This window comes from Mercurialis annua, linkage group LG3 (genome assembly GCF_937616625.2).
Source record: "Mercurialis annua linkage group LG3, ddMerAnnu1.2, whole genome shotgun sequence".
Lineage (NCBI taxonomy): Eukaryota > Viridiplantae > Streptophyta > Magnoliopsida > Malpighiales > Euphorbiaceae > Mercurialis > Mercurialis annua.
In genome coordinates, this window is record NC_065572.1 from 63785027 (window position 1) to 63929205 (window position 144179).

At 31.9% G+C, this 144179-nt stretch overlaps 8 protein-coding genes, 3 long non-coding RNA genes and 3 other non-coding genes across 17 annotated transcripts; 4 read left to right on the top strand and 10 right to left on the bottom strand.

Moving 5' to 3' along the window:
- Positions 1-19251: 19251 nt before the first annotated feature.
- On the bottom strand, positions 19252-21013 carry LOC126671740 (fe(2+) transport protein 1-like). The gene is made up of 3 exons (XM_050365528.2): positions 20351-21013; positions 19765-19914; positions 19252-19664 (listed from the first exon to the last, which is right to left on the bottom strand). Exons 1-3 carry the CDS (start codon positions 20954-20956, stop codon positions 19359-19361), a joined length of 1062 nt encoding a protein of 353 aa, XP_050221485.1. The 5' UTR covers positions 20957-21013; the 3' UTR covers positions 19252-19358.
- Positions 21014-21381: 368 nt separating this feature from the next.
- Positions 21382-36173, top strand: LOC126675534 (protein PHYLLO, chloroplastic). Of its 3 annotated transcripts, XR_008790356.1 has the most exons (29): positions 21382-21553; positions 21651-21872; positions 22018-22235; positions 22909-23023; positions 23130-23246; positions 23812-23913; positions 24321-24380; positions 24506-24565; positions 24910-25014; positions 25081-25275; positions 25612-25710; positions 25883-26449; positions 27593-27817; positions 28693-28995; positions 30118-30185; positions 30403-30561; positions 31013-31138; positions 31225-31356; positions 31451-31568; positions 32201-32356; positions 32504-32743; positions 32894-33061; positions 33257-33400; positions 33682-34143; positions 34686-34985; positions 35072-35229; positions 35338-35445; positions 35596-35937; positions 36049-36173. XR_008790356.1 is itself a non-coding variant. In XM_050370187.2 (28 exons), exons 1-28 carry the CDS (start codon positions 21416-21418, stop codon positions 35840-35842), a joined length of 5112 nt encoding a protein of 1703 aa, XP_050226144.1. In that variant the 5' UTR covers positions 21382-21415; the 3' UTR covers positions 35843-36042. The 3 variants fall into 3 exon arrangements, 2 of the variants coding, with proteins under 2 accessions (XP_050226144.1, XP_050226145.1); XM_050370187.2 differs by lacking the exon at positions 36049-36173 and having other exon boundaries at positions 35596-36042; XM_050370188.2 differs by lacking the exons at positions 35596-35937; positions 36049-36173 and having other exon boundaries at positions 35324-35445.
- A 1595-nt stretch (positions 36174-37768) lies between these two features.
- LOC126674702 (uncharacterized) lies at positions 37769-39233 on the bottom strand. Its single transcript, XR_007639610.2, has 2 exons — positions 38368-39233; positions 37769-38070 (listed from the first exon to the last, which is right to left on the bottom strand). It is a non-coding gene; the product is annotated as an uncharacterized LOC126674702 (long non-coding RNA).
- Positions 39234-46639: 7406 nt separating this feature from the next.
- On the bottom strand, positions 46640-47179 carry LOC126671304 (uncharacterized). The gene is made up of 2 exons (XM_050365066.1): positions 47103-47179; positions 46640-46970 (listed from the first exon to the last, which is right to left on the bottom strand). Exons 1-2 carry the CDS (start codon positions 47155-47157, stop codon positions 46693-46695), a joined length of 333 nt encoding a protein of 110 aa, XP_050221023.1. The 5' UTR covers positions 47158-47179; the 3' UTR covers positions 46640-46692.
- Positions 47180-50275: 3096 nt separating this feature from the next.
- On the bottom strand, positions 50276-50749 carry LOC126671394 (putative defensin-like protein 265). Its single transcript, XM_050365160.1, has 2 exons — positions 50647-50749; positions 50276-50491 (listed from the first exon to the last, which is right to left on the bottom strand). Exons 1-2 carry the CDS (start codon positions 50699-50701, stop codon positions 50295-50297), a joined length of 252 nt encoding a protein of 83 aa, XP_050221117.1. The 5' UTR covers positions 50702-50749; the 3' UTR covers positions 50276-50294.
- Positions 50750-64140: 13391 nt separating this feature from the next.
- Positions 64141-65831, bottom strand: LOC126671821 (uncharacterized). Its single transcript, XR_007639136.2, has 2 exons — positions 65658-65831; positions 64141-64388 (listed from the first exon to the last, which is right to left on the bottom strand). It is a non-coding gene; the product is annotated as an uncharacterized LOC126671821 (long non-coding RNA).
- Positions 65832-71604: 5773 nt separating this feature from the next.
- LOC126671822 (uncharacterized) lies at positions 71605-72453 on the bottom strand. The gene is made up of 2 exons (XR_007639137.1): positions 72124-72453; positions 71605-71739 (listed from the first exon to the last, which is right to left on the bottom strand). It is a non-coding gene; the product is annotated as an uncharacterized LOC126671822 (long non-coding RNA).
- A 2340-nt stretch (positions 72454-74793) lies between these two features.
- On the bottom strand, positions 74794-74877 carry LOC126676027 (small nucleolar RNA R160). The gene has a single exon (XR_007640204.1). It is a non-coding gene; the product is annotated as a small nucleolar RNA R160 (small nucleolar RNA).
- A 511-nt stretch (positions 74878-75388) lies between these two features.
- LOC126676025 (small nucleolar RNA R160) lies at positions 75389-75479 on the bottom strand. The gene has a single exon (XR_007640202.1). It is a non-coding gene; the product is annotated as a small nucleolar RNA R160 (small nucleolar RNA).
- A 5198-nt stretch (positions 75480-80677) lies between these two features.
- Positions 80678-84951, bottom strand: LOC126675361 (proteasome subunit beta type-4-like). Its single transcript, XM_050369994.2, has 6 exons — positions 84707-84951; positions 84538-84614; positions 82566-82695; positions 82281-82440; positions 81996-82181; positions 80678-80929 (listed from the first exon to the last, which is right to left on the bottom strand). Exons 1-6 carry the CDS (start codon positions 84769-84771, stop codon positions 80816-80818), a joined length of 732 nt encoding a protein of 243 aa, XP_050225951.1. The 5' UTR covers positions 84772-84951; the 3' UTR covers positions 80678-80815.
- Positions 83938-84016, bottom strand: LOC126676026 (small nucleolar RNA R160). Its single transcript, XR_007640203.1, has one exon. It is a non-coding gene; the product is annotated as a small nucleolar RNA R160 (small nucleolar RNA).
- A 3729-nt stretch (positions 84952-88680) lies between the features above and the next one.
- Positions 88681-92718, top strand: LOC126673671 (WPP domain-interacting tail-anchored protein 2). Of its 2 annotated transcripts, none has more exons than XM_050367901.2 (5): positions 88681-88952; positions 89457-90003; positions 90084-91219; positions 91370-91565; positions 92325-92718. In XM_050367901.2, the coding sequence occupies exons 1-5, from the start codon at positions 88944-88946 to the stop codon at positions 92330-92332; spliced, it is 1896 nt and encodes a 631-aa protein (XP_050223858.1). In that variant the 5' UTR covers positions 88681-88943; the 3' UTR covers positions 92333-92718. The 2 variants fall into 2 exon arrangements, with proteins under 2 accessions (XP_050223858.1, XP_050223857.1); XM_050367900.2 differs by having other exon boundaries at positions 92329-92718.
- A 40126-nt stretch (positions 92719-132844) lies between these two features.
- LOC126671277 (uncharacterized) lies at positions 132845-134088 on the top strand. The gene is made up of 2 exons (XM_050365033.2): positions 132845-132928; positions 133727-134088. The coding sequence occupies exons 1-2, from the start codon at positions 132877-132879 to the stop codon at positions 134047-134049; spliced, it is 375 nt and encodes a 124-aa protein (XP_050220990.1). The 5' UTR covers positions 132845-132876; the 3' UTR covers positions 134050-134088.
- A 6908-nt stretch (positions 134089-140996) lies between these two features.
- LOC126672849 (uncharacterized) lies at positions 140997-142625 on the top strand. The gene has a single exon (XM_050366801.1). The coding sequence runs from the start codon at positions 140997-140999 to the stop codon at positions 142623-142625; it is 1629 nt and encodes a 542-aa protein (XP_050222758.1).
- The last annotated feature ends 1554 nt before the right edge of the window (positions 142626-144179 follow it).

Here is a 144179-nt window from a genome sequence, read left to right on the forward strand (position 1 = left end):
CTGACGCGTTTTGACGCGTTTTTATAGCTATTGACAGCTGTTTAACATGTTTTTCTTGACTTTTCTTTTACTTTCAAGTGTGCCATGTGTCTATTGTTTAGTGGTTGGCTAAAAAATGTAAACTTTCTCCTTTTTTTGTCATGAATGTAAAGAATTTGGGTTTTGGCTATTTCTATTTTGGAATATTTTTGTTTTTTTCTTAAGAATATAAGTTGAAATTAATCTCGAAAATAGCATGATCATATTAACATAACTTACTCAATTAGCTAGATATTGCCCCTTTTTCCATAAAAACTGCATGAGAAACCCAAAGATGCATAAATCAATTTCTGATTATGAAACATAAACTAATCTTAACAATTAAACCAACACTAATAAAGATGTTACCTCATTTCTTTATTAGAATTAACTATTTACTATTAGCAATTTAGCACATTATTGCTTGTACACCATAGAGAGATAGTCTTAATTAGGGCTGTACAGAAAAAATTCAAACCAATCAAATCAAACCAATTCAACCAAATCAAACCAAATTTTACGGTTTAAAAGATTGTTGATTTGATTTTGGTTTAAAAAATAGAAAAAAAAGTAATTATTGGTTTGGTTTGCGGTTTTAAAAATTATAAACCAACATAACCCAAACCAAACCAATATATACACATACATACATATTTTTATTAAAATTAGAAATATTATAACTTAAAAATAAAATTTCTATCACTATTTTTTAAAAATGTACTTGACAAATTAATATATTTAAATATCATCTAATAAAATAACTATTTGTATATTTATTATCGATCAATAAATGTTATATTTTTATAATATTAAAATATTATATTAATAAAATGTAAAAATTATAATATAAAATATATTTTAAAAATTATAATATAAAATATATTTTTTATTTCACTATTATAGTTTGTTATATAAATACAACATTTATTTTTATGATGAATAAATATTTTTAAATTTTCTATATTTTAAATAAATAATTTTTTGATGATGGTTTATATTGGTTTTAAAGAAAAAATTATCAAACCAAACCAAACCAATTTTACTGGTTTGTAATGTATGTGGTTTGATTTTGGTTTAGAAATTTGTCAAACCAGTATAATTGGTTTGGACTAAAATATCAATGATAAACCAGTCAAACCAAACCATGTACACTCCTAGTCCTAATACAATCCAGCAGCTACTTTTCGAATTAAGCTCTAGAATTAACTATTTACTATTAGCACATTGTTATATGTACATCATAAAGATAGAGTCCTAATGCAATCCAGCAACTACTTTTCGAATTAAGCTCTTGTTAGTTTTTATCATCTCTTATTTCATTATTTTCTGTTTTTAAACTATTAATTAGTTGTTTTTCTTTTGATAATTAACTTTGTAATTTTTCTAATTAATGAAGGCTAATGTTGTAATTTTGCCTGTCTCCCCCCCTTTCCACATATAAAATAGTTATAAATAAATAAATAAATAGATAGTATAGATATAAATTGATCAATGTAGTCTCGGAGTTAGTTTTTTTTTTTATCAAAATGTTGGTATTCCGAACATCTCAACTAAATTGACATTTTTTAGCGAAAGCATGGTACTTTCCGAACATCTCAAGTACTAGTCACAAATATCAACAAAAGAAACTGAAGTAGCATTATGCTCTGGATTGTTACTTCAAATGTAAAATACAACAATTTTTTTTTTGAGTCTTTTCAAGCATATCACTACTAAATAAAGTCGTTTTGTGACAGAAATTAGTCACGGACAGAATCCGTAATAAATTTTATATCGGTACTGTGATAGATTTGTGTCAAATCAATGTTATGCAATTGAATTTCATGAGATGGATATAACAACCGATTGAGTAATATTTGCGATGATATTTGTGACGTATTTGTGACAAGTGATAAATATAGAATCCGTTACAATTTGCTGTTTTTTCATAGTTTATGGAGCTGAGCATCAGTTCCGATCCTCCCCACTCGCAAACAAAAATATTTCTCAAAAAAATTTAAAGATAAAAAGAAAAAGAAAGATTTTATATGCAATGTTTTCGAGCATCAAAAGCTGTCAAATTAAATTGGACAAGACATGATTGAATCAAAGTATATCTTTTATTTTTGTAAGGGGAGATGTGAATGGGGGGGTATATTTTGTACAGTTTGATAAGATGTGGGTAAAATTACATTTGCCATTTGTGGAAGGTAAATGTTTTGCCTGCCATTTCATAATTTCATCTCTACAATATGCAACTCATGAATTTTAATTTTAACCTTTAACTTAAAGCACCAAGATTTCTTGATTAATAGAGTGGCATGTCCGATATTTTTATTCACGATATAATATATGATATATTTCTGATGTAATATATGATATAGTTCTGTATATATTTTTATATAAAACTACTTTAGGATTATAATAAGAATTCATTCGCCGGACAATATTGATATTTTATTTACATAGTATGAGTTAATTTTGTTGTTGTTTGGGTATTAATATGATACAGTAAATAATGATAATGTAAATATGATTACACTTAAAATGTCGGATAATTTTCATCCACGGTCCATCAATTTTATCCCTTTTACACTAAATTAGTATAGTCTTTAAATTTTAATCTTTAAATTTTAATTTGTACTTATATTTTTTTCAATTTTTTATATTTATATTGTCTTTGATGTAATTTCAGCTCTATTTTTATTAAAATTTAATGATGTGATAGCTAGTTGGAGTCCTATTTAAGCTAGTAATTTTTATATTATGCAGTACTATGATAATGCCACGTCAAGTGCCACATGGACGACATGAGGACAAAACTTACACCAAATTAAAGTTTTAGTTATTTATTCAAAAGGTTAATTGTAAATTAAATCACGAATTTTATTCTAATTTGCAATTATAACATAAATTTTAAAATTTGACAATGTCAATAATTAATTTTTATTTTTTGGTAAATTGGTACACGGGTTAAAACCACACTGACATGGACATTGTAATGCACCGCCATATGTCATTGCATGATTGGTCCGTATATTAATTTGCCAAAAAATAAAAGTTGGTTACTGAAATTGTCAAGTTTGAAAGTTCGTGTTGTAATTACAAATTACGGTAAAATTTGTGATTTAATTTACAATTAATCCTTATTCAAAATACTATGGTGGTTTAAGACGTCTCGTATTATATGGTGTAGATTAATGAGGGAAAAAAATCAACATTGTGAATGATTGAAAACCCAATCTATTATTATCAGGGGCTTTCAGTATTATAATTTTTCCTTTTTGATAATTAAGAAGAGAGAGTGTTTGTGGGAGAATTTGAACCCACGACCTACTAATTTATTGCCTAATACTTCTACCATTTGAGCACATTATGTGTTTTTGATGAATTTTAATTATATTGGGCTACGAGTCTTTTAAATTTTTTATATTTAAATTAATTTTCATTCCATTTGGGTGGATTAATTCTGAAAAATTAAAAATAAAATTTTAACGATTATATACATGACCGCAGTTTGAATCCACTATTATTTTGATTTGATTAATCATTAATATATTTATGTATTGGAGAAGAATTATTGAATATTAATGGACCTACCAATTGAAGAAAACAACAAAAACAAACAAATATATAATCATCAACACAACAAAAACTACTATTTATGCACTTGCTTTTTTCTTTATCCACAAAAATTTATTAGAAAAATCCTGACTGAGTCGTTCCTACTTGCCTGCCTAGTCTCAATATGCAGACAATGAAGAGGGAATGCGGCATAAAAGTTATCAAAGTGCTTTGTACGGTAGGGGACTTGATTTAACACCTTCCATTTTCTTACAAACATTATATTTTGGTACATTTGGTACATTTGGTCATTTTCACCCCCATCATACCACCGACGATCGGTAGTGAAATCATAAATTTTATAAGATAAAAGTTTAGTGACTTAAGTAACAATTTATCCCTTCAATTTGTAAGTAATAGACAATTAACATATAAATTAATTTTGTGTAATTTTCTCCCTCAACTTGTAAGTTAATTTGTCAAAATGAGACTAATTGTCTACAATCAGCAATATTCATGACTAATTTGCCCATAGATTTAATTTATATATCAATTGCTCATTGTTTACAAGTTGAGGGGACAAATTGCTACTTAAGTTAAAGTTCAGTATTTGGTAAACTTTCCGTTGTTTGAATATTTAACTTTTATTTTAATTTTTTTTAGACTAAATAACATGTCATTTTACAAGTCTTATTATTCAGGATTTCATATTCAGAAAATGATTTTTTTTGAAATTTTGAATAATTTTTTTGTAAATTTAAAATTTTGTTGTAACCGCTTGATCCTTTTTTGCCTACCATGTTCTTAAGATCGAGCTAATTTATTTATCATTTATTAAAAAAAAGAATACATGTCGTTTGATTCAATTTATTTTAAATATATTATTTGATTTTTTTAAAAATAATTATTCGGTATTCATTGGTCTCGAACATTTTAATACTGGAATTGCAGGCCGCCCCACCTTGCTCCATTCTAGTTTCGCCATTGCATACAGTTTTGTCGGATTGGCCGACAAGTTGTTAATGTATTACTTGGTTCACATATTGAGTTATAAGTAAAATTTAATCTGAATTAAATGGATAACTTTTAGTTGTTTAAAAATTATTAATTTATTAACTTATAATATCAAGAATCATTATGTGAAAATAATGTAGTTGTCTAACCGTTAAAAATAATTAGAAGTAATTCATTTTAAAGTTCCTTAATTTTACGTTTTTATTTATCTGATCTCTAAATTTTCATTTGGTCTTATCTGGTCCGTTTTTACATTGATTTTCTTTATCCAATTCCCAAACTTTTATTTGATCTTATATGATCGTTAAAATTTGATTTTTTTTTTACTTTCACCAGTCCTCAAACGGATGCTTGTCTATTCCGTTGATCACGCTCTGTAAAGTTAATAAAAAAATAAAATTGTTTTCACGTATGAAAAAGCTATAAAACCATTATGTTAGACCACGAAATGGATAACATATTTTTTAGGACCTATTAAATTAAAAAAAATTAAAATTCAGGAACCAATAAAATTAAAAATTAGGAAATCAAATAAAATAAATGAAAATTTAAAAATCGAATAAATAAAAATTATAAAATAAAGAGACTTTAAAATAGTGTTAATCAAAATATTCAATCCCTAATTTACCATAACATAAACCCAATATGCACTGTCTCCACTTTACACCCACTAAAACAAACCCTACTTTTACAATTTTCTATCTCTTTCTCTATTTTCTCATAAAAAAATACCCTTTATTTTTGTTGAGGTCATCCCCTTAGCCTGATTGGTTCATAGAGGATAAGCTCTTCATCATCACCATATAATTTTATCATTCTTATTCTTCTGCTAATTATCATATCTTTACATTATTCTTCCTAAAGCCAATATCCCCTTTATTTTATTTTATTTAAACAACTTTGCGCAATAATAATGTTAGCATTTGCACGCATGTTTAGTTTCGTGCTTACGTTTGCTACAATTAAGTTCGTAATCCACTTACAAATTGTGGATACTAAAGTTTGATTAGGTGCTTCAAATCAACCAAATTGACATTTTTAAATCATTAATTAATCAATTTATTAATCACAGTTTATGGACGTTAATCAATGTGGCAACATGTACGTGTCGGTACCCGATAGCTTGGCAATCTTCAATTTTATAATTAATTGAGTATATATGGCTATGAAAGGAATACATAGTCACCATCAAGTTCTTCCTAGTACTATCATATATTAAATATATATAGTTAAAATGTGTTGCCAAACTTGCAACCATGGGACGTGCCAAATTGATCAATCTCTATCTATCTAATTCTTTAAGATATTATTCATTAATTTTTAGTTTTGCTAGAACCATGTATTGCCTCATGTTTGGTAAATGAGTCCCTATCGTGAAAAGTTATCTCCAATTAAATGACAGGCTGCTCATGAATATTTATATATATGATGTCATGTCATCTTACAATATATCGGAATCAGAAAATTTAATTTGAGAGTACAAAATATATTACATTATAAATTTTCTTTTATAAATTTAAATCTCAAATATTATATATAATAAAAATTAAATTAGCTTGTTAATTTTTCTTCTTATTTTTAAATAGTTATTTCTGTATATACCTATAGTTATTGTTTTTAAATTTTTTACTTATTTTGGACTAAATTTTTTTCCTTTTAGCTATTTATTTCTCTATTTGGAGTTAATATATAATATTAATTAAAAGGTGTAGGGAGTGAAGATGAAATTTACCAAAATTTTGGGGAGTCGATATGTGAGAAGGGTTGTATTATTAGAGATATATAATAGTTAATGGGCACTTAAAATTGGTTCACCAAGAAGTCACAAAATACATACAACTGTAGCGTTTGGTTTATTTGGGTTTGTCCCACCAAATTGTTTATTGCAGAAAAAAGAGAAGCCATACACTCGACACAGGCTAAGATGAGGCAATGTGGAAAATGCACGATGCTTCACTAATCATGCTCATCTTTGAACCTAACCAAATATTTATAAGCTTTCGTAAGCATTTTCATGTCAACTTCTAAGCTTTTTCCATCTCCATTATTATGGGTTTTCTATGGTCATTTTGTTTTTTACAAATTAAATTTTATTTGGTTCATTTATTACGATTGAATGATTTTTTTATCATATCCATCTAATGGTTAAATAAACAAAATAATTGTAATTTTTTTTCATTATTATTAGGCCTAATCACCAAAAAAAACCCTCCACTTTTTAACCCCTTTTCAAATACACGTTGCAATTTTGTCAGTTGCACCCTAATTTGCACCTTTGGTTTTCAATTCCATCCTCAAGTACTAAATTGATCTCTTCTCCATTTAGAAAAAATAAAAATAAATCATCCATTTTTAGCTTTTTGTATGGAAAAGAGTTCAAACAAGTACTTCCCCTTTGACATCTCTTCATCTGCAAAGAATTCTCGATGTGAAAACACAGAGATAAGGGGCTGATCTTTGATGCTCGACGTGTCCTTTATATGAAAATAAGAGTTTATATGAATTTTTTCCGGGTGAAAAAGAGTCCAATTTCATTTTGAGAGTGAAATTGAAATCCAAATGTGCGAATTAGGGTGCAGATGATAAAATTGCAACGTCAGGATAAAAGAGACTAAAAGGTGGAGGGTTTTTGAAGATTAAACTTTATTATTAACATTTATATACTGACGCAGTGATAAAATTAAATTTAAAAAATAAATACATTTAATTACAATTAATTACTTAAAGATTATGTTTATCAACAATTAAATTACATTTTTTCATTATTTAATGTTTACGAATAATCCCGTGTGAATTAGGAGTAATGAGGACCAATTCAGAGTAATTATGACAAATTCAACTTTTACGCATTTATGATATTTTTATATCTTAGAGCTCTTAAGGCGGTGTTTGGTTCATCTTTTTAGTGGCACTTTTTTAATTTTTATTTTTAAAAAAATTTCAACAAAGCGTTTGGTGAGATTATTTTAGGAGTTTTTTTGCAGCTTTTTGAACCTTCAACAGCTGGTGTTTGAAAAGCTCCATTTTGGAGTTTTTTGCCAACAGCTGATAGCTGTTTCAGTTTTTTTAATAATTTAGATAAAATTACCCCTATTAAAATATATTCTTTTTTTAATATATAAAATTATTTAAATTATTTTTAAATACTCTAATTGTTTATAAATTACATAAAAATATTTTATTTATATTGAAACAACTATAATATAATAATTTTTAAAATAAATCATAAATTTATCAAAAAAAATCTTTAAATAAATTTAAATTAAATATTACTCTTATAAAACAATAATTATTAATATTTTTATTAAATATTATATAATATAATATATTTATAGTTTAATAAATAAAAACAAAAATATGCTTTTTACAGTCATTTTATATATAAACAGCAACAGGTAATCAAATCTCACCAAACATATATGACCAAACATGTATGGTCTATCAGCTATCAGCTAACAGCTATCAGCAATAGCTAACAGCTATCAGTTATAAGAAACAGCTGAACCAAACAGGCCATAAGCAAGAAAGTAGAATTAAATTAGACATTCATATATTTCTAATAAATTAAAAATTAAGTTATTCGGAGGTATATAATTCAACTTCTGTTTTGATTAAATTTTTGATCAATGAGTGCTCAATGAATTTGTCAAAAGTGAAGAAAATGAGCCAACCTGGCCTATGAACCGAACCTAACCCACAACAAAAAAATTTGATATACTAACCGAATCTGCCCGCTTTATGAGTCATGTGGTCCGATCAACATGCAACTTTAGCCTTTTTCAGGGTTTCTTCCATTAAATTTAAAATCTTTTTTTGTAAATTAAACTTTAACCTATAAAGGCAAATTTGTTTAGCTAATAGGGGTTCAAAAATTACTCGTCGTAAAGAACTTGAAAATAGCTACAAGGGAGAGAAAGATAACTTTCGGCAATATGAGAGTAAATTTTTAAAAAAATTCAAAGGAGAAATGAAAACGACAATTGATCCAACCTAATATCGCTTTTAATTTTATTTTTATTTATCACATTCATACTAAGTGTAATTAAATTCTCATATTTGGGTGACGAATGTAATTTAATTATGGGATGTAATTGATTTTTATATTATCAAAAGATTATTTAATACCTAATTTCAGTAATTAGTTTTTGTTTCGATTTATTGGCTACCAATTGAATTTTATTTAAAATTCGTGTCATGTATTGAAAGGTGAAACATGAATTTGGGTCTAAAATTAATTTGTATAATATCTCAAAATATAGACATGCTTAAGAATTTTATTTATGGCACATATGTTCCGGTTAGCTGATTAGCTCCACAATCGAAAGGAGCCATCCCTGAAATTCAGGTTTAGAACTCCTGAGATGGTTCTTTATCATTTGATTAAACTAGTGTTTAGATTGAAAAATCAAATTCATTTTAATTGATCATACTTTCTTGATTCACGAGAATATTTAAACATCTTAGAATACTTCCATTTAAATATAAGCAATTTTGAATCTAACAATAACTATATGGTAAAATTCTGAAACTATAATATTCTTTATTATCATTTCATCTCTAATTAATCTTTTCTTTTGATAGGTTAAATTATATCTTTAAATTCATAATTGTCTTTTGCTATAATTAATTGAAATAATAGTTGAATAATTATCTATGTGAATTTGATCTTATACACTACAATCTCATTATTTATACTTATAGAAGTTGTATTTTTAGTCACCGTTATATGAGAAAAGATATCACACCATATCAAAAGTTTTGGTGTGATTATAATTTTATATATATAACGATTGAAGAAAGAAAATAAAAATAGTAATAGAGTACTAATATTTAAATAGTTAGGAAGATAAAAACAATCAACGAGTGACGTACGACCAGTGTCTAAAAACCGAACTGGTGATCAAATTGATAAGGCCACCGATTTCTGGTTTAACCGGCAACCGTCAGTTCAATCAAATTTATTTTAAAAAAAATATTATTTTAGCAACGAATTTTGGATATTAAGAGATGAATTTTTTCCATTGCTAATTCTAATTGTCGGTTCAACCAACGGTTTAACTACCAGGTTATTCTGGTTCCTCCAGTTCGATTCTTTTCGATCCAGTTCAACTCAAATCCGATTTTTTTGCAATTTTTTAAATGGTTCACTAGCCGCTTTCCAATTTAACAGGTTCGATTGACCGGCCTGATCCATTTTTAAAACACTGCATACAACCATTTAATGACAACGTTAGAAATTCTATATTAAAAAGGGCGAGCCACAATATACATATCATCTACAAAAGTAATTTTTAAAAATTGGACTGCTAAATATAATTTATTTTTTATATAAACTAAATACTTTTAAGAGGGGAAGGCCCTTCCATGTCCCGCCATTGTGGCCACTCATCTGCCGTTGATTCCGCCGTGATTTTGTGCCACCCTGATCATGTGATTATGTGCCCATAATCATGTATAATTTGCTACTTTCCTTCAACTCACATCCAATACAAGACCATTTCTTGATCTCCCATTTTGATTTGGGTCAATTTAGTTTCCTCTCTCTAATAATGCACAACGGATATTCAAAAATATTATGCACTTATATATGTTCTCCATTAGATTATGTTTTTACCCTGTTAGACTTAGACATATTATTTTTATATGACCTTTTCTGGTTAAATAAGTGGAGAGCTTATACCTTTCTTTATAGATAATTTCTTATTCATACATTCTAATTCTATTATCTTTCAGCGCCGGACCGATCTAGCGTTAGAAAATAAAAATAATCAGATAAAAAATTTACCTCTAAATATTTGTGCTTGTAGGTTACAAATTAATTCCCACTTGTTTTTTTTAATTTATTTATATAACTTAATTACTTTACTCTTATTTGTTCTCTTTTTTTTATTTATAACTTACATACTATTTTTTTCATTATTAACATATATTTAACTGATTAAAATTAAAATACTCTAAAAAAATTAGTTAGTATTATTCTTTTAATTTTTAATTGTTGAATATAAAGATATTATATATGCAAATTAATACACGAACTTTATCTTAATTTGCAATTACCACACGAACTTTCAAACTTGGCAATTTAATATATCAACTTTTATTTTTTTGGCAAATTGATACACCGACCAATCATACAACAACACGTGGCTGTATATGACAATGTCCACGTTAGTGTTTTTCCAGTCCGGTGTATCAATTCGCCAAAAAATGAAAATCGGTGTACCAATTTGCCAAGTTTTAAAGTTCGTGTTATAATTGCAAATTAGGGTAAAGTTTGTGTATTAATTTGCAATTAACCCTATAAATAATAATCACTTAGTAAATTTTGAATTAAAAGAAAATCATGGAGAAATTAAATGCGTGTAATTATTCGGAAAAAAATAGTTTATTACAAATTAACAAAAATGAGGTATATTGAAATTGAAATTTAAAGTAATTAAACATATATTTTACTTAAATGGCCGAAGGTACAAAAAAAACCCCTGAACTTTTCAAGAAAGTACAAGACATCCCTTTTACTTTTTTCTAGCTCAAATCGACCACTCCATGTTTTTTTCGAAAAAAAAACCCCCTCCGTCCAAAATCTCCGTTAAATGATGACGTGGCACATAAGGAAAAAGTTTGAAAACATTCTTAATTTTTAAAAGACTTACCAAATTTATACTAATGAACCTTTTTAATCATTCTAACCCTCTTCTTTACTTAAGTGTGCGAACGCACACTCAATGTGTGCGAACGCACACCCTTGACAGCCCCCGAAAAAGTCATTTTCCGGGCAATTCGCCGCTTTCCGGCACTCCCGACATGCTTCCACTTCATTTTAGCATATAACCCAATTCGAATCTCACCAAATACGACTATAGAAACGCGATTACAATTCGTTTAATTCGTTAAAACGATATAACCCTAATTTACTAATTCTCACAATAAAAATGTCAAGCTTACCTCGATTTGAAGCTTAACGATGATAGAGAATCGAATTCTGGACGAATCGATATAAAGAACTCGCGATTTGGACGAGAAACGGCGAAACCGCGGCGGATCGAAGTCGATTGTCATATTTCCCTCGTTCTTTCTGTAACCTTCCTTTCCTCATCTGATTCTTCATTTCTTTTACATATATCTTGGCTAATTAGCCAGTTTAACCCTTCAATTGTTTAACTTTAACCATTTCTCTTTTAAACTTTCTAATTTAACCTAACGGTTAAATTATCCTTTTTAACTCAATTCCGTACGTATTATTTATATCCAATAAATAATACTTAATTCATAATTATTATTTTTCCGTCAATAATCTTTGAATTGCTATTCTCGAGACTTATTTGGCTAATTTACATTTTGGCCCTTGAACTTTTCAAAAGTTGCAATTTAGCCCAAAACGTATCCGCGTCCAAATTTTAAAAGGTCTCCGATTGACCCGAAACTTTTACCACATATACTATAAAACATTTCGCGGACCTTGGCGAAATAACTTCCATTTTAAGTCGTAGTGGCTAAATTACCACTTTAGTCCATGTACCTTATTTCGAGCTTTTCTTAACATTTGTCCTTCTAATTCCAATTCTAACTTTAGAATTGAAATATAATATTAAATTTCTCGCAATAATCTTTTTCAAAACCGTCCTGCTAAAATTTTTATACTTATCTTAATTTCTCGGAAATCCTTTCGATATCGCTACTCCGGCGATGCAACACTGGACACGTGGTCCAAATTAAATACTTAAATATTTTGGGGTATTACAGTCGTAACCCGCCGCAACCGTCCCATTCAATTTTTTTTATTTTTCTTAATCCTTTTTGAGAGGAGGAACAGTTGTTCATCCTCAAAAGAGGATGAGCAGAGGATGAGCAAGTTCTGCTCATCCTCTTTTGAGGATGAGCAGATCTTGCTTATCCTCAAAAGAGGATGAACGAACTGTTCATCCTCTTTTGAGGATGAGCAAGATCTACTCATCCTCAAAAGAGGATGAACAGTTCATCCTCTTAAAGAGGATTATAAAAAAAAACCCCTCCGTCCAAAATCTCTGTTAAATGATGACGTGGCACATAAAAAAAAAGTTTGAAAACATTCTTAATTTTTAAAAGACTTACCAAATTTATACTAATGAACCTTTTTAATCATTCTCACCCTCTTCTTCACTTAAAAACCTCTAAAAAAAACCTAATTAATTTTCTTTCTAATTAATTGTAATAAAACACTAATGAAACCTAATTGAAAAAAAAAACGAATTAATTTTAAAATCGCCGCCGAGTACCGAATCCATCGCCGCAACCGTCCCATTCAATTTTTTTTTATTTTTCTTAATCCTCTTTGAGAGGATGAACAGTTGTTCATCCTCATTTTGTTCATCCTCAAAAGAGGATGAGCATAACTGCTCATCCTCTTTTGAGGATGAGCAGAACTTGCTCATCCTCTTTTGAGGATGAGCAGAACTTGCTCATCCTCTTTTGAGGATGAGCAGATCTTGCTCATCCTCAAAAGAGGATGATAAAGCTAAAATCAAGCAATGCATAAATATAAAAACATTAGTTCACTTGCGCGGGGGGGGGGGGGGGCAAAAATGAAAACCAAATTCCAGAAGAATAATAACAAACTGAGTCACGAGGGGTTCGCCCGTCAGAGTGAATACAAAGACTCTCCTAAACGAGTTGTAGCCAAGTCACAAAGGGCTCGTCTGTCAAAGGTAATCTAAGAGGATTCGCCCAACCTTAAGAGTGACCGAATCTAATAGGATCTGATAAATCTCAGTAACCATATCTAACGTGTCTTGCACCAGATCTCGATTTATACGTGTATGATTCATTTACCATAAAGGTTCTAGAAGACCTGGATTTCAGAATCGCTTTTCTACTTGGAAACGTATTCTTATTTAGGAGTGCAATCCTATTTACGAGTCGTTCATAAACAGGACTCTTGCTCAATTTGAATCTCTTTCCTATTTGGATTTATACAACTGAATAAGAATTACTTTCCTATTTCAACTTTACAAGGTATTCCTCCATGATCACTATAAAAGGACTTTAGGTATGCCTACACATACAAAATTACATTACGCAACAATAATCTCTTAAGCTCACTACTGACTTAAGCATCGGAGCGGTCATCGGACAACCCCCGTCCGATCAACCATCTACTTTATTTTACAGGTCAAACACCGTTGAGAAGGCAAATTCCATAATGTCATATGCATTCTGCTCGCCGAGAACACTAAAATATCACCTTTGTACTCGCGAGCAAAAGATTGAATTAGTTTAAAATTGGTCTTTCTTTTGGCCTAGCATTTTTATAAAAAAAGTATACAAAAAAGTATACGAACAATGTTTATTAAAGTAATACATTAAGTATACGAGCAATCTATCTTAAATTTAATAGTAAAAATATATGAACAATATAATAAAAATATACTAAAAATATACTAAAAGTATACGAACAATTTATGTTAGAAGTATACTTAAAATATACGAACAATGTATATTAAAAAATATACAACAAGTATACTAAAAATACGAAGAATGTTTTATTAAAAGTAATATTGAAAGTATACAAACAATTTATCATAAAATTAATACTAAAAATATACGAATAATATATATTAAAAATATACTAAAACAATACGGATAATATTAAAAGTACATTGAAAATATATGAATAATGAAAATTAAAAGTATACTAAAAATATATGAACAATGTATATTAAAAATATTCTAAAAGTATACGAACAATATATTACTAGATTATTAAAAAATGCTAATAATGCATCTTAAAAATATACAAATAAAACTATTTATATACCATCCATGCATTGTCAATATACATATTATATAAAACTAGTTTCATAAACATTGATAAATAGAAAAGTGCACTAGGGATGACCATCACAGATATAAATGACGAATCATCAATAAATTTTCATTTCACAAACAAAAACTAGAAATATAATTAAAAAAGGGATAATCTCATAAAAATTCACTAACTTTACACATTTTCTCAATTTAATCACGTTTTTTAAAAACTCTCATTGAGATATACCAACTTTCATTTTTTTTCTTCAAATTCATACATGGTGCTGACGTAACACTCATTCATTAATGTAATTTGCTGAGGTGTAAGTTATTATTAACCAATAAATAAGTGACACATCATTCATATTATATTATTATTTAAAATTATTTGACAAAAAATTAATTTTAATTTTTTAAAGATATTATTTAAATTATCCATAATTTTTTTGCAAACTGAACATCTCTTGTAAATTTGTGAATTGAGGGGGGTAAATAGCCGTTTAAGTTTAATAGTGAATAACATGCGTTGAATCAGGTGTAAAAACCCTATGAATTGATTAAAAAAGCAAATTTCAATGTTAAATTGACCATAATGTTAAAATTTGTACTAATCGATCATCACTTATAAGTTTGAGCAATAAATTGCCAATTAAGTGAGTTATAAATGGTAATAAACATAGTGAATTTGGATCTCATGTGGGAAATTGTAGAATCATTTTAGGATGATTTTTGTAGTTTTTTTCTACATTGAATCATTTCTTCATTTGCTTTGTGTTGACCATATACTGAAAAAAGAAATGATCCAAAAATCGGTCCTGCTCTAAAATATCATGTACAAGTGCAAGTTCACAGAAAACAAACCAAGGCCATATGTAAATAGTCATTAGTGGTAATGATTAGATCTTTTAATAGATAAAAAATTGAGAGTTTGAGACAAGGTCTCCTTTGTTTGGTGGTCTCCAATTTTTAATGGGATAGGTTTGCTTTTGTTTGTATTCTCTCCTCAAATTAGACATACATATATATAAAACTAGTACGAAATCCTCCCTACGCTTCGGAATTTATATTTTTTAATAAAAAAAATATTTTAGCCTTTGACAAAAATAATAATAATAATAAAACAGATAACAATTTGAATAAAACAATTGAATAATATGCTTTGGTAATTGATAACCCAATTAATTTATTGCACTATTTGAGTATTAGTAAATATTAGAAAATTTTGATAATACGATATAAGAACTACACACAACAAATTAGTTAAAACATCACAGCCGGTGGACTATCCTTTTGCAGAGACCCTCGAGAAGGATTACTTTTGATAAACAATACTTTATCTAGTGATGTTCCAATAAGCAATAGAAAAATATTAATTTAATAATAAAAATTATTGAAAAATATAGTGAATTGAAATTATACATATAGAAACAATAAATTTACAATTGGATAAAAATCATTCCATTCATGTAATGCATACCATCATTTATGTCATTTAACTTTTTGCATAACAAAAATTAAGTTTATGTATGTTTTTTGTAGTTTTCTTTTTTGATCGGATGCACATAGTACCTTCTATCTCTTTAATTTTTTTCATCCAAACTAACTGGTTTTCTATAAATTTTGATTGAAATAAAAAATTGATTTAGCGCTTAAATAAGAGCAAAGCTAGAAATTTTAATAGAAAATAAATTATATTTTAAATTTTTATATTAACAGATTTAAAAAAAAGTATAATAAAAAATAAGTTTATTTTGTTTTGAGACTGGAACAAATGGATTTTAAAAAGGAAAGAAGATGAGATTTATGGATGGTGGATTGAAAGTAGACGAAGATGAATGGGTGATGATATATTGATGATAATCGTAGAAATAATTTGAAGACGGGGCTAGTTTTGTCTGTTTAAACGAATATTTAACAAAACAATAATTTTTAGAAAAGGGGCATGGCCTAGAAATGAGGAGGAAATGGTAAAGGCATAAATGAATTTTTCTTTTATTTTTGTGAGTTAGGACATAATCTAGAAATAAAGGGGAAAAGAGAGGGGCATTATAGAAATAAGGAGGAAATGGTAAGGGTATAAATAGATTTTTTTATTTTTATGAGCTAGGGCATAATCTAAAAATAAGGGGGAAAAGAAAGGGGCATTAATGGAATATGAGGCCAAAATTACTGTACAATGTACAGTGATTTTGGACCCAGTTTTATTATATAGATATTAGATTAGGGTGAGAGAAAAAACCGATCATCTAAATTAACCGACTTCCGATAAAAAATTAACTGACCGAATTGACTATTTTTTGGCCGTTTGATTCGGTTAAAAATTTAAATTCGGTTTTGATTTGATTTTAATATAAAAGTTTTGTTTTGTGATTATTGGTTCAGTTTGAATTTTAAATTAATAGAACCGACCAAATTAACCAAAAAATTGAATGTTTTTAGATTTTATGAATTTATTTGTAATATTTTTGTCGGTTTTGACCGAATTAACCGACCTATTTCAGTTGGTTCGGTTTTGAATTCTTTTTCTTTTTTTATTCAGCCCGTTTAGTTTGCGGTTAATATTTTTTATTTGGTCGGTTCGATTTTAACTATTCGATCAAATAATTAATTCGGTTAAAGAATTGTTGGTTTGATTTTGAATCGAATAAAATGCCCACCCCTATATAAAACATGTAATGACCACAATATCAAGGTTGTCTATAATAATAAGGCCAAAATTCATATCAAGGTTGTTGTATTTAATTTTTTTATTATCTAGATTTTTTTAATATGGTAATTTTCTAAAATACATATTTTGGCATTTTATTTACAACTTTACATTATAAGTTTTGACTTTTCTTTTCTGACATTTTTTATTTACGAAAAATACTTTTTTTTTTAATTTTATAAATACCTTTTTCGGTTTTCAATTTTGATTTTCGGTTTTTTCAGTTCGGTCAACAATTTTTTTATATGAGTGTAAGATTAGTGTATATATAGTGTTAATTTTTATTTTTTATAGATTTTTTTCCTGGAATTTTTTATTTTATTTTTTATAGTGTAACAATAGTGTATATACATTGTTTTATGGTGTTTATATAGTGTAAAATTAGTATATATATAGTGTATAAGTAGTTATAAGTGGTGTATAAGTAGTGTATTTATGACATTTTGTAGTTTTTTTGTGGTTTATACCATGAAACACTGCAAATACACCATAAACACTGTAAATACACCATAAACACTGCAAATACACCATAAACACTGCAAATGCACCATGAACACTGTAAATGCACCATAAACACTGCAAATACATCATAAACACTGTAAATGCATCATAAATATACTAAAAAACGGCTGAAATACACTATTAATACACCAAAAATACACTAATACGTAAAGATATTATAAAATTATTACAAATGCACCATAAATCAATATTTTCTTTACAAAATCAGTAGTAATAAACAAATCTATGAATAAGAAAAGACAAAATAAATAATTATATGAATAATAGAACAATTTTATGAACAAAAAATTATAGATTTACAATAATTTATTTATAAAATATTTAAATCATTATAAAAAATCTAAAAAATTACACAAATCTAAAAACGAGTCGAGAAATCCATAGTGCGAACGGAAAAGACGAACAAACTAGCACGAACGGAACAGACGAACGGAAAAACGACCAGAAATGATGAGAAATTCATCGGAAGTAGACGAACGAAAGCGCGACTGGAAAGACGAACAGAAAAGTAATCGGAGGAGATAAACTGAAAATCAAATGAAAAAGAAGAAGAAAAGAAGAGAGAAGAAAAGAGAGAAGAGAGAGAAAAAAAGGTGGTTATGTAAAATTTTAACCTAAAATGAGATAATATTTCTTTATATAATGAGTATTTTTGGTAAATAAGTTAACTTATTAGGTAACATATGATAAGAGAAAAAGATGGGCTAAAATGTTATAAATACTTTACCCAAAACAAGTATTTAAAAAATAATCATTTTTTTTAATTTCTAATTTTTATCTAACTTTTGTATATATCTTAAATTATTATACTTTTTAATGGAAAAAGGCGTGCATTACACCCACTTTAAAATGTGTCTTAGACCGAATTAATATCCACCTAACTCACTTGTATATAGTTTTATTGGATAATTTTAAAAAAAGGACCAAAAGATTTAATTATTTAAACTACAAATATTTTATTTTTTTACACGAAAATTGTTAATAACGTAAAATATGACGTGTTAACAATTGTGTTGCTTAACAACAACTACATGACATGTTCATAATTTATATCTTTAAAAGGAACAATTTAATAAAAATAAATAAATAGTATAGACACATTTTGAATAATAAATTCTAAAAAAGAAACCAAATAAATAAAACTGTGAAATTATATGTTCTTTTTTGAGTTAAGCCTAATAATAAAAGAAAGATGAAGAAGATTTATTGTTGCTTCTAGTCTTGTGAACAATTTTGTGCTTACTAGTGTTTAATGACCTAATCTATCTTCTCTATATTAAACAATATCTTTTAAATTCTCGTTGTATTATGTTTGTAATATAAATTTATTTATAGCCTCTTCAACATTTCTCTTTAATAAATTTTCTTTTTGGTGAAATAAAAATTATTTGCAAATAAAAAGAATATTTTGCATTCTTAAATTTATACTTTTTTTTGAAAGAAAAAAAATTAAAATTAATTTTTCTATGAGCATGAAATTGTTAATTTCATGTCAACTAGTTCACTTTTGATCAATAAGCCTCCATAGTTAGTTTCTAGAATCTATACATTTGAAGGCCCTAAATCTAATCAACAAAATTGTTAATCTTGATGTCAATTGCCCATGGTGTATAGATTGAAGGGGAAATAGATATTCAAGTCATAAATAATTTAGATTGCTCAACTTTGAAGAAAAATGAAATTTCATTGAATTTTGTTTGCGTGCCTCATAGACCAATCAACTAACAACGTTCCTACATTTTACAAAATTGCGCAGCTCTCCTCTGCCAGCCTAAGCCCATTTAGCCATGAGAGACATGCCTCCAACCCCTAGTAAAACTGCAAGATAAGCTTTTATCTGAAGCTTAACATTCTGCTGCAACTTAGGCCCCATAAAATCAGCTGCTAACAGATCAACCAATGCCATATAATTCAGTAATCCTGCTGATGAAGCATTCAATAATCCCACCACAATCAGAGCAGTTGGACTGTTCTCACTGTATATATTCGACAACCCAATGCCTAGTGCAATTCCAAATGGTGTAGTTGCTGAGAAGAAAAATACCATTATTGCCTTCATCCTCGTTCCATACTCAGCCTGTTCATATTCACATTTATGTATAGTATTAGTGATGAGTAATTATGACAATAATAATCAAACTTTGTAGTTGAAGGGTTTGAATTTTTAATTGATTAACCTGTAGAATGCAGCCTCCGAGACCCATTCCTTCAAAGAGTTGATGGAAGCAGAGAGCTGCTATAAGTGGTCTTATTGTGCATTGGTTATCTGATGCTCCCATTGACAAACCAATCACAACCGAGTGTACTACAATTCCAAGTTCTAATACCTGCATTTTCATACAAAAACTTGACTTACTTTTCAGTAACAAACTCATTGAGTGTTAAATTCAACTATCAACCATACTAATACTTTTGCATGAAAACTCGTGTTTTACATCCACGTTCCGGAAACTCGAGTTTCACATTTCCGCATTGTGAAAACTCGAGTTTAATGTTTCCGCATTGCGAGAACTTGAGTTTACGAGTTTTATGTTTCCGCATTGCGAAAACTCGAGTTTTACGTTTCTGCATTGCGAAAACTCGAGTTTTATGATTCTGCATTGCGAAAACTTGAGTGTTAGGTTTCTGCATTCCGAAAATGTGAGTTTTCTCTATTATGCAAGTTGTTCGGCATTTCAGCAATTCCATTTCCGTATAGTATAATGTATAATATTTCATGGAATAACGAATAATAAAATAGCATGGTTACTAATAATATCATACCTGAGCTACGACACGATGCCTCAACAAAACTTCAGAAGTAGCATTCTCATTTTCAGGTTTCACCTCATCCTTAACAATCCCTAATTCACCACTCCCTCCATTTCCAATCTTCTCCTGAACATGATGATGATTATGAAGATAACTGCCACCGCCGCTCGCACCTAGCTTCTTATAATGACTCATCGCAAACGAATCCACCATAAGCGTCACCAAAGCGGACAACATAGCCACAAAAGTCGTGAACGGAAACTTCCTCCAAGGATTCTCCGGCAAACAGTCCGATGTCAAGTCATCAAAAGAGTCAGGTAACACATGCATATAGCCAGTTGCTAGAATAACACCGGACGCAAAAGCTTTAACAATAGAGAATAATTCTTTGTCAGGCTTCAATGCCGGAACCGAATGCGAAAACAACGGTAAACATACTCCGATCATGCTCGTGATCAAGATTGAAGCTATTGCGATCAGCTTTAGCTTCAATGATTTCGCCTTGCTTCGACATTCTCCGCCGCCGGGACCGGATTTTGACTCGCACTCTGCAAATGCTGTTAGTGCTAACGAGAGAATTATGAGAACAGCGAGATTGAATTTTGAACTCGCTGCCATATTTAGTGAGTGACTCAGTGAGTGTAGTACAGAGCAGAAGTGTTTGGTAAAAATGGTGAGTTTTGCTGCGTATTTATATGGGTTTGCTGATGAATTTTGAACTCATGCAATCTAACCTGTTTTGATTCTGTTGAACATTTCAAATTCTCAAATCTGTCCCAATTGACCATAATACCCTTGACGGTTTGCAATAGAGATACTTTAGTTTAGGTAAATTTATCTGTAGAGTTAGGTTAATTTGGAGATTACATAGCTAGCAGTAGAAATATCGTGGCGGGCATGTGTCAGCGCATGTCTAACAGCAGTAACCATACCTTTCCGCAGTTACTAGTATATACACGTCAGCTATTTTAATCCGACGTGGAACGTCCACATCATCGCCGCTTATCTACTCACCTCAAAATACGAGAACTTGGATATTTAACGCACACCACACACTCAAGCCTTCACTAGCACAAAATGAAAACTCTCTCAATTTCACCGTCGCCAAATCTTCATATTCGCGGCAACAAAATGACTCTCCCGCCGGTCGCTAAACACTCTCGATCCCTCGCATTTCTCAACCGGACCACCGGTTCTCCTTTTCGCTTCGATAACGTCTGTCTCTTTTTTTTTTTTAAAAAAAATTATCGTTTCAGTTTAATTCAATTTCATTTGCGTTTTATTAATTTTTTATTATTGTCGTTTTGGTTAGGTTATTGTTAATGCAGTGAGATATGACGGACCGGTAATTGATATTAAGGAATTAGAAGGTCATGGTGATAATATGGAGTGTGAGTTAGTTATTCAGACTTGCATTACACGTACCTTGACTCCAGCGTTGACTTTAGAGCACGGTTTGAAGAGTGTTAAAGAAGCTGTAGAGGAATTGAAATTGAATCCTCCTGCTTCGAGCACTGGCATTTTCAGATTTCAGGTGTTTTATCTGTTCATGATTTATTGCAAATTGTGTTTGATTCTATGTTAGTCTGTTGATTGAATTTTACAGGTAAAAAAATGGAATATGTGGTTATTATTGCTTTGCAGTGCGATTATGTTGTATTTGTTTGTTTATTTTATAGGTTGCGGTACCTCCCGGTCCGAAAGCTCTGACTTGGTTTTGCTGTCAACCACAGCCTTCTGGAGTGTTTCCTATATTTTTTCTTTCTAAGGAGACAGAGAATCCATCGATTAAATCTCTATATATGAATAGAACTCGTGGTGTTTTCGGAATTGGAGCTGCAATTTACTTTGTGGATTCTTCTTCTCGTGATTCTGGAGAGCAGAGATTGATACGGAGGTCTGTTTTGTTCTTGTGTATTAGTATCTCTCGCCCTCTTTACCTTTTTGATAAATAATTTATTACTGGAACTTTCAAGTGCTAGTAGCTCAAACGGTACCAATGAGATGTAGCTCAAACGGTACCAATGAGATGTAGCTCAAACGGTATAAGCGCTGAGCATCAAATTGCTTAGATCGTAGTTCATTTCCTCCCACAAGCGCTCCCCCTTCCCAATTATCAAAAAAAAAAAAAAAACTTTCAAGTGCTAGTTCTCAATGAAAATGATAATAGGTTGTTATAGGGTTATTTGGGATCCGATTTAGGTGACATGATTAGTGGGTCTGTCGATGAAATTGCTAGTTATCAGTTGAGTGCTTATTACCATTTGCAATTGATGGATTGGTCCCTTAGTGAGAGTAATTGATTTTGATTTCTATTCAGTGTTGAAAGAATAGGAGCCATAATTAATGTTTGATAAAAAGGTGACTGAATCTTCTGAGTCCTCCTTTATTTATTAGAATCTTCTGAACCCTTCTTTATTTTTTCACTTTATACAGTCATGCAATAAGTAGAGGGCACTTAAATTTTGGTCACTATTGATGGAGTTATTTAATTCTCTTTTTTATTTTTGTTTATGTATTTCTTGTACCTTATATGGTGGCTAAATAATACCCTTGTAGTTTGTCTGCAGATATGTCTTAAGTGATTCCGTTGGCATAGGAACTTATGGTTTTAAGGATGCTAAATTTGACCCTGCATCTACTATGAAGCATGAGGCTGGTTCCTTTTATCTTGTAATTCCTGAGGTACTTGAATTATTTTGCATCTCTTTTGTGCTAATTTTATCCGAGCTTCAGTTGATAGAGCTACTATATACTTATATTGCTTTTGGTGTAAATGTGATGTGAATAGATTGAATTAGATGAGCATGAGGATGTCTCCATTTTATCAGCAACATTGGCATGGGATGATGCGTCCTTTTGTACATTTAAACAAGCAATTCAATCGTTTGAATCCTCTATTTACCAGGTATATATCATTTATTCTTATACAATGCAATTTTAATATTTCTTATTTGGTCCAGGACTTTGCACGCCTCACATGTGTAATTCATTGAATAGTTGGTTAATTCAACCAGATTATATTATTTCGCTCGATGCAGATCTAGATTATGCACTTGATAATGACTTCTGAGTTTATTTATATTACTATGAAATGCGCATATTTGCAAGAAATTTTGCCAGTTTTTGCCGTTATTTGACATGAGATGGGAGTAACAGATTAAGAATTATCTTCCTCGACTTTGAGGGCCATTCTCATTTCTTGGCCCTATCAAAACTGATGTTCAATAATCAGAAAGAATTTTAAGTTTGCAATTATCATGATTCTGTAAAAAATTTGGAAGTTGAGCCAGATATTAGCATGTGCACTGTTTTTTCATTTATCTTTACTTAGTTCTCGCCACGTCTTTGTTGTACTGTGGTACATTTTTCAGTTATTGTCCCATTCAGATGGTTTGTTCTTTGGAAAGCTCATTGTATATTCTACCTGTTTGATTCTATACCCTTCTCTTAGCTGTTAAATTATCTTTCAGGCTAGTGCTCATTTTTGGTCAGCTACAAGGCGAACCCTTTCTTACTGCATCAGAGCTGCTCTCAGCAATGTCAATCTGGTGAAGGAGGATACTTTCCGAATGGTATGCATCTACACTTCTCTTGAAAATTATACAAGTGGTTTAATTTCTGTTGTAGTCTTGTTATTCTTACTAGTGAGTTGACAATTTTTTTTTTCCATTTATAGTTTTAATATTTTCATTGATTATTCAAGGTTGCAAATTAGAATATGCCTTTACATATGTCAAAATGTTGAGATTGTCGTCCAACTGAGAGCTTTGTTAGTCGCGAGGTTAGGGTTTTTTTTTTTTTTTTTGGTATAACGAGGCCTAAATTTCATGGATGATATAAGACAACTATAATTTTTTAGGAGAGAATGAATGCATATCTTAGTTTCCAATGAAATTTGAGCCGACTTCATAGCCTTATATATTTACATTGAATTGAAATTTGAGCTAACCATTTTGTTCTTGAGCATTGTGATTTCTAGGTTTCTTCGCATTCACTGTTTTTGGACAGAAGGGGTTACCAGGATGACCTCTTGGAACTGGTATCTTCTTCTTCCTGGTAATTATTCATCCGTTCCTAAGTCTATTTTTTCATTATCGAAACATCACGTATGATGCTCACCTATAACTGTCTGAACATTTATTTCTGCCAAAACTTACTTTGCAGAGGGAGTTCTGTCAGTTTTATTTCAGACTTTCACCAACCATTGGTATTTCCAACAACATGGTACGTTGTGTCTACTGTATTTATATTTTTGGTGAGTCATCATCCAATGCAGTGTGTCATGCTTTAGGAACTCGTGAGTTTATATGACATCACATGTCATCAGAAAGGTGGTAAATCGAGAGAAATGGATAAAAGACCTGCAGAGTGTGAGCTTGTGGGTGCTTCTTGGACCCAAATTAAAAGTTCTGATGGTGTAATATCTGATTGAAGACGTGTCTTAGAAAATTTAGTTCTCTATGATACTTTTATGATATTTTCAATGCATGACTTACGTTTATATTATGTTTTTTTTGCAAATGCTATAAAGAGAAAAAGTTAAATGATAAGTCTTGTTTGCCTCTCAGCTAGGTCATGCCAGTGAAACTAGTCACTCCTGGAATGATTATGCAAACATCAATGCACTTTGGGCATCACTTATAGTGGAAGAATGCTCTCGCCTTGGGTTAACGGTGAGACCTAATCTGGCATCAATTACAACCAATTCTCTCTGCTGTCTAACTAATTTTTTGTTCCAGTATTTTTGCATTGCTCCAGGATCGAGATCATCCCCCCTTGCAGTTGCTGCTGCACTTCATCCCCTCACGACATGCGTTGCATGCTTTGATGAACGCTCACTTGCATTTCACGCTGTTGGTTATGCAAGAGGTTCTCATGTACCAGCAGTTGTCATAACTTCTTCAGGAACAGCAGTCTCAAATCTACTTCCTGCTGTGAGTTTCATTAAATATTCATGTTATGAAGGATTTCAGTTATAATTGGTAAACATGTATTCATTGTTTATCATGTTTGAGCCAGTTGTACCTGAAAACTGAAACTTCAACTGCCGAGCAATTTGTGACTTGCAATTGTGTTTACTTTATTAGCATGTTTCGGATGATGATTTAAATATGTTGGATCTTATTCTTATTTATTATTGATTTTTTATTTTTTCTACGGAACTTTTAGATATCAGGTTATCTGTCTCTTACATGCAGAAACTTAGAATACTTGTATGAACCTGTGTATATGATGCATGGATTGTGTTTATGATGGGGGGCAATCTACAGGTTGTGGAAGCCAGTCAAGATTTTTTACCACTTCTCTTATTGACTGCTGATCGTCCTCCCGAGCTTCAAAATGCTGGGGCAAATCAATCAATCAACCAGGTAGGCAACATTGAATTGCATGCAAAATTGATATCTTGCCTTTAACATGGGTTACTACACTTGTTTATTTATCTGTTTTAAATTTTGTGCATGTTTTTCTGTGTATTTCCATCAACCTTTTTCTTTTCTTGTTGAATTACTAAAGGAGCACATTGCCTGATATATTTGGTAGGTGAACCACTTTGGCTCTTTTGTGAGGTTCTTCTTCAACCTTCCTGTTCCCACAGATAATATTCCTGCTAGGATGGTGCTTACTACTCTTGACTCAGCGGTACATTGGGCAACCTCTTCACCATATGGGCCAGTTCATATCAACTGCTCTTTTAGAGAGCCATTGGATGACAGTCCAAACAAATGGATGTTGAGCTGTCTGAAGGGATTAGATAATTGGATGTCAAGTGCTGATCCATTCACTAAGTATATTGAAATGCCAAATTCACTTGCATGTAGTGATAGTCGCATCCCAGTGACACAAATTCTTGAAATAATTGAAGGGGCTAAGAAGGGGCTTCTGCTTGTTGCTGCAATTCATACAGAAGATGAGATATGGGAATGTCTTATCCTGGCAAAACATCTTAACTGGCCAGTTGTAGCAGACATATTATCAGGTTTACGATTAAGAAAGCTATTGTCTTGTTTTCCCGGAGTTGAGGAGAATATTTTATTTGTTGATCACCTTGACCATGCTCTGCTCTCGAATCATGTCAGGGCTTGGATGGAGTTGGACGTAGTTATTCAGGTATAACTTGATTTTTTTATTTTCTCTGTATTATTGCTTATGATGGCAAAAGGCTTGGATCCCATCGATGTCCCCGACATCTTAATTAAATAGTTTGTAAAGATAATGAAAGGCCAAGGATGAGTTTTATATTGCTCGTATGAATTTTCTTCTTGAGTTTCTAAGTAGAAGCAAGAGACATGGATTTTGGGCTGTATATGTTATATGGTTTCCATATTTTCAACTGCTATTGTTTATAAAGTGGTTACTATAATTTCTATGGGCATAGTTTAACAAATGTAGATGAGGATCTGAAATATGTGGTTATCTTTAAGGAGGGAAGCAAAGTGCAGAGTACATAGGAGTGGAATGCACTCTCAAAATGAAAATGGAAACATTGTTGTGGAAATTTGGGTGTGGTGCTTTTATTAGCAGTTTTCTAGTTGCACACATCAGAACTTCCATATCAGATTCGTAGTACTAGAAAAGAAGTAGATGGGATACATTCGAATAATGGCTATGTTTGAGTAATGTTTCAATTGCTAGGTAATAAAGCTTCTCGAGTTTAAGGGAACTTACTGAGGCTAGAAGTAATATTAAATGGTTAGTCGTACGTTGTCAGGCCTCGAGTGCATAACAATAACTACAGAACTCAGTATTTTTTATCTGCATCATACATGACAGATAGTGAAAATTTTATCTAACATTGTCAGATGTATTTTAGTTCAACTGGTGCTCTTGTAATAAAGCTGTTAATTTTCCTTTAAAGTATTTTTATAAAACTTATGACTGAAGAGCTGGACAGAAGTTTTGGCTGGCGAAATGGTTTTATCTCGGTGGTATTTTTTGTAATAATCCCAGTGAGCAAAATAATTTATTAGTTAGTCATGGCTTCTACAAGAGAGAAACACAAATTTCCGCACACGCCTTTTCAGCTTTAAATAATTAGATTATCTTCCTAATGAAGCTCAAAGTCATATCATGTATGTTCATCCCTTGCTTCATGTTCCAGTCCCCTGAGTATCTGTATGCAATTAGATAGACCATTGTAGCTGTTCTGGCTATGATCTCGTAAGTGTTTTTCTGTTTATGCAATGCATTTGCTCATTGTCTTACTAGTTTGTGTCTTTATCATGTTTCCTTCTGGTTTTGATTTATATACAGATTGGAAGTCGGATAACAAGCAAGCGTATTTCTCAAATGCTGGAGGTGTGTTTTCCATTGTCATACATCTTAGTTGATGATCATCCATTCCGTCATGATCCATCACACTCTGTCACTCATAGGGTGCAGTGCTCCATCCTGCAATTTGTTGACTGTTTGAAGAAAGCTCAATTTATTCGTAGGGGCAGCAAATGGTCTGATTATTTAACAGCATTGGACAGGATGGTATTGGAGACCCATTATACTACTTTGTCCTTTCTATGTTAACTTAAATCCCTTCTCTGATTTACTTAATTTCCTTGCTATTATAATAGCTAGGTATTTTGTTTAATATGGATATTTGAATGTCTTAGGTTGATTGATCAGATTGGTGCCATAAATTTTTGAAATGCTGCTAGCAGAAACTCTAGATATTATGCAATTAAATTGCCGGATTGTCACTTTATAACTAGCTTTATTTTCAAATGTTTTGCCATTGTTTATCTCTGTTACCTGTGGGGGGTATATTCTATTTTAATAGGTTTTTCTTTTTGACTTGATTTATTAATTAATATAGCTTAGACTGAGATGCATGTTTTTCTTTTCTTTTAAGACATAAATCTCTACTGTAGCAGTCTCTTTTATTGCTACAAACTACTCCCTCCGTCCCAATAGAGTTGTCCACTTTAAGAATTTTTTTTGTCCCAAAACTCTTGTCCACTTTCAAAAAGTAACTAACTTTACACTTAATTTTCCTACATTACCCCTATTTAAAGTCCACTAATAAAAGTAAATTGCAAGTGGACCCTACATTAAATAGGGGTATGACAAGAAAAGTAAGGAAAATTTTACAAAAACTATAAACAATGATTGCTTTTCTTAAACTATGTGATAAAGGCAAAGTGGACAACTCTATTGGGACGGAGGGAGTAAATGGTTAAGAGAGTTTGATACTGATCTGAATTTGTTAACATAGGGCAGTGCATCAACCGAAGCCCTGACTGAACTTGGATGTTGCTAAAATTGCTTCCATGCCAAAATGTCCTTTTTTTATAGTTTGGCGAATAAATTTTTGTATTATTCTGTGAGTTTGTCCTCAATTTATAAGCCATCTTGTGTAGGTTGCATGGAACATATCATTTCAAATTTATGCAGAGAACTCTTTGACTGAGCCACATGTTGCGCGTGTAATTTCAGAAGCACTTTCATCTGAGTCAGCTCTTTTTATTGGCAACAGCATGGCAATACGTGATGCAGACATGTATGGCTGTAGTTATGACAAGCACAGTGATAGCATTGCAGGTACGATGCTGAACTCAGAGCTCCAGTGTCTTGGGGTTCGTGTGTCTGGAAACAGGGGTGCAAGTGGTATTGATGGCTTGCTTAGTACAGCAATTGGTTTTGCTGTTGGATGCAATAGAAGAGTAAGTATTTGATTTTTTTCTGCACTTCTAAAAATTTACTGATATGAAAGCAGTTCTTGGTTGTGATTCCCATCCTTCAAGATTTCTACTTGTTGTATATTTTACTCCATATTTTGTTTTGAAAAGAACTTTTCTTATGAAAAACTTTGACGCCATATACACTACAAAAACCCAAGCACAAGTGGATGTTGTGCCATGTGCTATACAATAACTTTCCTTTTCTTTTTCATTTATTTGGAATAAGTTACCTGATAAATGACCAGAAAAAATAGCCTGATAATCCACTTTAACCCTTAAAATATATAATTAAGCACTTGACTTTAAGTTGGTTTGATAACACAATTTAGTAAAACTTTTGAATTAAGTCAAAAGTCATCTTAGATGGTAAGTTAAATTAATTAACTGAAATTTCTACTCAAAAGGCCACTCTCTTGATTTATTAGTTTTTTTAATTGGAATGACTTTTATGCCCTTCATATATCCTTTTATGCCCTTTTTTGTGTAGTGCTAAGAAATATATATTCATTATGGAATTGTTTTTAATTTTCTTTTTATTGTAATTTTTAATCTTGAAGAACTTTCATTTTCATGTTATTTATTGGTGGCTGAACCTTAATGTTTAAATCTTGTAGAAGTTATATGTGTCCAATTGAGAAATTTAATGATCTTTAGAAATTACAGTTATCAAATAGGTTAATTAAATTCAATGCTAAAGAATTTGAGTTGTTACTATATTTTTTTGGATAAATGTTACTATATTTAATGCTTAAAAAAATCAGCTTTTACTATTTCAGTGCTTACTTTTTTAGTTTTACCAAGTGCCACACAAGTGATATATCTTATATATATAATCAGTTAAAAATTTGATCATTATGGTGTCAAAGGTACTAAAATTTAAACTTTATAATAGAAAAGGTATATTTTTCACATACATTATATCTATGCTAGCCATATTTAATTTAATTAATAACTCAATGAATTGTAGTTTTTGAGATTTTTCCATTTAATTCATTGTTAAACTCTAGTTCGTGTACTGTACATAGCTGAGTTGCTATAACTATCCTACATTGGTTTTCTAACTAAAAGGAATTTATATCTTCTCATACTTCTGGCAATTGTTAGGTATTTTGTCTGATTGGGGATGTTTCTTTCCTTCACGATACAAATGGCTTGTCAATATTAAAACCAAGGTAGAGACTTTAGTTATGCAGCTATTTATAAGTATCACTATATGTATATCTGTGTTTGTTTGTTGAAGTTTCTTTATAATGCAAACATGTATTAGGCAATGTGTAAGGAATCAGTTGCCTGTTTTCCGATCTTTGAACTGCCATTCATCTAATATAAAACCATAGAATGTCTTACAGACTTCTCATTTCAACTTAAGAATGCTTATTTTTCCTGAAGGTTGCCAAGGAAGCCAATGACGATACTCGTGATAAACAATCATGGAGGAGCAATCTTTAGTCTTCTTCCTATTGCAGATAGAACAGAGCAAAGAATACTCAACCAATATTTCTACACTACCCATGACATTTCAATTAAGCAACTGTGCATGGCACACAGGTAAAACATGGCCTTGCTTGTATGGTATTTTTGTTATCATTTTTGACCTTCATTGAAAACATGGCCTTGCTTGTACTATGATCATTTCGACACCATTATTGCTTTTTGTTTGAATTGACTTTCAAAGAATGCAGCAGCCAGCAGCAACCAGATGATTTATTCTTCTATGTCAAATGAGTCCTTGCCTCAGTCTAATTGCTTCATGTGAATGATTTTATAATTGAGAAAGAACTTTGCAATTTTTCTTTATCAATTAATAGTTTCTCTATGAGGAGCTAATGTATGTCTGTTGTTGGCTTAGTTTCCTGGAAAAACTTTCTTGGTGGTTGCTTTCTGATCCTATTTTAGCCTTCTTGAAAAAAAGCTTCTGACTCATTGCACTTTGGAGTAATAGTATATGATTGTTGAAGCAAAACTGTTTTCTTTCTAATTCCAATTAATTGGAGTGAAGTGTGAGGCATTTACAAGTCAAGACTAAAATGGAACTTCGAGATGCTCTAGTTACAACTCAGCAAGAGGAGACAGATTGTGTCATTGAAGTGGATAGCAGCATCAGCGCCAATTCAACCTTCCACAGGTCTGGTATTTCTCTTAATCATGTTTATTTGTCATTTCCATGATAATAGATTATAACCTGCTCACAATTTATGGTTCTTACTGTAGTACGTTAAAAAATTCTGCACGCCAAGCAGCTGATCATGCCTTAGCCGTTCTTTCAAGCCTTGCTGTTCCACATTCCACTTCGGATGGCTTCTTCTTATGTAAAATCCTCAGAATGGAATATTCATTGTACAGGTTAGGTATTTGTAAGAGAAATAAATTTTAAATTGCTTCAGAATAACTACTTATGCAGTATTTTGTTACATCTTTCAAGCATTTGTTGTAACAGAATTCAACTATGTGCTCCTACTACATCAGCTCCTGTTAATCATGACAGTGAGGACTTCCATAAAGAAGGCTTTATTCTGTCATTGTCTCTTGAAGATGGAAGTGTTGGCTACGGCGAGGTTGATTTTCCTTCATTGTTGTTTATATGACATTCTAAATCATAAATTGATTGTGATTCGTTGAGATATCCAGATCTCTATATTTATTCTTGTTCAAGTAGGAAGGGAAGAAATATGCAACTTTGACATGAATATATCCTTACTCAGATAAAACCCTGGCATGATAGAGTTTCTGTTTTTGTTGTGATATTTTTATTAGAATAGGAGAGGGGAAGGTCCAAACCAGGTTTGGACAATATGTTCCTACCACTAGATCAAGTCTGTGGGACATCTTTATTGTGCTAAATATGGATTTGACGTTTCTTCTTTTGGGCTTACTTTTTGCAAAATGACATTGAAATTGCCCAATGTTCCATGGACTTTCATTTAGTTTTTGTAAAAAAGTAGATTTTGTTTTTCTTGAGGAGCATGTTGGATCTTTAATTTATTTATAGATCAAGGGTAAAGCTTTAACGCTAGACTATTTTTTGAAGTGGTCTGTAACAATATCCCTAACACACTCTTTACTCATAGCAATAAATGCAGATGTATTTCAATAAATTTTCTTATCTCTTTGACCTTCCATATTATTATGTATTAATCTATTTAAATATTTTCTTATCCATCGACCTTCCTTAATCCTTATCGAACAGGTTGCACCTATTGAAATTCACAAGGAAAACATGCTGGATGTAGAAGAACAACTTAGATATCTCCTTCATGTGATTAGAGGAACAAAGCTGAGTATTCATCTACCTCTGCTGAAGGGATCACTTTCCACCTGGATATGGAAAAACTTTGGAATCCCGGTAGGTTTGTGCATATCCAATGTATATGCCTGCGATTAACATGCACAGTAAGTTAGTTATCAGGCATCCAGTGAGATGTTTCCAATATCTAAATTTCATGTCTCATCTTTTTGGTCGAGTTAAATTGGATTCCTCATTGTTATGCAGGAAAATTCAATCTTTCCTAGTGTCAGATTGGGTCTAGAAATGGCTATCATCAATGCTGTCGCAGAAATGCATGGTTCCAGCCTACTACATATAATCCAACCATGGAGAGAAAATGAAGAAGCTTATGAAAAGTCAACCGTCAAAATATGTGGCCTTATTGATTCTAATGGGACTCCCACTGAGGTTGCTCGTATTGCTTCATCTCTTGTGGAAGAAGGATTTTCTGCATTAAAGCTGAAAGTAAGCCTATGGAATCAGTCATTCTATCTTGTAACACTCTCCCCCATTGTTGTGCCATCGAATTAGTATGTGCGAAACAACTTATCTATAATTATGATGCTTGCTAGGTTTTGGATGTAAGTTGAATTTCTAAAAACAGTTCTGCTATAGGTTGCACGTCGGGTAAATCCCTTTCAAGATGCGGCAGTTATACAAGAAATAAGGAAGAGAGTTGGTAGACATATAGAACTCCGTGTGGATGCCAATAGAAAGTGGTCTTATGAAGAAGCTATTCAATTTAGTTCTCTGGTGAAAGATTGTGACTTGCAATACATTGAGGTATAACTTGCAGCAAAATTTGCACATATTAGAGTAAAGAAGAAGTGATACATTCAATGAATTAATTCTCAGCTGTCAGAAAGACCTAATTGTCACATTTGACTACTCTTCTTACCAGTGTCTTATAGGCATTAATATGTTTTTTTTTTCGGGGGTAATTTTTCCTGATTGTCGTACAATACTCTTGTGTTTCAGGAACCCGTGGAGGATGAAGATGATATTATAAAGTATTGTGAAGAGAGTGGCTTACCTGTGGCACTTGATGAAACTATTGACAAGCATTGTGAAAATCCTCTTCGTATGCTTGTGAAGTATGCTCACCCTGGAATAGTCGCTGTGGTAAGTAGTGAATTGTCACTGTGATACAAACCATCACTAGCATGATAATGATTTATTTCTTGCAGAGTATCATTTTTCGTACTGGGAATTGGAACCATTTATATTACTTGCAAATAAGAAAGAAGGGATTTGAAAATATGCTTATTTACAGGAAAGAAAACAAATTCTTCTCATGATTTATCCTCGGAAGACATTTTCTTTTACCAGAAGAAGTTTCTATCAGTAACAAGTGGATTTCTCCTTTGATACACATTTTGATTTGTTTTTATTGGATTTGTCAGGTTATTAAACCAAGTGTTGTTGGTGGGTTCGAAAGAGCAGCACTAATTGCTGAATGGGCACATCAACTGGGGAAGATGGCTGTTATCAGTGCTGCATTTGAAAGTGGCCTGGGTCTGTCCGCTTACATTCAGTTCTCCTCTTACCTAGAGGTGCAAAATTCAGATCTTTGCAGAGTTATGAACCGAAAATTGGGTCCACCTGTAGCCCATGGTCTTGGAACTTATCGTTGGCTTAAACAAGATGTAACATCTAGATCTCTAGGGATTCAACATCTTCCAAGCAGTGGATTTGTAGGAGCATATGTAGGTGATGCCATTAAATTCTTGAAGAGGTTTCAAATAAACCAAAATGTTATTCACGGAACCTTTATAGGGGAGCAAGTTTCTACATACCATTTGGTTGTGAATTCAAAGGATTTGTCTGCCTCCATTAAAGTGCAAGAGGTTGGATCAAAGAAAAATGTGAGTGCAGGAGTTTCACTTCTTTTGTTAATGTTTTTCATCCTTTCTCTACCCGATAAGTACATTGTGCTTGCTGTTGACTTGCTGAGAAGCTTATAATTCCGTTTTAGTTTTCTGCACATTAGCACTTGAAAACAAATGGCGCCAATATATGCTACTAGCCATAGACATGATTCTTATATATGATCTTATCTGAATGATTTTATTTCTTAATCGTTGATTCCTCTTTGCAAAATTTTACCATTAGCATGAAGATCTCAATTTGCTAATACAAATTAAGTCTTATTGCTCGAATTTTTAGTTAGTTTCAGTGTAAATACACCAGTCAACATCATCTTCCTGCTCTTTGTTAGGCATCTTCAAGTTTTAGACAAATTGCTTTATTATGTCCAGTTGTCAATTATCGAAAACTTCGGATGCAGTTAGTTCTACTTTTTTATGACAGTGTGCTAATTATTAAGGCATTAATATTTAGATTAGCACAATCCATCCAGTCATGGCTTCTATTAGTTTACCCACTTCATCATAATTTATTCATGCAGGATAATATTGTTTTGTTTCTTCATGGCTTTCTTGGAACTGGTGAAGACTGGATCCCAATCATGAAGGCCCTCTCAATATCTGCAAGGTGTATCGCAGTTGATCTTCCTGGTCATGGAGGATCAAAGATACAACGCATTGGTGGTAAACAATCTGAACAGCAAGCAGCATTGTCCATTGAAATAGTTACAGATTTATTAAACAAGTTGATTCAACATCTAAGTCCTGGAAAGGTTTCCATTGTTGGATATTCCATGGGAGCAAGAATTGCGCTGCACATGGCAATGAGACATGGCGATAAGGTACATTGGGTGGACCGGACATTTGAAATTTGAGAGTTTAATAATATACATGGTTGTTTAGTTGACAGTAATTTTTTAATGTTCAGCTCAATAGAGCTGCTATAATATCTGGTAGCCCAGGATTAAAAGATAAGATTGCAAGGAAAATCCGTCTGGCTAAAGATGTTTCTCAGTCACGCTTACTCATTGATCATGGACTACAATGCTTTCTTGATTCCTGGTACTCTGGAGAACTCTGGAACAGGTAAAAACTTGGGTTTCCTTATTTAAATAACTTTTTAAGCTTTTCGTTTTTCTTTTGGAACACTCTGCCTACATCAAATTTCACCTGGCTAAAGGTTCCATGTCACAGCTTGAGGAGCCATCCCCATTTTAAGGATATGGTTTCCAGACGCATGTTGCATAATGATGGTTATTGGCTAGCAGAAGCTCTATCTGGCTTGAGCATTGGTCGACAGATGTAAGTTGGTTAAATTTTTTTAAGTTCTGTTTCCCTTAAAACCTTTTTTAATCTTACGGAGTTCAGTTACCTACTTTAGTGTCAAACTCAGTAGTTGGTTGTTGCTGTTGCTCTAATTGTTTTTCATATCATATAATGCTACCGTGACAGATCATTGTGGGAAGACTTGAAGCAATGCGATATACCACTTCTGCTTGTTGTTGGAGAGAAAGATGGAAAGTTCAAATCAATTGCCCAAAAAATGTGCGATGAAATTGGCCAGTCCGGAAATGGCGTAGATGGCGCGGGAAACAATATTCCTCAGATAGTTGAGATTCCCAACAGTGGACATGCTGTCCACTTGGAGAACCCTCTACCTGTTATCAGGTCATTGAGACAATTTCTGATCGGGATATGAAATTGTTCCACTCAAAGAGCACAGTGAAAAGATGCTTTAATCCGAAAGCTGGTAACAGGTGATGACTGATGCAGTTCATGGTATCTGCTGTTTGGGTAATTTTCATCAATAGTCCCTAAATTTCTCTTTTCCACCAAAGTCCTTGTTTTATTTTACAATAATTTTTTTAAATAATATAACGAAAAATCCATTTATGTCTATTACAGTCCGTCAGAAAATATTGATTCAAGACGCCTAGAATGCAAATTGGGCAAATGGAAGACACAAATTCATAAAAATACATGTTAGCGCCATATGCCAATAATATTTACGAATGAATATTTTTTACTAAGACGTGTCGCTGACGTATATTTTTTTGTGTACGTGTGGCTTTTATTTGCCACATCAACTGCATTTTAGGTCTAACATTTTTTGATAGAGAAGCTGTAAAATGGACAACAATGATTTTTTCACTATGCCATTTTAAAGTCGGAGATTTTACGGTTAGAAACTGAAATAAAACAATTTCAATGGAAAAAAGATAAAAAGTTCAAGGATTGTGGTTGAAAATTACCCCTGTTGCTTTAATCTAAATTATAGTTTGTTCATGTGGTTTTAAATAATTTTATTCATATTTGGATTATAATAACTTAAGCAACTAAAATTTACTTAATTTATATCAATTAAGTATATTTTATTAAAAGATATTATAGAAATTGGACATCTTTTGGTAAAATTTCATAGCACAGGGACTCTTAATGGTGCCGAAAATTCCATAAGACTTTGTGTTAAAAGTTGAAACCACAATATAATAAAATGAACTCATCCCTAATAACATTCATAAACACCGTCCCATTTAAGAAGTTTTTGACATTTTCTTATGTTCTACTTTAAAAATTTCATTATACCTTTTTAACTCAATTTCTCATTTTTACCTTTTGTTTTATCATAATAGCAAAGCACATTTATAAGACAAGTAATAATATGTATAATTTTAAAATACAATAAATAAGGACAAAATAAAAAAATGTATTTATATTTTCTTAATATGTATGAAAAATATTAAAGGGACTTTTTAAATAAGACTGAAAAAGTACTATTAAGTCTATCTCTTATAAAAAAAAATTATAATCACAGTTCATATAATTTAATGATAGAATATTATATTTAAAAACTATATGGTAAGAGTTTGAAATTTTTACATTTATTATAATAATTTTTTTTGGGTAAAACATAATAAATTAAAAAAATTGTATGAACGTAAAAGGCAAAATGCAGAAACTTGTTTTGATCCTGATGAAATTTTTGAATGGTTATTTCATCTTCTATTCTTGAATGGTTGAAAGATATTTAGAACATAAAAGCATAAACAAAGATGAAAAGGAGAAATTTTTAAGTAAGACTCAGTCTACCACGTCATCCATAGACTAACTCTATCATATTATAACATGACATTAAAATAGTGGCATTATCGTAATATCACCATTAAAAGGTGTAAAAAAGGAGCAACCAAAATTACGATAATGACACTATTTTAATGACATGTTATAATTTAATAGGTTAGTTTATGCGTGGTAGACTGAGTCTACCTAACAATTTCTCAGATGAAAAGACAAGGCAGATTATAATATGAAGAAACTGAAAGTTGCATATTTAGACTAGAACTTAGATTCTGTACTATTTTTTCAATTTAGTAATTGTTAATTTAAAGGTATCGTAAGCTAAAGAATATATTTTTCTAAGCAATTTTACAAGTATCTAATTTTATTTGTCAAGACTTTACTTTTTGTGCTTAAAATTGTACAGCTCAAATTTTAGAAATATTATGAAATCTCATATATAATATATGCAAGCATATAATTTTTTTAACTAATAACATTATATAAACTAAATCGTATAATTCAATTCTCGATGAACAATTAACTAATCAAACATTTTAATTCCCGATTCGAATCTCGACTTGATAAATATGATTTAAACAAGATTTATTTGATGTTGAACAACAATATTTGACAATTACAAATATATATTGTCTGTGGGAGGAGAATAATAGAGGTAGGTAGGCATGACTAGCTAGTTGCATTTCCGGCCACCGGTGCCGCACGATGCATCTGCAGATTTTCCTCCGTTGGCTGCATATATACAGAAACATTTTCCTTCTTTAGAACATAACCCTCCTCTTTTACAACGGAGGTCACAGTCAATGTCACGTGAGCATTCTTTCGCGTCTGCCTGTATAATTGTTGATTCTGTCCATCCAAAAGAGAAATAAAATTATAACATTTTTAAAAAGATTAATATAATAATATTATGATTACATTAAAAAACTATGGCAGCCAAATTTATAGTGAAATTTCCGTGACAGTTTTATGACGGATTTGAGACAACCGCGGTTACAAAAGTTTGTGACATCACTTTTTGTCACAACTCTATCATAAATTCTAAAAAATTAATCGAAAATTCTTCACAATCCCGTCATAAATTTGCCAATTACTAATCGACAGTTTTTTGTAGCATATATGTATAAGGAAAAGAAATTAGCTTACCGAAAGAGATAAATAAAACTAAAAGAGCAACTAGAAAGAACAATTTGAAGGGTGTCTTTGCCATATTGATGATTGTTTGATTTTCACTTTACTTAGACAATGATTTTAAGATTTGTTTTGCAAAGCTTATACTAAGGTAAGATCCTATTTAGTATTTATAGCACAACTACAGAAATATTTTACCAATAAGGAAAATATTGGTAAAATATTTATATTTGCAAATAAACTGGGAAATGTTGATTATATAATCTGTACTTTGTAGTCTTGGTTCACTGGATTTTGCCAATATGTAAAAATAATAAATGCCTATTTACATAAAGAGTATTTATATATAATTGTATGGTAAGGGTAGGGGTACAGTATGCATATAATAAAAGAGAAAATTACTATGAAGTCCCTCACATTTGATATAATTCACACTTTATTTCCTTATGTTTGAAAACTAAACTATATGGCCTCTCACTTTTGCTTCCCTCAACATTTTAGTCACTCCATCTATTTTTAGTGTTAGTTAACGAAGTCAAAGGATTTATTGGTAAATTAATTATCAAAATTGAGGGCGAAATCGTTGATAAAAACAAAAATAAGGGGTGAAATCGTTGAGAAAAACAAAACTGGGGAACTATATAGTTTCGTTGACTTTGTTAACTAAACATACAAAATGGACATAAGGACTAAATTGTTGACAAAAACAAAAGTGAGGGACAATATAGTTCAATTTTCAAACAAGAGGGACTAAAATATGAATCATATCAAATATGAGGGGTGTTATAGTAATTTACTCATAATAAAATTTGGATTTTGAAGTGCTAATATAGCTATGAGTGTAACAATAGGATACGAAGAAAGCAAAATGAAAATCAAAAAAGGATTTAAAATTATATAAACAAATGTCATTCAAAGCAAATTGTGTCAAATTACATATAGTTATCAATCACAAAAATTGTGTCAATACTATATTAGTATTAACTTTTGCTTGCCTAAATAATGTGAACAATTTATAGGTAAATTTTACCTGATTACTAGCAAGTTCGTATGCATAATAACTTCACATGGAAATTGTGCATTTTCTGCTAGATGAAATTAATGTTATTTTTTTTATTAAAATGTTATTTTATATGGAAATTTTATATTTATATGTATTTATAAATTATATTGAATTTGTATAAAATATAAGATTAATTGCACCAAAAATCACCAACTTTCGCGCGTTTTTGGTATTTAACATAATTTTTTTTTCTTTGGCATGTTTAACATTAATTTTTATTTTTTGGCATATATGTCCATGGTTGCGTTTCCTTTGAAAATTTGTGTCGGATTGGATGTAAAACGGCGTCGTTTTACATCCAAAATGGCGTTGTGGACATATATGCCAAAAAAAAAAAGTTAATGTTAAATATGCCAAAAATAATTATGTTAAATATCAAAAATACACGAAAATTGGTGATTTTTAGTGCAATTAAGCCTAAAATATATACAAATACATATGAATAAGATACTGAATATATACATATAAAATATTGAATGTATAATTATAAGTGATTGGACATACTAGATGGATATATTTTTTCTAATTTTAATATTGGTGATAAATTTTGTTTAAATGATAAATAATTATCTATTTTAATAATTTTATTATTATTCTAATATAATTTTAAAAAATAGATATAAATGAATACAATATTAATATATATTTTATACTAATAATTTACATTTTTGTTTGAAATACTTTCTACATCTGTATAAGTTTATATACGAAATGTACACCAAACATACTAAAAGTTAAAATTTACATTTTGCAAATATTTTTCCAGAAAAGTTAAATTTTTGTAATATATCTAAACAATTGGTATTTTTGTAAAAAATATTATAAAATCGAATTTTTATAAATATTTATACTTTTCTCTTTGTTTTTTATGGAAAGAACCCATTGTGGTATCCAATTCTTTTAATCTTTGGTGTAGTATATGGTTTTTTTTTATTAACTTTATTTATAGGTATGAATCGTATGATATATTATCCAAAAAAAGTTTAAATTTTTTCACCTCATTTACAATCTAAGTAAAAAAAATTAGTTTCATCAATATTTTTTATTATTTGGAGAAAGAGATAGCACTTGTGAGAAGAATTAAACACAATCTAACAAAGTGTTGTCTAGTATTTATAATATTTGGACTATTATTATCCCAATTTAACATGTTAATAGCAATTTTTGTATCATTTCACATACATCTTTATAAAAAAAAAAATTACCATTTTCTTTAATTGACACTTTAATCTCATATAGTTTTATACATAATTTCTGATTTTTTTTAAGCTGTGTCATAAATGCCAATTGAAGAATTTCTAGAATTGCATTAGTATATATTACTATTAATAATAAAAATAACGTTAATTATGAAGGTAATATTTTTTTATTAATTGTTTTGTTATTCGTCGGCTAGTAGCTTCGAAGCCAACTTTAAACTAAAAATTATTAAATTTAATTTTCTTGATTTAATTTAAAAAATTGTTGAATTGTTGTATCTATTAAAGTGCACTATATGATTATACAGTTTATATAACATTAGTTTCAAGCTAAACAAAATTGATCATAACTTCAAATATATTTTTATATATACTACAGTTTAATTTATTCTCCATACTGTTATCATATCATAATTAAATTAACATTATTTTGATAAATAATCTTTACAACAAATACCTAACAAAATCTCAGAATTATCCAGCAGTAACACAAAAATAGAATTACCAAACAAGATTCCAGTAGAACGAACTTTTATTTCTCATTTATTAATTAAGCAAAATTATTACATTTTCTTTTTATCATCAATAGTGACAAAGGTTTTTGCAATCGCCATTGTTGCGACATTGTTGCGTGGAGTTGTCTTCTTCAGTTTGAAAAGAGTATTTTTGATGTAATTTAGGTTTGCAGAGACAGTAGCCACTATAACATTTAGCAGGTGACCCATTTGGACACGTAATTTGTTTGCAGTCGACATGTTTGGCACACATAGTTGCTTCACCAACCATTGATGCCTTTGAGATTGACATGCCTGTAAAATAATTTTATTGGACTTCAATAAATCATTTCATCTGATTAACTATCAACATTTATGCAATGTGGGCTTAGCCTGAATGGTTAAGGCGTCTCTAAGTGTGTTGTGGGTTCGAACTACGTCTTGGTAACTAACAACTAACATGAGATTTTAATTAAAAAAAAAAAAAACTATCAACATTTATGTGTCAACTGTCGGGGTGATTTATATCAACACTTATTTGATAATGTCTAATGTCCTAAAAAACTCACTTTTGGTCTCTTTTCAATTTTACTTCAACGTTGAAAAATCACTAAATACTATTTGACATATTTCATTGTAACAAATTTTTGATTTGGAACTAATTTTTTACTTCAAGGATGAAATTATTTCAATAAGGGTTAATGTCAAAAAAAATCACGAACTTTACACGTTTTCTCATTTTAATCACGTAGTTTAAATTTTCTCATTTTTATACACGAACTACCACTTTTTCTCAAATTCATACACGGTACTGAGTTGACACTCATTCATTAGTGTAAAGTGACATCCACCTCAACAAATTACACCAATGGAACCGTGACACCTCAGCACCGTGTACGAATTTGAGAAAAAGTGGTAGTTCGTGAATGAAAATGAGAAAATTGAAACTGCGTGATTAAAATGAGAAAACGTGTAAAGTTCGTAAATTTTTATGATATTAACCTTTAAATAACTATGTCTGTGCGTATAATTATATTCTTTTTCATTCAAAAAAATGTAAATAAGTCCTTTATTTTTAAAAATTATAATCAAATCGAAATTAATATAAATCTTGGATTAATTTAACTAAATCTAAATAAATTCAATACATACACAATTAAATTTTTTTAAATTTTATTAAAAATATAAAAATCGTTAAACTCATCTTAGCATTAAAACGCCTTCGACCACCCTGCGACTGTCCGCCTCCGGCCTTACAACCGCCCACCTCTGACGCGGAACCGGTTCGTCTTCCCCATGAGGAAGAGAGCAGCTCATCTTCCCTTGGAGAAAGACGAACCGGTTGCGGGTCGGAGGAGGGGTAGATCGTGGCTGTAGATAGGTTTATTGTCGGAAACGCTCATAAAAAAATTAGTGAAATTAAATTATATTAAATTTAAAATCTATTATTATGATTATTTGAATTTGTGGGACATAATGATAATGATAGATATATTCGCAATGAAACATAGTTGTGAGTAGATGCAAACATTTTGGTTTAAATCTATTAGTTAGTTTAAATTTCAATATGACAAAATAAAGAAAATGTAAATGTGATATTATATACACATATACTTACATGCCACGAAAAGAAGTATTAATGCCATCATAGTATAAGCATTTGCCATTTTCTATTCCCTCTTCAGTTTGATTTTCTCTATGGTTCGTTGTGATTTTCTTTTCAGGAGCTGTGCTTTATGAATTTTAGTCTATAGCCAGTATTTGTAGATTAGAGCTGCAACTAATCTTGAACTAATTAAAGATAATTCATTTAATATAAGAATCGAACACCTATTCAGGCTAGATATTGAATTAAATACTTGCTAATCTTTTCTTTTGTTTCCATGTTCTTAAGACATGTAAGATAAATATGCAATTATCTCTTGATCGCCTAATTAAATTTTGATCACACCTTTCCTGTGGCAGGATCCTCATAATTTCAATAAAGAGACAAAGCAAATTCAAAAGAAAAATTGAACTATCTAGATAAACACAAAATAAAACTAAATTAATTTCCGTAAATTTTTTGAGTAAATTAAATTAGAGCAAGTAGGGCGGAAGTAAGATGGGCTGTTATCTCGCTTTCATACTTGAGGAAATTACCCCATTTACTAAAAAAAATAAAAAAAATTACAAAACTACATGTTGACTTTTTTATTTACAAAAATCTTAATAATATTTAGAAAAGTATAAAAAAAATAAAAAAAATATCAAACATACGGTGTATACTGTGGGTATACTGTTAGTATACTAATAAACTAACATTATCTCAACATTATACCAAAATTATACCGACATTATACATACTAACTAACATTATATCAACATTATATCAACATTATACCAAAATTATACCGATATTATACATACTGAGATTTTATTAATATTAAATGAAAATTTACCAAAATTGCATCAAATCGTATACTAAAAATTAAATTAATAATATACCAAAATTATACCATGTACTCATCAAAATATACTGAAATTTTATTATTACATCAACATTACACCTCATCGCATACTAAATATTAACCTAACAATATACTAAAATTATACCAACAATATACAAATTCTCTAGTTCATTACCAACTATAGTGAAAAGTACATATAAAATAAATACATGTTATCAACTAGAAAATATATATAAAAATTTATAATCGATATACCAAAAATATACTGAAATTATACCAATAATTAACCAAATATTATTTTTAAATTATCTGATTTATAGTTTTAATATTCCAAAATTATATCATAATTATACCGACATTATACAAATCGTACTTTTGTAATTAATTTTCATTTTTATGGTACTTTTGTAATTAATTTTAAATCAGTCATATTTTTGTAAATAAAAAAAATTTACATATACTTTTATAAATATTTTTAAAATTTTAAATACTTTTGTCATCGTCCCTTCATACCTGTAGTGAAATTAGTCAGAATAGTAAAAAATTCATTAAAAATCAGCCTCATATTTTAATAGGGTAAATCGGCCTTATATAAAAATAGAGAATCAAACCAAATTTTATTATATTTGTTTGACTTTCGTCGGATTAGAAAATATCACAACAAAAAAAATAAGAAATAAGGAGACCAATTGTTAAAAGAATATTAAGAGTGTTAACATAAAAATGTTCCTCGTACAAAGTTTTCCTTTTTAATCATCTCATTTCGTTTTGGATTAATCACATATAAAATTATGAACTTTACACTAAGTTTCAAAAATAACATGATCTTTAAAATGTGTCAATCATAGACACCACCTTTTATTTTTTTCAAAAATAACATCGGCAATTTTTAATGGTATTTTTGCTGACGTGGCATGACATTTGACAGACCCATAAAGTGTCCAAGTCAACGAAATGCACCGAAAAATGTGCCCATAATGAAATTAAAAAGAAATGAAAGGTGGTTTCTATAATTGACACGTTTTAAAGGTCATGTTATTTTTGGAACTTGGTGCAAAGGTCATGATTTTATATGTAATTAACCCTTTCATTTTCTTTTGTACTGAGAAACGAAGCTAAAAGTTCTTAAAAATGTTGGGATCGAAAAGTTGGCTTAATGACATTATTGCAATTTTACTGACCTTTTAAGTTAGCGTTTTTTTTTTGAGTTTGTTTTAATGAAAAACAACTTTAAGTGGTAATTTTCCCTAACTTGCATAAAACGATAGTCAATTAGCACATATGTTATGTGGTCATTTTCGTATATAAACTTGCTTCTTTTTATCGGTTTAACATGTTTTAGCATTTGATTTACCGCGTAAAAGGTAATTTGCCTCCTTAAGTTGCAAGTGATCATGATCAATTAGCACGAATTTTATTTTTATTAGTACTTAAACTAGTTTATTTTATCAATTTTCCTATTAGGCGTGTAATTAAAACAATTTTATTTTTAAACCCAATAAATAAATAATTATTAAAATTAAAATAATTTCTTCAAAAATAATTTAATTTAAATTATTTATCAAATAATTTTAAATAATAATAAAAGAATTAGTTATCAGACAATTTTATAAAATAATTGATGTATATATAATATCATAAAATAACTAATTTATGCTTAATTAATCCAACATAAAATAAAAAATATACAGTCTTATTATATATTTTTTAATAACTTATTATATTAATTAGTAATTACAATTATTTTAAAACACAATTAGTATTCTTTAATTTATTTTGCATAGATTTTAGAATTGACGTGTGATGGCCTCATACTGCCGCTCTTCGCATGTGATAACCAAAACTGTCATCAATTAAAATAATCGATTGAAAAGATATTTATAATTTATAATTATTCATAAGTGATTTTTTAAAAATATTAAAATTATTTTTGAATAAAATAAAAACCGATTGCTTTTAAAAATATTAAGCTGATTTTAATATTTAATATTGTTAGATTCTAAAAAATTATTATAATTTTTTATTTTTATTTAATTTTAAACTTATTTACAATAAAAATATATTTATGGGAAAATTGATTAAAAAATGATAAATTGAAAGGGTGAATTGATGAAAACAGGTTAATTTTAATGCTAATCGAGATAAAGCACAAGTACAAAATAGGATAAATTGATAGAAAAAACAATTTCTATTAAATTAACCATAGAGTTTAATATTTTATTAATTGATCATCACTTATGAGTTGCAGGAAAATTTCAAATTAAATCAATGAAAAACTAACGACCTTGTAGTGATAGTTTTTGCTTTTTGGTCAAATTTATTTTTAAAATTTTGTTATTTTTATTTTACAATATATAATTTTTAATTAATTTAGGATTTTAAATTATACATACAAAAAAGAAAAATTATTTTATACACTCATAATTATGATGAATTTGACACAAATATTTCTTAAATAGTTTTAACAATACGGTTCATCAATTTTATTAGTAGTGACAATTATATCCTAACAATAAATACAAAAAACAAAAAAGCAATGATGAATCTATTTGATAAACAATTAATTCATTAACATATTTTTATATTAAATTAATCTAAAGTTAAAGAAAAAAATTATATATATATAACTTTGTAGAAATTTATGAAAATTCTCCGAATATGGATTAATTTATCATTAAAATAACTTGAAATGCTATTATATTTTGTTTTTATTAATTAGACTTTTTTAAATATAATTGTCATGGCTTGCAACATTAATAGCTCCAAAATGTTAGATATATTTTTTTGGATAAATAATTTTAGATATATTTATAAAAAAAAAAACCGGAAAAAATTAAGTTTTTGGTACCAATAAAACCTAAATCGTTAGATATCTTATCATATTAGTCCCATCTTATTTTTTTCAATGATGGGAAATATTCTTACTATACAATTATGTTTTGGATACTAAAAATACATATTTAACAATTATTAACAAAACATATTTGTAAAAAAAAAAAATCGATAGTCAAATGATAATTTATCAATAGTTTAACATGGTATATGATTATTTTAAGTCTTAAGATATCAATAAGACTGTAAATGATTTTTATTGTTTATTAAATATGTAAGCAAAGACATTGTTTTGATCAGCCTTAGCAACTACAAAAGCAAATGCCCTTCATACAATCTGTGGATCCGCAATTCGGTGGACAAAGTGCTTTACAATCTTTATCAGCACGACATCGCCGGGCATTTTGGTCGGAAAAGTTGTCTTCTTCTGGCCCGCACAGGCAGTTTCCGCCTTTACAACAAGCCTTCTCTTTCGGACAAGAATTATACATGTCGTCCGCATCAGAATCACACCCATCGGCAACAATGGCGCTAGGAGTTGGTTGCTTCACTGCTCTTGAAGCCTTTGTGATTGACATATCTGCAAAATATATTACATTAACAAAATATGTTGCATGAAAATTTTTCGAGTCTTACGTTTTTTTATTTCAGTATTTTCTCGTTTCAGCATTTTTGTTTCGGTATGATATAAGCTGAGAGAGCGTATACTTACAGTAAGATGCTATGATGAAAACAAGGACAGCCATCTTTAGATGAGATTTTGCCATTTCTTTCTTTCCTTAGTTCTTGTTTGTTTAGTGATGTTTGTAAACTATTTTTGATTGGTATATATAGGAAATGAAAAAAAAATTACTCTTTTATTTTAGAATAGAACAGTGTATAATAAACTTTAACAGTTACCGAACTATGTCCTATGTTTCAAATAGGTACTAAAGTTTAAGTTTTTTTTTCTCTTTGATAATCCAATTTTAATTTTAAATTCAATATAAAGTCTGATTTTATTTCGGTGAGTTTTCGCTTATTAAAGTTCACCGTAGCATTCAAAATCAAAGTCTCATTATATTTCAAGAAAGAAGCATTCATTTTAGGCTTAATTTTTTAAAAAACACTCGACCTTTTAACTTTTTTTTAATCCTATCTTGAAGTTGAAAACTGGTTAATTTTATTATATTTCGCATTTTCTCATTATAATTGTACCCTTAAGCATTAAATTGACATTTTCTTATTTAAAAAAAGTTTAGTTCTTCAAAAAAAAAGATCAATTTAATGCAAAAAATGTCAATTTGAAGAAGTCTTTTGTTCTTTTTTCAAATAAAAAAAGGTCAATTTAATATTTAAAAGTACAATTGAAATGAAAAAAAAATACAAAATAGGATAAAATTGATCAATTTTCAACGTTATAACAGAATTAATGAGGGATTAAAAGATCGAGTGTTTTTAAAACATTAAGCCAAAACATTTTCAGAGAATTAGCTAACGAAAGTAAATATTTACTTTTCTTGTTATTTATTTTTGAAATCACTTTTTTTGTTTTTAGTGTTATGTAAAGATCAAATCTTCTATTTTTAGGATTTAATTATGGTGTATGGGTCATACTTTTTCTCTAAACAGGATCTTGAGCAGATAATAAAATGATCTAGAATTAGTAGGTAAAAAGACGAAATAGTAGTATAATTTTGATGGCAAATCTCATTTTAAGGCATCTGTACTTGAAGAGTTTTCTATTTACGGTCCTTATATTATATGTTTTTGCAATTTGCAGTACATTAGATTTCTGCATTTTTATTTTTGCTAAAATCAAGTTCGTACATGCCTGTGAATTAGACTAAAGTTTATTTAATATTTTATAATTATAGCGATTGAATCCATGTAATGTTACTTTTATCAAAATAAGATCACTGAACTTTTATTTTATTAAAACCAAGTCTTTGAATATAATTTTTTTAATAGCCGTATCTTTTAAAAAAAAATACGTAAACATGTTAGCCAATAATTTTAGATGATGATACAATTTAACTAGTTTATCAATGATGCTTCAATTGCAATTTTATGATATGTAATTAAAGAAATAATAAAACTATAAGAAGGTTAAATACATTTTAATAATATCATATTCTTTTATGAAATAAAATTGATCATAAACTTTCAAAAATAAGTACAGTTGAATTTTAAAGTACTAGTTATAGTATTTGAAAAAAAATATAGAATTTTGAATGAAAAGCCCTAATTCGAAGAGATCCCATGTATAATTGGTTAAACTTTTCGAGAACAGAATCCACATCAATGGCACTGTCTAGTGTGAAGAATCCGAAATTTCTATCCAATTTTTCCCTTCTTGCTACAGTTATTTTCCCTACAATATCAAATTTCCTGAAAAGCTTTTGGATGTCAATGTAGAACTAGTTCTCTAGATAATTTTCGAAATACAGTATCGTTAAGACAGTTGAGGTTTCAGGTTGAAGATGGAGATTGTGGTTGATCGGTTCACCTGAGATTGCCTCCGGCGCTGAGGTGGGTTTTTGGTAGGGTTTTGGGAGATTATATTAAAATTATAAAATAAACTAAACTAAAGTTTATGATTTATTTTTCAATTAACACTATTTAAATATATAAAGAATGTCTAAGGACTATTTAAATCCAAACCGTTTTGTTCCTTATTGATTACAATCAAACTTTAATATTTTTTAATTATATGAAAAAGTATATAATATTTTTTAATTTAGACTTTAAATTGGATAATAGTAATAATAATCTAAAAATTAGGTAAGAATAATAATTCATTATGAATAAATAAATTTTTTTAATAGTAATTTGAAAATGTTAAAATTTAATGTTAATTCTATAAATAAGTTAAATATATAAATTAGTAATATATAGTCCTTTTGTTCACAAAATATAGATTATTTGACTTACACATACTTTGAAGTTTTTAGTTTGTTTAGCTAGAATTATACTATTTACATATATATAATACACTGATTAAATAATTAATGCATTCATATTTTCAATATATTTTTTTAATTACTTATTCAAAATGATTAATAAACAGTATATAAAATTATTTTAAATATTAAACTATAAAAATAATTAATTATTGTTGCTATCAACGACATAACAATTCAATTTAATTGACTAAAATTAATTCACTTTAATTGACTAAAACTAATTCAATTAAAGGTATTTTAGATATTTATTTATTTAACTAATTTCTAAAAATAAAAACAAATCTATAATTTGGTGCCCTTAAAATAAAAACCAGCTTATTTTTTATAAATAGAGGGAGTAATATTTACTAATTCTATGATGGCAAAGGACAAATGAATCAATTGGTTATGCAATTTTACGTTTTCAATTAATATTATATCCCAATTACAAAAAGAATTAATTATATCCCAACTACAAAAAGAAAGATGAACGGTTTAATGATAAAAATATAAAATCTATATATATTAATGATAAATTACTTCATATTTTGGACAAAAATTAATAAAAATGTAAGTAAATTTTTTAATACAAACAAATTGAGGATATTTTAAATTTTTATGAGTTCTATCAAATGGAATAATTTATAAAGAAAATATATTAAAGACCAAAATACATTTTATTTTTACCAATTAAACGAATCTTTTTATTTATATTTTAGATATTAACTGATGCAAATCATAAAATTGTATGACCAAATAGAAAGTAGCGAGATTGACTTGCCTAAATTAAAATGTGAACAATTACAATCCACGAGGTTATTTAAATTTGTTTTAGATAGGAATGCTTATTTTTGTAGTGAGTGATCGCGGGATTAAAAGAATTACACACAAAAAAAAACATAAATAATTATCCAAAGCCAAAAATGCCATAATAAATAAGAAAATTTAAAGAAGAGCTTTATTGATTAATAACTGATAAATTAGGCGGAAGGTGGTGGTGGTGGGTGACAATCTTTACACCAGCAAGTACCACGAATACATTGGTGGATTGTACAGTCAGGGGGACACATTGGGTCCTTACAATCATTGTCATTACGGCATGGACTCACCCATTCCGGCACTTCTTTTGCTGATACTTTTGATGCCACATCTTCCGTCGCATTTGACAATAACATGCCTGCAATATTTTTATTTTATATCAGCCGCGGTATACTAGAAAATAATTTATAAAATAAAACGAATATGATGTAATATAAATGAATTTAATTTTTAAATTCAATATCAATAATACAATTTTTATTTTTAAAAGTGTATAGATAAATATATACTTACAGTAAGATGCCATGAAAAAAACTAGGAATGCGATTTTGAGGTATGATTTTGCCATTCTTCTTCCTGTTTTGGAGATGGATACTTTGCTAAAACTATAATCTGATTTAGGGTGTGTTTGTGTTTGAAATGCCAATTAATCAGGGTGGTATTTATAGGCCAAGGAAAGTATCAATTAAATCTAATTAGGAAACGTTAATTCAATTTTAAGTATTGTATCAATTAGCATTCATGATAAAAATACGGTTATATTATATTGCTATTAATTAGAGATTTGTTTCCATTTTATTTGGTCAGGATCTTGGATTTTAATATTGAAAAGAACGGAAAAACGTATAAAAACCCTACAGATCTTGTTTTCATATAAATTCTTGCAATGTTTGAATGTCCAAAATGAAAATGTGAGAAATAATAGTTAAGTGAATCGTGTAAAGAATATACTTATTCCATTGATGGCGTAATTGATATCTAAAATAGGTAAGAATACAAAATTAAGGATTTATTTAGTTGAAATGTTAAAGGAAAATATATTTTTTCTTACTTTAAATTATTTTAATATATTCAATTCCAAAAGCATCATGTTATCAATAACTATTTATATAGACTATGTGCACCACGACATCTCCGTCTGTAAATAAAGCTAATAAAATTAAAAACAATAGTGAATTAAATCACGTTATTGATATTATTTAATATTTTATTTTTATATTATGTCTACAAATACTATGTAAAAATTTGTCTATCATCATATGTATAACCCACTTAAAATTACAAATCATGGAAAATTCTTTACTAAATCGAGTTAATAATTTATTTGTTGAATATTCATAAAAAAAAAAATTATTTGTTGAAATCTTATTTAGACCTGATTCATGAAAGATGCACGAATCTAACCAATCAGATAATATATTTATATAATTGAGAGGAATAAAGTAATATTTTTATAAATTTTAACTAATTTAATTCAATTTTAAAATTACTTTTTGGGTTCACTAGTTGTTTTTTTTAGTCAGTTCCATCGGAATTCATCTTAATTAATAGAATTTGTAGGTTTACATAAAACTCCTTCTAATGAAGTATTGCGAGTTTTCCCAAAAACGGCGCCAATAGATGGATTGGTGAGCTTCACGATAAAACAGGGTAAAGCGCTTATCGGACGGTGGTGGCCGATTAGCTCTCTGATACTTAAGTCAATGTTGAGTTTACGGGAAAATATTTATATCAAATTCAGTTATATGTGTAGGCAATACCTCAGTTCTAGTTATGAGTGAAAATCTGGTAGAATTCTAAAAGAAAAGAGATTCCTTTGATCCTTTCCGGAAGTTGGATCTAAATAGGAGAAAGAGTCTTATTCAGGGCGTATTTTTTTATAAGAATGCATCCTATTTAAAAGAGAGTCCTAAATAAGTAATTTGTTCGTATTATAATTTAGTCTCGGATAGGAGACTATCTTCAATCCTTATAGAAAATTTAGATCTTCTAAAATTTTCCTTCTTTATCATTGCTATAGTCAAGTTGATTCGATCTCTTAATGAGAAATATTTAATTTTCTTTAGTAATCGAATTCTGGAGGATTCGGCTATCATTGTTTTGGGCGTATCTTAACTTTATTCCCTAGCCGATAAATCTAATAGGATTCGCCTTGGGTGTTTGGGATTCTCTCTAATTTAATCGTTCTGTGTTTAAATTTTTTATCGAATTATCTTGAGATTCGATTTATCAGTATCGTATGGAAAATGAATTTCCTTCAATTACAGATATTCATCGACTCGTAAAAATCACATGGCATAGCCATCACTTGGAATAAAATCCCTTAGAATAGTGAAAGGTACTATATTTAACTAATGGTTAAGAGGGTGTTGGCTTTTTTTATACACAATACTTTATATAGTACCTTTTTTTCTCTATTTTCAAGAGATGTCTCTCATTATCATTATTAGAGAAAATTATGCTCAAATTTTTGAAGTATATTATAATTAATAGTAAATATTTTTATTTTACAATTTATTTAATAGTTCTTCAATTTTAATTTTGTTAACTGAGAGACCATTCAATTAATTTGGAGATCAAATCGTTTAAGAAATTAAAAGTTTGATACCAAATTGTCTAAAAATAAATATCGAAATTAACAGAGGGATTTAATAGTTAACAAAATTGAAACTGGAAAATTATTATGTATAATTTTAAAATAAAAACTATCAAACTGTTAATTATATTATACATGAGAGAGCTTAGCAAAATTTTATCTTATTATTATTTTGCTCATAATACTTTTTTTAAGGATTTTATTCATAGTATCTGATGTTGCATCAACTTTTTTTTAAAATGCCTTCTATTTTATAATCAAAAGAATCTTGATTCTTAATGTGCCTAATACAAAAGTCTTTAATTAATTTATTACATTTTTAGACAACAATTATTTACATGAAATTTTGACATAATAAAAATAATAAAAATGTATACAACAACGTGAATCCATACATTAATACTTATATAAAAAATTAAAATAATTTACCAAAAAACATTATAGCTTTATCAATTTAAATCCATTTTATTGAATGACTTCTTTAAAATGGATGAATTTTTGTAAAAAATTGACTAATTAATATATCATTTGATCTAAAAAAAAATTACATAATGGTGTCGTTTGACTTAAAATAGTTAAAAAATAGTGGCACAAACTATTAATCGATTGTTAAACTAATTTCTTTAAAATTTATTTCGTATAGTTTGAAGGGCGCGTGAGACGTTTTTCATCACCAAAAAAAAGATTATCATCCTGGTACATAAATTATTTTCCAAAATTTAATACCTTCACTTTGGTCAATTAAAGTTAAATATATTTTAAAGAAAAATAAAAATTACATCAAATTCATCCTAAATAGGTTAAACTTTAAATTGTAAATCTATCCGACTTATAATTAAATTTAATATAAATACTCTTGTTGTTAGGAAAATTTATAAACCAAAATTATCATTGGGTCTCTCAACAACAACGACGAAAAAGCTAGGTTTGTCTTCCATTTATATTTCGATTATAACCATATTATTATTATTATTGAAGATATATAGAAAGGATTTTTTTTTTTTTTTGGTGCAAGAGGGGAGGCAGCAAGCCTACAAAGAACTAAACATTACTTCTAACATTACGACTATAACTAACTCCTTGGGCATCATGGTTTAGCCACTGACGAAGGCTCGGAGGAGGAATGTCATGCCACTCAATCCCTATCGTGTTGTCCATCCTCAACGATGCTAGATGATCAGCAGCTGCATTTGCTTCTCTGTAAACATGAATAATGAACAAAGGATCATTTTACCCCCTCAACTTGGCACAAAGTATCAAAAAAGTCCAAAGCTGTAAAACGGGATCACTTTTACCCTGAACTTGTCAAATTTTGGTCAAAAACACCCCTCCCCACTCTCAACTCAGAGAGTGAGACACACTCTCCGGTTTTAATGGTGGTTTTTTTTTTTCTCAAGGTGGTTTTTGATGATGAAAATTTTAAATGATTTTAATTTTTTTTAATCTTTCAAATTAATACATATAATTTAAAAAAAGACAAAATTACTTAAATTCAACAAATAATAAATTTTAATTTAATTTATATATTAATTATTAAAAAAAATTAAAAATAAAATCGTAAAAAGTAATCTTTATACAAAAAGAAAAACGATTTATACAATAACCTTAATAACCTATCGTCAAAGAAAAATTAAACTATCGGAATCGTCGGAACAGACCCACTGGGTCAGTTCATACGGAAAAAAATGAACAGACCCAGATGGGTCTGTTCATCAGAGACCGGCGAGGACTGCTCCTCGCCTCTCACATGTACACGAAAAGAAAAAGATAACAAACCAAACTTAAAAAAAACAAAATTAACATGAACAGAGCATAACTGAAGCTTTTAAATTCATCTTCATATTTGAATACCATGAAAAATTTACAAACCAAAATTAGGAAAACAAAGCACAAAGCTAACAAAGGCTGTATCTTTTTCTCGCCCAAATCCATGAAAAATAAAACAAAAAAATGACAGCCCCCTAGCAGATCCTTCAACGGAAGCAGCTTCTTCATCTTTTTTTTTGTTTAATCAACCCCCGTATCAATTTCACTCACCTCCGTTCTATCTTCGCCATACAAGCACCAAAAATCTACTCATTTAACTCTAGAGGAAGCCCATACGGCGCAACCAACAGACCCGGTACAGCAGTAGAGAGTCGCGATCACGGAAGCAACTTCTCCTTCCTCTTCACGAACAGCTGCTAGCGACGGTGTTTTAACGAAGAAGGAAGGCAAGGATGGGTGCAGGTGATGGGTTTTGGTTGAAGGATGGGTGGAGGCGATGATTTTGGTTGGTGGATGTGGAGGCCATGAATTTTAGATTATGAAATAATGAGTAGGGTTATAATGATAAGTACAAATTGGTCCCTAGTTTTATTAAAGTTTAATTATAGTTAATTAGTATTTAATTGTGATTAATTAAAATAAATTAAAATTTTATAAAACCCACTCTCCAATTAAGATGCCATGTCAGCATAGGGGTGTTTTTGATCCGGTTTTGACAAGTTCAGGGTATAAGTGATCCGGTTTTCCAGCTTTGGACTTTTTTGATATTTTGTGTCAAGTTGAGGGGGTAAAATGATCCTTTGTTCCATGAATAATCTTCACCTCCCAATTCCTATTAATCAAGTTCTGAATAGCATTAAGCAAATTGGAGTACCCAGCAGCTTCACTCGAGTTCGAATTTATCTTCTCTACAACTAGACTGTTATCTACTTCTACCAACACTTTTGGAGCTTGCAAATTCCAAGCCAAAATCAAACCATGGAAAACTCCCCTGTATTCAGCTCCAATGACCGAGTCCATACCGATGCCCAATGTAAAGCTGCCTAGCCAATTCCCCGCATCATCACGAGCTAAACCTCCGGCTTTAGCATACCCAGTGTTCTGATTAAAAGCTCCATCTGTGTTCACTTTAATCCACCCCGGAGGCGGTCTCTGCCAACTAATCATAATGTGTCTGCAGATTTTAACATTACTTTCTTGCTTCTGATTATTGGCAATGGTCATAGAGATATAATGAACTCTATTCTTTATATCGCTCAAAATTAACCCAATCTGAGAATTGAACCCTTCAAAGACTAACTTATTCCTCCATATCCAGATGCTCCAAAGAGTAACCCCGAACGTATAGATCCAGTCCTCCCTTCCACTGCCATTAAACGACCCCTTCAAATTTCTTTCAAACCAGTTATCAAAATCCATGGCGAAGAAAGAAATCCTTTGCTCAGGCGAGATAAGCCGCTTCCAAAGGAGTTGAGAGTGAAAACATTCCCTGAATACATGATCTCTAGATTCAGCTGCAACCTTACATCTAGGGCAAACATCAACACTGGTTAAGTGACGACGGCAGCGTTCCTCATTAGTTAAGACTTTCTCATGGGCCACAAGCCAAAGGAAATACCGAATTTTTTCAGGCCCAGTCCACTCCCAAATCATATTCCAACGAGGATTATCATCAAACTCATCATGACCAGCAATAGTTTTATAAGCTGATTTAGTAGAGAAATTACCTGAGCTGGAGAACCCCCAAAACATGATATCAGTACCATTTCCAGATTTAGGCGGAATAATATTAGCAATTTTAATCAACGCTGAATTAGGGATATAGTTAGCAAACTTCGACCACCACCAACAACCATTAATGTCAACATACGACTCAGTTGTAGAGTTCAACTCCGATGTAGGAATAGGATCAGTAACACACCGGGCTAAGATAGTACCATCTCCAATCCATGGATCTAACCAGAAACGAGCCGTCGCTCCATCACAGAGGGCCCATCTCACTCCTGCATGCAAATTACTCCAAATTTTACTAAGGGATTGCCATAAATGAGATGAACCATAAATGCTTGGCAAAGGGAGGCTCCAGTCATCAGAGACTTTATATTTAGCCCGAAGAATTTTAACCCAGAATAAATCTTTGTCCGTTAAAATTTTCCAGCCGACTTTCATAAGGAGAGCTTCATTCATCAATCTCATGTTCTTATGCCCCAGGCCACCTTTAGACTTTGGCTTCTGAATGATGTCCCATTTAACCAGATTAATCTTTTTAGTTTCTGTTGTAGACCCCCAAAGAAATTTCCTACACTTCATCTCAATCTCGGCACAAGAGTTTTTAGACAAAGCAGTCGTTTGCATCGTATAAATTGGGATAGCTGCCAATACCGAATTGATAAGCGTAGACCTCCCTGCTAAAGATAATGATTTAGCATTCCAGTTAGAGAGTCTTGCCTTAATTCTATTAATCACCCCAGCTGAATGGCGCTTAGTAAACCTGCCATGTAACAGCGGAACACCCAAATACTTGCCCAGATCCTCCGTCATCACCACACCAAGTTTATTAGCAAGAATAACCTTAGTCGCATTCGGAACATTCCCAGAGAATAACACTTTGGTCTTGTCTTTGTTGATCTTTTGCCCTGAGGAAACACAAAACTCTTCCATGATATTATTAATAAGGTCTACTTGATCCACAGATGCCTCCGCAAAAAGGAGTAAGTCATCCGCGAAAAAAAGGTGAGATAAGCCTGGGCAGTGCCGACCCATAAGTAAAGGCTTCCATTTCTTATTAACACAATCCCGAATTATCATCTGAGCCAACCTTTCAATGCAAAAAACGAATAGGTAGGGGGATATAGGGTCCCCTTGACGAATACCACAAGACGGATTAAAAGCTTTTAGAGGAACTCCATTCCAAAGAATGCTCATGGAGGAAGTAGAAATGCAGTTCATGATGACAGAGATAAGGAAAGCAGGAATTCCAATATCTTCCAGAGTATCCCGAAGGAAATCCCAAGAAATCCGATCATATGCTTTTTCAAGATCAATTTTAATCACCATATACCCCTTCTGACCCTTTTTCTTCCGCATAGAGTGTAAAGCCTCCTGAGCCAAAATGATATTATCCGTTATTTGCCTCCCCTCCACAAAACTCGTCTGAGCCGGACCAATCACCAAAGGCATAATTCTCTTCAAACGATTAGCTATAAGCTTTGTTATAATCTTATAAAGAACATTACAAAGACTAATAGGTCTAAAACTCTTAAGAGAATCTGGAAAATCACATTTTGGAATAAGAGTAATGAGAGTTTTATTCAACTCCATAGGAATTTGCGTGCCGTTAAAGATGTCATGAACAAAATTGCAGATTTTACCTCCAACCGTAGCCCATTGGCTTTGGTAGAAAAGCGCATGGAGACCATCTAAACCCGGAGCCTTCAATGGCTGCATACTCCAAAGGGCATTTCTGATTTCCTCATCTGTAATACTCGCCTGCAAACGATCTTGAAACTTCTTCTCCATAACTGGAAAGTTCCCACGGCAATTAAGAGGAATAAAAATGTTATCATTTCTAGAAAACAAGCCTTTAAAATACTCCACTGCCATGACCTTCAACTCATCCTGAGAATCAATAATCAGCCCCGCCTCATTCTTAAGAGCCCATATTTTATTCTTTCTTCTCCGAGCCGAGACACGCTTGTGGAAAAAAGCCGTATTCCGGTCTCCATCAGAAACCTCCTCACAGCGAGATTTTTGAATCCAAAGAAGCTCTTCTTGGTAGAGAGTATCATCTAGCTCACGTCTCAACTGCTCTTCTAAAACATTAAGCCTCTGATTATAGTAATTTTCCTTAGCACGTTGGATGCCTCCAAGTCTGGCTAAGAGACGATTCTTCCGATAGAAAATATTGCCAAAAACCGAGTAATTCCAGCTTCTCATCTTCTCAGTGATCTCAGAAACAGCCTCAACAATAGGTGCATTTAAGTTCCAATTATCATCAACCATTTTACCAAAGCTCTCGTCGCTCAACCAAGAAGCCAAGAAACGAAAGGGTTTCTTAGCGGTATTCACATGCACATGCACATGCTTGCCGAATTGCAAAAAAATAGGGCTATGATCAGAGTGTATACGGGGGAGATGAGTAACATAGTGATTAGGAAAAGCATTGGCCCACAAATCATTGCAGATATAACGGTCTAACCTTTTTAAAAGGTTCCCTCTACGCCAAGTAAAGGGAGAACCACGAAAGCCCAAGTCTAACAAATCAAAATCATCCACCCATTTCTTAAACAGCGGGCAAGAACCACTACGACCTCGAGCCCCTCCTCTTCTTTCAAAATCATGAAGAGCCGCATTAAAATCACCACCAATGAGCCAAGGTTCTGTAATCGTACTCGCTAAAGAACTAATATCATCCCAAAAACCTCTGCGAAGGCTAGCATTCGGGTTCGCATATACAATCGTCGCCAAGTAAACATTGCAACCATCTGAAACCCGGAGGTGAACAAAGTGTTTATTATTCTCTAAGATCGAAACCCTCACATTTTCTTTCCACAACACCCAAATGCCTCCCGAAAAACCTGTTGCTTCAATTCTGTGAGAAAAGGGAAAACCACTGCGCTTAATAAAGATATCAGCATTATGGCCGCTGACTCTGGGCTCTAAAATACCCACCACATCAAAATTATACTTAGAACAAAAATTATTGAACACTCTAAAAAACTCTTTCGAGCCCGCTCCCTGAGTATTCCAAACAAGAATTTTATTTTTATCCGTCATAAGAAAAAGTAATAAAGAGATAGAGAAGCCCAAGAAGGGAGCAATCATTCGATAACGACGTCCATACCGTCCCCATTAGAATTAAGAATGGGATTCACAGTGTCCATAACCGGGTAGTCAACATACATATCATCACTTTGGGGATTCACCTCAGGAACTTCAATAGGTACATCAGATTTGCTATTTCCCTTCTTCCTCAAGCTTGCCAAGAGCTCATCCGGAGGATCAGGATCTGTAACAACCTCATCATCAATTAACATGCTATTATCGATTTGAGTATTCTCATCAACTGCAATATAGGGAGTTGGTTGGACTTGAGAATTAAACATGACAGTTACGACAGAGTGTTTAGAGGCATCCAGGGAAGACTGGGCTTTAGTGACAATGAACTTTTTCTTCTCCACTTGGGCCTGAATGTTAGCCACATCAGCAAGGGCTTTTCTGGGGTTACTTTTTGCATTAGCATGTATAGGGGCAGATATGTCATTTGCAGCATGGGAATTACTCCTCACCGTGGAAATTTTCTTAGCAACCCTATTTTCTTTCATCTTGGAACTTTCCGCATAATTAGCATCCTTGCTAGCTAAAAGATCACTACCCGGATTTTCACCTCCACCCTCTGAATTCAACGCATCGAATCTGTTATTCTGTATATTACTTTCCATACCAGGATCAGAAATCTTCCCCTTTCTAACATTATTCTTATTGCCTCCAAACTTACCATATCTACTAACCATCATCCATGGCCCAAAACTAGGGTTACCATCTCTGTCTTCTCTACCATTTTTCTCATCGTTCTTTTCACTGTTGACCACTCCCGGAGCACTGGCCGGAACTTTTTCAACCGGATCCTTAATTTTGTGTGGGCATAGATCCTTAACATGACCAAACCTTCCACATTCAAAGCAGATTCTAGGGAGGCACTCATATTCAACAAATTGAACATTTCCATCGAGACGGAATTGGGAAACCAGAGGTTTTTTAAGGTCGAGCTCCACTGCAATTCTAGCGAACTTCCCTCTCTCCGCCGCCTCAGTGCAGTAGTCAATCTTAACAACTTTTCCTACCACAGTCCCAATGTGTCTTAGCACTTTTTTATTATAATAATGAATCGGCATGCGAGGGAGGCGAATCCAAGCATTAATAAATCTAATCCGATCATTTGTGACATCAAATTCAGGGTGCCAAGCTTGCACAGAGAGGTAGTGTCCTAGCATCACCCAAGGGCCACCGGTGATGACAGATTTCATATCAAGCCCATTCCGGAACCGGACCAGAAAGTAGTCATTCTCCAAATCAATAACATCAAAAGCTTCCACAAAATTCCATAAATTCTCCAATCTGTTACAAAGGTTTCGATACCCGATTGGTCTTCCCAAGAGTTTCACAACAACTGTCGATCGCCACTGCTTGGACAGTTCCGTCCTGATCTTATCAGAGAAATCAATGGCGGGCATGCCATCCCCACTACCGAAAATAACGTCCTCCTCCTCCACCTCAAAATCATCTACATCTCCAGCTATATATTCCTCACGGTCTTTATTGTTCTGTAATACCTTATCCTTAAAGGACATGGCACTCGTAGGGTTATCGTCCTCCCCCTCCCTGAATTTTGCCTTCTTAGTTGTCCTGTCATCGGCGGCCGGCGCACGAGATTCTTTCAAAAGAGAGTCGCTCATCAGAGAATGTTATAATATGTTTTGAGAAAGGATTATTAATTAAACATAAATTTGGCTCATATCAGCCTGAAATTTTAGTTCAGGGACCGGGTGGTGGATGAAGACGACGGAAAACACATTTACAATGAAGATTTGTCTGACAAATGCAACGGTCACAGAAGATACATTTGTTACCCACACAATCTGCTGTTGTATTGCATCCAAATGACAGTACAGGTCCTAATCTGTTAATTCCATTATCATCACCCTCCCCACCAGCACCAAAACATTCTTTATCTGCACATATATAATAGTAAATCATTTCATATCAGTTATTTGAAGAGAAATTGTAAAACAAATGATGAATTTTAGCGTATTTTATAATTTTAATATAATTTTTTTAATTTTGTCAAATTCAAAATAAACGCAGTCATATTTTACTATTCAAAATATTGTGTAAATTTTTTATGAAAATAAATTATGTATGCGGGAATAGTGTCATGGTATATAGTGTGGTGCCATATATTCTGGCGTCTACATTATTATTATTTTCATAAAAAAAATTGCATAGTGCTTCGTATTTTAAATTTTAAAATTGTGTTTAAGTTGCTAAAGTTAAAAGTTCATGTTAAAATTTAAAAGTACGCTAAAATTGATAATTTATTCTAAAATTAACCCATTAGTTTATTAGTAAGGATAAGGAAAATATTATATTAGTAGGGGTGATGAAATAATCAATTTGGTTAAAAAAACTACAATTCAATCAAAACTAAACTTTTAATATATTTTTTAACAAGTTAGTTTATTAATCTAGTTAAACTGATAAAAATATAAGGAACAACTTTTTAAATAAAGAAATATAAAATTATTTGGTAAACTCGATTAATTGATTTTTGAAAACTTTTAATTGTAATCATATTAAAATAATTTATCGATCAAACCCAACTAACCAAAATAATTAAACAAACTAAAAACATTAATTGAGGTTAACCGAAATATTTCTATTAAATATATATTAATTGGATTTAACCGTTCGGATGATCACTCGTTGTATATTACCGTCAAACTGAGAGAGAAAAAAGAGTGTGCGTATGTGTGACAGGGAGAAACTTACAACATCCAACAAGTAGTAGAGCAACGAAGAAGGCTAGCTTCAACGAAGTGTTAGCTGCCATTGATTGATCTCTTTTAGTTTTGCAATACACAATAACAAGAAAGTCATTGTTATTTGGTGAATTAAGCTACATTATTGCTGATATATATAGATCACCAAAATGAAGGTGTAGTGGGTTGACAATGTTATTGTACTTTGGATTTTGTAGATGCTATCATAAATCATTGCTTATCCACATTCACTTTTTCTTTATAAAGAATCTTATTCATTTAAGTACTCTGGACTCTGGTAGTATGTCTAAATAAAATGTGTGCATTATAAATTATTTTGAGGAAATTATCCTTGAAAAGAGGTAATTTATGCAAGAAATCCATGAATTAAGAATCAAAGAAAATTGCAGAAAAACAAAAAAAAAATATGTCAAATTGGTCCTTATTCGTGAATTCGTAGTTTTTTCATTTTTCAAGACTTCAAATGAGAAAGTGTTATTTACATAATTAAATTAGACATCCTCATATTTCCGAAACAACAAACATTACATCATTCAGAGTTATCTATCTCAGCCTATCAAGTTTTGAAAATTGGCAAACTGTGCATTACATTTGCTCACTTGCAGATTTGATCTTTCTCTATTAATTTGATATTTCGGAAAATTTAGAGATATATGATGAATTTGTGTTCATAAAATATAAACTAAACATTTCAGAATATTCAATGAATTAAGAATCAAGTTATATGGAGGTGTGTGGAAAGACTTGTGATTTTTTGAAGTTAGTAGTGGCGCTGAAGAGCAATCCTGCAGAGGAAGCAAATCCTGCCGAACGACAGGATCATCAACTTGGCATGATTCATCTCTGGAAAACAGCCATGCCGAGCTAAACAACTCCCTTCGGGAAGGAGGATACCTCATCTCGGCAGGATTGCCATGTGAGTAGAATTTGACTAACAATTTATATAAAACGCGTTAAATTTATCGTGACTCAATTCTAATTCGACCCGAACTTCTTTTACAACATAAAAGGTGGAATATTCTACTTCTAGAAGATTGAGAACATTAAAAATCAAAATCAAAATTGAATTAGGAGTGTTTTTCTACATATTCAACACTCAATCCTAATCCTAAAAGGAGAATGATTCAGCGCAAAAATTCAACCTTCAAAACTATTATAAATAAAGTTCAGTTCAAGGCTATGTGATTAGTTAGTTAGACTTAGTCTTAAGTCTAGTTTTTCATTGTTTGAGCTTTAGAAACAATCGTTTTAAAGTAATTTTGTTTTCGTCCTTAGTTTATGCTTTTTGCGGATTAAAGTTTCTAAATGTGGAACTCAAGCTATTATGTTCAGAATATTTGCAGGTTTTAATTCAAAGTTTGTTATTTCTTTTATTTGTTTAATTATGTTGGTTGATTTAGTTATGTCCAGCTAAATAATTGACTTAGGATATTGTGAGTGGTATGGATGCATGATTTAATTCTGAAAACTAATTTACATATATGAAAACTAATTTACAAATATTTATGCATTAACGCAATTCTTTGTTATTGAGTTTAATGCTCGTAATTACTCGAAGTTAGATTAAATTGTGAGAATGGAATTTAAGTGATTTAATTGGAAGAGCACAAAACATGAGTCAACCCACCTTTTTTGTATTATGTGATCTATGTGGATAACTAATCGTTAATGCTTTGATTCTAATTATGATTATTTTTTATTGCTCTATAACCCGTGACATAAAAATAATTTGAGGCAATTATGTTATAAATGATAGACTACCGGCCCGAAAAATGGGATTAGTCATTTTCGATCTATCTTCCACTGTATGTAATAACTAAAATTGATTGATTTGAATTGGATTTTTAAGGCATTGAGAATTCATACGAAAATAATATTCTAGGTTATTTGTTATTATTATTAATTTATATTATTTATATTTTCTGTTTTTATTAATTTAATTAAAAAACTCAAAAATATCTAATATTCGTTAGTTCAAATAATAATTAATTATTTTATTAAGTACAATTCTTTGTGAGTTCAACTCTTATTTATTATTATATTATTTGTTTTATTGATATTATTCGCTTACAATTTTGAGTATCATTTACTCTTATAATCATAATTTTTCATATTATTCCTCATTTATTAATACAATCATATTGAATGGCCTCATCATGATTCATGCTTTTTCAGCAGTGTGGATCACTAAGAGCAAGTACATTTGAATTTTTGGCAAGTGCAATGATCACACAAGCATTTGTTTTTACTCTTACAATTAGAATCCTTTCTGCAATGGAATGAAATTACAGGTCCCAGTCTGTTCTTATAAATATCAGCTACCATATGCCCATCTGTACATACAAATCATTTTCACTTACGTAAAATAATAAATATATAAAAGTAACATATCAGTTAATGTAAAATTAAATTAAAAAAAGTTAACAGAAATAGAGCCAGAATAATATACTAAAAGAGCCTACATATTTCGCACAGATTTAGTCTAATAGTCTAAATTTCAGTCATCTGACGCCATGGTCGTGAGTTCAAACTCAGGCTACACCATTCCTAATAAACAGAGTGATTGGAACTAGACTACTGGTCATTATAGTCCAGAATTATTAGAGTGAATTCTCATTACAAAAATATGATTTGAAAATAGTTGGTTCAGTTTTGAAAATATGATTTTTTTTTTCATACATTTCCGTTCGGTTCGATTTTGAACTTTAAAAAACCAAAAAAATCGAAAAATCGATATATTTAAAATTTATTGATTTAAAAAAAAAAGTTACTATGATTTTATTAAAAATAAAACTATGTCCTTTTATATTTAAACGTTATAGTGCATAAGACATTATAATGTGACTTAGATTTAGTTTTTAAATTTAAATTTTCCATTTTTTTATTTTTTTTATTTTTATGAGTAAATTCTAAAAAAAACATATTTCGGTAAAACTAAAAACGAACCATACCAAACTGAATTTTTTTGGTTAAAATTCCGACTGGTTTGTAAATCTTTAAAAACTATATCTGTTTTGATAATTTTACTTCCGAACCAAACCAAAAAAAAAAAAACAAATGCACACCCCTATATTTTTTACATACTAAAGATTGCCATCATTTTAATGACATGTCATTACGTGATAAGCTTAGTCCATGGATGACGTGGTGGACTGAGTCTACCTAAGAATTTCTCATATATGAGATGTCCCCCGTTACTGAAAAAAATCTTAGTTTTTGAACTATGCCGCATAGTCAAATAGGCTCAATTGTCATTTCATATGAATTAATTAAGTAATTACTAATGAAAAGATAATACTAGTAGAGATGATCAAACAGTCTATTCGGTTAAAATCGGATCGAGTCGATTAAAATTAATTTTTTAAAATATTTTTAATTATAATCAAGTATTTGGTTAATTCAATTAAAACCAATAATAAAAAATTAAAAATTAAATGCTTTTTGAAACTTTTTAACCTTAATCAAACTAGAAAATTTCTTGATCAAACTAAATTAATTAGATTTTTTTATTGAAATAAATCAATTAAACCTGTTAATTAGATTTAATCGTTTGAATGATCACACACTATATGTTAATGTCAAATTGAGAGAGAGAAACTTACAACATCCAACAAATAGTAGAACAACGAAGAAGGTCAGGTTCAATGAAGTGTTAGCTGCCATTGATTAATCTCTTTAAGTTTTGCAATCCACAAGAACTATTAAATTTAAGTGTTTGTTTTTTGGTGAATTAAGCACAATATTGCTCTCCCTCACACACACACATAAATTAAGGTGTAGTGTGTTGACAATATGATCACTGTTAAATAAGCACTTATTTAGAGGTTAGTTAGTTAGTTAGTTAGTGTTTCAGGTTGTTTTAGATTGTGTTTAATATGCATGTTTTCTTATTTAGTAGTTTTCAATCTTTGTTTATTTTATTTACAAGTTTTAATGTAATCTATGCTTATTTTTTTATTTTTCAGATATATCTTACTAATTGAGCCATAACTTGAGTCAAGAGTGATAAGGATAACTTCCTACTGATAAGGATAACCATTACACTTGTATAGTTTGATACAACTACATAACCCTTTGTATTTATCTAGTAGTATTTGTATAGCTCTAGAACTACAACTCCTGTAATCTGTATAAGTACAACGTTATTCATTGAATGAAGCAACTGAGTTTACCACACTTTCATGGTATCGGAGCAGGTCAGGGCAAACAGCCAACATTTTTTTTCTGTGAAAAACTAAACCATGTCTACACAGGCAATCACTTCCGCACCATCATCTTTTGCTGCTCTTCCCCCAATGAACCTTGCTTCTCAAATAACCTTGAAACTTACCTCCACCAATTATCTGCTATGGCAAACTCAAGTTCTACCATTGTTACGATCTAACAACCTTTTTCATCATATTGATGGTTCCGCAAATCCTCCATCATCATCAACTACAACGGGATCTCCAAATCCAGAATATTTGGAATGGTATAAGAGAGACCAGCTGGTTTTAAGCTGGATTGTGTCATCTCTCTCGGAGAATGTTATTTCTCAGGTGGTCGGCGCACACACCGCTCGACAGGCTTGGAAAAAGCTAGAGACAGCTTTTGCATCTGGTTCACGTGCTCAGGTACGGCAATTGAAGAATCAATTGCGTGAGTTGAAACGTGACAACGAAGGTATAGCATTGTACATGCAGCGGGCTAAGGGAATTGCAGACCAGCTTGCTGCTCTTCAACACACCGTGGAGGATGACGATCTGGTGGAATCTATCCTTCATGGTCTGGGTTCGGCATACCGTCCCTTTATCCGATCTCTTGAAGCTCGACTCGAATCAGTCAGCTATGATGATTTATTTGGTCTCTTATTGAGTGAAGAAATCCAACTCAAAGATGATGACAATTCAGTTCCTGCTCCAGCACCAACTGCTCATTTTGCTTCTCGGTCCAATTCAAACTCGCGAGGCCGAGGGCGTGGTCGTGGCTATCGTGGCCGAGGTCGCCAGGCTTCTTACTCAACAGGTTATTCGCCTACTCCTCCATCTCACTACACTGAACCACCCATCATCACCTGTTTTAACTGTAAAGGCACTGGTCATTACTCTCGCCAATGTCCTTCACCACGAACTCAAGACAACCGCCAAAACAATCCAACCAAACCATCTGGCAATCTTGCTGCTACAGGACCAAACACTCATCACTCCTGGATTGTTGACTCCGGGGCAACGCATCATCTCACCTCAGACATGGAAAATCTGGGAATTCACAATGACTATTCTGGTCATGAAGAAGTAACAATTGGCAATGGTAAATCTATTCCCATTACTCATATTGGTCATAATTCTGTTTCCCTTAATGCAAAGGATTATTCATTAAAGAACATTTTACATGTCCCACATATTCATAAGAACTTATTGTCTGTTAGTTCTTTTACACGTACTAATGATGTTTCTCTTGAATTCTTTCCTAACCATTTTCTTGTGAAGGATATCCGCACGAACCAAGTACTTCACAGAGGCCCGAATAATCATGGTCTTTATCCTATCTCTTTTCAGACTCCACCAAAGCAGCAAGCATATCTCGCAACTCTAGATACTTGGCATGCACGTCTGGGTCACGCCTCTGTCAGAACAGTCAAGCACCTTTTAGATAGAAATTCTATTCGAGTCAGTCCGTTTTTAGTTTCAAATTTATGTCATGCGTGTTGTGTTAGTAAAATTACTAAACAACCTTTTCCTGTTTCTACATATAAAGCATCGAGTCCTCTTGAATTAATTTGTTCTGATGTTTGGGGTCCTAGTCCTGTTTCATCCCCTGATGGCACTCGTTATTATGTCTTATTTTATGATCATTTCAGCAAATATTCATGGCTTTTCTTTATTCGTTTTAAGTCTGAAGTATTAAGTACCTTTATCAAATTTAGACATGTTGTGGAAAAATTCTTTGGTACATCGATAAAATCATTTCAGGCAGATTGGGGAGGTGAATATCAAGCTCTCACTAAATATCTCAGTGATCATGGCATTACACAGCGAAGCTCTTGTCCGTACACACCTGAACAAAACGGTTGTGCTGAACGGAAACATCGACATGTTGTCGAAACAGGTTTAGCTTTACTAAATCATGCTGCTGTACCTCAAACACATTGGATACATTCTTTCGATGCTGCTGTTTATTTAATTAACAGGCTTCCTACTCCACGCTTAAATAATGCTTCTCCATATGAACTATTATTTGGACATAAACCTGACTTACATCAACTTCGCATTTTTGGTTGTTTATGCTACCCTTGGCTTCGTCCCTACTCCAAACATAAACTTGAACCTCGATCGAGGAAATGTGTCTTTCTTGGTTATAGCAAATTACATAAAGGTTATAAATGTTTGGATATTCATTCAAATAAATTCTTTATCTCACGCCATGTTATTTTTGATGAACAGATTTTCCCGTTCCGTGAGATGCATGTTCCGGCCTCTGTCAGCAATTCAAGCTCAAAAACTACCACACCAGTTCTGGTCCCCATCCTGCCAAACACAAACCTGCCCTGTCAACAGACCAACCCGCCATCATCACCACCAGACCGAGAAACACCATTACACACTGTCCCGCCTATCATCGGTCCTGCACTTACCACTGCTGCTATTTCTCCTGCAGCTCCACCACCTGTTCCCTCCACTAAACAGATCATCACACGTTCCATGACAGGGAACTCTAAGCCAAAGACTCTCACTTCCTATACCGAAATAGTTGAAGAGCAGGAACCAACATGTTACTCTCAAGCCATTAAAATCCCTCATTGGAGAAAAGCAATGGAAGAGGAGTTCAATGCTCTTATTCACACTGGAACATGGGAATTGGTAGTACCCACCTCTCAAATTAACATTATTGGCTGCAAATGGATCTTTTGTATCAAACGTAACGCTGATGGAACGATCTCACGTTACAAAGCCCGTTTGGTTGCTAAGGGTTATCATCAATGTCCCGGTCTGGATTTCAAAGACACCTTCAGTCCTGTTATCAAACCAACTACAATCCGGCTCATTTTATCCATTGCAGTCAGCCGGCGTTGGCCGATAAAACAGTTGGATGTCAGCAATGCCTTTTTGCATGGTACCCTTACGGAGGATGTCTTCATGGAACAACCACCAGGCTTCATTGATAAAGCTCAGCCTCATCTTGTTTGTCATCTTAAACGGTCTCTCTATGGCCTCAAGCAAGCACCACGAGCATGGTTCACTTGTCTCACTGACAGACTTGTCAAGCACGGCTTTACTGGTTCCAAAACAGATTCATCATTGTTCTATTACAGTCATGGCAATGTTCAAGCTTTTTTCTTGATTTATGTTGACGACATTATTCTGACCGGCAGTCATGATTCATTCTTGACAAATCTGGTTCGGTCTCTAAGCAAAGACTTGTTGCTCAAGGATATGGGTTCCTTAAAATACTTTCTTGGTATTGAAGTTCAGTCATTACCAAACGGCATTCATTTGTCTCAACAGAAGTACATACAAGATATACTCAAAAAGGTGAATATGCACACTGCCAATGGTGTTTCCACGCCTTCTTGCACTCACCAACAGCTGAAGCTCGGTGACAGTGAACCATTTACTGATGGAATGCTCTTTCGTAGTATTGTTGGCATGCTTCAGTATTTATCCTTAACACGACCTGATGTGTCGTACTCAGTGAATCGGATTTCTCAATACATGCATGCTCCTACTTCAAATCATTGGAGTGCTGTTAAACGCATTCTTCGTTATCTTCAAGCTACTAAATCAAAGGGATTGTTCATTGCAGCAAGTTCTTCTCCTGCTATATCACTTTACAGTGATGCTGATTGGGGTGGCAATCTTGATGACCGAAAGTCTACAACTGGTTATGCCATATATCTCGGTTCAAATCTAGTATCTTGGAGCTCGAAGAAGCAGCGAACGGTTGCAAGATCTTCCACGGAAGCTGAATATCGAGCCATTGCAGCTGCTGTTTCTGAACTAAATTGGTTAGTTGCCTTGCTTCGTGAAATTGGTTTTCCATGTTCTACCAAACCTGTTCTATGGTGTGACAACATCAGTGCCACATACTTAACAGCCAATCCCATTTTTCATTCTCGGTCTAAGCATCTCGAGATCGATTTTCATTTTGTTCGTGATAAAGTTGCCAAAAATGAACTTCAAGTCTCCTACATCTCGACCAAGGACCAGATTGCTGATGTCTTCACCAAAGCTCTTTCCATATCACGGTTTCAACATTTTTGTGACAAGATGAAGATTGAAGACAAACCAAGTTCATCTTGAGGGGGAATGATAAGGATAACTTCCTACTGATAAGGATAACCATTACACTTGTATAGTTTGATACAACTACATAACCCTTTGTATTTATCTAGTAGTATTTGTATAGCTCTAGAACTACAACTCCTGTAATCTGTATAAGTACAACGTTATTCATTGAATGAAGCAACTGAGTTTACCACACTTTCAAAGAGTATTGGAGTTGGAAATGTTTACAAAAAAAAAACCCCTAAAATATCCGTAAAATTTAACCTCAAACCAAAAATTTGAAAAGTCTACTCCAACGCATGTTAGGCTTTATGTTCTTATTTTTGTGCTTTTGTTTCTACTTTAAATCTAGTTCCACCGTATTTATCTAATGAAATAGTTTCAAACAGTTTTTAAAAATTGGAGTTTGCAACAATTTTTAAGAACAACTTCTAAAAAAATAAAAGGTTTCTAAAAAAACAGTTTGCAACTACTTCTAAAACACAATTTTAAATGGTTTCAAGAGATAAAGTTTGCGACCGTTTCTAAAACATTTTTGTAAAAGGATTTCAAATAGTTTCTATAACACAGTTTACAACGTTTCGGAAACACTGTTTTTAAAAAGTAATTAATAAAACGATTACTTTTTTTTTTTGATAAATAACGGTTCCTTGTTTTTTTATCTTTAACTTTTCTTGTAGTTTTATATAATATTTTTTTCTAAATTTAGATTGGATGAACATTAAATTCGTTTGCAGATGATTGTTTTGATTTAATGAAGATTATTCTTAAAACATAACTATGCTTGAATTGATAAAATTTGGAGTCTTGATTTATAATGTGTTTATATAGGTTGAGAAACCATATACATGCTTTTGATCACTTATAATACTTAGGATTCTAATCTACATTAATTTCCATATTTGTTATTTATTTTGAAAGTTTGTTGTGTTTAATAGCTTTCAATTAATTATAGCATGTTTTGGCTTTTAGTTTCATTGTTTTTACAACAAAGTTTGATAGATTAGATAATAAAAATTAGATAATTACTAGTAATTATGGTCTTCGTGGATATATCTATCTCGGTTAAAAAAAATAGTTTCGTGGATGTGATAAGCTATCTAAAACAGTAATACAATCTCTTAGTAAATCTGATTTTCACATTATTATTGAGTAAGATCATGACATGTTAAAAAGAAATTGTTTTACTCTTACAATCAGAATGTTTTCATATTATTCGCCCATTTATTGATACAATCATTATATTGAATGTCCTGATCATAATTCATATTTTTTCAGCAGAGTGTGGATCATTAAGAGTGCAAATACATTTGAAATTTTCAGCATTTGTTTTTACCTTTACAATCAGAATTTTTTCTGCAACGGAAAGAAATTACAGGTCCCAATCTGTTCTTATAATCATCAGCCATCATATGCCCATCTGCACATATAAATCATTTCCACTTACATAAAATAATCAAAGTTGAAAAGTAATAAATCATATAATCTAAAATAAGTTCAATTTATCATTACTATGAATTAATTAATTACTAAGGAAAAGACTATGTTAGTAGAGATGACCGAACAGTCTCGGATAAAATCATATCGAGTTGATCAAATTGAATATTTTAACTTTTAATTGTAATCAAATAAGTTGGTTAATATAATTGAAGTGATAAAAATTCAAAATTAAATGGACTTTCAAAAATTTAACCGTAAAAATTTATTGACCGAACCAAATTAATAAAAAAAAAACCTTTTTAATCAGGTTAAACAGAGGGAATTTTAGAGAAATAGAGTTTATGTATGGAGTAGAGAAACTAACAACATCCGACGATTAGTAGAGCAACGACGAAAGCTAGCTTCAATGAAGTGTTAGCTGCCATTGATTTGTTCTCTTTTAGTTCTGCAATACACAAGAACTAGTAAGTTTTTGTTGTTCGGTGAAGCTGCAATACTGCTCATATATAGATCACCATAATTAAGGTGTAGTATGTTGACAACATTATACATTGAATTTTGCAGATACTAATCATAAATGATTACTTATCTACATTATCTGTTTTATTTAAAGTATATTGTTCATTTAGGTGTTTTTTTCTGTCAAAGTTCATTTAGGTGTTCACTAAAATATATTAATTTCGAGTTTGAGTGGAATTTAAATTTTTTAAATGAGTTATAAAATATTCATAGTTTGAAATTTTGACTTCGGCAGTTAAATGAATCAGATTTAAGTGGCCTGACCATTTTTAAAATTTAAATATTTGCCAATTATGACTCAACTTCTTAATTTTTATAATTATTTCTAATTTGAAAGCTTTTTTTTTGCAATTATTGACAAAAAATTATAAATATAATTTTTAAATTCAAATCTTCAATTTTTTTTATCAATTGCGACCAAACGTTTATATTACTTTTTTCAAAAGTTAAATAATTTTTTAAATTTTTTCGTAATTGATAAAAAAATATAAATGTATGGATTTAAAAATTACATTTCAAAATTTTGATTACAATTGCTCAAAAAAAATTCAAATTGGACATATTTGTAAAAATTAAAAAGTTTGGTCGTAATTGATAAAACATGTAAAGATTTTAATTTAAAAAATAATTAGCCCTATTTTTTTAAGAAAGATAATTAGGCCTATTTAAATTGTTAAATGAGTTATATTTAAATATATCATAATATTCTCATTTTATATCCAACTAAACATTAATGGATTTTGCTAATTATTTATCGAACAAACTATCAATTCACCCCCTCAACTTGACACAAAAAAGTAAAATGACCAAATCGTGAAACAGGATCAAACAAATCCACCACTATGCCAAACCGGAGCAAATATACCCTTCGCCCACTCTTACAAAGCATTTAATGCACTCTTCATAAAAAAAAAGATAAAAAAAATCTAAAATAATCCTTAATACTTTTTGAATTATTCAAATTAATGTTTCAAAAAAAAATTCCTGCAATTTAAAAATTCATATATTAAATAATTTTTTAAATTAAAATTTAAAAAAAAAAATTATACTTTTTTCATCCCTTGACCCGATAAAAACCGTTGTCGTCTGAGGAGTCGTGCTCCTCCTCGCCGAAGAAGGAACAATTGCTCCTCAATGAGGAGCGATTTGCTCCTTCCCAATTGAGCTCCTCCACACCTGAGAAGGAGCGGCTGCTCCTTCTCCGGTGAGGAGGAGCACTGCTCCTTTTAAGACGAAGACAAATTTTTAGTGGGTGTGCATCGGTTGGAAAATTGAAACGGAGTGGAGAATGCAATCGGAATGGAAAGATAAATTGATCCAATTTTGCATAATAAAAGGGTGATATCCCACTTATTTAAATGCTTTAATCCATTTTGCCAAATTGAGAATTCTTTTGACTGCATTTTCAAATTTGGATTGATCTTTCGTGGCAAGTTAAGAGGTGAATTGATCCTTTGACCATTATTTATCTGGCATGTGCTTTTAATAAATTAATAAAAAAACAGTACAAGGGACTTCCTAAGCAAAAAATATTACCCTTCATATGGATTTTACCAAAATTAAATTTCACCAATTAAATTTGTGTATTTGTACCAACCATCTATTATTTTGATAGGGATGGAGTATTATCAACATACAACATCACATAACCATTGTATTATTTTTGAGGCTAAAACGGCACATTCCTCAGAATACACACATAATATATTAAGCATAGCCAAATAACTATCACACAACTTCACAACAATCTGTCAATTGATAAAACTCTTTATTGTTTCACACCCAACGAGTAAATTGCATGTCATGTTATCGACACAACTCGGTCCTCCCTCTACTTTAGCAAACAGCAAAAACTCTATAAACAGACCGAACTAGAACAGAAATACATATGATGAAGTAATCACCATAACTGGTTTGAAACAGCCAATAGGAATACAAAATGCAAACTAGTGTACCAAAAAACATGCTTTGCAACAAGATAGATTAGAAAGTTAGCAATGGTATCACAAAGTGTACCAAAAAACCAACCATAAGACATGTTACCAACAAAGACCGCCCATGGAAACTCATATATACCTATATTGTATAGATATTTATCGAAATAAGTTTCTGAAATTTCATTTCTGTTTCGAAAATACTTATGAAACTTGAAAACTTTATATTGATAAAGAATTCTTGTAAAAAATGTGATTTCACTTATATCTTTGTCAACATGTTCAATTGTTTCTCTTCTATGCAAACACAACTTCACGCACACAAATCACCAAAGTACCTACATTCTGTTGTAGCCCAACCCCACCTCACTGTGGAATCAATATCACCTAGAAGTTAGAAGCATCAAACAGCCGATACTATTCAAATAAAGATACCATTATTGACAAGTAAAATTTGGAACAAGCAGCTATTAGCCAAAATTATGCACAACCTTGCCAAAAAAATTAGTTCAGAACAGAGCACAATATAATAACCTTCTTTCAAAACCAATTTTTTTAAACAATAGTCAGACATGAAGCAAAGACATCAGAGAACTTTGAAGACCAGTATGGTATAAAATTCCACATTGATTGAATTCAGCCATTATAATCTCATCATTTTTTCTTTGCCTCCACATCAAAAGACTGACCAATGTGATTAATTTTGACACAAAAAGAAAAAAACAGTTGCCAAAATGCATTAAAACTTAAAGCAGCAATCTTGCAACCATCAAGAGCCATACCGAGACCTAATGGCCCGTTTTCTAGCATCTTTTTCATTGCTTCAACTTTCTCAAATCAAACTTATAAAGACAATAATGGTATCAAGTAAAATTACCGACTTCAAATCAACAAGCGATAAAAACCGCATTGAACAGATCACCACTTACACAAGGTTACAACACATATAATGACCATCAAACAATCAAATTTTGCTAAAATACGAAATAATACTATTCAAAGCAGAGTTAACACATGTTCTTCAGAATTGTAATGAAACAGAACCAAAGAAGAACAATTAAGTTTCCTTGAACAAAACCAAAAAAATACATCAATATCGCACCATGCTCGTAAAGCCTGAATAAACAAAATATAACAGGCTATGAATTTTGGTGCCCACATTCCACAATTATTAGAGCCAATCAGAGAACTTTGAAGACCATAAAACACAAGATGTGATTCAACATCTAAAATTGAATTCAGATCTAAACAAACTCATCATTTTGGCAATGCATTTTAAAAATAAAGTACAAATTTTTAATTTTTTTAAGGCAAATAAAACTCTCAAGCACTAATAAAACAGCACAGGAGCTGTGTTATTTGTTTGCCTGAGTTAATATAGCACCATGAAATACCCTTTACTCGTTAATTCCTTAAATCTGTGACTTTAAGAATCAAGGGGCTATTGGGTGCATTTTAAAACAAATTAAAGCAAAACAATGAAAATATATACACTTTAATTTATACACCAAATAATAGCTTCCAAAAGCTGAAAATTGAGGAATAATTTAAAGGGATCATTGAATGATTGCTAATCTATCATCTACCAGTCTTCAATTTTTAATTGAGAGAGATTTTGATTAGGGCTGTGTTTTGAGGGGATTAGGGTTTCGTTGTGTAAATTGGGAATGATGGAGGTGATTTTATGAAGTAGTGAGTGGTAAATGTGTCGAGAGATGGATGGCTGAGATTAGATGGATACTACGACGTCATTTTAATTTGGCTTATCCCCTTAAAAACCCCTCACCTTTTACCCCCAATTCGTTTGCACCCTCACGTTGCAAAACCACCAAATATACCCAAATTATGACCTTTCACTTTCAATTGCACCCTCAAGCATTAAATTGATCTCTTTTCACTTGAAAAAATAGGTTTATTTTTGTTTTAAATAAATTATTAAGTCCTATTTTAAAATATATGCTAAAATTTAAAGTATTGATTTGAACATTTTTCAAATAAAAAGAGGTCAATTTAATGCTTGAGGGTACAATTGAAAGTGAAAGGTCGTAATTTGGGTATATTTGGTGGTTTTACAACGTGAGGGTGCAAATGAAATGGGGGTAAAAGGTGGGGGGATTTTAAGGGGATAAGCCTTTTAATTTTGACATGAAAGAGTCAAGCATAATCCTAATTGAGATATTGTATGGGTGTTGCTAAATACTGCCCTAAATTATTAAATATCGCTCTCTTTTTTACCTCTTTATCAAGATATTTATGTGTACGTCCTCCGGAGACGTCCCATATGATGCGAGACGTCTTCGGAGACGTCTCGTATGGTGCAATTGAAATGATAAAATATAAAATAGGATAAAATTTATAAATTTTTAACGTCAGTATAGAATCGAAAAGGGCTATAAGATCGGAGTTTTTTTTTAAGCCATTAGGCTTTTAATATTTCAGTTTTACAAAAAATATCATAATTTCTAAACTGTGGCTTCAGGTTGCTGCATTTTCCTCATGAAGGAAAAAGAACCAAAAACAGCTCAAACATAAATTTTTTTTTCATTGCCAATAAAAACAAATCAAGTTTTATTGGATTTCTTGCATTTTCTGTAAATAAATTCTTTATAAAGATTTTAGTTACCTTGTAAACATAAAATGTCCATAACAGCTCCAACAATTCATACAATCAACAATTATGTCATAATTTGGCCAAATTAAGTAAAGTAGTAAGTAAATTAGTGTTAAAGTTAATTCCTGTCTTGCTGCCCTATAAATACCAATTAAAATATATGGGAGGTTCAAAAATCACAACTAAGTAAGGAATAGTATTTCTTGAATAAGGAAGTATATTATTTTATATTTCAAAAATCACAAATAAAAAAGAAGATGGCAAAAACTTGTTTGAAGATGGCAATATTATTTTTTATTGTATCACACTGTAAGTATTTCTTTCATTTCAAGTAAATTGTATCTGAATAGTTTGACGTTGTTGGTACAAGTCATTTACGATATAATATATTATTTTAGATTTCTATATTATATTCAAAATCAGGTCATACCTAAGTAAGTAATAATTTCATTTATTTTAAGTTGAATCAAATCGAATACAAATTCAGTTTGTTTTATAATTTAAATTTTTAATAGGATAATTATCATTATCTTTCTTTTAAAATTTAATTTATTTTACAGGCATTATACTCGCAATGACATACGAAAATGAAAGAGACTATGCTGATCACAAAGGTGTCGACAAACATCCTTATTGTTCTACAGTTTACTGTCACGGTGATAAAGATTGCATATCTCTATGTCCTCCAAATTGTGGAATTGGAACTTGTACTGGTGGAAGATGTAGTTGTAGCGGTTAAACTATACCGTTCAGCACACATTTTTATCAATCAAATAAAAATTATTTTTCCATTGACATATTTTTCAGGTGACTCTTATGTCCAGCGTCAGGCATAACCAATGTAGGGAGAGTTACATATTATGATGATTTGATTAGATAAAAATGACCTTTTACTTAATGAATTTTGGTTAAAATAAAAATTACACATTTAAATATTTATAACCCACTCTCATAAAAAAGAGTGAATACACTCGATTTTTAGATATTTAGTTGATGTGAGTAGATTTAATTATTTAATTTATGTTTTTATTCATAAGACTTAATATATTATGGATATAATAACTAGTATACATAACTAAGCAAATATAAATTTATTAGAAGAAGAAAATTTTAAGTTATGTTAATATTATAAGTAGAAATGTAAGTGGATATGAATTATATTAGTGAATAATATTTAAAATTTATTTATATTAAATTTTAATAAAACATAAATTTATTGTCACGACCTGAAATCTTGAGCTGAGACCGGCGCTAGAGAATGGGAGTGTTAGCTCCAAAATCCGTAGCAAACCTAAAACCACTATAACTTTTCGCGATACAATCATAAAGCAATCATGCAAGCGTTTCCAAAAAAGCTTTTAAAATGATATGATGTCGAACATCTATTTACATTCTGAAAACTGTACATGGAAACTAGGTCTTATAATGCGATGCCACATCAAGTATTGCCCTATTTCACACATAAAAAACAAACGGTTTAAAGCGTAGTTGAACTATTCAAGTTTGCCAAGCATCAGAGTGTAAAGATACATAAAACCGTTTGACAAAACCACATATACATCTAGGACTAGTCTACTACAACACTATCGATAACACTTTCTTTGTACATACTTCTAAACAGACATCTGAAGCAAGGATAGAAATACGTCACGTCAAAAAGACTATTCACCTAAAAATGTTTAAAACAACGGGGTTAGTCGAAACTGAGTGAGTTCATAGTTTACAAATGAGCATTCTATAAAACAAAACAATGATGTAAATCATTCATTAGTATGCATCCAAATATAACTACCGACTGAAACCCTAATCCTTAATTTCTTGAATCTTTCTTGCAATCGAAACTACATTTACACGTTTTTCATTTTAATCATGTCCTTTAACAAGTATCGAATAAAATTATCACTTTTTTTTGCAAATCTATCACGAATGTGAAAATTATGTGTATTTTTATCGACTCAACAACTAGAATCAATAAGAAAATAGTGAGAAGAAGGTATTTTTTGTGTTAATTAGGGTATTAGCCAGATTAGGACATTTATTTGAGAGAAAAAAGACACTGAATTTTCTCATCGGTGATAGATTTGCAAAAAATTAAAAGATGGTGATTTATTTCACACTTTTTAAAAAATGTGATTAAAATAAAAAAAAAACGTATAAAGATAGTGATTTTATATGTAATTAACCCATAATTTTCATTAACTGGATTCCAAATTTTATAAAAAAGACATTCTCTATAATTACTTTATATACTTATCACAAATTCACCAGGGTGTTATCTCTCTAGTTTAAACAAACCCTAAATTTCTCCTTAACAAGAGCCGCTTCTTTTTAGGGAGGTGATTTATAATCTTTGTTTTTTAGTTATAATGTAAATAGTGCAATTTGGCTTTTTTTTTAAAAAAAAATCACCTCCCTAACTTTTATAAATTTTTTTCAAAATCTTTTATCCTTAGACTAAATAAATAAGTTTTTATAAATTATCATTTTTTTCCTATTTTATTGGCTTTATCCACCCTCTAAATTGGTTGTATCCGTCCCATGCGGATTTATCTTGTTCAAGTGATAATTCTGTAAGCTACCAAAGCTAGAAGTTTCTTGCGTTCTTGCTTAAAAGATTATTTACAATCTAATTTTTACAGCTTGTATTTCTCTCAAGATTTGTTATAAATCTAGAATTTTTTTGTTATAATTATTTAAATGTGTTGCTCACTTAACTAGATTTGTTTTCTAAATCTAGATTTGTGAAGTTGTTTTTGATAACACAATATGTTGGCAAAAGAATCCTAATTTGATGTATTATCTAGCCCAATTAACGGGGTTAGAATCAAGATTTTTATAGTCGTTTTTTTTTGGTAAATGACTTTTATAGTCGTTTTTCCTAATGAAGATTTTAATCTTTTCGGCAAAGAAAAAGTGTGATATAAAGCAACAAAAAAAATCTCATTAATCTCACTCGCTCTATTAGAGTGTTACAGTTAAGCTGTTGTAGCTTGATATGCATCTCTATAATATCAAGCATATAACATCAAAAAATTTAATTAAAAATTGAATTTTCAAGGAACTCTCGACATGCGAGAAAAAAACTTACAAAAAAATAGGGTTAATTTTATAAAAAAATCACGAACTTTACACGAAATTTTATTTTAATCACGACTTTTAAAAGTTGCCATATAAAACCATGACCTTTCTTCTTTTTTTGGCTTAATTACTTAAAAAACCTCCACCTTATAATATTTTTTCGTTTATACCATGACCTAGGAAAAAGTTCATTTGTACCCTTTTTTTGATTTTTTGTTTTCAACTCTACCCTAAAGCACTAAATTGAACTTTTTTTATCTAGAAAAAGCTTAAAATAATCCTTCATTTTTTAACTTATTTGTGTTTTTTCAAATAGAAAAAAGATGATATGACCCTTCTATTTAATTATTTTTAATATTTTCATCCTATAATTAATTAAATTGTCAAAAAATAAAATTTTGGGGTACAATTGAAAACGAAAAATCAAAAAAAGGGTACAAATGAACTTTTTCCTAGGTTAGGGTATAAACGAAAAATTGTTTCAAGGTGGGGTTTTTTTTAAGTAATTAGGCCCTTTTTTTTTCAAATCTATCTCCTATCACCGATTATTTTTCGGTGTACTTTGACCGTTCATTTTTTTAAATCAGCCGGATTCTGATTGTCACGTCAACAAAAATACTTTGGAAATTAATTTGGTGATAAATTTGAAAAAAAAAGTTCATGGTTTTATATGGCAATTTTTAAAAATCGTGATTAAAATGAAATTTTGTGTAAAGATCATGAACTTTTATGGAAGTAACCAAAAAAATATGTTTTGACAAAATCAAGAGGTAAAATGAGAATAAATAATTTTCGTTTATAGAATAATCTAATTTTCATTCCCGTGTTACCTTGTATTTTTTTCAAACCAAACACAAATATAAGAATCGTTTTCGTTTTCATTCCCACTCATCTTCAAATCGCTCAATATGAGTCTACCATGACCCTTCAGCACCCACTGTTGGATTTTGGAATGCAGAGAATCCCCAGAATGTCTTCAAGGAATATGGAGATGATATTGTTACACCTTCTTCAGTAATTTTAGCTATCTGCAAATTTGAATAAATAACAAGTACAACAAAGAAGTTAGGAAGAAAATATATCGTTCAGACAATGACATGCTGTTAGAACTAAATGACGGACAAAAAAACAAAGGCTGGTATTACATCATTGAAGCCAAATTACAGTTTTATTCAGACAGCGCTATACTCTGAAATTACATCTGCGTTGAAGCTGAATATACCACCAGCTACTGATAAATGAGAGGCTTACAAGAATAAGCTATTCTAAAAATGCTACACTAAGTGGCTTCCCAGTTAGTCAGATGAGATCGTATGCAACAGGAGGAGACAAACACTTGACACAGAAATACATACGAGGCAATGACATGCGTGGTTCACAAACACAATCCAAAAATTTGGCTATGACAAATAGAACAAGATTTGATCTTTATTTAGCTATTTTAAATGAATTGACGCAGTAGACTATGTTAACAAAGTTGCTGCATGTGCATTAGTTTTTGATGTTCTGCTTAAGTGAAAATTGTATTTCTGTGTTTAGAGGTGCAGAACTCAAAGCTGGGGTTGCCAAATAAAAAGTCTGAAGCATTGTGGAAGAAGTTAGAGGCTTTCTGACAACGAAGTTAGAGGGATTCTTGAAGTTATTGCTTTTCATGGCCATGGGAATGTTTTTGAATAATTTCCAAAAACACCCTAAAACAACTCGAAAAAACCATTAAGAAAATTGGGAAAGGCATACGATTACGTAAATTTTACTCACTTATGCATGTCTTTCCATTCATTTTCCAGTATATATTTAATTATGAAAAACTGAAGAACATTATATTCTTCCAATCTGAAGCAGGTACGGGAAGGCATGCTAGCTTAACACATGATAGTGGAAGGAAGATTTTTTACTCTCTATTTTATGAAAGGTATCTGTGTTGGTGTCAATATGCTTAACGCACGAGTGGAAGCATCCACTGTACCCACAAGTGTCCACTAAACTTTATCAATATGAGTCAGTACTAGCAGCTCGAGTCCTAAGTGATCATTAACCAACAATTCAGTATAGAACTGAAGATAATTTCAACAAATATCTTTATAGAAAGCAAACCTGAAACTTGTTCACTGCAGATCTATCACGATACAGGAGTACACGCATACATTTCTCCAGCAACTTAACACCATCTTCAAAACTAAGGTTGTCATGCCACTCACCACGAAGTATTGGTCGTGCAAGGTGATTTCCAAATCCAGTGGCTACATGATCGTCCTCATAATTTACTCCAATCATAGAGACCTGAGAAATGCCGTTTTCCAACATATTGGACTCATAATAAAAAAGTTGCTCCACTTTCTAGCTAAGAATGAAGGCACAAAAAATGAAATTGAGGCCTACCGTGCCAAGATACTTTTGTCCATTTTTTACTCCACCAAGAATAAGGGAGTTCCATAATGGATTGAACTTGTTGCGCCTGTTGTACATCACTCTCTTAAGATAGTTGTGTACCTCTTTGGGACCCAATGAGTTACCATCATCCCACATATTGTCATGCAGGCTGCAGGTTTTCAAATATCAACTGATAGTTAGCGATAAAAATTATATAACCTCCAAATTATAACAAGGGTTTAAAATTTACCTAAGCTTTTAAAAGAAAAAAACTGTACAACACTCTACACTTACATGAGCTCATCCAGATAGCGAAGAATCTCCTGAAAATCACTAATTTCTCCACTGGCACCAAGAAGAGAATGCTTCCCAATAGGCTTAATCCGTTCCACACTCTTGTATCGCAAGGTGGATCCATAGGATGCTATCAATTCCACAATACAACAGGACATTTCAGTTGGTGAATAGCTTAGATGCATTAAAAAATGGAGAAAACACCAAATACAAATGATTACGAAAAGAGAAGGTATAAAATTTTAACACCACTGGATGACAAAGAAATAGGTAATCGTAAGAGATTGAAAAGAAATAAGCAGGCTGTAAAAAACAATGATTCCCGATTAAATTTAAAAAGTGAAGATACAAGCAGCTTTTACACAAGAAAAGCACAAAAAGAACAGGAAGAGCATGCCGGGGAATGAAATTAGAAGCAAAAGTGGTGAGAGAAAAAGAGAGATGGTAATATGCTTAAGCAATGTCTGAGTTGAATTTCCGATTTTACATAAAAAGATAGAAATGTTCGCAGAGGGCAACACTCCCCAGTACCATATCTTTTTAAAACAAAAGCAAGAATTTAGCATTATACTCTCAAAATTATTTACACATAATTCAACTATAGGCTATAGCAATCCCAACACAAAACTTCAGCTCCACTCGTACAGAATGTAGTTCGGTATACTATAAAATCACATACAAAACTGTGTATGGTCATATAAATTCCAACAAACTACATAGAAAGTGAGTTGATAGATACATTTTAAGAGGAGGAATTAATCTAATTAAGGAATTTCAAGGGGTTCCGTTTTAAAAGAAAAACAGCAACATATTTCTTTTCTATATGCTTAAAAATAGGATTAGCACTAGTTACTTCCATGCAAAATAAATCTACGATCTTGACCCTTCAACAAAATAATGTCAATTAATGATTAAACAACATAACATGATAAGGTAAACAAAAACGCAGTGTGCCATGGCTCAAAATTCATAAAATTAAGTTGAAGGGTGACACATAAAATTGAAATAAGTTTTGGCATTTTGTTTCTATTTCAAAAGTACTTCTAAGACTTCAAAACTTCATACTCATAAAGCATTCGTGTAAAATATGCCATTTCACCATTTTCTGTCAAAGTTTCGGTTGTCTTGATTCCCATGTTACACAACTTCACACAAACAAAACACTAAAGTACCTGCATTCTGTTCAAGCTCAACCCCACCCCACTATGGAAACAATAGCAACTCTTAGACGTTAAAAGCACCAAAAATTTGGAATAAGCAGCTACTAGCCAAACTTATGCACAATCTTGCCACAAATTCAGTTCACCGGAGAGCACAATATCAAAACCTCCTTTAGAAACTAACGATTTAGCATTAGTCAGATATGAAGCAAAGACATCAGAGAACTTCGAAGACCATTTTAATATAAAATTCCACATTAAATTCAGCCATTAGAATCTCATCATTTTTCTTTGCCTCTGCACATCAAAAGACTGCCTATATTATATTGACCCGGAAAGAAAAAAAACAGCAGTGGCCAAAAATGCATAAAATGTTATAGCAGAAATACTTGAAACAATCTAGAGCTATTCCAAAACCTCATGGCCCGTTTTTTAGCACCTTCATCATCTCTTCAACTTTCTCAAATCAAAATTACAATGACAGCAATGGAGTCAAGTAAAGTTAGATACTTAAGACATCATACAACACCATAATAATAACTACCGACTCCAAAAATCGAAAAACAATCAAAATAGTGTTGAAGATATCACCACTTACACAAGGCTAAAGCACATAGAATGACCATCAAACAATGGAATAAGACTATTCAAAGCAGAGTTAGCAAATGTTCTTCAAACTTGTTATGAAACTGAACCAAAGAAGAACAACTAAGTTTCCTTGAATTGAACAAGTTACATTAATATTGCAGCATGCTCGTAAAGCCCGAAAAAACATAATATAAGAGGCTACGAAGGACTAGATAGGAACTAACCTCCCATATCAGCAGCCATCAAAATACCATCTTTATATTTTATAGCGACAACAGATGTTCCCGTCACGTAAGGGTATCTACAAATATAATTTTGATATTGCCATTAAATAAACATTCAGTCACTAGGGTTTTAAAATCCAACTACTAAATTAAAAATCCAACTACTTACAGTGTTCGCTCAGAAGCTGAATCGGGTGCTGAAAGCTGGGCATGTTCAGTCTCCTTCTTCATCATTGCCGGAGCAATAATTAGTTAATTGATCAGATGGTGGAGAAAAACAGAAGGTCAATTAACAAATGAACCTTTTGATTTTGAAACTTCAAACTTTTGATTTGATTTTTAACAGGTCTATAATATGGAGGATCTCCTCAGACTTGTTGTCGAAGACAGAGATGGATCATACGACGTCATTTCAGTTTCAGTTTCAACTTCAAATGTCAAGCATAGGGTCCGGTTCGGTTCAGTTTCGAATCGACCGAAACCGACGATGCCGGATTTTTAATAATATTTGACCGAACCGGGCTTTTTTTCACCAAACACCGATTTTCTCTTCGACCGAAATTTTTGGTCGGTTCAGTTTCGATTTCAAAATTCGGTTTGGGTTTATTTTCAAAACTAAATAAAAATCTACAAAAGTTTAAATAAAATAACAAAAAAAGTCGGTATTTTGAATCTAAAGCCAAAAAGTCATTAATTTTTTTGAAAAGTTTGGTTTGGTTGGTTTTTCGGTTGTTTCGATTTTACGACCTTCTGAACCAGACTGGTAATCGAATTCCAAACTTTTCAGAATCAGAAACCGAAGCAAAATCGTTCTCACAGAAAAACAGAACCGAACAATAAATTTTCCGGTTCGCCTGGTCCAATTTCTGTTTACCGCTAGTCAAGCATAGGGATGGCAATGGGGCGGTGTGGGGACGGGGAAGTCATCCCCATCCCCATTCCCGCGCCTATGGGGAATCCCCATCCCCATTAAATTAATGGGGATAAAATCATCCCCATCCCCATCCCCATCTCCATGGATTCCCCATCTCCGTGGGGATACCCGTTCCCCGTACAATTAAATATAATTTATAAATAATTTCATTATTTTCATAAGATATTAAAAAAAAACTAATTAAAAAAAATACTATTATCTTTTATAATATTATATATTTATAACTAAATGGAAACTAATAAAAAAAAATTAAGTTAAATTATTTAAAATTATAAATAACATACTAAAATTTATAATATAATATGCATAAATATAAATCGGGTTCTCATGGGGACGGGGATGGGGATCCCCATGGAGTGAGGAATATACTCCCCGTCCCCTCCCCATTTCCGTGGTTGGGGAATGATTTTCCCCCATCCCCGTACCCATGGGAGTAATTGGTGGAGATTTCCCGTCCTATTAAGGGCGGATCCCCATGGGAACGGAGGAAATCCCTCCCCATTGCCATCCTTAGTCAAGCATAATCTTATAATCCTAGTGACTGTCTAAATAGTTAAAAGAAATACTAACATATTTTTTTCTACTAAATTTATTCACTTTCTTTTCCTTAAAGTTATTCAGATAATTTTGGCCCAGAGTTTTTAATATTTCACTTTGAAGGTGTTTGATAAAATGAAAAAAAATTACATAGCACTAAATAAAATAGGCTTATATTCCGAAAAAACCCTCACCTTTTATCCCTAATTCGTTTGCACTCTCACGTTGTAAAATCGTCAATTTTATCCAAATTATGACCTTTCGGTTTCAATTGCACCCTCAAATATCAAATTGATCTATTTTCATTTGAAAAAAGCTCAAATTAATGCTTTATATTTTAACATACATTTTAAATAGGGCTTAACATTATATTTAAAACAATAAAACTCCTCCTTTTAAAAATTATAAAATTTAATAATAATTTTTTATTTAATATAAACAATTTTTTTAATTAATAATATTCTGATATTTGAAGAACTTCGTCGCCGCCATCCGACCCGTTAAGAAATATATCATTAAATAATTAAAAAAATTAAAAAACTTAAATTTAAAATTAATTTTAATTTTTAAAAATAAATAAATAAATAAAACTCGCTCGTCTTCCTCGAGACGAACACGGAGCATGGCAAACATGCTCCGGGTGCTTCTCGAGGAAGACGAACCAGTTGTCTTTCACTGAGGAAGATCGACTTCCTCTGAGGTTTTTTCATTATTTTAATTTACTTTTCTGATTTATAGAATTTTATTAACAGTTAAATCGATCAGCTTGCAGGGTTATTTTTTGGATTTCCTTAAGATCAGATCTTGAATCAACAGATGTTTTCTATTTCAATACCTCTTTGATCTCTGTTTTTTAAAGATTTAGTCTTTTGAATCAAAAACCTGTTCTTTTAACTAGGGTTTGATTTTGTTTTCAGTTTTTTTTTGTTAATTTAGTTTGACAGAATATTTGTAGCTCTTTGAAGGTAAAAAAATGGCAGCTGCAATGGATTTTTACAGTGCATTAATGGAAGCACTTGAACCTTTTATGAAAGTGCTTCTTCTTTGTCTATTTCTCCTTCTTTACCTCCTCTTCCGTCTATTTCTTATTCTAACAACAACGATTATCTTTATTTTTCTTCTTCTTTTTCTAATTTTCAAGATCAAGATCAGACCTTTTTGTACTCTAATGGCTGCTTTCAATCACCTGCCCAACAATTTTCAAATGGGTATTTGATGCAAGACCAAATTATTAGCAGCTCTAGTCTTGAGCAGCCCTTTTTAATTGATTTTGTTTAATAAAAAATTATTATTGATTTTTGAAATTTTAGGGAAGATGGTTTTTTTGTTTTGATTATAACATTGAAGACTATTTAGAATATTTGTTAAAATTTAAAATATTGAAAAAAAGATCAATTCGATGCTTGAGGGTGTAATTGAAACTAAAAGGTGCGAATTATAATTATTGAGGGTGCAATTGATATTGAAAGGTCATAATTTGGATAAAATTGACGATTTTACAACGTGAGGGTTCAAACGAATTGGGGCTAAAAGGTGGGGTTTTTTTTAAAGGATTAGCCAATAAAATATATGTATTAAAATTATTGGAGTATTGGCAAAACAAATTCTAACATTTCACTATTTTTGCGATTTAAGCCTAACGTTTAAAATATTACGAAACAAATCATAACATTTCAATTTTTACAAATTGCAGCCCAAACCGTTTTCCAGCCACTACTTGCTTATGTGGCAGCCATATTATTAGCTACATTAAATTCTAACGTTTTAAATTTTGAAAATAAAATCTCAACATTTCGCATTTTTGCAACTTGTAGCCTAAAAAAGATACTCCCTCCGTCCCGTTTAAGAAGTCCCATATTCTATTTTGGGATGTCCCATTTAAAAAGTCCCATTACTATTTTTAGAATACTTTTCCATTGAATACCCCATTTTACCCTTATTTTAGTTATCTTAAAAGAGTTTTATGGAAAATTCCACTATCATTAATAGAGGCAAAACATGAAAAAACATGAAAAGACAAGAATGATTAATGTTTTCTTAATCTGCGTGTAAAGTCAAATGGGACTTCTAAAGTGGGACGGAGGGAGTACAAAATATCTGTAATTAGAACTTGGTCTATAATTTGATTTTTTTTGGAAAGATTAGAATTTGTTTTGTAAAGTTCTAAACGTTAGACTTCAATCGCTAAAAAAGTGAAACGATGAGATTTATTTCGCTAATATCCCAAAATAATTAAATAATATAGTATTTATATTAAAAGAGGAAGAAAGAAAGAAATAGAACGAAAAAAATAAAAAAATAATCTAATTTATTTTCAATTTAATGTAATTTATAAAGTTTTAATTTTATTGACATGATATATTAATTTTTTGAATTTTAAGGATATATATGACATAATCAAAATATAATAATCCTTAAATGTCAATGATGAATAATGAGATAAAAACTGAAGTTATTCTTATTTTATTTTTCATAAATTTAATTGCCTTTCAGACACTGAGAGAAGTGAAGTTTGATACGAAAAGGCAAAATTTAAGCTTTTTTAATCAATTCTTTTAAAAATAGCTTTTTTAATATTTCGTGTAAAGTTGAGGGGTGAATTGATCCTTTGTTCATTGTACAGACAAGGACCAGAAGATGACGTTTTGAAAGTATTTGTAATTTATTAAGCTTTAATGTACCCATTCTTGATTGTCAGGAGCGCAAGTATTGGAACTTCAACACCACAATAATTCAACCAACCCAATCATAACAGTCTTCTCTACATCTCTGGCCTTTCATTCAATTCAGCTTCAACCTATCATTCAACACACTCTTAATTTGCCACTGACGTTGACTTCATACTTAGATTTTAATTACATGACACAGATCCCATGAAATTAACTGAATTATGAGTTGAAGTGGTACTTAAAGACAGCAACTTTCAAAGATTTTTATGTTTAAGGTAACATCTTTATACTCATACTCATACTGTTCTTTAATCTGATCTTGTTTTGATGTTTTGGATGTGGGTCTTTTGGGTTGTTAAGGAAATTGTGAATTCTTTGGACTTAGGATTTGGTTGATTGATTTAGTTTTTATGAGCATTTTAAGGTTGTTGAAGATTTGTTTTATGATTATTTATCTGGTAGAAGTTGCATGAATCAATCGAGTGAACTTAATTGCAGACAATTGAGGTTTTAATGTGATTAAAATGGCAGTTGACAGTTAGTAATCACTTTCAGTTCTTCATTTAAAGTAGTAGATGGTAAGGATTAAGAAGTTCATTATTGTATTACCATATCTGAATTTAGATTTCATAAATTGGGAACACGAGAGAGACCGTTACGTAATTATCCAATCTCTACATATGTTATATGTTTTGTTGGTTTAGGAGTTGTAACTTGATGAGAAATCTTAAAAAATGACCAGTGCTGATTCTTTCTTGTTTTCTCGGTTCATGATTAAGGGATCGAACAGCAGGATGGAGGACTACTCCGTTGCCACTGCACACGCCAAATATTCGGAAATTGACAATGGTTATGGACATGATGGTAATTCACCCACCGGAGGGGACATGCTAGATGTAGAAAGTACCATTGAAAGTTTAACCAAATCGGATTTGGACTTGGCATTTTCTTCGGAGAAGTTGGTGAATTTGCATGGCCTTTTAATGCATCTGTTGGCATGGGACAACAACCTGGAGGTAATGGCAGAGTATAGCTATATCTCAGCAACTTCAGTTGAGAGGGCACTTGAATTTGATCTTCTATCAGGTATTTTGGATTCTGAATTAAAAGTGGTGGAGAATTTCACAGATGATATCCAAGCAGAAATCATTGATGTTCGTCATAAATTATCTTCAAGCAAACACTCGACAAAGTTAGTTGCTATTATTGAGAAGAAACTCCGTGATTCTGAGGAATCACTGAAGAAGACTCAAGAGCGTTTTATAGAGTCGAAGATGCAGACTGTCAAGTTACAGAGGTTTTTCTCAGCTTTTAAACTCGAGAACTGTAAGTTTAATTTACTAACTCGAAAGCCGGTAACCTGAGCTTTCTGATATTTTACCTGTTTGAGAATTCTACATCCTCAGGGAAAGACGACAAATCCGTGGAGTTATCAGCCAACGGTCAACTGCCAAACATCAAAGCAAATTCTAGAAGGCAGGTAGCTGAACAAAAAAAACATATTCTAAGAATGTTGGAGAAATGTCTTGCTAGAGAACTAGATCTCGAGAAGAATTTGTCTGAACTAAGACGGAATGAAGAACAGCTGAAACTAAAACTGCACTACACAGAACAGGTATCATCTCGTATGGAAGAAGCAGCAGAAGTGGTTTGGGGAAGATTTTTAGAGGCAGAAAATGGTTGTGAGGTTCTCAAGGGAATTTCAAAGGAAATGGTTGGTCGACTTCAAATTGCTCAGTTTAATCTGAATAATTCATTCCGAAGAGAAGCAGAATTGAAATCACAACATCAAAGTTTCTTAAAACAGCTAGATGCTAAAGATGTTGCTCTGAAGAAGCTCGAGTTTAACATTAAAGAACACGTAGAGAAAAGCTCTCAGGTGCCCACTTTGATCGAAAAAGTAAATTCACTCGAAGAACAATTGAAAAGATCTGAACTAAGATTAAAGCATGCAAATGATTACATTGATGAAAGTCAAGAGCAACTTACTGAGATGGTAAGCATAGTAGGGAAAATGAAAGAAAGCATCTACGAAGCAGAAAGTAGGGCCGAGACTGCAGAGGCTAAAATAACAGAGTTAACAGATACAAATTCAGAACTTTCGGAGGAAATTAGTTTTCTTAAAAGTAGTGCTGATAGTAATACCAAAAAGATGACCTTACTTGAAAAGCAAGTTAGGGATTTGGAAATCCAAGTGAAGCATTCAAAGGCATCATCTGAAGCAAGTCAAGAACAACAAAACATGTTGTATGCAGCAATATGGGACATGGAAACATTGATTGAAGAACTAAAATCAAAGGTATCAAAAGCTGAAAATAAGACCGAGACTGTAGAAGAGCAATGTATAATATTATCTGAAACTAATATGGACCTTGATAAAGAATTAAATTTCTTGAGGTCTAGAGTGAAAAACTTGGAGGCTTCTTTGGAAGAAGCTAACGACTCGAAAGCAACAAGTGCAAACGAAGTTAACCTCAGAACCACACTTATCATGGATACAGTCAAGAAACTAGCCGGAGAAAGGGAACGTGTCCAGAATCAGGTACTAGCTTTTTAGCATGTAATACAAAGTTGGGCTACTATGTTCTCTTGATTTTTACTCACTCACAACGTAGTACCCATTTTGCAATGTAATCATAATACATTTTGAACATTGATCTGAAGTTTTGAAACTATAACATGTTTTGTGCAGCTATTCTTTTTGACGAAAGAGAATGAAATATTGGTCGAAAAATTAAGGAATAGTAAAAGAGATTATCCTATATCTGGATTCAAACATGGAGATGGTGAGGATAAAAAGGCGTTCTTTTGTGAAAATGAAATATCTAATGGAACATGTGTAAACGTTTCTGGAGAAGCAATTTCACTATCTAAAAGTCCTCAGGCAGGTACCCATCTCATGATGTACTAATTCTTATAACAGATACAATTTTCCTGAAGGAAATAATTTTAAGTTCTTAAAACTCTTAAAATACCTTAGCTTGATTACTAAATTACAATAAGCATTCCTTTGAGCATTGTAATTTGTAAATATATACATTCATTTTTGAGGATGCTATAAGCTACATGTCATTCTTAGTTCTTCTCGCTTCTTCTCTTAATACCTTTAGGAACAATAAGGTTGCTTACTGACATGCTATGCTGCATGAAAACTGAAACGCTGAAACAGAAAACGACGAAACTATAGTTTATACTAGAATAGGGTATAAATATAAAGTTTTGGAATATATAAGTATTTTTTAAAACGAAAATGTAAGGCTCTACTAGATTCTGTATAACATAGCTGACATGCAGCGATCAACTACTTGGTTGAGCTGCAGACACTAACCCTTCCTCCAATCCTCTCGAGTGAACCCCTTAGCTGTTCACTACAAAGATAAGCAAGGAAAACACATTCTCACTGCTTCTGTTGCATACCCTGAGATTAGAAAGCAAAAGTGGTCAGGTGCTGGTTTGACGTGTGTGTTGCACCGACTCGTGTAACTAAATCGCTCTAGAAATACTATATGCTGAATTTCATGTCTGAAACAAAATGTTGTTATGACACTGTGAGCAAATTGATGTGTCAAATCTTTTGTTGTTTTCGCTGTTACATTATTACAAACTCGAGTTTTTTTTTCTTTGAATTTTGATCATTCTCCTTACAGGCAGATAAAGCGTTTGCAGATGTAAGCTTGCATAAGATTGAAATGGCCAGTTCATAATCGAGAAATGAGATTCCTAACATGGTTTCAGAGGCTGAAACAGGATGCTACTCCGGCAATTCGTGCTTACCAAAAGCTTGATCCGAAGGCAAGCTTTTGCTGCATCAGTTGCAGTTATTGTCATATATTTGTAACACAAAAAATATATCCAATTTGAGAACGTTTGATTGCTTGGTTGTGCCAATGTGTTGTAATTGTCTTCAAATTTGCACATAATTTTTTTTTGATATTTTTTTTTGTGTTGATTCATTGTAAATTATGAATGTTTGTAAGAAGGAAGTTGTATCATCAATTCTTTGACTGTAACATACTTTTATAGAAGCTTTTCAATGGTGCATATTCATAACATGTCAATACCTTTTAAGAGCTCATTTTTGGTTTCAATTCACATCACAGTTTGCAACGAATTAGGGAAAAGGTGCAAAAATGACCCTTATGTATAGCCCATGTCTCTTGTTGGCACCTAAAGTATTTCGGATCTCAAATTTGACCCTAACGTAATAAAAAAGTATCAAAAAAACACAACAAATAGACGGGAGTTTATTTTGCTGTTAAGTGTGTGACATGGAAATTAGATGATCGATCTACATGGAAAGTGAGATGGTTTTGTATTTGATCTTATATTTGCCACATAGATTTAATAGGAATCAAAGTAATCCTTTTTCAGTGAAATGGTAAAATTATCATTTAACTTCTTGATTCATCTTCTTCCTCCTTCCATCTGAATTAAGTTTCATCCATACACCAGTAACACCTCGCACATGTCCCTCTTCCATTTTTTTTTTATATTCTTTCAATTTATTAGAAAAATATAGCATCATTTGGTTGTCAAAAAATGGTTATCAAACTTCCATTATTTTCCAGCTGTCCTTAAATTAATCAATCAAAAAAAAAAAGTTCATTTGGTTGTCAAAAAAAGTTCAAAAATTAATCAATCAAAAAATGGTTATCAAACTTCCATTATTTTCCAGCTGTCCTTAAATAAATTAATGTAAATGCAAAATATCAACTTTCAATTCCTAAACTATTGCTGTAAAAATGAAGATACAATAAAACCCAATTCATCAATTAATACAATAAGATTGAAATTTTATAAAATAATTAATTTTAAACCCTTATTTTGAGAATTTACAATTACAAGAACCCAGATCCCTAAATCAAAGAACAATATCAATAGCAAGAAAATCCACCATAGCCGGATCTGAGCAATTACAAGTGACTGCTTTGCCGATTACAATTGTGCCGGAAATGAAGAAAGGAGACTGCGGTGCCGGCAATGGAGAAAGGGGATGACGGCAGAGAAAGTGACCGGGTTTGTTACACAAAGAAACGACATGGATATTCTAATCTCAAAGTAAGAGAAACTTGTGTGGCGGAGATGGGTATAAATGAAGAGATGAGTGGCTGTTAATGTTATGATTCCAGATGAGAAGAAGGAAGAACAGAGAGTCAATGATTATTTTTACCATTTAACAAAAAAAGACCAGTTTGGTTCCTATAAAATCTATGTGGCAAATATAGGACCTGATATAAAACCATGTCACTGCACATGTGGACTATTTAATTTTCATATCACACACTTAACGGTTAAACAAACTTCTGTTTAATTCGGGTGTTTGTTTGATACTTTTTTGTTACGTTAGGGTCAAATTTGAGATCTGAAATACTTTAGATGCCAACAAGAGACACAGGCTATATATGAGGGTCATTTTTGCACCTTTTCCCCAACGAATTATAACTATCAAATAACTGCATTTTTGTCAAGCATATCTACCATAATCTAAATGGAAAAAGCTATCCGGATAGAATCTATCCGGATAGAAAGGCCTATTTTGGTCTTTTGGTTTAGTATTTGAAGGTTAATTAAGTAAAACTGAAAATAAAAAGACAATTGTAACCTTAGTAAATAAATAACTATTTACGTGTAAAAAATAGATAGGAAAAATTCAAATCTTTCTACATCAGTTATATTTTATTTTTCAATAAAAGATATTTTTTGTTAGCCAATTTCGAATAGCAGTTATAGTATAATTTTTTTGTTTCTTTTTCATATCATCAAAGTGCAATCTTTTAAAATTAGTTAGAGATAAGCAATGTTTGTTAGCCCAATTCAAACATTTGACAACTATGGCATAACCTATAGTTTAAAAAAAATTATTATTCGGGGGCTACTATATTTTTTAAATGTCTTTCACATATTAATTTATAAATAAAATATTTGAATGTGTTAAAATAAATTAAGATAAATATTCAAAAATTATAGTTATTAATTTTTTTATTAGTTTTTTTTAGCAAAAATATCGGCATTATCCTTTTATGGAAGAGTCCAAATATGAAAGTTGTGACCGGAGCGGTTTCCGACGGGACCCGCTCGTCCAGGCTTATGGTCGACCCGTGATCTGAATTGGTTTTGAAATACGTGGAGTCACCACCTGGTCGTGCTAGTACCATTTGTAATTGAATATACATGTAAGATTATGAATACTTTTAAAACTCGTCGATTTGAATGGTCTGTACTCATAATTTATTTGCGTGTGGTTCATGTCCGATTCAATTTTCGAGCAGAATACGGAATTAGTTCTTCGTCTCATTGATACAGTTTTTCAGGTTCAAACCGGGGTCAATATCAAATTTGGGTGAATCTGGAATAGCTTATAGAAGTAGCTGGATTCGTCAGTACTGGGCCAGATTTGCTGGACAGATTACATAATTGGGTTCGAGATCCCTTCTAAAAGTATTATTGATTTTATTTCATATAATGTATATGATGCCTTTTTTGTTAAATATATTGTCTAGTTCAATTTATTTTGTATTATTATCAAATATACTATAATACTCTGTAATTTTAAATGTTTATTTTACATGTATGCTAAATTTTAACCGGAAAAGTGAAATTAGAAATTAAATCGCACTAGATTTTTTTTTATTAAAATTCCGATAATGATTTAAAAAGGACATGAGTTGGATTATACTAGGAGATTTGGAAATTCTCCAAAAAAAAGAGTAAAGTATTGGAAAAATTAAATTAAAAATATAAATTTGATAAAATAATTTTAAAGAATATTGTAAACAATTATGGAAAATACCTTAAAATTTGGATATAGTATTTAAAAATCTTCTTAATAACAATTTTAAAATTTAACTTCCAAGAGAACATACATACACTGCGTTGTCCCCGCTCCAAACACTAAAATAACATAAAAGGCCAGTTCAGCTTATGGAATAGAGGGACACGTCATCACAGGAAGCACAAATTAAACCTTTTACATAAAATTGAGACGTTTTTAAAATTTGTAATTAAATTGAAAAACAGACATAGTTTACGAATTTATTTAACATCGCCCATTTAAAAAATGGCTAGGTCAAAATACTAGACTACAAAATAATATATAACATTTAGTATTACGCATATATTGTTTTGTATATAAAATTTGAAGAAATTAAAGATTAAATAGTCGTTTTAATCTTCAAATTTTACTAAAATTAAAATGTAGCTTATAGTTTAAAACACTACAAATAATAAGATGGCGTATGAAAATCAAACGTTGTTGTCAGAAGTTTTCGACTCAAGTGATTCAACCAGTGGTTGAATTAATTGACTAAACTCATTTTAAAGTAAAAATAAGGACTAAGTTGAAGGCTCAACCGCCTTCATCCATTTGTTCAACTACAAGTCAATTTGAGTTATCCAGTCAATCTGATTAAACCTGGTTAGATCGGATTTGTTGTTCTCTATATTAGTTAGGTCAGGTAGTTGGTTGATTCTTATTTTTTCGGTTGATCAGACTAGTCCGAAACGGGACATGCAACTTTGTCGAAGTTTTTCTGCGTCTTAACTGATAGTTGAAAGACAATGGTAATTTGATGAGATTTGTTAAATATAATATTAATATGGAATTTTTGTCTAAAAGAGAACATTATTAAAATAGCTACAAGCTATTGATAAATTTCAAATATGACTTTTCTAAAAATAGTTATTAGAAATTCAAAAAGTTACCAACAATTTTTAGAAAAAAAATTTCACTAAACCATTAAATCGAGTTTGTTAGAAAGTAAACGGTTGGGATTTCATTGAAAAGTTGAATCAAAACACCCATTTTATTCTACACGTATATGATATTTTTTCTGTTAAATTTTATGGACTGACTTGAAAATATAAATTTGATAAAATAACATATCGAGACTAAAGTATATTATTAATAAGGAATCTTTTAATAAATTATGGAAAATACCTTAAAATTTAGATATAGTAATTAAAAATTTTTTTTATTTAAATTTGTTTATAGGTAATTAGTTTAGTAAATTAAAGTTACGAATCTTTTTGATCTTTTAGGCAATTAAAAAATTTGATCGTAATTTTTTGATCGTAATTGATAAAAAAACATAAATATTTGAATTTAGAAAATAGCTATCACAAAAATATATATAATATTTTGTATTAAACATATATTATTTTGCGTATAAAATTTGAAGTAATTAAGAAAGTCCTTTTAATCTTCAAATTTCGCTAAAACTAAAATGTATCACTTAAAAATATAAAATCTTTATGTTTGAGGTCAGTTATATCTAAATCTTTTGAAATCGACTAAATTACCTCATTTTGAATGTTTATGTGTCGGTTATATCCAATTTTTAAAAGTTTGGATCAGTAACTCATAATTGGCTATTTTTAGAAGGCTTAATGCCTTAAAAAAATCTCGATCTTTCATCCTCTTTTTAATCCTACCCTGACGTTAAAAATTTGTCAATTTCACCCCACTTTTCATTTTTTTCATTTCAATTGTACCCTAAAGCATAAAATTGATCTTTATATATTTGACAAAAGTTCAAAAGAATTCTTCAAAAATGATCAATTTAATATAAAAAGTTAATCTAATGCAAAAAAGATCAATTTAGAAATTTTTTGCCAAATAAAAAAGGTCAATTTTATGCTTTAGGGCACAATTGAAATGAAAAAATAAAAAATAGGGTAAAATTGACTGATTCGCAACGTCAGGGTAGAATTGAAAAGGGGAGGAAAGGTCAGAGTTTTTTTAAGACATTAGGCCTTTTTAAAAAAAGTGGCTGTAACCAACTAATTTACACGATTTTAAAAGGTTTGAATATAACTAACCTCAATCGCAAAAGTTTAAAAACCAAATCAAACAATACGGTGAACCGGTTCAAAAGTTTAAGTTTAGATTTTAATTTTTAATTTTTATGGTTAATGTAGGTTTGAAGTTTTTATAACTGCGGTTAACAATTGATTTTCAATCTAGTAGTTTAGGTTTAGTTTTTTAAGTATAAAAACAGTACTATTATGGACCAGTTTATATATTATTCTTATAGACGGGTTAACCGATCCATGCCCACCCCTAATTTTAACAACTATTATTATTTTTTTATTGATATTTTTTAAGTTTTATCAATATAATTTTCACTTCATAACAAAGTATTTATTTTCCTTTTAGAAAGTAAAAGCTATCTACATAAGTAAAATAGCACTTGTAATAAAATATAAGAACCAAAGTTGTATTTTATTTCAAATATTGCTGCTAATCCGATGGGTATTGTATTTTGAAGCTTTGTTAATGAAATTAATTCCAAAAACACGGTAAATAGGTGCAATGCTTTGGACTTTTTGGAAGTATATTCAAATTGTTTCTTCATTCCCAAACCTCTAATTTCCTAACCAACACAGAGTAAAATAACTGCAGTGCTAAATTAGAAGCACCCAGAAAAGTGAAATCAATCAAATGGCTATAAGATAGTTGAAGGCAGTCCAAGGCCAAAAAAAAGTAATTATAATTTAATAAATCAGCAGAATAATCTAGTAATCACAAAATCTTAGAATATGAACTATATCAGTGTGGCAACAAAGTGCCATGAAAGGCAACACATAACAAGTTATTAAAAGAATGGACAAATGTACGACCCTAATGTAATTAATAATAAAAAAATAATTTTGTTTTATCATCTTTATATTTACCATTAATTTATCACTAAAATATAAAAAGTATAGATTTTTTTTGAATTCAAATAAGTTAGAGATAAACATTAATTATTAAAAATAAATGTAAAAGTAAATAGTAATTAAAAATTGACAATGGTAATAAAAAATGACAGTAAGGTTAGAAAAGTAATTGTTTTTTAATTAAATAATTAAATTTTAAAAAAATGGGTTTCTATCCGGATAGATTCTATCCGGATAGCATCACCCAATCTAAATAAACCAAGATTAGCCAATTTAACAAACAAAAAAACTGGATTTCTTACCTTCCTGTTTTTCAGATTACAGATTTTTTAGCCTTTTTTTTATGTTCTTTGTTGGCCTACAAGTATTACAATGAAATCAATAGAAACTATCAAAAAATAATTTAAACAAGCAACGACTTATATAGAAGAACTAAAGAAAGAAAAAAATGGGCAAAACTCATCTCAAAGTGGCATTACTGGTTCTTTTCATGGCATCTTATTGTAAGTATATTACTAAGGAGACCGAGGGTGGTCATCACTTTCAAACTTTTAAAAGCTTAATTTTTTTTAAATAGATTTTTCTGGTCTTTTTCTAATGAATTTAAGATTACACTTTATTCTTTATTGTATTTCTCAATTGATGATTATAATTATTATTTTTTTAGAAAATTTAATGCCATATCAATAGCGGATCGGTTTGATTAAACTGTTGTTATTGTTGCAATTATGCTGAATTTTTTATTTTAACTATTTTTATATGTTTTTAAACCTTTTTTTTATAAACAAGCAAAATGTTGTTTTACTAGTTTTAACATAGAAATTAATAAAATTCCCAATTTTTGAAAAATCGGAACACCGACCTATTTTTTTTGTTAAAACAACGCTAATAGTGTATATTCCTATGTCCACCTCAATATTTTTCCATTAGAAATTAATTTGGAGTTTTGATATGTCAAAACATAAAAGTCGGTGACTGATTCTGTCGATTTTAAAATTCATATTTTATTTGCAAATTACATTAAAATTCATAATTTAAATTGCATTTAACACATTAATAAAATATCTCATACACTAGTTAATAATGTGAGAGACCGCCTCCTAATTGTGAGTCGTCGATTGTATCACAGCTACTGCTGTAAACTTGATTCACATTTCTTCTGATTGTGTTTCCTTCAGCATCAAGCAACAACAAACACAAGTTCTTCCTCCTGTGTTTCTTAGCTGCAACAAGAAGATCATACAGCCTGGAATGAGCTGTCATTTGACATAATCAGAATCACTTGGATTGCTGAGCTGTCATTCAGAAATAGACCATGTGCTGAATAGATTAGTCATGAGCTAAGTGTGAGTCCTAGAGTTTGTTAGATGGCAGTTATTTTTGCATCCTCTCCTTATGTCTATAAAAGGAAGATTGGATTGTCTTGAGTCTGTAATCATCATTTTCTTAAAATCAATAAAGCTTCTATTTTCTATTATGGTATCAGAGCTTCAAAAGCTCTCTGAGTTTTAATTTTCTCGAGAAACAAACAGGTACTTCCTTTAATTTCTGATCTCTGTTTTCATCTATTAGTTGCAATGGCAAATCACAGGCCAGAGGAAACACTTTCAAGTCCTTTCTTTTTACATCCGGATGAAAATCCCTCATTGATTTTAGTTTCTAATTTGCTTGATGGAAGCAATTATCATGCCTGGTTTAGAGCTATTAAAATGGCTTTAATCTCTAAGAACAAATTTAAGTTTGTTGATGGATCTATTAATATACCTGATGTGAATGATCAAATCTATCCAGCTTGGGAAAGATGCAATACAATGGTGATGAGTTGGTTGTATAGATCTGTAATTCCTCCAATTGCAGAAAGTATTTCTTGTTTAGATACTGCTTTTGAAATTTGGAAAGATTTAAAGGACAGATTTTTTCAAGGAGATGCTTGCAGACTTAGTGATATTCAGGAAGAAATTTATGCTTTTCAACAAGGATCATCATCTGTGACTGAGTACTATACTCATTTGAAGACACTTTGGGATGAAATGAACAGTTTGAGACCTCTGCCAGTTTGCATTTGTATTCCAAAGTGTGCTTGTAATGTTACAGAAATTTTGAAGAGGAACAGTTCAAATGATCAAGTTATAAGATTTTTGAAAGGCTTAGGAGATCAATTTGGCAATGTGAAGCAGCAGGTTCTTATGATGGAACCTTTGCCAACTATGAATAAGGTCTTCTCACTGGTTATACAGAATGAAAGGCAATTCTTAACCACTTCTGCTCAAAAGAATGGAGTAGATTCAAGTGCTTTGCTCTCAAAGACTTTTGCAGATTCTGGATACAATGGATCAACAAACAATTATGAGTCAAATGTTTGTTATGCAAGAGGCAGGGGAATGAATTTTAGAGGAAGTTTCAACAGATTCAACAGTTATGCTCCACAAGGAAAACCAAAACTCTGCTCATACTGTGGTCATACAGGCCATACTATTGATATTTGCTACAGGAAACATGGCTTTCCTCCAGGTTTTCCAACCAAACAGAGATCAGAAAACTCTTTTGCTAACCAAGTGGAGTATGCAGGTGGTTATTTGCCAGAGAATGTCAATGATAATGCAGGAAGTTACAATTTGCAGTATGAGCAACAAGCTGTGAAATCTGAAACTGCTCCACCTTCTGGATCAATTTTTCCTTTTACACAAGAGCAATGTCAGAAGTTAATGGCCTTGATTCAAAAGGATTCTGCTAGTTCATCCTCTGGAACTGCTCATGTGAATTCTCTATCTGCAACTTTTGACCAAACATCAAATGATCCAGGTAACATACATCAATGCCTTTTTACTGCAACATCTTACAAAAATACATGGATATTAGATACTGGAGCCACTGATCATATAGTATGCAATTCTGCATTCTTTGAAACATCAAAATCAGTGAATAATGTTCATGTAAGGTTACCAAATGGTCAGTTAGTCCCTGTAGAGAAAATAGGCACAATTCAACTGTCCAGTCATTTGGTTTTACTAAATGCCCTCTATGTGCCACAATTTACTTTCAATCTGATTTCAGCTGGAAAGTTGACAGATAACAAGCAATTATGCTTGATTCTCTACCATGATTCCTGCCTTATACAGGAACTAGCTACATGGACAATGATTGGCTTAGCTAGAAAAAGAGAGGGATTATACTTGCTGGATCAATCTGATTCAAGCACTGGCTTCAATCATGCTGTTTGCAATAATGTGGTTCATACTACAAAGGACAAAAGGAACACATCAAGTCTTTGGCACAGTAGACTAGGACATTTATCTTTTAATAGACTGCAATTACTTCAAACACTTGATTCTTCCATTCAAGTGTCAAAATTGCAAGTATGTGATACATGTCATTTTGCTAAGCAGAAAAGGTTACATTTTCCAACTAGTACTACTTGTTCTGCTAAACCTTTTGATCTTGTTCATATTGATATATGGGGACCAGTTTCTGTTTCTTCTATACATGGATATAGATACTTCTTGACTTTGGTTGATGATCAAAGCAGATTTACTTGGGTTTTTCTTATGAAACACAAGTCAGAAACAAGGAGTCATATGCAGAACTACATAACTTATGTGCAGAATCAGTTTGATACTACAATCAAGATAATGAGATCAGACAATGGAATGGAATTTGCATTTTCTGACTTATATCACAGATATGGGATAGTACATCAAACAAGTTGTGTCTATACACCTCAACAAAACAGTGTGGTGGAAAGAAAACACCAGCACATACTAAATGTGTCAAGAGCTCTAAAATTCCAATCAAATCTACCTATGAAATTCTGGGGTCACTGTGTTCTTCATGCAGTACATCTCATAAACAGGATCCCTTCTCCTGTGATATCTGAAAAAAACCCATACCAAATGCTCTACAAGAAGAATCCAACCTATACACATCTTAAAGTATTTGGTTGTCTGGCTTTTGCTTCCAATGTGCTGACTCACAAACTGAAGTTTGATCCTAGAGCTTCAAAATGTGTCTTCTTGGGATATCCTCCTAATACAAAGGGTTCAATCTTGTATGACATGAAAACATCTCAGATAATTATCTCCAGAGATGTGGTTTACTATGAACATGTATTCCCATTTTTTGATAATGCAGCCACATCTCCTACCATTCAAACCACATCTGACCTCAGTTGTGAATTATTCACTTCACCACCCTCACTTCCTTCTGTTCTTCCAAACAACACTACATCCACCACTCCACAACCTGAACCATCCATGTTTACTGAAACTGATTTTCCAGCTCTCAGAAGATCTACAAGAACTTCAACTTTGTCATCCTACTTAAAAGACTATACTCTCTCTTCTAAACACACCACCACACCTCATCCCATCACATCATTTGTCACATACAATAAACTTTCTGAATCTCACAAACATTTCTCTCTATCCATTTCTTCTTCTTCTGAACCAAATTCATACAATACAGCAGCCAAAATCCCTTGTTGGCAAGATGCAATGAAAGCTGAAATACAGGCTCTTGAACTCAACAACACATGGTCCATCACTGATCTACCCTCTGGAAAGCAAGCAATTGGATGTAAATGGGTTTATAAAACCAAACACAGGTCAGATGGTACCATTGAAAGATACAAAGCCAGACTAGTAGCCAAGGGATATAACCAGCAAGAAGGTCTGGATTACCTTGAGACTTTTTCTCCAGTAGCTAAAATGACAACAATAAGAACATTACTGGCCTTAGCAGCAATTAATAACTGGCAGTTACATCAACTAGATATTAACAATGCTTTTCTACATGGAGATTTGCTTGAAGAAATTTATATGAAGTTGCCACCTGGTTTCAGTAATACTTCTAATCCTCAAAAGGTATGCAAGCTTCAAAAGTCTCTTTATGGTTTAAAACAGGCCAGTAGACAATGGAATGACAAATTGACCAAAGCTTTGCTTTCACAAGGATTCACAGTTTCTACTGCAGATCCATCTCTTTTTGTCAAGCACAATGCAGACTCATTCATTGCCCTTTTAATTTATGTTGATGATGTTATAGTTGCCAGTGATTCTGCTGTTTCTATTTCCAATATAAAAATCTTTCTGCATCAAGCTTTTAGCATCAAAGATCTTGGTAAACTGAAGTACTTTCTTGGTCTTGAGGTTTCCAGATCTGCTTCTGGGATCAATCTATCCCAAAGAAAGTATGCACTTGATCTTTTGCAAGAAACTGGTCTTGTTGATTGTAAACCAGCACCTACTCCAATGATTACATCCAAGAAGTTATGCAAGGATGATGCTGATCTGTTATCAGACAATACAGAATATAGAAAATTGGTTGGCAAATTGCTTTATCTGTGCAATACAAGACCTGATTTGTCTTTTGCTGTTCAGCAATTATCCCAATTTTTGGATTGTCCCACATCTGCTCATATGCAAGCTGTTCATAGGATAATCAAATACATCAAAGGGGCTCATGGCAAAGGTCTATTCTTTTCCTCCTCTTCTACTATCACATTGACAGCTTTTTCAGACTCAGACTGGGCCTCCTGTCTTGACACCGGAAAATCAGTGTCTGGTTTCTCTGTTTTTCTTGGCAAGTCACTCATTTCATGGAAAGCAAAGAAGCAAACTACTATCTCCAGATCAAGTTCTGAAGCTGAATACAGGGCACTAGCCAGTTTTAAACTTCCTGCACAAATTTTCTGTGACAGTAACTCTGCTATTCAGTTAGCACACAACCCTGTGTTTCATGAAAGATCAAAACACATTGAGATTGACTGCCACATTGTGAGAGAGAAGATCAATTCTGGCCTGATTCACTTGCTCCCAATCTCAACCTCTAATCAAATTGCAGATTGTTTCACTAAGCCATTACCTCCTGCTAATTTTGAAACTGCAATTTCCAAGCTGTCTCTATATGACATATATGATCCAGCTTGAGGGGGGGTATCACAGCTACTGCTGTAAACTTGATTCACATTTCTTCTGATTGTGTTTCCTTCAGCATCAAGCAACAACAAACACAAGTTCTTCCTCCTGTGTTTCTTAGCTGCAACAAGAAGATCATTGATAGGAGTAAATTACTCCTATAATATAGAGTGTTTTTGATGCATTTTAGTGTCTCTTGCTATGCACTTTGAGGTATTTTTATATCTTATTTGTGTGCTTAAGCGTTTCAGGATTATGGAGCGTTAGGATGCATCTTTGGCGTAAAAAGAGGGAGATTCAAAGAAAGGAAGCGAAGAGCAAAGCCGGAAGCGAAAGAATCGAAGAATTCCTAGAATCCAGAGCATTGCACGGATCGTGCATCACCTTGCACGGATCGTGCAACCTCCAGATTTGTGGGCAGAAGCTTTTGAAGACTCTTGCACGATTCGTGCAAGCTTGGATAAGTTGAGTTGCACGGATCGTGCAATGACTTATTCGAGGGATTCAGAAATTTGAAGAAAAGGACTAAGGCTTTTGCACATTTCCTCTTTTGGCCCAACACTCATTTGTAGGATGTTTTTATTTCCTTTTTGAGACTACTATAAGTACTACTTTATGATTCAAATTAGGGTATGCAACATTCATTATTTTGATTCCTTTTGTGTTGCCTCCTAAAAATAGTTTAGAATCTCTTTAGAGTAGTGTGCTCCATCTTTTCCACCATTGTTGGTGAAGTGAAGCTTTTAATGTTTTGATTGAACAAGGTCTTTTATTAATTAATGCAAGCTTATTTATTGTGGAATCTTCATTATCTTTTATGAGTTATTGTTCTTCCATTTTACTTAAGGTAATCTTTCTCTACTTCTTAATGTTTAGTTGTTTGATTAGTGCTTGTATTGAGAACTTAGCCATGAGTGGCTAAGCCCCTTGTTAGGGGGTTGGTATGATAGCCTAGGGTTGTATGATTGGTTGGTTCTTAATGTTGTTTACTCATGTTTTACTCCTATTGCTTATTGCTTGTTTAGGATTAGCTACCCTAAGCATGTTTAGAGTTTGATTGATGCACCGAGAGGTGGTTGATTAGATTGACTAATAGGATTGAAAACCTAGGTTTTAGAGCGCCACGAGAGTGGGTTTGAACTTAGGTGGCCCTAGAGTTGATTGATTAATCGCTAGTTAATTGTTTGGTTATGCCTTGTAACACGAGAGTGAGCTTGGTATTGATTAGGTGATTAGGTAGCGGTTTTGTTGTTCCTTGAGGCTCGAGAGAGCGGGAATAACGCTTTAGACTTCACTCGGCCCTTGAAATACTTCCAATTTGACCAACCATGAATGCATGACCTAGGTGTGATTGCCAATCCCTTGACGTTTCCCTTTATTGATTCTAAATCGTTGATAATTAGTGCTTTTTGAGTTATTGCATTTTAGCGTTTAGTTGATTCTTAGTTGTTAGAATTGTTACCTAAAACCAATCTTTATTTGTGCTTTCCGAATTGAATTTCATAAGCGATTTCACTCACTTTAAACCTTTAGTCCTCGTGGGATCGACATCCGACTTCCGGATTTACTACGAGTTGGGTTTTTCCTCAACAAGTTTTTGGCGCCGTTGCCGGGGACTAGGTTGCGTTTAATTGATTGAAAGTATTTTGAAATTCGGTCGAGTTAGCGTTATTTTCTGTTTTTACTTTTATTGTTCATTCTTGCGTTTTTCGTGATTTACGCTCGGTTCTCTTGTCCTTGTTTGTGTAGGAATTTACCCTTTGTGTATGCATAATACACGGCGTGCTAATCTTCCACTAGAACCTTTTCAAGAGGATCTTGGTAGTTACGAAAGAGGCGTAAGAAGGAGAGCCCGGATTCCTTTAGTTATGGAGGGTGACGGACATGATTATGAGGTAGAAGAAGGATTCAATCCTCTAGTGGATGAAGGGGAACAACAATATCCACCCCTCCACTTGAGAATGTGAATCAACAAAGGCAACAAGAGCGACCAAGGGATGTTCGCCCTCGGGTGCAACCGCAAGTGCAAGATCAACCGAGGCAAACTTTGGGCGAGTTCTTCTTGCCGGATGTGGATAATGCCACGTTCGGATGTTTCGCTATGCCGGTTCAAGCGGCAACTTTTGAGATCAAGCCAAGTACTATCCAACTCTTGGAGAACCGTTGTGCTTTCTTTGGGTTGAAGCATGAGGACCCAAATGCCCATATAGCCAAGTTCTTGGGGGTCCTTAACACGTTCAAGCTTCATGGGATAACCGCGGACCAAATCAAACTCCGGATGTTCCCTTTCTCTTTGAGGGATAAAGCTAGTTTGTGGCTTCAATCTCTACCCAATGAATCGATCCATACTTGGCGGGAGTTGGCTCAAGCTTTCCTTAACAAGTACTTTCCGCATGGCAAGACAACAAAGTTAACCAAAGACATTCTTGAGTTTGTGCAATTCGACGGGGAGTCGCTCTATGAAGCTTGGGAGCGTTTTAAGGATTTACAAAGGAGTGTTCCCCATCATAAGCTTAACAAGGAGCACGTGATTCAAATTTTCTATGATGCAACGAATGTCACCACTAGAGCCACTATTGATGCGGCTTCGGGGGGATCTTTGATGCAAAAGACGTATGAAGAGGCTCTTGAGTTGGTAGAGAAGTTGGCCATGGTTAGTAGCACATGGGGGCCCACGGAGAGAAGAGCACCGGCTAGTCAAAAGTCGGTAATGACGCTTGACCAAGTTAGAGAGATGGAAGCTATCAAGGAAAAAAATGTTTCACTTCAAGCGCAAGTGGATGCCTTAAGGAAACAAGTTGCTCCAAGAAATGCTCCGGTGGCCTATGTCCAAGTAGGATGCGAGTTTTGTGGGGATTTCAACCATTCGGGAGGCGAATGCCTAGTTACGGGGCAAAGTATGAGTGAGCAAGTGAACTACATCGGGGGTCAAAGGCAAGCCAATGATCCTTATTCCAACACTTATAACCCCGGATGGAGGAATCATCCAAATTTCGGGTGGAGAAATCAAGAGGGGCAAGGCAATGCTCAAGGGTCTAATCAAGCGGGTTCAAGCTTCCAAAGTAATAATAGGCCTCCACAACAACAAGGTCACTATCAAGGAAACCCAAACCATGGGAATAATTATGGTGGTAGACCACAACACCCTCCCGGTTTCCAACAACCAAGGAACACGGATGAGGGAAACATGCTTGTCAAATTGATGGAGAAATTTGAAAAGATGGAGGCTGAAAATAGGCAACTTCACAATGAAAATAAGCAAAGGGAGAAGAACCAAGCTTCCACTATTCACCATTTGGAAACTCAAATTTCTCAAATGGCTATCTCACTTCAAGGAAGAACTCAAAGGGGGTTGCCATCCACGACGGAAAATAATCCTAGAGAACATGTTAAGGCGGTAGAGCTCCGAAGTGGGAGAAACCTTGAGAAAGCAAAAGGGAAGAAGCATGTTGTGGAGGAAGATGAGCCCCAAATTGTGATTGATATAGCAAGCTCAAGCCAAGAATTACCAAGGGAGCGTGAGGAAGTGGTTATCGAGGTTGAAGAGCCTTATGTGAGGCCGCCACCGCCACCACCGTTTGTGCCGCCGGTTCCATTTCCAAGCCGGTTAAGGAAGGCTCAAGGGAACAAAAAATTTCATAAGTTCCTTGAGATTTTCAAGAAGTTGCAAATTAATCTTAGCTTGGCGGATGCACTACGCGAGATGCCACAATATGCGAAGTTCTTGAAGGATATCATCACCAACAAAAGAAGTTGGGATAGTGGCGCAACGGTTCCCATTCCGGAAGTGTGTAGCTCCATTATTTTGAATGATTTTCCGGCTAAGTTGAAGGACCTAGGGAGTTTTTCTATACCTTGCACTATAGGAAATATGAGTTCTATAAATTGCCTATGTGATCTTGGTGCTAGCATTAATCTTATGCCCTTAACTCTTTTCAGGACACTTTGTGGAGATCAAACCGTGAAAAGCACCTCGATGGTACTCCAACTAGCGGATCATTCGTTGAAGAGGCCGTTTGGGATTGTTGAGGATGTGCTTGTCAAGGTAGATAAATTCATCTTTCCGGTTGATTTTGTTATCTTGGACTATGCGGTGGATAAGGAGTGCCCAATGATCTTGGGGCGACCCTTCATGAACACCGGAAGGGCTTTAATTGATGTGCATGGTGGTAAATTGACTTTGCGAATCGATGAGGAAACAGTTGAGTTTGATATGAAGAAAGCCATGCGGGGTACCATCGAGGAGGAAGAGTGCATGAGGATTGATGTAGTTGATGAACTTGTGAAGGAACAACTAGAAGCAAACTTGAAAGCATCGAACCGGGGGCTAGAGTTGAAAGTGCAAGAATTGGGGGAGTGCAAGCTGTTGCACGATTCGTGCAACACCCACAAACTTGGTTGCACGATTCGTGCAAGGGAAAGAAGAGTTCCAGAAGCTAAAACTGAGACTTGCACGATTCGTGCAACACATTTAAGTCACAATGCACGGATCGTGCAAGGCATAGTTAAGGCAGATTTTGAAATTTTCGAAGTGAAGCAAGTTGTATTCCAATCCGATGATTCCGAAGATGAGTGCAATGATGAAGACGGGCCCACACCGGAGACTTTGATTAAGAATGAGGGAGTCACACCTCCTTCCTCCCAAGTACCACCTCAAGTCGAAATGAAACCCCTACCTATGCATCTCCGTTACGCTTTTGTCGGAGAAGGTGAATCTCTACCTATCATCATCTCAAACAAGCTCTCTAAGGAACAAGAGAAGAGGGTTGTGCAAGTAGTGAAGGAGCATGTGTTAGCCATGGAATGGCAAATCTCCGACATTCGAGGCATAAGTCCTCAAGTGGTGATGCACAAGATCAACCTCGAGGATGGAGCCAAGAAGGTTACACAAAGGCAAAGAAGATTGAACCCGAACATGAAGGAAGTTGTGCATAAGGAAATAGTAAAGCTTCTAGACGCCGGGATTATTTATCCGATTTCCGATAGTGGTTGGGTTAGTCCGGTTCAATGCGTACCGAAGAAGGGAGGAATGACGGTAGTAGAGAACGAAAAAGGGGAGCAAATCTCTACAAGAACGGTTACCGGGTGGAGAGTTTGTATCGACTATCGAAGGTTGAACGCGGAAACTAGAAAGGATCACTACCCGCTACCATTCATTGATCAAATGCTTGAACTGGTGGCGGGTCACAAGTACTATTGCTTTCTCGATGGATATTCCGGATACAACCAAATTCTTATTTTCCCGGATGACCAAGAGAAGACAACTTTCACTTGCCCCTACGGGACGTTTGCCTATAGACGGATGCCATTCGGATTGTGTAATGCCCCCGCAACCTTTCAACGTTGCATGACCTCGATCTTCAATGATATGATGGAGGACATAATGGAGGTATTTATGGACGATTTCTCCGTTTTTGGTGATTCTTTCGATGGTTGTTTAGCTAATCTTGAGCGGGTGTTAGCACGGTGTGAGGAGACCAACTTGGTACTTAATTGGGAGAAATGCCATTTTATGGTGGAAGAGGGTATTGTGCTTGGGCATAAGATCTCGGAAGCGGGTATTGAAGTTGATAGAGCCAAGACGGAGGTTATTGAGAAATTGGTTGCTCCGGTCACGGTTAAAGGAGTCCGGGCATTCTTGGGCCATGCGGGATTTTATCGCCGGTTCATTAAAGACTTCTCATCTATTGCGAGGCCTCTCACAAGTTTGTTAGTGAAAGACGCTCCTTTTGATTTCACCAAGGAGTGTCATGAAGCGTTTGAGAAATTGAAAGAAGCTCTTGTGACCGCGCCTATCATCTCGTCTCCGGATTGGAACTTGCCTTTTGAGCTTATGTGTGATGCAAGCGATCAAGCTTTGGGGTGTGTATTGGGTCAACGGAAAGATAAGAAGGTGCACGTGATCTACTATGCTAGCCGGACGATGGCCGGAGCACAACTCAATTACACTACCACCGAAAAAGAAATGTTGGCGGTAGTGTTTGCCTTGGATAAATTTCGGCAATACTTGCTCGGATCAAAGTCCATTATCTATACCGACCATGCCGCTTTGAGATATCTTTTTACGAAGCAAGACGCCAAGCCAAGACTTATTCGGTGGATACTTTTGATGCAAGAATTCGACATAGAGATCCGGGATAAAAAGGGCACGGAGAACGTGGTAGCGGACCATTTATCAAGATTTGAAAATCCGGAGCCGATTCCTATTGGTATTGAGATTAATGAGCGGTTCCCGGATGAAACACTTATGATGATTCGGGAAGTGGAAACGCCATGGTATGCCGATTTCGCCAATTATCTCTCATCGGAAGTCATGCCTCCGGATTTGACATCGCATCAACGGAAAAAGTTCTTATCCGATGTTAAGAGGTATTTATGGGATGAACCTTTCTTGTTTAAAGTTTGTGGAGACGGGATGATACGGCGGTGTGTGGCTTTGGGAGAAATGATGCCTATTCTATCATCTTGTCACGAAGCCGGTCATTATGGATCGGCAAGAACCGCCGCTAGAGTGCTTGAGAGCGGGTTCTTTTGGCCTACGTTGTTTCGGGATGCCAAAGAGTTTGTTGACCATTGTGACCGGTGTCAACGGGTGGGTAACATATCCAAACGTGATGAGATGCCTTTGACTTCGATTCAAGAAGTGGAGATATTCGATGTATGGGGAATCGACTTTATGGGGCCCTTTCCGGTCTCATTCAAGAAGGAATACATCTTGGTGTGTGTCGATTATGTTTCAAAATGGGTGGAAGCGGAGGCTTTGCCTACAAACGACGCCAAGGTGGTATTGGACTTCCTAAAGAGGTTAGTGAACCGTTTCGGGACGCCTAGAGTGATTATTAGTGACGATGGCTCGCATTTTTGCAATCGGCAATTTGGAGCTCTTATGAGAAAGTATAATGTGCACCATCGAGTCGCTACTCCTTATCACCCCCAAACTAGCGGCCAAGTTGAGGTTTCGAACCGTGAGTTGAAAAGAATTCTCGAGAAGACGGTGAATGGATCCCGGAAAGATTGGTCATTGAAATTGGATGATGCATTGTGGGCTTATAGAACGACCTACAAAACTCCACTTGGGATGTCTCCGTTTCGTATTGTCTATGGAAAGGCGTGTCATCTTCCTTTAGAACTTGAGCATCGAGCGTATTGGGCTATAAAGAAGTTGAACTTCGATTTTAAGGCGGCGGGAGAGAAGCGGTTGCTTCAATTAAATGAGTTGGATGAATTCCGTTTCATGGCATATGAGAACACAAAGCTTTATAAAGAAAAAACGAAGCGATGGCATGATTCTCACATCTCCCCCAAAGTTTTAGAGGTTGGATCATTTGTTCTTCTTTACAACTCACGTTTGAGGTTGTTTCCGGGAAAATTGAAATCTCGATGGAGTGGCCCATTCAAAATCCGGAGTGTGGCGAATCACAATGCGGTTGAATTGGAGAATTCTAAGGGTGAGACTTTCAAGGTTAATGGACACCGGTGCAAACCGTATCTTGGGCCTTTGACTAACCGGGTGGAAGATGAAGTCTCCTTCACCACTCCTACTTGAGTCAACCGCGGGATAGTCGAGCTTTCGACTCTAAACAAGCGCGCTTGGGAGGCAATCCCAAGAGGTTCGTCTTAATTTTAATTTGTGTTTAGTTCATAGTTGTTTAGTGTTTAGGTTGTTTGTTTATTTCTCGTATTTTATTTTGTTTGGTTCAAGATAACGCCGGTGTGTTTCGGTTGTGATGTGTAGGAGAATGTCGGAAAAAGAAAGAAAAATTTCAAATTCTCTCCTTTATGCATTGCACGATCCGTGCAAAGTCCCATAAGTCCAAGTGCACGGATCGTGCATATTCCAGACCGTGGGCAGTAGCTTTTTCCAACATTTGCACGGATCGTGCAACGCAATTAAAACATATTGCTCGATCCGTGCAACATGAAAAGAAGAGAGGGGAATGAAATTTTCTTATTGGCCCATTCTTAAAGCACTTGGATTGTTGTGTGGCTTGATCTTGACCTTTCATAAGAAGAACAAAACACAAAGATTGATGAGTTGGCATCATCTTGCACCATTCAAATTCAAATTTGGTTTCTTATCCTTAAAAAGCCATCCAACACTTCATCTTCTCCATCACTCTTTTCCTTTTCTAGCAAATCTTCCATAGCCAAAACCTTCTTTCTCTTTCATCAAGCAAAAACTCCCACAAGCTTTAACCACCACTTAAGCCACCCAAATTCAAAACCGAATTCATTTCCGACTACCCTTTTCCCTTCTCATCATGTCTCGAGCCACAAGATCCAAAGCCAAAGCAAACAACCCCACTCTTGAAGATGATCAAACACTACGTACATTTCGTTCCTCCCGAAAGACAACCGCCTCCGGTTCAAGAACCATCGGAGTTAACACTCCGGGTGCTCTCACTCGTCAATACGAAGCACCATTTGAGATACGGACGGTAGAAGAGGGCGAACTTTACAAGAAGCTCAAGAAAAGGGGGATTGCCGAGCACTATGCACTTCATTGGGAATCCTTGGAGAAGCTCGGTATCAAGGCCGGGTTAGAAAATTGTCTAGATTTGGTGGAGTTAAGGAAGATGACGGGTTCGACACACGATTTTTGTGAAGCTCTCACTTATGAGTTTTTCACTACGCTCAAGGTAGTGCCCGGTTCCGAAACGGACATCACTTACCGGTTGGTAGGTAAGGAAGCGATATTCACATTAGAAGACTTGTGCAATGAGTATGATCTACCGAATGTGGGGATTAAGTACATGCCGTCTTATGAGAATTATGATGACAATGCGGTTTGGAATGCGGCATCGGGAAAGGCGGTTTTTGATACACACCGCTCTAAGTTGAATGAAATTCGAGATATTGTGTTGATAGTATTGCTCAAGTGGTATAGTCATGTGTATTGTGGAAGGAATGAGTCCAACAAGCTAACACGAGGAGAATTGCTCATCATCAATCTCATTGCAAATCCCCTAGCGGATAATGTGGAGGTGAACACGGCTTTTCGGTTCATGAAGATGTTGCAAGAAATCCCCCGCAAGACGAAGATGATAGGATATGGTTGGTTTGTGTTGCAATTGGCTCGGAAGGTTCCGGATTTTGATGAAAGTCGCTACAAGATTGAAGCTCCAAAATTGATAGATGAGGATCACCTCACCACGGGCGGATTTGTGAGAAAGGGGAAAATTGTCACCAAATACCTTCAAAATGAGTGGGAGAGAGCACACCCCGGTGAGACATTTCCATACTCCGGATATCAACCACGAGATGAGGCCGCCCCAAGAAAACAAAAGGAAAATGTGAGAAGAAAGGGAAGTGAGGCGGCCGGAACAAGCGCCGAAGGAGAAGCGGTACCGGAGGGCGTGCAATGGGAGCCTCCCGCTCCTAATGAGAATGCAAGGAACGAGTTTGAAGCCACCCAACTCCGATTCATGGAGGATCAACGCAAGATGTGGGCGCGCATGGAATATCGCCAAAAGAGGCTTCATGATCGACAAAGGCGTCACGAGGAGAAATTACGTGACTATTTCAATGCCCAAGGAGGACCGGCCTATCCATCCCCAACTCCATCCCCCGAACCACCGGAATTCGATTGAACCAAGATTTGCATTTCTCTAACTCAACTCATACAATTTTGTGTTTCTTTATTTCTCGCTTAGGGACTAAGATTAGAAATAGTGTGAGGAGGGTTGGTGAATTGTATTTCGTTTTGTTAGGTTTTATTTTAGTAATTGCTTTATGTTTGATCCATTTTGTTTTAGAGTCTAGTTGTGTTAGGTTGTTTTGAGTCGCCTCCACTAAACTCTTGTGCCAAGCTTGTGAAATGATCTTTGTGATAAAGTTAGTGTTTTGGTAATGATTTGAAATGTATCAACATTCACTATCTCTTGTGCTTTAATGTCGTTATGCATTTTTCTAGCTTAGACAATTGTGTTCAATGCTTTCTTAATGAAATGAAAATTGACATGACATGTTGCAAAGGGATAGCGGTAAAATTGACCTTTAGTTGTTGATTATCGAATTCAATTGATTAGCCTAATATGGATGCATGATGTGTGACAAAGTTTTAAAAATTTGTGTTGACGCAATTTTGGGCATAAGTGGCATGAAAACATAGGAATTGAGCATTAGGCATAACACCACGTATTTTTTCGAGATTTTTTCGAGCCTAATTGTTTGTTGTGAGTGTCAATTGTCCGGAATTCCTAGAATTTGCTCGGTGTCCATTCAAAATTACATTGTTGAGTGGTTGATGATTAGATGAGTATGGCATTAGGTGTAACCAATTCTAGAGACCACTTTAAAAAGCTAACCTTTTACCTCTAGATAGCCAATTTGAGCCTAGACCTTTGTTGAATATTTCCATAATCACATCATATTCCGTTCTTCAATGTCCACTTTTAAATCACCCGAACTTGACTTGAGAACTAGTGTGAGGAGGAGAGGGTAATAGCTTGATGAAAATGAAGTAGTTTGAACTTGAGTTCCAAAGGCAAAAATCTACACCTAAGAAAGAAACAAAATTCAAAAAAAAAAAAAACAAAAAAAAAAACAAGGAAAATCAAAACAAAGAAAGAATAAAGAAAGTTTTTTTTTAAAAAAAAGAGAAAAAGTAAGAAAAAGAAATAAAGGTGTTAGAACAACAAGAGAAGTTCAATTATGCTAAAATTTCAAGCTAACCTAAAAGCTCGATGTTAATGTAGTAACTAGTTTCAAGTCAAGTTGTAGCCTAAAATATCAACTTCACCTACCCCGACCTTGGCCACGTTACAACCCGTACAAAGTCCATAGGATAATCATCGATCACCGAGCTAAGTAGTGGAGTTTAGGACTATGAGCAAACCTATGGGAATTCCGTGTTTGTGTGCTTCATTTCTTTGCTTTAAACACTTGTGTGTTAGAGTGATACCTTGAGAGGATTTTAGTGCCTTTGCTCAATGCTTATGTTTGATTTTGCCATAACTTGCCCAATGTTCTTGTTTGACCAAGTATTCGCATGTCCCGTAGATGATGGTAATAACTTGAGTATTCGAGATTGACCTTAGACTAATGCAATTGTTTTCTCTTTGTCTTCGCAATATGTCATTACAACTTGCATGGCTCATTTGTGTGCATTGTTCATCATTGTTGATGTTAGACGTTTGCATTTGTGCATTTTTGATACTAGAGTATGATTATTGATGCGTGTTCAATCTTGCCAAATTACTAGTTTTTGAGTTTTGTGCAATGCATTTCTTGCTTGGGGACAAGCAAAGATTTAGTGTGAGGAGGTTTGATAGGAGTAAATTACTCCTATAATATAAAGTGTTTTTGATGCATTTTAGTGTCTCTTGCTATGCACTTTGAGGTATTTTTATATCTTATTTGTGTGCTTAAGCGTTTCAGGATTATGGAGCGTTAGGATGCATCTTTGGCGTAAAAAGAGGGAGATTCAAAGAAAGGAAGCGAAGAGCAAAGCCGGAAGCGAAAGAATCGAAGAATTCCTAGAATCCAGAGCATTGCACGGATCGTGCATCACCTTGCACAGATCGTGCAACCTCCAGATTTGTGGGCAGAAGCTTTTGAAGACTCTTGCACGATTCGTGCAAGCTTGGATAAGTTGAGTTGCACGGATCGTGCAATGACTTATTCGAGGGATTCAGAAATTTGAAGAAAAGGACTAAGGCTTTTGCACATTTCCTCTTTTGGCCCAACACTCATTTGTAGGATGTTTTTATTTCCTTTTTGAGACTACTATAAGTACTACTTTATGATTCAAATTAGGGTATGCAACATTCATTATTTTGATTCCTTTTGTGTTGCCTCCTAAAAATAGTTTAGAATCTCTTTAGAGTAGTGTGCTCCATCTTTTCCACCATTGTTGGTGAAGTGAAGCTTTTAATGTTTTGATTGAACAAGGTCTTTTATTAATTAATGCAAGCTTATTTATTGTGGAATCTTCATTATCTTTTATGAGTTATTGTTCTTCCATTTTACTTAAGGTAATCTTTCTCTACTTCTTAATGTTTAGTTGTTTGATTAGTGCTTGTATTGAGAACTTAGCCATGAGTGGCTAAGCCTCTTGTTAGGGGGTTGGTATGATAGCCTAGGGTTGTATGATTGGTTGGTTCTTAATGTTGTTTACTCATGTTTTACTCCTATTGCTTATTGCTTGTTTAGGATTAGCTACCCTAAGCATGTTTAGAGTTTGATTGATGCACCGAGAGGTGGTTGATTAGATTGACTAATAGGATTGAAAACCTAGGTTTTAGAGCGCCACGAGAGTGGGTTTGAACTTAGGTGGCCCTAGAGTTGATTGATTAATCGCTAGTTAATTGTTTGGTTATGCCTTGTAACACGAGAGTGAGCTTGGTATTGATTAGGTGATTAGGTAGCGGTTTTGTTGTTCCTTGAGGCTCGAGAGAGCGGGAATAACGCTTTAGACTTCACTCGGCCCTTGAAATACTTCCAATTTGACCAACCATGAATGCATGACCTAGGTGTGATTGCCAATCCCTTGACGTTTCCCTTTATTGATTCTAAATCGTTGATAATTAGTGCTTTTTGAGTTATTGCATTTTAGCGTTTAGTTGATTCTTAGTTGTTAGAATTGTTACCTAAAACCAATCTTTATTTGTGCTTTCCGAATTGAATTTCATAAGCGATTTCACTCACTTTAAACCTTTAGTCCTCGTGGGATCGACATCCGACTTCCGGATTTACTACGAGTTGGGTTTTTCCTCAACAATCATACAGCCTGGAATGAGCTGTCATTTGACATAATCAGAATCACTTGGATTGCTGAGCTGTCATTCAGAAATAGACCATGTGCTGAATAGATTAGTCATGAGCTAAGTGTGAGTCCTAGAGTTTGTTAGATGGCAGTTATTTTTGCATCCTCTCCTTATGTTTATAAAAGGAAGATTGGATTGTCTTGAGTATGTAATCATCATTTTCTTAAAATCAATAAAGCTTCTATTTTCTATTAGATTGTTCTTCTATTTCTTATATTGTTGTTTTTGTAATGGTTTCACCAATTATTTTTCATTTTTCACGCGATCTCTTCCATTTTCTGGTTCCACCGGCTGATAAAAGAACGTAAAATTTGCAGGCATGTTGGTGACACAATCAACAAGAGTAATAGGTCGATGTTTCCATGAAGATGAATGCAAGTTTATTCGTTGTGTTTCAGGCCAAGCTCATTGTATAAACTTTCAATGCATCTGCCAATATCCGACACAGGAATCAATTGATGAAGCAGATAGCTGCACCTCTGATAAAGATTGTGAACATAAATATAATGTCTGTCTAATTAATGAACAATTTCATTGTAGAAATGGCAAGTGCGCCTGCATATTATGAACTCATCTCGGTACACATGATACAAAATGCAAAACATACATGTATTTGCATTCATCAGTATTGGCAAACTTTAGGGACAATAAATAATACTCCCATCTGTCCAATTTAATTAAAAAGTCCTTTTTTTTATATCTCATTTAAAAAGTTGTGATGCATTTTTTTTGAAAAAAGGGTCAATTCACCCCTCAAAATTTGTGTTTCTGAGTCAAATAAATCACTTTTAACTTTTTTATCAACTAGATCCTAAAACATGTGTCTAGGGATTAAATAAGTCACTATTCCAGCGTCCACAACATCAATTTTTCTAACGGAAAATTACTCGATGATTCAAATTGCAAAAATTCAAAATTTTGTGTTTGATATTGCTAAAATTTAGTAGTTCGCGTTAAATTTGTTAAAGATGTGAAAGTTCATGATTTTTAAAGCAACTAACTATCAAAAGACGACCATTTTATGCGATCTGGTGAATGTTAAGTGTGTTTTGTTAATATATTTAAGCAGAAAAAGAATGTTTAATGGAGGCATATGATTCACTATTTCAATTTTAAGGAAAGGTAACATAATATCTAAAATGGGGGCGTGAGATTGCTACATATTTCTCATGAATGACAAAAGGAATCAAAAACAACTTAGACATAATTTTTTATTTGTCAAGCAAATTCAGTATTCATTGGATTTCTTACATTTTCTGCAAAACTTTATTTTAAAAGATTTTACCTGCCTTTAAAACACAACATTTCCATAATTGCTCCAACAATTCATGTAATCTGCCCGATTAAGGTTAGCTATGGTCTTGCTGCTCTATAAATAACAATTATGTGACAGGTTCAAAAATCATTACTAATACAAAAAATAATATTTTTTGAATAAGCAAATAGAAGTGAAAATAGAAAAGAAGATGGCAAAAACTTGTTTGAAAATGGCAATACTACTTTTCATTGCATCTCACTGTAAGCATTTCTTTCATTCAAATAAATAATCATAAAAATAGAAAAATAGATTGATTATGTTAATATTTGAATTCAACTCGATAATTAATTCGAATGGCTATAAACTCGATACAATTGACATTTAGTAGATTTCATGTATCTTTTGAGTTAATCTTAATCACAAGTTTATTCTTGCTCAATTAATATTATCATTTGTTTATGGTACAAAATTCAATTTATTTTGCAGGCATTTTAGTGTCAATGGCATGCTATTCTAATGAGAGCTGCAGCTATTTTAAATGTGAGAAAGATTATCATCCCGAGTGTAGAAACCTACAATGCACATGCGTTCCAGATTATAAGATACCAGTGGAACAAAATGCAGTTCAATATTGTCACAATGATAATGATTGCAAATCTCTTTGTCCTCCGAATTGTGGAATTACAAATTGTATTGGTGGAAGATGCATTTGTAGCTGTTAAATCATATCACTCGACACATCATTTTATCACTCGACACATCATTTTATCAATGAAATAAAAGTTTGTTTTTCTTCGGATTCTATTTTCTATGTATGATGTATCCCAATTTATGAATGAATTTTTGCTGACATGTATTTTCTAAACTCACCATTTTGATTCAATTTGACTAGAAATATTTTAAACTTCATAATTTTAATAAAGGCCTAATGCTGTAAAAAAGAAGGAAAAATCTTTTTGACTTTTTGAAAAACTATCCAAACCATTCAAAAGTTGTTAATTTACTCCAATTCAACCAATTCGTTGTAAACCTATCCCATTTTTTAAACTTGATTAAATTGTGCCTACATAATAATTGAATGTGTAATTTTTATTTTTATTTTGAAAAGAATAAGAGTTGTCGATTGAAATATCACGTGATTTGAATAAATTAATTTTAAAAGATATTAAATTGATTTTAGAAAATTAAAAAAAATCAATAAATTAGCTAACTTGTAATAAATTTACAATTTTAAAAGAATTAATTAGAAAAAATCATCACAGTTTACCTTTAATATCATTTTATGAAAATATGAATGTTATGTTGATAAAAGTTTTTTCTGAAGGTATACACTTCTAGTTTTAAACCCTAGCTCTGTCAAGAGTTTTTTTTCCGGCTGGCGTCAATGGTTTGATTTTCTTTGTTAACGGTAGCCATCCATTTATTTATATTATTTTAATTTCATAGAATATATTAGTAGCGATTTTTTTTTCTTGATGGATTAAAATCTAAAACGAAGCGCAATTCAATTACCAAGAAGTGAAGATTGATTGAAGATCTTTCAACAATAAAATGAAATCGTTTATGAGCTATATTAGTTTTATTTATTTTTCATCGTTTGTCTTTTTTCTGAATGTTTTATTTTGTCATTTCTTTCTCTATGAAAGGTTTGTTGTCTCTTTTTTATGAAGAAGTTATCAAGTGGTGATTGAATGGAACGTTGTGAGTTTGTGGGTGAATGGAGAAGATGGATCGAAAAGTGATCGAAAACTGCACTTATTTAACGAAACAATTAATAATTTATTTCTATTTTCGTAAGTAAGATATGCGAATCAGGCAGCATGTTGTCTGATTTTATCAGAGTTTAATTTTCGAATTATCCCAATTTTTTTTATAAATATAACTGTTTCATATTCGATTTAATGAGATTTGATGATTAAAAAAAATTATTATTTTGAATTTTTTTTCTTTTTTCCCCAAAAGTAGAATATTATTTTGAAGTTAACTTTTAATTTTCAATATTAGTTGAAGTAATATTCAAGTTAACTCTCTTTTATTTTATTGGAAAAATAATTTTCTTTTATTGTCAAATTTATTTTTATGTGCCCAATTTAACAATTAATAAACCAGAATTCATTTAAATATTTTTATTAAAAATATATTGGCTTAATCCATCTAGATGTCTGTAATACTCCAAAAGATTCAATTATCCAATTGGGCCACGTGTCCTGCGTTGAGCCACCGGAGTGGCTATGTCGGAAAAATTTCCGAAAAAATTAATAAATAAATTTTAGTAGGTCGGTTTCGGAAAGGATTATAGCAAGAAATTTAATATTATATTTTCAGTTCTAACGTTGGAATTGGAATTAAGAGGAAAAATGTCAAGGAAAGTCCCAAAATAAAGTTCAGGGACTAAAGTGGTAATTTAGCCAATTACGCATCAAGAATGAAAATTATAAGTTTTGATGGGAAAGTATAAATTCTCGGGTCGTATTATTTATTGGATATAAATAATACGTATAGGTTATGATTAAAGTATTAATTGATTTAGTTATGGACTAAATCGAACAAAAGAAAATTTTAAAGGATATTTTGTAACAAAGAAAGAAAAGAAGGATTAAAACGAACTTTTAACCAAAATATATATATAGGTTTCATTTGAAAGAATGAATCAGAAGGAGAGAAGTCCGTAAGCTTCAATAAACATCGATCGATTACGTTTCTTCGCCGTTTCTCCGTTCGACGTCCGATTCAAACGATTTTCGCGTCGATCTCCTCGAAATTGAAGGCTCTATCCATCCTAAGCTTCAAATCAAGGTAAAAATCTCGAGATTTGATGTTGAATTCGAGTTTTGTTGACTGTTCATAGTTATAAAGTTTATGAACTGGAATTTTGTTGATATTAGCTCGATTTAAGCGTTTTTGGAAAAACGAAAATACGAGTTTTGTAGAATAGAGTGTCTTCTAGGTATGTGGAGCATCGAGGTGGTCGGAAAGCCCCGGAAATTTGATTTCCGGGGGCCGTGAACTTGGTGCACGAACGTGCACCAGGGTTGCACGAACGTGTACCCTCCGAGGCGCACAAACGTGCACCCAACTTGCACGAGTGTGCACACGGACCGTGTTTCGAACTAGGTATTTGACATTTTCGAATATTTGACTCTAAAAGATGAATTAAGGACCCCGACAGTCATAAGTCTCGAGATAAGCTCGACAGTTTTGATAGTTAACGATAACAAAAAACGTTAAGAACGTTATACGATTCTCGAATACAAGGAACGGTATTCGCTAACTCGTAAATACAACTAAGGGTTATCGAATACGTGAATAATAATAAAAATGAAACTAAACCCTAAAACTTAAAAGTATTACACATGTAAAGCATAAAATTCACGTGTAACTATTAAACGTTTTATCAGACGTGTCAGCGAGTAGTGAGGTCAGTAGACGTGGACTAGCGAGAGCATATTATCATATTGATCACGTCATTGATTGGATAGCGGTCACTGTGAGTTGCACTTTACTTTCGTGTATTATTTATTTATGTAATTTGATATTATATCTTATATTATTACTTAAACGCATCGCATTACGTATGATTTGCTAGATTATTATATGTTTCTATTAAGCTTTATGTACGAGAGACTAGTATGAGATCCGAAGAAACTAGCTACCTATTGGGTGTCAATAGGCTGTGTGATCACCAGTATCGAGTCAGTCTAGTGTGTTTGAATATGAAAAATGATTTGATATGATTATAAATATGAATTTCGAAGTTGGACAATGAATTCGATACGAGCGAGAACTCAGTTAAAGTTTAACCTGAGCCCCGTATCTAGTGAGTTGGACTCACACTTTGGGATTAAGAGATTGGTCGCGGCCGACGTGGTTGAATGTGAACACTCCCGGGTCGGACCATTTGGATTAGTCTGATTTGAATATTTGTAAGTCGTGTCATGTTTCAGGATTTTAGTTTCGAACGGATCAAATACTTGTTTATATGTATTTTTACATTAATGTTTATTTGAAATGCGATGTTATGTTTTATAATAATACCGTTAGTAAAATGCAAGCTCACTCAGTATTTTCTCAAATATTGACCCCTCACTTTTGATGTCTTTCAGGTGCTTAGTGTCTGAACCTAGCTAGAAGCCAGTTTTGGGATCCTAAAGTCAGCTACGTATGTATAGTTCTTTGACTTCCGTAGTGCTGCAGTAGTGGTCCTGTATTGACAGAGTCGTAACCATGATTTGGTTATATGTTTTACTTGCTGTCTTTGTTTATTATATTTTTATAGGCTACGTAGGAAGTGTTTTGTTCACGGTACCAAATTTCGGTGATAAGGTTAATACACTAACTTGTGTATATAGTACCGGGAGGCCAGTTCGTACAGGGTACGGTAACTAGAGCCCACGATTTTATCAGAACAATTAGTGTAAATATTTGAATATATATTATCTATATATGTATTTTTGCTTCCGTTGTAATGTCATTATTTGATTACTATTGAAAAATTTACAAGGGTTCTAGGCTTGCTACGGGTTCCGGAGCTACCACTCCCGTTAGCGCCGGTCTCAGCTCAATAATTTGGGTCGTGACAAGGTCCCTGTATTTTATACTTTTTTCCCGTAGGTTCTTATACTTCATTTTTGGGCTAATAATCATCGACGGTCCTCGACCTTTACCCTTCACTTCCGTAAACCCCCTATACTTTCAAAAGCTTCCCTAAACCCCCCAACTTTTGTGGCGGCGCTTATTCACGGTACTTATGGACGATAATATCCCTACAAAAAAATTTGGCGGCTGGCGGCACAAAAAAAAGAAAAAATTTGATGGCGCCATATCATCATAGGTCCAAAAATATTCAAAAACCCCAAAACACCCTTAATTTAACCAAATCAAAATCAAACCAAAACACCCTAGTCTAATCTAACCAAACCCAAAACAGCCTAATCAGACCATATGGCCAACAACCGCCGCCGGTCCGACCACCACCTCCGGTCGCCACAATCTGTTATGATCTGTTCTTCAGGAACAGATTTCACATCTGTTCTTGAAGAACAGATCTGGAAATTAGATCTGTTCTAAGAACATATCTCTTCGTCTTCTCAGACGAACTGAGAAGACGAAAGCGTCTTCTTAGTTCGCCTGAGAAGACCGATCTGTTCTTAGAACAGATCTGTAGATCTGTTCTAAGAACAGATCTGGGTTTTCAGATCTGTTCTTAGAACAGATGGTCGCCGGAGATGACGACCGGCGACTGTACCGGCGGCGGGTGGATGGTGGTTTGGTTAGTTTGGTTCGTTTTTTTTTGGTTTGGTTGGATCGAATATGATTGAGTTTTGGTTTGATTAGCTTATTTTAGGGGTATTTTGGGGCTTTCATTTTTTTTAAAAAATTATGACATGTCAGATGACGTGGCGCCGCCAGCCGCCAATTTTTTTTTGTAAGGGTGTTTTCGTCCATAAGGACCGTGAATGGCGCCGCCATAAAGGTTGGGGGGTTTAGGGAAACTTTTGAAAATATAGGGGGTTTACGGAAGTTAAGGGTAAAGGTCGAGTACCGTCGATGATTATTAGCCTCATTTTTGTATTATTTGTTCCTTCTACTTATCAATTTTCGATTTTCATGTCCTTTTTGAGTTTTTTTCCAGTCCCTGTACTTATAATTTTTTTCCTTCAGTTCTTCTACTTATAATTTTTTTCCCCTCCAGTCACATAAAAGGACTGGAAAAAAACTTAAAAAGGACCTGAAAATAAAAAATAGGTAAGTAGAGGGATCAGATAATACAAAAATAAAGTATAAGCACCTATGAAAAAAATGTAAAATACAGGGGCCTGTAGATGGATTTGGTCAAATATATTTAACTGAGTACACTTATTTTTTTTTTCACTATTTTTGTTTGCCTTGGCCAGTAACCATATCTTTGCTTATCTTAGTATTTAATTAATTAATATAGTAAATATAAATTATAGATTGATTTTTTTTTCCTTTACGATTTTTTTAACTTTTTATGTATATTAGTTTGGATTGGAATTCCCTCAAGTTCAAATGAACTTGAGGGGGTTATGTTCACGATCTACACCGTTCATTATAAAATGAACGGTGTAGATAAAAAAGGTATAATTTTAATCAAATTAATCTACACCGTTCATTTTACAATGAACGGTGTAGATTATGAATATGACCCTCTCAAATTCATTTAAACTTGAGGGAATTCCAATCCAGTTTGAATTTTCTTTATGGATTTTTTTTCCATATGAGTTCAATGGTGAAGGACAGATCTGAATTCTTATGATGAGACATAATGAAAACAGATTGCACATTAAAGAAATTATAATATGTTACTAAACTATTAAATAAAAAAAAAACATTACATTTTAAAAGAGTTCAGTCTAAGCTGCTTCAAGTAAATTCTATGAAACAATACCTCTATTTAATTAAGTAATTTGATCCGACAAATAAAAAATTTGCGTCTTATGAGTTTATTAAGTTTAAAACGGGCACATAACTAGATTTAGAGTGAAAATATTAAATTAAATCAAATAACGGAAAAAAAACTCATCAAATCCAGTAAATACGGACTGTTTGTCCGAATTAATCGGATATTTGCACTAATGAACAAGTTTTTAACGAGTTTGCTAAAAATGGGATTTAAGAGAACCCTGCCCGGCTAAGGCAATACTCTCCGATTTTTTTGATTGAACTGACTGGGCTGAGTCGGGTTTGACAATGTGAAAGACAGAGAATCGAAAGGATTTAACTTATTCTAAGGTCCCTATATTTTTTTATTTCATCTTTAGGCGTTTTTTTACTTCGTCTTTAGACGTTTTTTTATTTACTTGATCCCTATACTTTTAAAAACAATTTTATAAAGTCTTTTTATTTTTTATTTAATTTTTGTATTTTCGAAAACAGTTTTATTTAGTCCCTAACACTTTTGTACCTTTGTTAGAAAAAAACCCACATAAAACTGTTTTTAAAAATATAAGTATCAAGTAAAGAAAAAAACTCTCAATTTAGAAATAAAAAAAATAAAAAATACAGAGATTTTTTTTTATAATAAAAAATATAGAGATATTAGAATAGATTTTGTCAATCAAAAACAATCCAGATATAATCTCTCATTTGTCAAGCAAATCAAATCAAGATTGATTTCCTATGAAAATGCATTATCGGAGATTTTAGTTACCTTGAAAAATTCATCAAATAAAACGTTACCTTAAAAACATAATATGTCCATATATAGTTGCTTTAACTCTCCAACAATTTATTCAAAAAAAAAAAAAACTCTCCAACAATTCATATGGTCATCAATTCTGTCATATTTAGAGAAAATAAATTAAGTAGTAAATTCCTTTTAAACAAAACGTAACATAAAATTCTAAACAACTCATAATAATACGCTTCATGGACTAAATAAATTTTTAAGATTCAATTTTTTAAAAAGTAACATAATTTATAAATTGGGGATTGAGGAGTTTGAATTTTTTTGTTTGATAAATAGGGGTTTTGCATTTTCTCATGAAAGATAAAGAATCAAAAACAATTTATACATAGTATTTTATTTTGTCAACCATATTCAAATGAAATAACTTTGGATATTTTCTTGCATTTTTTGTAACAGTTTCTTTTTAAAGATTTTAGTTGCCTTTGTAACGCAACATGTCCATAAATGCGATAATAACTCATAATCTGCCCAAATGAAGTAACTAGTAAATTCGTTTTAAGATTAATTCTTGTCTTGATGCCCTATAAATAACAATTAGATGAGAGGTTCAATCACAACCAAGAAAAAGAATAATATTTTTTGAATAAGCAAATAGAAAATAAAATGGCAACAGCTTGTGTGAAGATTGCATTACTATTTCTCATTGGATCTCAATGTAAGCATTTTTTTGGTTCAAAGTAATTAGATTTTTTTTTTTTACCTTTTTAAACAAAAATGTGATTAATTTTTGATATTTAGTCACGTAACAAATATATGCGTATACTGCCGGCAATATAAGTACGTTGATCTGTCGCTATAAGTCATACATAACATGTAACAGTAATATTTCGATAATTTTAAATTGCATCCGATTTATTATCACTTAAGTCATTAATAAGCTTCTCTAAAAAAAACTTATTGAAATGCTCATATAGTTTTTATTTTTTATTTATATAATCCCTCTTTAAATTTTGTTATTCATAATATCTTTATACTATTTGTTTTTTATTGATCTTTATTTTTATCTAAATAAAATGATCTTTCATAGGAAAATATCGTCAGCCGTTAATTAGTGGTTGATAATTTCCACTTTAAAAATGATAAAAGGCACATTTACTTTTAATTTTTTTAATTTTTCTGATATTTTTTAAGCTTTTCTCAACAAGCCTTTATACTCAATTTTTTTATTATTTTCCCCCTTTCCGAATTTGGTAATATTTTCCGTTTTGCAAGCATGTCGAGTTAAGTAGACATTTAAATTTGATTTTACACGGGTTCCATGAAGAATGTAATGCGTATATCTTTTCCGTAAAAAAACCTAAAAATATAAAATAAATTAAAAACATAGTCTAGATAAAGACAAAAGTTTAGAAAATACAAAAACTTACAAATTGGTTTGACCTTTTATTATTTAGGGTTTCATAATTGGATAATTATGTTCATGTTTAAATTTTATTTAATTTACAGGCATTTTACTCTCGATGGCATGTGAAAATAAAGAGGATTGTTGGGATACTAGATGTGACAAAGGACTTCATGCTATTTGTTCTATGACCAGAAAATGCCTATGCATACCAAATGCAGTAGTAGATCAAGTCTCTTGTCACAAAGATAAAGATTGTAAACCTCTTTGCCCTCCAAATTGTGGAATTACGAACTGTATTGGTGGGAGATGTATTTGTAGCTGTTAAACCATCTTATTGAATACATAATCTAATAAATGAAATAATTTTTTTTTGAGCTTATGATGTGATGTGTACGACAATTTTTATACGCATATTGTTGAACAACATATATGATGAAAATTTTACATTAAAAATATATACTTGTAGAATGTAGAATATAATTAAAAAGAACTGTCTAACTCATTATTTTAAAGTTTTAGTTCATAATTTTAATTAAATTAAATATTCTACTGGTGTTCTTTCAAGTCTCAACCAATTTTTTTTATTTCAACCAACTAATATACTACAAACAAAAAAAAAGAAAAATTATTTCTACTTTTTAAATTGTTTAATCATTGCTATTAAACATATTTTAGTAAATAAAAAATAAATTCTACAAATTATTCATTATATCTGATTTTTCTTAGAATTTACAATTGCATCTTGTAAAAATATACAATCATAAAAAATCAAACATATTTTCCGGTTTGAATTGACAGACAATTGGGCCAAAAAATTTATTTAAAAATTGGATGCTCAAATTTTACCCGTTTGCATCTCTTTAAGTTTGTTTTCAATAGCAAATTTTATTTTCTATTTATTTATCAATCCACATACTTTAAATATTATTTTCAAACACTAAATTCAAATTTATAAAAACTACAAACACTCTTAAATATCAAATTTCTAATATATTATATCCCGATGTCTATACACGTGGTGTTTAAATAAATATGTATAATATCAATATTGAATTATTAACTAATTAATTTGTAACTTAATAATACTAACAATACAAAAATACAAGATATATAATATAGTAAGTTTTAGCTGATATACAACTAAAGTAAAATAAATTTAATTTAAAGAGAAATAATTTAAATTAAATATTTTATTTTCTGCTATTTATGATGATTACTTGAGCTAAATTAGAAATCCGAATAATGCTTTTAAAAGTTAAATAAAACTTTTGGAGAAACATTTATTAAAATTTAGTTATGTTGTATAGTTTAGGTTTAATATAGTAAGCGAAGTGCAAAAGTTATTGGTTTATAGTGCAGCGATTACAATTGAAAATTTCTGAAATAAATTTAAATATGTGTTAAAAGTCTGATAATTAATCTGTTTCTATTTCATTAACTAGAGATTGGAATAGCTAATTAACCAAATTTTGTTTAATTAAGAGAAAATTACATGGAATCCCCCAAAATCTCAAATGTTTATGTTTTTTTTAGTGATTCAAAATTTTATTTTTTGCAAAAATCTCTCAATTTTAAAAGAGTCTTTTCATGCCTACCTTTCTATATTTGTCATTCCTATTTTATCCCTCCCTATAGTATATATTTCTTATTGTGTTTCTATTACATTGAATAATTTGCCCCACTTTCTTCTTCACTTTGATTCCACGATTTATCAACAGTACAATAATCACCTTCTGCATCAAACTATCCTCCTTCATCTTTGCCGTTGCCGCCATCATAGTCTAATCCCCAATCTTTTTTTTTCCTATTTAAGCTAAAAAGTAAAGAAATTTTACTCAAATGCTTTTATTTCTGCTTGTGATTCTATTGCTTTGCTAGCTTGACTCACATAGCTAAAGCAATGCGTCAGCTGTTTGGCAGGAGAAAGTTAGAGTATTATCTTTGTTAAGTACCTTTTTTATTTATATTTTTTAATTGAAAACTTTCTTAAACCTAATTTTAATTAATTTGGGATTTGATTGCAGGGGTTGTTGGGAAAATGTTGGTGATGTCGCAGAAAGAGTGGTTATCCGTTAAAAATCGATGGGCGAGCAGCTCCTACCTGTAGAATATCATATGAAACAAAGGGGGAAAAGTTGATTATCCCAGAAATAAAATTGAAGAGATAATTACACTACATTGTTAAATTTTGAAATATAGATAAAAAAAATTGTAATTTGAATTGTAACATTATATGGTTTATTAATATAATGCATATTAAGGAACTAAGTTTTAAAGTTAAGGTTTTTGAGAGAATGTGATCTCAGATGACTATCCTATGACACAATGGGATCTCAGATGGCTATCAAATATGCTGTTATAATTAGAATAATTTGGTTAGACAGAGGCTGCGTAGAATGATAAATGTTGAGGAGACTAAATAAGTTCATGGTTTTTGTGCCTGCACAATAATTATTTTAAATGAAAATATTATTTGTCAACTTTTGTTTAATAATTTGTATAAGAAAATTAGGTGCTGTCTGCAAATTGAATATATTTTTTTGAGTGAAATATTTTTAATAGGCTATAAAACCGAAAATCAACCTGATGTGAACTTTATATGAACCTATATCAACTAAATTACCTTAATTCATTTTTTTTATAAAATTTATCTTACTATTCTTTACAATCTTAATCTTACATGATATTTTATATAAAAATAATTTTAAGATATAATTTATGATAAGAATTGAATAATTGTTTTTAAGTGAAATGTACTGACAGTCTATAAAATTGAAAAATAACCTGATGTGAACTGTATATGAACCTATATCAACTGAACTACTTTAATTTAATTTTTAATCGAATTTGTCTTGCTACTTTTTACAATCTTAAATGACATTTTATATAGAAAGAGTTTTGAGATTTAGTGTAATATACCAATTGAATATCTCTTGTAAGTGAAATATATTTGACAGATTATCAAATCGAAAAATGAACCTGATGTGAACCTATATCAACTACCCTACTTTAATTTAATTTTTAATCAAATTTGTCAAATTGCTCTTTATAATCTTAAATGACATATTACGAAGTGAATTGAATGTAAATTTAATGTGAACTAAATTTGAATTGAATGTGAACTAAATATGAACTAAATGTGAACTCTAAATAAATTTAGTATAAATTCAATGTAAATTCAATGTCAACTTAATTTAAATTAATATATTAATTTTTTATAATATTAAAATAATTTATATAGTGACAAATAAACTAATGAAAATAACTATTTAATATTTATTGGATTTGAACTAAAAGTAAATTTAAAATAAAGTAAAAATGAACTCAATGTATACTTAATGTAAACTCAATATGAACCATACCTAATGTCAATTTAATATCAACCTAATATCAATTTGAATAAAATTTAGTTTGCAGCTTTTTACAATTCTAACTTACATTTATATATAGATTTTGAGATATAGTCTATTATAAGAATTAAATAAATTTTTTAATTAAAATGTATTTGACAATCTATAAAACCGAAAATCAACCTGATGTGAACTTATATCAACTGAACTACCTTAATTTAATTTTTAATAAATTTTGTCTTACTGTTCTTTACAATCTTATCTGACATTTTATCTAGAGAGAATTTGGAGATATAGTCTATTATAAGAATTGAACAATTATTTTTAAATGAAATGTAATTGACAATCTATAAAACTGAAAAGTAACCTGATGTGAACCGTATGACCTGTTATGACATATAGCTTTCTAAAGAGATTTCAATCTCTTCTTTTTATAACTATAGTAGTTTAAACATTTAAAAATCACAATATCTCCACTATTCATCCAAAGAATGAAAAAGTCTTAATTGCTAACAGAGTTAATCTCAACATTATAAATAATAACAATTTAACAAAAATTTAAGTAATAGTATGATCATACGCAGTGATCGTCACCTTAAAAAGGGGGCAACAAATCCAAAATTTATTTCTTTGTAAATAAATGAAGTATTATACTAGAAATTCATTCGAAAAATCACTAAATCAGCAGGGACATCCACAGATGTTGGTTTCCATTATTCGGGAGGCTCCCATAAAAGTGGGCAAACCTCATGGTGTTCACATAACATATTAAGAGCATAAACAATTTAGTATTATCGTTCAAGTTATTAAGAATTATGAACAATATCTTTGATTTAAAATTGTATGATGATATGGAGTCCAAAATGAGACACTTTCAGCAAAACAGAAGGTAGTTTTTTTTCTTTAATTTATATCAAGTCCAAATTAAAAAATTATGAATAGAAACAAATTCTAAGGATATCTACATTTATAGATTAGAGAATATCAATGATAGAAATTCGAAGAACAACACATATTTGAAATAGCAAGAGTAGCAGTGAGATTAATAGAGAAAGAAAAAGCCAAGTGCAGGGTAGTCATTGAAGCAGCACAAACAGCGAGCAAACTCAAACCTAAAGCAAATGGAAGCATAAGCCTTGGCCATTAACCCACCAGAGGTTGCTCCCTGCGGCACCTCCTCTAATTTTTGGTTTTCACTCTGCCGCTCTCATCGACCACATATTCACCTTTCTATTTTTTGATTTTGATTTTTGTTCTTATTTTGGCGATACTACCGGTGCCGGAGTCGGATTTGAAGTTGGGGAGTTTGGAGACAATATTGGTACCAGAGACGACGATGGAGATTTTGAAGGCAGAGATGTAGGAGACATCTCCGGAGCCAAAGATGGAGGCTTAGCCATCGATGAATGAAGACAATGAAGAATTTGCAATTGGAACAGAGATTTTGGTGAAAGTGATACAGTTGGTGGGGCAAAATTGTCATATTTTATTATAAAATCAACATGTTTTGGGTTATGAGGGAATTGTGAAAACTTTTCTATTTTATTGAGAGATTACTGCAAAAATAAAAAAGCTGAGATAAAAACATTAGACAGGATCATTTTTAGGGGATTTGTGTAGATTACCCTTTAATTAATTAGACTATGGTGGCAGCCCAAGAAACTGCTACCACACAGTCTGCAGGGCAGCAAGAAATTTTTGTTCTATTTCATTTGTCAAGCAAATCAAATCAAGATTGATTTTATGTGAAAATACATTTTCAGAAAAATAAGTTACCTTCAAAACATAATATATCCAACAATTCATATAGTCAGCAATTCTGTCATTATTTAGAGAAAATAAATAGAGTAGTAAATTCCTTTTAAACAAAACGTAACATAAAATTATAAAGAACTCATAATAATACACTTTATGGACTAAAGAAATCTTTAGGATTCAATTTTTCAATATTTTCAGAAAAGTAATATAATTTATAAATTGGGGCTTCAGGTATTTTGCATTTTCTCATGATTGATAAAGAATCAAAAACAGTTCATACGATAGTATTTAGGCTAAACTCATTTTAAGGTCCTTAAATTTTCATTTTTGGTTCATCAAATCCTACAATTTTTATTTGGCTTTCTCAATACCTTAAACTTTCATTTTTTGGTTCATCAGGTCCCTCAACTTCTATTTGACTTTCTCAGATGCTTAAACTTTTGTTTTTTGATTCATTAGTTCCTTAAATGAAGATCCATTTAAGGACCCAATAAACCAAAAAATAAATAATTGAGAGCTTGAGAAAGACAAATAAAAGTTCAAGGACCTGATAAACTAAAAAATGAAAGTTTAAGGACTCGAAGAAGTCAAATAGAAGTTAAGGGACCTAATAAACCAAAAATATATAGCTTAGGAACCTCAAAATAGTTTTAGCCTAGTATTTATTTGTCAATAATATCCAAATGAAATTTCTTTGGATATTTTCTTACAATTTTTTCGTAAATGTTTCTTTTTAAAGATTTTAGTTGCCTTTCAAACACAACATATCCATAAATGCTCCAACAATTCATAATCTTCCCAAATGAAGTAAACCAGTTAATTAGTTTTAAGATTAGTTCTTTGCCCTATAAATAACAATTAGATGAGAGGTTCAAAAATCACAACTAAACAAAAAGAATAATATTTTCTTGAATAAGCAAATAAGAGAAAATAAAAAATAAGATGGCAACAGCTTGTCTGAAGATGGCATTACTATTTCTCATTGGATCTCAATGTAAGCATTTTTTTTGTTCAAAGTAATTAGAGTTTTTTTTTTCTTTCACCTTTTTAAAGAAAAATGTGATTAATTTTTGATATTTAGTCACGTAACAAATATATGCGTATACTGCCGGCAATATAAGTACGTCGAACTGTCGCTATAAGTCATACATAACATGCAACAGTTATGGTTTGATAATTTTAAATTGCATCCGATTTATTATCACTTAACTCATTAATAAGCTTCTCTAAAAAAAAAAACTCATTGAAATGCTCATATAGTTTTTATTTTTTATTTGTATAATCCCTCTTTAAATTTTGTTATTTAATATCTTTAAACGATTTGTTTTTTATTAATCTTTATTTTTATCTAATTAAATTGATCTTTCATAAGAACATGTCGTCAGTCGCTGTTAATTAGTGGTTAATAATTTCCACTTTAAAAATGATAAAAGGCGCATAGACTTTTAAATTTTAATTTATCTGATCTTTTTTTAAACTTTTCTCAACAGGCCTTTATATTCAATCTTTTTTTATTATTTGGTCCCTTTCTAAGTTTGGTAATATTTTCCGTTCTGCAAGCATGTCGAGTTAGGTAGACATTTAAATTTGATTTCACACGCGTTCGACGACGAATGCAATGCGTGTTTCTTTTTCCGTAAAAAAGACCTAATATAAAATAAATTAAAAACATAGACTAGATAAAGACAAAAGTTTAGAAAATACAAAAATCTAAAAATTGGTTGACCTTTTGTTATTTAAGGTTTCATAATTGGATAATTATGTTCATGTTTAAATTTTATTTATTTTACAGGCATTTTATTCTCGACGGCATGTGAAAATAAAGAGGATTGTTGGGATACTAGATGTGACAAAGAACATCATGCTATTTGTTCTATGACCAGAAAATGTCTATGCGTACCGAATGCACTAGTAGATCAAGTTACTTGTCGTTACGATGGTGATTGTGAATGTAAAGATGGAAAGCATCCAAGTTGTTCTAACCATCTATGTACATGCATACCATATCAAGTAGATCAAGTCTCTTGTCACAAAGATAATGATTGTAAACGTCTTTGCCCTCCAAATTGTGGAATTACGAACTGTATTGGTGGGAGATGTATTTGTAGCTGTTAAACCATTCTATTGAATACATAATCTAATAAATGAAATAAAAGTTTTTTTTTTGAGCTTATGACGTGATGTGTACGACAATTTCTATACGAATATTGTTGAATAACATGTGTGATGAAAAATTTACCATTAAAAAAATATTTGTAGAATGTAGAATATAATTAGAAATAACTGCCTAACTCATTATTTTAAAGTTTTAGTCCATAATTTAAATTAAATTATAAATTAAATTTATATAATGATTGCATGAGACATGCTTTAAAAATAAATATAATTTATTCTCTTCTAAATAATAAAATTTCAAACAATATATTTTTATTGAAAATATTTAATCGTTATGCTTGTTGCATAAAAATAATAATATTTTAATAAAAATATCAGGATATAATTAGATGTAGGGATTAATTTGGTTAAATTTCAATATAGATAAGCAAAGTTAAAATTTAAATTTGAACAGCAAGTGTGTAATCTTAACTTAACCCACTAAACTATTTCTTTTTCTTTTCTCTTTCAAAAAGAAAATTCTAACCGCCAAAGATTTGTTTTGTTTTCGCTTCGACTACCGTCAATGATTTATTTTTACTGTTGACGGTAGTCATTTATTTTTTATTACTTTAAAATAAAATAAATAACCGACTCTTTTTCATTGTTTTGTTGGTAAATCTATTGACGAGGATCATCAATTTTAATATATGTACAGATCAAGAATCAGAGATAGACTAACCTTTCAAAACTGAAGATGAAATCATTTATAGGTTATATTAGTTTCTTTTAACATCTTTATTATAGCGATTGTCTTTCTTTACGAAAGTTTTGTTTATCTTTCTATATGAAAAGTTTCTTTGTCTTTTTTTAAAAGGATTGGTGAGTTTTCTGTTATATATATGATCTTATTGTGATAGAGCAGTTATGTAATTTTTATTTTTATTTTATAAGGCGATCTGCGAATCAAGATTTTACATCTTGTTTCTTGTTAGGTCATTAGAAACGGTTATATTTTTTTAAAATTCTTACACTTGTAACTGTTTGATTTTAATGGAAGATTATTTGATTTTAACAAAAACATACACTAAATTTATTATTGCTAGTTTAATTAAGGGGCTTTACATAACTATCGGAAAAAAAATTTAGAAATATTTAGTTAAAAAATACACAAGAATTAAAAAAACACCAAAAAAATACACACAAAAACACGCAAAAAAGAGAATCATCAAACAAACACTAAAAAATATTTAAAGTACACCTAAAAATTCACTTAAAAATACTCTCACGAGTAAACATATCAGGATGAGAAAGAAGAGAATCTTCAAAGGTAAAGCTGAAAATGAAATTATTAGTAATGTGAATGGAAATTGCTTTCTTGTGACAAACATTCTCTTTGGTTCTTAGTGATGCGGGATAACTCTAAAATCAGTTCTTGGAATGGCATTATTAGCTCGAATAATGGTAATTTATCGGCAATGTATAGGACAATTTGTAAGATTTGTGTTAGCAATCTTTCTCATGCTCAGCTCTATAATCTTTCTTGGAATCAAGATGCTGGTCTGAATGTCTTTGTAGATGCTGAGGGGATCATTAGCCGATTCAATTGGAAAAGAAGATTAACAATTGGCGGAGCTTCTGATTTTGACAATTTGCATGGTCTGTTTGATAGGGTTTAAATTCGCCATAATCAGTTCGATCATGCTACCTGGTTCATGTCAAATTATTCATACAATTCAACGAGTTTTTGCAGATTGAAGCTCAGCAGAACAAACCAAGGTAACATGTTTTTGATCAGCTAAAGGAAGCAAAAAATTCCTCTGAGAATTCAATTTTTCTTTTGGTTACGGTATAAAGACCGTATTACTTCAAATTTGTTTCCTTTTCACCATGGTTTAATCAATGAGGATCAGCAATATTGTGATTTTTGTAGAGAAAGGGAATCAGGAATGCATATAATGTTTCATTGCATTCGGCCTTGGTTTTCTTTGGTGTTCCATTATTGTTCAAATTCAGATTTCGGGTTGGGCTGCCCCAAGGATATAGAAAACTTCTATTTTGTATGGATTTCTCTCGCAAAGCCGAAATTCAAAAAATTGTGAGGAACTATTTGGTTTATCAGTATTTGTGAGTTATGGAAAGTAAAAAATAGAAGAATTTTCGTGGACTCAGGAACAAATTATGTAAATTTTATTTTTTCTTTGTATTTCCAAGGCGGTGATACTTTATAAATATCACGATCCTTCTTTTTCGTACAATGGTAATGATATATTTAAGAGTTTACATTGTAGTTTTTTTTTTACCTGCCACTTCTTATAATTGTCCTATCTATCTAAGTATTACTAAAAAAAAATAGGCAGGTGAGAAGAAATATTAAGCTGACAAAGATCAGAGAAAGAGATGAGGACAACATCATCTGTAGATTTATAAAAATTATGAACTTAACAAGATTTTTAAGAATTATGATTTATTTCGTAACGTTTTAAACGTTAGACTTAAATGACTAAAAAAGTGTAATGTTCAGATTTGTTTCCCCAAAAATTAAAGAGCAACTATATGCCTATAACTGCATATTTCTCAATTCTAATGCAGGGCAAATAATCAAGAAGAATTAATATGTAATTTTTTTTCATTTATCAAGGAAATCCAATCAATCTTGATTGGATTCCTTGCATTTTATGTAAAGAAATTCTTTATAAAGATTTTAGTTACCTTAAAAACATAGCATGTCCTTAACTGCTCCAACAATTCATATAAATTTAAGCAAATTAAGTAAAATAGTAAATTAGTGTTACGATTAATTGTGTCTTGAAGCCCTATAAATTGCAATTAGATGAGAGTTTTAAAATTATTACTAATTCAAAAAATAATATTTTTTGAATAAGCAAAAAGAAGTGAAAATAAAAAAGAAGATGACAAAAACTTGTTTGAAGATGGCAATACTACTTTTCATTGCATCTCACTGTAAGCATTTTTTTTATTCAAAGTATTTTTTTTTGATAATACATTCAGGCACCGTTTGGATTGAGAGTTTTTAAAATCAATAGATTTTAACAAAATCGATAGATTCTAAATTAATGGAATTTAAATCCATAGATTTTAAAATTTTATCGTTTGAATTGAAAATAAAATCAATAGTTTTTAACATTATTTATGGAAAAAAATAAATACTATAACAATCCATCATTCATAAAAAATAGTGGATTTGTACTTTCCCACCTAGTAGGTGGGAATTCAAAACCCTTAAAAATGATGGATTGTAGAAAATGAGGGAATTTATAAATCCATGGATTCTATTAATTTTTTTTGAAGCAAACGATGGATTTTGTCCAAATCCATTGATTGTTTAAAATCCATCGTTTAGAATACATCAATCCAAACGGTGCCTAAAAGTAATTAGTTTTTAGTATTTCTCATGTAAAAATGAGCAAATCCAACCGAGTCAAGTTAAATCGAAATACCTTTATACTATAATTTAATTCATCTCTATTTTTTTTACAGTCGAATTAAATTCAATCGAGTTTTATTTTACAAGTTTGAACTCAAATTCTGCAAAATAATAGAAAAATCAAATTCAATTAGATTATCTCTGTAAATATTTAAAAAATTATATTTTGGTATAAAAGTATAAATATTACTTCCTCCGTCCATAAAGATAAAACAAACTATTCCTTTTGATATTATTAATTACAAAATTATCAAAATATCTTTACGGCTATATCATATGCATTAAATGTAGTGTTAATTTCAATAAAATACCAAACCTTTACGGATTTTGTCAATTATAACCAAACTTTTAAAAATTGTATGTTTTAGCCAATTTTATGATATTTGAAACCTTTTTTTGCCATTCGTGAATAAAACCGAAAAGTTTGTCATTCATCAATGAACTAAACTAACCGATTTTGAATGATAGAAGACATTTAAAACTTTTCTTATTGAAATCATTTAAAATCGGTTAGTTTATCCCATTGGTGAATAGCAAATATTTTTGGTTTTATTCACAAATGGCTAGAAAAGGTTCCAAATATCTCAAAATTGGCTAAAATAGACATTTTTTAAAGGCTTAATACATCATTTGACCCCTAAACTATACACTTTTATTCTCTGAGACTCTTAAACTAATTTGATATTCTATTGGACCTGTTAACTTTATTTTTTGTTCTATTTAACCCGTCAACTGCAACTTTTTTGCCGATCTGACCTTTTTCCTCCAACGTGGCAAAAGCGCGTGTTTTCAAACGCTTTGAAGCGCGTGAATGATAATTAAAAAGTATAAATTGTTCTATTGAACACACGAACTACACTATTTTGTTCTATTTGACCCCTGAATTTATTTTTTTTCCTATTACACCTTCAAACTTTTAATTTTTACCCATTTAACCTTCTCCAAAATACAATTATTTAATTTTTATCCATTTAATTTTCTAGAAAAATAAAATAATATTGAAATTTAGTCAAATAATTATATAATATAACTTTTTGTACATGTAAATATTTGTTTACATTTCAATAATGATAAATGAAGTTTGTCTGTTTTTAACGATATTATAAAATATATAAATTTACTATACTGTGATAATATTAAAAAAAGACTAAATTTTTTAAAATATTATAATTTTTAGTGTGTTTCACGAATTTTCAATTTTAATACGCCAGCTTTTAATTTTTTGCAATTTCAAACTTTCAAATCAATTCTGAATTTTTAAAATTTGTGTTAAGATTGGAAAACACGCTAAATTTCATGATTTAAAGCCTTAGATGATTTTTTTTCAAATAATATGTAAAGTACATCACTTTTTATTTTAAATTAAAAAAAATATTTAGGCTTAATATATTTTTTGACCCATAAACCTTACCCTTTTATTCCCTATAACCTCTAAACTATTTTAGTGTTCCATTGAACCTCTTAACTATTTTTTTTATTCTATTTAACCCCATGTCAGAAAAGCCATGTCAGCAATTTTATCCACGTCATCGCGCGTGGTTTGCACATTCCGTGTGAGGGGTTAAATAGAACAAAAAAAAGAGTTAAGAGGTCCAAAAGAACACGAAATTAGTTTAGAGGTCGCAGAGAATAAAATGGTATAGTTTAGGGGTCAAATTATGTATTAAGCCTTTTTTAAAGATTTGGTTATAACTGACAAAATCTGTAAAGGTTTGGTATTTTATTGGAATTAACGTAATAGCTTTTGTTTTTGTAATTATTAATCCAAAATAATTCAGTTTAAAAATATAAAAAGTATTTTAAATACGCTATATATATTAATTTAATTATCATCAACTAATTTTAATTTTTTGTGAGAACACACTTTTTATGGAATGGAAGAAGAACTATTATAGATATACAATTATAAAAGATAAAAAAGTGAAAATTCATATAGATTTCCGACTTTGACTCAATAATTGACTTGAGTTGCTCGAATTTATTCGATCTCAACTCAATTATTATCGAGTTGATTTCAAGTATTTTTTTAATTAATTCCCAATATCTTATGAGTTGATTCTTGTTCAATTAATATTATCATTAATTTCTTACAAAACTCAATTTATTTTGCATGCAGGCATTTTATTATCAATGGCATGTTATTCTCATGAGAGCTGTAGTTATTACAGATGTGAAAAAGGTTATCACCCAATTTGTTCGAACCTACAATGCACATGCGTACCAGATTACAAGACATCAGTAGGATCAAATTATAAAATTCTTTGTCACACTGATAAGGATTGCAAATCTATTTGTCCTCCTAATTCCATAGCCACAAAATGTATCAAAGGATTGTGCATGTGCAGTTCTTAAACCATATCATTCAACACACAATTTAATCAATCAAATAAGTTATTATATTTTTCCAAATTATCTACTATTCGCAATTTCTGAGTGAGTTATTGTTGACATTTTTTTTTGAGAAATGTGATCAATTGATTAAGAATAAGCTTGTAAATCAGCCAATGCAACAAGGTTGATTCCTAATGGACACATTTCAACCAAATTGCAAAGTATATAATTCCTATCTACGGTTCCGGCTTGACGAGTAATTTTTTTTTTTATCGAATTGCAATCACATAAAACAGTGAGAATGAGTTGGACCAGAATCCGACACTCTGATGCTTAAGTCAGTTGATAAGATATTTAGAAGATGATATTTTTAGTATTAAAGAGTAAAATTAGGATTATTGTACTTTTGCATCAGTGTATTTTATATACTAATTCCGTAATTAGCAAAATTATTTTTTAGAATTTGAAAATTTAACTTTTAAGTTAAAAAGAATAAAAAAAACCATTTTAAACTTTTGGTGGTTAAAGCAAAAAACAACAAGTTTCAAGTTAAAAATGATTGTAAAAGCCAAATAAGCCAAATAAGGCAAATAGATATTGTATTGAGGTGAAATATTGAAAAACGTAAATTAATTAAAAAAAGGAACAAAATTGCAACGTAATTGTCATATTGGGATAACATTATAAAAATTTAAAGGTTTGATTTAAATTACAACAATACGTACATAATTGTTTATAAAGCTTATTTTTTAAAAAAATTAACTAAAATTGACCTTATTTGAAAAGACTTGACATTTTTTTTAGTACAAGAGGAAAAAGGTAAAGCCTAAATAAAATTACAACCAAATAGACATATTATAAAAATTCCTTGAAAATCATGAGACAACTAAGGAATATAGTGTCTGGCAGAGCATTAAGAGCAGAATATCCTATTATATCCAGAGCTATCTGTAATATCAGGAGGAATCGGTTCAAAAGGACCAATCTCCATATCATCTTCCTTAGTAGGCAAACAAGACGAGGTGGATGAATTGTTTGTAGTATTCTTGTGATACATGTGGTTGTACGAGACCATTACAATGGAATGCTTAAGCCTTATCCAAAGTTGTAGGCCAGAATTAACTATGAATCTATTTGCTTGGACATTAGAATTTATTGGCCCGCGACGATATTTGTTTCAAATTTAAGAATGGAAGACTCTCTGCTGAAAGAACAGCGGCACACGGTGGAGGATGACAGATCCACCAAAAAGGCGCGTTTTAGGGATGGGGAAGGTGAGGACAATCCCACGGGGGCCATGTCCTTTCGAGATAAAGTCTTACAGACTGAGAGGACTCGTGAAGATTCGATTGCTGGGGATTTTGATGACTTTGAGGTGGAGGAAGATGATATTACGATATGCAGAGGTGAGGGTATGCCGAAAATTAGTTTCTCGGAGAAGGTTAAATCTGAACTTTCAAAGCAATGGAGATTAACTGTGATTGTCAAATTACTTGGGAGACCTATTGGGTACAGGAATTTATGCAATAGACTTGAGACGATGTGGAATTTTGTGGAAAGATTTGATGTCATTGATCTAGAGAACAATTATTTCCTGGTCAAATTCAGAAATGGACAGGATATGCAGTCTGTGATTACGGGTGGTCCGTGGGTGATGCTTGGGCATTATCTCTCTGTGGAAGCTTGGCATCCTGAATTCGATTGCACTAGTGATCGAATTCGGTTTATTAATGCGTGGATTAGGCTTCCTCGTATGCCAATTCACTATTATAATAAAAAAGTTTTACGACATATTGGTGCCATGGTGGGAAAAGTGATCAAGATTGACTATTGCACGGAAGCAGCGGAGAGAGGAAAATTTGCAAGAATTGCAGTTGAATTGGATCTTAACAAACCTCTAGTGTCTCAATTTAGGCTTGATGGAAATGTTCAGTTCGTCGAATATGAATGTTTACCCCGAATTTGTTTCGAATGTGGTAAATTTGGCCATGTTAAGGAATCTTGCCCTAAGTTGATCAAAACGACCGGTACCTCAAATCCGATCAGCATGGCTGCCGCTGACAAAGTTGATAGGGGGAATGACGAAGGTAGCAAAGAAGGAAACCCTAGTTTTGGCCCGTGGATGATGGTGGGTAGAAAAGGAAAGGTTGGAGGTAGTAACAGTAATTTCCGAAATGGTCAACATTCTAAATCAGTTAAGGAAAATAATATCCCTGGATCAAGATTTGATGTTTTAAATTCAGAAGAAGTTGAGATTCTCCAAGAGGTAAATCATTCGCCAAATCTGTTAGCTAATAATGTGGATTCCACCACAATCAAGGCAGCGAATAATGCTATTAGAGAGCCCATGTCAAATAGAAATCCCCATGCTAAAAATGTCCAACATGCCCCTGATCAGAGAAATGCTTCTAATGCCCCCAGAAAAGCCCTTGCTGATGTGGCTAACATTAAAGCCCAACTGGAGACAAAGAAATTCATAGTGTCTAAAGCCCAAACCTCCCTTGATAATAACAAACATTCAGTTGTCAATGTGACTTTTAACAATCAAAGACAACCTGTAGATAACTCTGAAAGGTCTAATGGGCAACATTACGAGAGTGACATGATGATTGATACTAACCAGTTAATGGAACCGGATCCCCCGGATGATAGACATACTGATCCTGCTAACAAGGAAAATATGACATCAAGCTTTTATTTGGAGAATGTTGGCGAAGTAGCTCCAATGGATACTATGGTTATTGAAGGCTTGGACTCAAGTGAAGGGGATGTCCAGAGTGATGATAATATGAATGGGATGGATGTTGTGGTTGATTGATGTGTCTCAGCCAGGTGTGTTTCTCCCCTTCTTATTTTAATATGTCTGATAAGAATAAAATCTTTATTTGGAATAGTCAAGGAGCGGGTTCTAAGAAATTTCTTAGAGTTTTTAAGAATTTCTGTTCGCAGTATCGTTTTAATGTCGTTGGTATTTTGGAACCAAGGATTAGTGGTCTAAAGGCAGATAATTTCATTAAAAACAGTGGTTTTTCGTTTTCACATCGAATCGAAGCCGTTGGTTTTTCTGGTGGCATTTGGATCCTTTGGAGAGAAAATGTGAATTTGACGATTATTGAGAACAACAAGCATTTTATCCATCTGAGGATGTCTGTTGGTGTAGATTCGTTTTTGGCTACTATTGTTTACGCAAATCCTAATGCCAGTTTGCGTAAAGGATTTTGGGAAGACATCAGTGTTTTGGCTCAAGGGATTGATAGTCCTTGGCTAATTGGTGGGGATTTTAATGCAGCTTTGCATGATACAGAACGTAGAGGAGGGGCTCGGGGAAGAAGTGGTGCGTGTCCTCTCTTTCAGAAATGGGTGCATGATTTTGATTTGATCGATCTTGGTTTTCGGGGTTCTCCGTTTACCTGGCGTAGAGGTAACCTGCTGAAAAGATTAGACCTGTTTATTTGTAATGAGAGCTGGAATGTTTTGTTTCCGAACCACTATGTGTTGCACGTACCCAGAGTGCACTCGGATCATAACCCTTTGCTTTTACATTTTGGCAAGCACTACCACGATAACTCGCCTGGAAAGCCGTTCCGTTTTATGGCAGCTTGGCTAGGAGTGGAAAGTTTCGGTAATGTCGTGAGGGATAACTGGACTCAGGCGGGATCGGTTGTGGAATCCATAGCGACTATCACTGAGCAGATGAAAGTGTGGAATCACTCGGTCTTTGGTAATATCTTTCAGCGTAAAAGAAGAATCCTAGCCAGACTTGGGGGTATCCAGCGTGCCAAGGAATTTTATAGTAACCAAAGACTTAATGACATTGAGAGGCAGCTTAGAGAAGATCTCGATGATACGCTTTATCAAGAGGAAATGTTGTGGTTCCAAAAATCTCGTTGCGACTGGGTGGTTGATGGAGACCGGAATACAACTCTTTTTCATAAGCGGGTTGCGGTTCGGAGACGGCACAATAAAATATGGGCTTTGAAAGATCGCAATGGCCAGATTATTGAGGACCAAGAAGAGCTTAAGAATATGGCGATTAATTACTTCGCTAACCTGTTTTCTAAAGATGTTGATATTTTTACTCCTCTCCCTTATCATGGTTTATTTCCTGCCTTGGGAGATGAACACAGTAATTTTTTGGCTTCTATGATTACTGATGATGAGATTAGACGAGCCTTATGGGATATGCAACCGTTGAAAGCACCGGGGGTGGATGGTTTACATGCATTATTTTATCAAAGTCAATGGGGAACAGTAGGAGGGAAAATTTGTAGCTTCATCCATGGCATTTTCAATGGGCAGCCGCTCCCATTTGAAATCAACCGCACTCTTATTACGCTGATACCAAAATGTGACAATCCAGATTCTTTAAAGA

Bases quoted from the DNA above. Each gene is read 5' to 3' on its own strand.
- LOC126671740 (XM_050365528.2), bottom strand. From the start codon at position 20,956: ATGGCAGCGAGTTCAAAATTCAATCTCGCTGTTCTCATAATTCTCTCG. The intron at 19,915-20,350 runs GTATGATATTAT...ATGAAAATGCAG, and splicing joins GGCATCGTGTCGTAGCTCAG to GTATTAGAACTTGGAATTGT. The intron at 19,665-19,764 runs GTTAATCAATTA...GAATATGAACAG, and splicing joins TCGGAGGCTGCATTCTACAG to GCTGAGTATGGAACGAGGAT.
- LOC126675534 (XM_050370187.2), top strand. From the start codon at position 21,416: ATGAAAACTCTCTCAATTTCACCGTCGCCAAATCTTCATATTCGCGGC. The intron at 24,381-24,505 runs GTATCTTCTTCT...CTTACTTTGCAG, and splicing joins AGGATGACCTCTTGGAACTG to AGGGAGTTCTGTCAGTTTTA. The intron at 31,569-32,200 runs GTTGATTTTCCT...CTTATCGAACAG, and splicing joins GAAGTGTTGGCTACGGCGAG to GTTGCACCTATTGAAATTCA.
- LOC126671304 (XM_050365066.1), bottom strand. From the start codon at position 47,157: ATGGCAAAATCTCATCTAAAGATGGCTGTCCTTGTTTTCATCATAGCA. The intron at 46,971-47,102 runs GTAAGTATACGC...TATATTTTGCAG, and splicing joins TTTCATCATAGCATCTTACT to ATATGTCAATCACAAAGGCT.
- LOC126671394 (XM_050365160.1), bottom strand. From the start codon at position 50,701: ATGGCAAAATCATACCTCAAAATCGCATTCCTAGTTTTTTTCATGGCA. The intron at 50,492-50,646 runs GTAAGTATATAT...AAAATATTGCAG, and splicing joins TTTTTTCATGGCATCTTACT to GCATGTTATTGTCAAATGCG.
- LOC126675361 (XM_050369994.2), bottom strand. From the start codon at position 84,771: ATGATGAAGAAGGAGACTGAACATGCCCAGCTTTCAGCACCCGATTCA. The intron at 84,615-84,706 runs GTAAGTAGTTGG...TTATATTTGTAG, and splicing joins TCAGCTTCTGAGCGAACACT to ATACCCTTACGTGACGGGAA. The intron at 80,930-81,995 runs GTTTGCTTTCTA...TCAAATTTGCAG, and splicing joins CTGCAGTGAACAAGTTTCAG to ATAGCTAAAATTACTGAAGA.
- LOC126673671 (XM_050367900.2), top strand. The intron at 91,220-91,369 runs GTACTAGCTTTT...TGTTTTGTGCAG, and splicing joins GGGAACGTGTCCAGAATCAG to CTATTCTTTTTGACGAAAGA. The intron at 91,566-92,328 runs GTACCCATCTCA...CCTTACAGGCAG, and splicing joins ATCTAAAAGTCCTCAGGCAG to ATAAAGCGTTTGCAGATGTA.
- LOC126671277 (XM_050365033.2), top strand. From the start codon at position 132,877: ATGGCAACAGCTTGTCTGAAGATGGCATTACTATTTCTCATTGGATCT. The intron at 132,929-133,726 runs GTAAGCATTTTT...TTTATTTTACAG, and splicing joins ATTTCTCATTGGATCTCAAT to GCATTTTATTCTCGACGGCA.
- LOC126672849 (XM_050366801.1), top strand. From the start codon at position 140,997: ATGGAAGACTCTCTGCTGAAAGAACAGCGGCACACGGTGGAGGATGAC.